This window comes from Ricinus communis, chromosome 5, assembly GCF_019578655.1.
Source record: "Ricinus communis isolate WT05 ecotype wild-type chromosome 5, ASM1957865v1, whole genome shotgun sequence".
NCBI lineage: Eukaryota > Viridiplantae > Streptophyta > Magnoliopsida > Malpighiales > Euphorbiaceae > Ricinus > Ricinus communis.
In genome coordinates, this window is record NC_063260.1 from 3,697,418 (window position 1) to 3,841,596 (window position 144,179).

The 144,179-nt window shown below is 28.8% G+C and overlaps 12 protein-coding genes, 2 non-coding genes and 1 pseudogene across 19 annotated transcripts; 6 read left to right on the plus strand and 9 right to left on the minus strand.

The window, feature by feature from the left end:
* Positions 1–7,097: 7,097 nt before the first annotated feature.
* On the minus strand, positions 7,098–8,927 carry LOC8262354 (transcription factor RHD6). Its single transcript, XM_002532424.3, has 5 exons — positions 8,263–8,927; positions 8,057–8,158; positions 7,869–7,934; positions 7,704–7,769; positions 7,098–7,473 (listed from the first exon to the last, which is right to left on the minus strand). Exons 1-5 carry the CDS (start codon positions 8,881–8,883, stop codon positions 7,345–7,347), a joined length of 984 nt encoding a protein of 327 aa, XP_002532470.2. The 5' UTR covers positions 8,884–8,927; the 3' UTR covers positions 7,098–7,344.
* Positions 8,928–17,841: 8,914 nt separating this feature from the next.
* LOC8262353 (double-stranded RNA-binding protein 4) lies at positions 17,842–21,119 on the minus strand. Of its 3 annotated transcripts, none has more exons than XR_007216103.1 (5): positions 20,858–21,119; positions 19,725–19,993; positions 19,298–19,508; positions 18,699–19,202; positions 17,842–18,103 (listed from the first exon to the last, which is right to left on the minus strand). XR_007216103.1 is itself a non-coding variant. In XM_015727409.3 (5 exons), the coding sequence occupies exons 1-5, from the start codon at positions 20,934–20,936 to the stop codon at positions 18,078–18,080; spliced, it is 942 nt and encodes a 313-aa protein (XP_015582895.2). In that variant the 5' UTR covers positions 20,937–21,119; the 3' UTR covers positions 17,842–18,077. The 3 variants fall into 3 exon arrangements, 2 of the variants coding, with proteins under 2 accessions (XP_015582895.2, XP_002532469.3); XM_015727409.3 differs by having other exon boundaries at positions 18,846–19,202; XM_002532423.4 differs by having other exon boundaries at positions 18,836–19,202.
* Positions 21,120–27,690: 6,571 nt separating this feature from the next.
* LOC8262356 (pentatricopeptide repeat-containing protein At1g77360, mitochondrial) lies at positions 27,691–31,343 on the plus strand. The gene is made up of 2 exons (XM_002532422.4): positions 27,691–29,388; positions 30,704–31,343. Exon 1 carries the CDS (start codon positions 27,856–27,858, stop codon positions 29,386–29,388), a length of 1,533 nt encoding a protein of 510 aa, XP_002532468.1. The 5' UTR covers positions 27,691–27,855; the 3' UTR covers positions 30,704–31,343.
* Positions 31,344–31,857: 514 nt separating this feature from the next.
* TRNAN-GUU lies at positions 31,858–31,931 on the plus strand. Its single transcript has one exon. It is a non-coding gene; the product is annotated as a tRNA-Asn (tRNA).
* A 642-nt stretch (positions 31,932–32,573) lies between these two features.
* On the minus strand, positions 32,574–32,655 carry TRNAS-AGA. Its single transcript has one exon. It is a non-coding gene; the product is annotated as a tRNA-Ser (tRNA).
* Positions 32,656–45,758: 13,103 nt separating this feature from the next.
* Positions 45,759–49,384, plus strand: LOC8262351 (probable serine/threonine-protein kinase PBL7). Its single transcript, XM_048375012.1, has 6 exons — positions 45,759–46,862; positions 46,955–47,212; positions 47,299–47,471; positions 47,609–47,688; positions 47,804–47,951; positions 48,648–49,384. The coding sequence occupies exons 1-6, from the start codon at positions 46,295–46,297 to the stop codon at positions 48,990–48,992; spliced, it is 1,572 nt and encodes a 523-aa protein (XP_048230969.1). The 5' UTR covers positions 45,759–46,294; the 3' UTR covers positions 48,993–49,384.
* A 466-nt stretch (positions 49,385–49,850) lies between these two features.
* LOC8262350 (polcalcin Che a 3) lies at positions 49,851–50,563 on the minus strand. The gene has a single exon (XM_002532420.4). It carries the CDS (start codon positions 50,353–50,355, stop codon positions 50,101–50,103), a length of 255 nt encoding a protein of 84 aa, XP_002532466.1. The 5' UTR covers positions 50,356–50,563; the 3' UTR covers positions 49,851–50,100.
* A 4,796-nt stretch (positions 50,564–55,359) lies between these two features.
* Positions 55,360–63,554, minus strand: LOC8262349 (probable fructokinase-6, chloroplastic). 4 transcript variants are annotated; one of them, XM_048374686.1, is made up of 8 exons: positions 62,966–63,554; positions 59,669–59,877; positions 57,918–58,130; positions 57,300–57,497; positions 57,028–57,165; positions 56,513–56,629; positions 55,927–56,089; positions 55,360–55,552 (listed from the first exon to the last, which is right to left on the minus strand). In XM_048374686.1, the coding sequence occupies exons 1-7, from the start codon at positions 63,105–63,107 to the stop codon at positions 55,955–55,957; spliced, it is 1,152 nt and encodes a 383-aa protein (XP_048230643.1). In that variant the 5' UTR covers positions 63,108–63,554; the 3' UTR covers positions 55,360–55,552; positions 55,927–55,954. The 4 variants fall into 4 exon arrangements, with proteins under 4 accessions (XP_048230643.1, XP_048230642.1, XP_048230641.1 ...); XM_048374685.1 differs by having other exon boundaries at positions 55,360–55,679; positions 62,966–63,553; XM_048374684.1 differs by having other exon boundaries at positions 55,360–55,682; positions 62,966–63,553.
* LOC8262348 (calcium-binding protein CML24) lies at positions 61,299–62,072 on the plus strand. The gene has a single exon (XM_048374687.1). The coding sequence runs from the start codon at positions 61,571–61,573 to the stop codon at positions 62,033–62,035; it is 465 nt and encodes a 154-aa protein (XP_048230644.1). The 5' UTR covers positions 61,299–61,570; the 3' UTR covers positions 62,036–62,072.
* A 14,000-nt stretch (positions 63,555–77,554) lies between the features above and the next one.
* LOC125370212 (probable calcium-binding protein CML23) lies at positions 77,555–78,348 on the plus strand. The gene has a single exon (XM_048375119.1). The coding sequence runs from the start codon at positions 77,615–77,617 to the stop codon at positions 78,101–78,103; it is 489 nt and encodes a 162-aa protein (XP_048231076.1). The 5' UTR covers positions 77,555–77,614; the 3' UTR covers positions 78,104–78,348.
* A 16,420-nt stretch (positions 78,349–94,768) lies between these two features.
* Positions 94,769–97,394, minus strand: LOC8262342 (GDP-L-galactose phosphorylase 1). Its single transcript, XM_015727413.2, is given in 6 exon segments — positions 94,769–95,357; positions 95,464–95,621; positions 95,624–95,723; positions 95,808–95,993; positions 96,087–96,517; positions 96,965–97,394. Coding segments are annotated over 6 exon segments (1,329 nt in total). The 5' UTR covers positions 97,080–97,394; the 3' UTR covers positions 94,769–95,018.
* A 3,717-nt stretch (positions 97,395–101,111) lies between these two features.
* Positions 101,112–106,580, minus strand: LOC8262355 (transcription factor MYB1). Its single transcript, XM_048375082.1, has 3 exons — positions 106,184–106,580; positions 105,826–105,955; positions 101,112–101,890 (listed from the first exon to the last, which is right to left on the minus strand). Exons 1-3 carry the CDS (start codon positions 106,299–106,301, stop codon positions 101,272–101,274), a joined length of 867 nt encoding a protein of 288 aa, XP_048231039.1. The 5' UTR covers positions 106,302–106,580; the 3' UTR covers positions 101,112–101,271.
* A 2,884-nt stretch (positions 106,581–109,464) lies between these two features.
* On the minus strand, positions 109,465–112,093 carry LOC125370209 (annotated as a pseudogene).
* Positions 112,094–115,974: 3,881 nt separating this feature from the next.
* Positions 115,975–121,308, minus strand: LOC125370162 (transcription factor MYB1-like). The gene is made up of 4 exons (XM_048374780.1): positions 120,912–121,308; positions 120,553–120,682; positions 116,491–116,592; positions 115,975–116,440 (listed from the first exon to the last, which is right to left on the minus strand). Exons 1-4 carry the CDS (start codon positions 121,027–121,029, stop codon positions 115,975–115,977), a joined length of 816 nt encoding a protein of 271 aa, XP_048230737.1. The 5' UTR covers positions 121,030–121,308.
* A 10,606-nt stretch (positions 121,309–131,914) lies between these two features.
* On the plus strand, positions 131,915–132,842 carry LOC125370163 (secreted RxLR effector protein 161-like). The gene has a single exon (XM_048374783.1). It carries the CDS (start codon positions 131,915–131,917, stop codon positions 132,572–132,574), a length of 660 nt encoding a protein of 219 aa, XP_048230740.1. The 3' UTR covers positions 132,575–132,842.
* The last annotated feature ends 11,337 nt before the right edge of the window (positions 132,843–144,179 follow it).

Below are 144,179 nucleotides of genomic sequence, written 5' to 3' on the forward strand. Positions count from 1 at the left end.
ATGAAATGCTTATACAAAATGTAAAATGCTCGTTCGTTGATAAAAGTGAAAGCTTAAATGTACTATAAATAAGGAATTTAACTGAAGACTCTGAGTCTATTGATTTAATTTGTTAATATTGAAGTTGGTATTTTCTCCATAAATAGAGCTTCAGAAGTTAGTGCATAAGTAGCCTATGATATCTGCACCTCCTAAAGAATTTCGCAATATATTGAAAAGTTTCTTTTGTTCCTCACTCTCCATTTTCTCTTCATCTATCTACAACGTCTGTGTAACCACATTATTTTCTCATTACTTCACCTCCTTTTTCCAACCTCCATAACATCCTTTCGACCTTAGAGAGAACGCTTCCATATCTTCTTAATTTCTTCACTGCCTTTTTCCCTTTACTCAACTAACTAACCGCTCCCAATAGCTTTCTAACTTCTTTCCCACTTTAATAATACGTGATTAATTTCTATTGAAATCTTTACGATAAATCTTAGATCGTGGGTCTAGAATTCGGGTGACATCTCAAGATTTGGATAATAGGTTAAGGACTTGGATGTTAGGCTTTCTTTACTAAACTTATCCATATACCATGTTGTTGAGTGCACCCTCTTTGCTTCTTTGAGTGGAACAAAATTTGGTTAAAGTCCCAAAAATTTAACCAAGGAAAGAAAGACGATGTATGATGTTGTTGAATCAGAGACCAAGTATTGTATTTTGTATAAACATTTATCTCCCAATTTTGAGATCAAATCAATGAGATGATTAACTTTTAACCTTTATTCCATGTTGCCGCATCAAAAGTAAACCCCCTAACGTCCTAACTAAATACACCTCTTGAGAATTAAACGGAAAGGGCTTTTGTTTTGTTCCTTCTAATTCTCCTAACATTAATCAAGATCCTTCAAGAAAAATATGTTGGGCAATGAATCCTTGTGAAAAGCTTGGTGGCACAAAATGTCTAAGGGTTGTTTTGTTTTAACTTTTAGAGCTTCCAACTAAATATTTTTCTTACTCTCTATAAAATACCTAGCGTTTTTCACAGCGGCTTCTGGCAAATATCAAGGACAAATCATGATAGTGTCCGTAATTGAATCATCATTACTCAAAAGTTCTTTTATTTAGTGGACATATATCTAGAATATGATTCTTATGTTAAAATACTATTTCAAGAGTTTTAATATAGCTTCATATTCAATATTTGAATTCAAAATCTTAGTTGAGCTAGAAAAAACTCTTAACATATCATCTAACACACGCTCTTAGGTTTATTCGAAAGTTCTTACTAATATCTACCTGCATTAAGGGGTCTGAAAAAGGAACATTAACGTAAATTACTATATAGTTCCTGAGATTAAGTAATAATTATAAGCATGCCCCTTGTTTTGACAATTAAATTAGTATATGTCCATATATTTTAATTCCCTGAACTACAAAGTCCTTTCGTCCATTTTTTTTCTTCATTTTAACATTAGAATGCAACTTAAACAGTAGAAAGTGAGACCTAAGATTCTTAAACTGCCCTTATTCTAGTAACTGAATTAACAAATCCTTATATTTTGATTTCATTAACCACAAAGTGTCTATATTAAATCTTTATCATTTTAACCTTACTGCAGTTTACACTGCCCAAAGACAGTAAACATATTTACATCGAGGCAATTTAGACAATCTATATCAATTTAGCCAAATGCTAACTTTTACTTGTTTTAATTTAATTATTAACTTGTTAAAGCTTATCTGCTTTGGCCCTGTGATTCTTAAATTAATCTTATTATGCAACTAATTATATTATTTTATTTCAATCAAGCACAATCAAATTTAATAAAAAAAATAAAATATTTAAACTAATAATTTCAGTTTGACAATTCGATTTTAAATCATATATTATAGAAATGGTATACATATAATAAGTTCTGGGTAGGTCGTTGATAAATTAATTTAATGATTAAACTCCAAAACCATACTGTACTTACGTTGTCTGTTTCTACATGAATTAAGAAGATCTAAAGTTATTATTAAATAATTAAGTAAAAGGAAGTCTAGCTAGTTGGCCGTACCAGTCTGTTTCCCACGTTGCAAAGTTGGCCTTCACTTAAGAGGAAAAATGGACTCTCTTATTACTAATTGTTGTCAACGATTTAGTTAAACTCCATTATCATTTAACAACCAACTCGATTTTCATTTTCCATTTCTTTGGTTGGATCACACGTGCCTTTGGCTAACAACATGTGCTCACTTCTCTCGCTCTATTACTAAAGCTATATGAGCTGGTATGCCATTATCTTATGCACAGTATTTATCCCTCCACCTCGAAAGCTAATCCGAGTAACAGAGAAATCAGTATTCAAGAAATAGTTTTTTTATAAATCCGAATGTAAATATGTATAAAATTGCTTGAAATTAATTGAAATGCATATTTATGAGGAAAATTAACCGAGCAGTCTGTCTTTTAATTTATGTTATGAGTATATGCACTTATATATCCGGTTGTTCATGTGCATTTGCATGCTAAATGGCTTGTCTTCATTCCTAGTGTTTTGATATCATCTCTCGCATTCTTTTTTTTTTTTTTTTATCTTTTTAACATAACAGCCATTCATATATTCATTTTTATTAAAAAATATATAAGATGAAATTATAAAAATTTATTTTAATTTAACTAAATTTTCGAGTTTGAATCTTGGATATACAACTATGTTAAAACCATTAAGATAGTGTCTTGCCGCTCATAAAAGTCTGCTCGAGACGTTATAGATTAACTCTAGATATATGTAGAGTTTAAATGAAATAATGCTTAATTCTAATAGCATGACTGATCCATTTTTATTTTGAGTAAAAATCTTGGGAAATTCAACGTGATTAAGAATAAAAAAGAAAAAGAAGAAACACAACAACATTAGAAATTCCACCCTGCTGCCATTCTCTCTTATCACATGATTCTTTGAAGAATTTTAATAGAGTACGTGTACTTCAATTTCCCTATTGCTCAATGTTCATGTGCACGTAGATGCTTAACAGCTTGTATACATTCTTATATAGATTGTAAACTTCCTTTATTATGAATTTTTAATTTTTATTCCATACGTTAAGCACTGTCTATATATTCATTATCATTGAATAATCGACTATGCTAAATAAGAGAAACATAAAATATTATATGCGTAAATAATTTTATCGAATAATCGATTATATTGATCGAATAAGGAGAGAGCAAAGTCGCATGAAGAATCTTCAATGTCATATAAGAAATATTCCTTTAGATGATTTGGCTGCCCCAAATTGTTTCTCACAACAACAATTCTGGTAACGTTTTTTTATACTTCCCAATTATTTTCTTGTCTAATAAAACCTAAACATTATCTCAAAATCAAATGATTTGAAAATTTTAGTTAGTATGTGCATATGAAACTGATAAAATAAAACCATTATAACTTACATTTCCCACATTGTTGATTAAGGTACTAAAAGGGTCTTAGCAGAATACATTGACGTAATTTAAGTTATGGTAAAAAGAAATGGAATAACTGAAATATTCATTCATAGATATGGGAATGATGATATAAATGGTCACTGAATTTTGTATTTAGTTTCACTTTCATTATGAAATTTTAATTTGTTTCATTTTAATCATTCAATTTTAATTTTGATTGCGATTTAGTCATCTTGCGAATAAGAAATTGACATGTCATAATCTTCTTTCTTAGTTACTTTTTTCTTATTGATTGTTTTTATTATTGGTCAATTTTTTATTTATGAAGTGATTAAATTAAAATAAAATTAAATTGGATGACTGAAATAAAATAAAATAATTTTTTTTAACTAAAATGGAACTAATTAGGAAACTCAGTAAACATTTATATTATTATTCCATAAAATATCAAATCAAATCAAGTAATTAACAAGTGACTTAATGATATATTCTCTTAATTTGACATTTCAATTTAAGTTTGATAATGAGCAATTTAATTTCTACCATATCGAGAAAATTACAGAACTTGGGAACTATATAACCAAAATAAGGGGAAAGAGAAAAAGATTCGTTGTGTAAATCAAAAGAATTGTTAAACCTTACCTTCTTATCTCATAAGTAGACAAAATGCTGAAGTTGATGATTGCCATTATTCTTATGATTATTTTATCCTACTTTTACCTTAATTATTTGTGTAATTAAATCACTCCCTAACAATATAAAATAGTTGATAAACGTTGAATTACATAAATAATCATTTTCAAATTAGGCTACAGTTTTATGATCAAGCTGTAAAACTGGTAATAATGATTGTAAATATTGCAAGGATGGAACCATTAATAATTATTGGCTGAATTTTGTATTCTACAATATTTTAAGTAGGGACAACAGTACTAGATCTTATCTTGTTAAGTGCAAGTCAGAAGGATAAGTAATTAACAAATACGGATTACCCCATTAGGGGAACATGAGAATTTTGGATGCTTTTGGGTGATTTTGGAGACAAACATATCCTTCTTTGTAATTAATCTGGCATGGAATTCCATTACTATTGACAGATTCTTTCACATTAATTAATAACTTTGATTAAGGATCCAGCAAATTAGAATAATGCAAATCAAAGGATATATAGGAGAAAAAAGAAAAAGAAATTATTTTTTAGAAAATATATTTTTTAATAGAATTTTATTTTATATTTGAACAAATGTCAATGCGATAATTAGTAATATTATTTAATCCCAATAATATTATTTCATAGTTTGATTTTCATAGTGAATATATATTTCTGAAGTTTTAAATGCATATAGAAATACAATGATGCAGTTCTAAATGCTCGGATAATTTTATCTATAGCGGGTATTATATATATATATATATATATATATATATATATATATATATATATATGAGTGTTTTATATTTTAAAATTAGATAATTGACATATATTTAATTATTTAAAATTAATAAAAATAAGAAGCAATTGAGTTATAATTTAACTTAACCATAAGAGCATATACATAGGTTTGGTGGTTCATTTAATTTGGGATGTCTGAATACCGTTTTATATGGGAACGAAACATGTGATTAACCATGTGATGGTTATTAAAAAACAACACGTGCCTAATGGTCCCCTTCCTCTCATCTTTGAGTTTAAAGAAGAAAAAGGAAAATGTATCATTGCAGTTTGCAGATAACAACTCATTGCAGGCTAGTCCATATAAAAGATGGTCATACCAAAAACTTACCAATATAAAATAATTATTCTATTTTTCTCTATTAAGATATACCAATTTACTATCAATCAAGCGCAACTCGATTAGTATTAAAGTTGTCTCGGAGAAAGCTGTGAAATCTCGAATTTAAATCGCATGCAAAGCCATTTAATTTTCAAAATAATAATAATAATAATAATAAAGAATGCTGATTTTTCAAGAAGATAGAAAATTCCAATTTTCAGTTGTGTTAAGCTTGTTGAGTAATTATATATAGGGTTTAAAATCCACTCTGCCATTCTTTCCTTTGCTATTCTATTCTATAAGCTCATCATATCATGTTGTGCAATTGCATGCTTAACAGCTTGTACTATCATTCCCTGAAAATCAGGTTGTGTATGTAGTCCTTAATTGCCTACATTTCTAATCTCTATATAATACATAATTTATTATTAATAGAATTTATCATTATTCTGTCTCATTAATCTAATTGTAATATACATGCATGACTACGAATGTACTTACTCTATGTTTATGTGCGTATGTGTAGCTTATATAGTTCATCAATTTCATATTAATTATCTGTCACTTTTATATAATCAGCATAACATGTATTTCCTTATCTTGAAATAGGTATAATAAATTTTACAATATAGAAGGGAAATTTATTCTAATTTAGCTATTTTTTTTATAATTAAGCCTATTAAAAACTTTCTTAATCTAAGTGAGCTACTAAAAAACGACTGTTAATATGAAATGAATGGAGTAATATATGCAGTTATATTTATCTTAAAGCCTCGTTTGAATTGAGATACTTCAAATAAGAATTCTTATAAAATCTATGAGTTAACTTATTTGACAAGTAAAAAAAGGTGTAAATCTATAAATTTTAAATATTTCTCACTCTTTAGAATTTCTCATTTTTTAAAGTTTTAATTTCCAATCTAGAACGTAAAGATGTTCAAAATCCATAATGTTTTTTTTTATAAAAAATGATGGATTATTATAAAAGTCGAGCAATGAGATTGCAGCCTCATGGTGTTTATTTTGAAAAGAATTATATCAGTTAATTAAAACATACAATTAGTATAAGTGTTTATATTGTTTCAAATAATTCTGAATTCAAGACTTCAAATGAATTTTTGAAGTCTATTGTTGTTGGAACCAATTTCCATGAACTTAATTCTATAAAAGGGGAAAAAAATCCCCAGCAATTGAATGAGTTGTATTGAGTTTTAACTGAAGAACAATTTCAAACTAAGTAATATCATTAAAGTCTATTTCTGATGAAACCCATCTCCATAAACCTAATTCTCTAAAGGGGAAAGGAGAGAGAGATTCAAGTAATTTAAATTTCTTTCTGATTTAATTCTGAATAAGTGTCTTCTTACATCAAATAAATATCTGGTATTTATCCAATTTTTGGCAGCTTCAATTTTGAAAACTCATTAAGTCAAACTTGGATAATATTTTAACATTATCTTCCTTCTCAATTATTATATATACTTAGCCTGCATGAGGGCACATATGTTGAGTCCTGTTTTAATAATCTTTTTATTATTGTTCATATGGTATTGCATGTATATATTAAATTTATGTTCAGATTGGTCAGCAAAGTAGGCTTAGTTATACTTATACCAAAAACATAATTTAAGTTTAATGAGTTTTAAATTCAAACATTCATTTTAAATCAAAATCTCTATTCCAATAATAATATCTCCTGTAATGGATTTCATGTAACATCTGAATTGCTTGTCAAATGTCTTTCTTCAAAGTGAAAAAAGAAAAGGATAACATTCTAACTGTTTGATTTGCTTTTATAATTGACGTGATAAATTTCAATCTATATAATATATTTCCAGATCTAAAGGGTAGCTAGCAACCTTAAATAGCATAAAAGAATGAAAAAGAATTGAAAGAAGATGTTACAGTATTTTGCATTCTGAATTTTCATTGCATCATGAAAATATAAATTAGTTTTACAAGATCTTCAGATCGATGAAAACAAAACAAATAATTATCTATTCAGATTTTGTTTCTTAATCAAATATCGATAACTTCCAAAACAAAGCCCTTTTCTCCTTGCTTTGAGAAGTTGTTTTCACATTATATTATTGTGTTCTTCTTCTTCTTCATCATCATTATCATCTTCTTAGATTGTTACTAAAAGAATTACTTTGAGCTTGAACTTGAGTTCCTGTCTTTCTGAGATGAAAGAATGGCATCAATGGCTTCCTTTACTTGAGAAACATCAGGAACTTTGCCACCTTGAACCGGCCAAAATTCATCCGTAGCTAAAACCTAAGGCAAGAAATACATGAAAAGATATGATTGTCATACATTAGCTTAATTCAAATTAGGACCTTGTTTTTTTTCTTAAGGCGCTTACATGATGGAAAAAGAAACAAAATTTTAAAGTGGTGCCTTATACTAGTGTTAAGTTGAGACTATATCAGGAATTGAGGCTAGGATTCAAACTTCACTAATTTCAGAAAAAAAGAAAAAACAAAGATTCTGTTATTGGTCATTACCTTTACTTGCAATTGAAGAAACTTGACATAACTAATGGCTTTCTCTAACATGGTAACCAAATCAACCTACGCAAAACATAATCAAGAATGAGAAGACATGATCAGAAATAAAGAAGAATAGAAAAAAAGAAACAATAATTTATTATAGCAACAAAATCTAGCTACCTTTGAGCCATTTGGCACAAGCTCCTGCAATATCTTCAGCCGTTCGCTAATCCGCTCTCTTCGATTCTAAGAAGACAAACATTACCCCGTCAGAAAATCTAAATTCCATGTCGATTTTCCATAATCTTGAAACCATCTTTCATTTCTTAAAAAGCACACAGTTCAATTGGCTTAATTGTAAATCAAACCTTGGCTGCAATACTCTGTGGATCTTTAGATGGAGACGTCTTGGGTTTTTGCTTCTTAGTTGCACTGTTGCACTGCTTCTTCACAGCTTGCGTACTCTCTCCCTGTAACCCAAAAGTTAAATATTAAAAAGTTCTTGACTTTCGTCATAACACTGATGATTATGATCATGACAGAGAATTTGAAAGGGGAGAAAAACAGAAAATACCATATGTGGACGCTTATGGAAGTTTGCATCTTGTGTTCCAGGTTCTTGAATGCTGTGATCCGTAATTATAGTCCCTTCAGAGTATAGCCAATCCCCAGGATCTTCCTTTTCAGAATTGTCAATGGAATTGAAATTACTAGCTGTATGAAAGCAATTAATATTCTCAACCAAACGAGGGTCTGCACTAGACTTTGGATTCATTTGATTCCACTGGTAATTGCAGTTGAAATCCACCTCCCAGGTTGAGTAATCTTCTTTCAGACCACTACTAGTTTGTGAGGAAACCTTATTGTTTTGCTCAAAGCTAAGCAAAGATCCATTGCCATGTAAGAAACCATCATACCCGCCTCGAAAATTGATCAACGAATGAGCTCCTTCATGAGCTTGATGCCTTGCAGAATGAAACAGGAATTCATTAGAATTAGCACTACTTGGACTGCCAAGAGAAGAAGAATAAGAATGGCTCATGGCTAAGTTCTTGATATTGCTTTCTCCTTCTTCAGGAACCAATTTGTGTTTTCCATCAAATGTATAAGGATCTAAAGAGGAAAGATCGCCCATCAAATTTCCATTGTAGGCGCAAGTTTGAACTGAACCGATACGGTCTTTAGCAAGTGCCATCCCAAAGGAAAAGAATGAAGTGGAATTTAAGATATTACTACTCGTGTCTAGTTGAAGGACAAGTAGGGATATGAACAAAGCCTATTTGTAGAAGACTGAAAAAATAATAGTTTAATATTTAATGCTTATTAAATATTTGATGGCAAATCCTCAAATAAGGCTGGTGACAATTAAACTATGGGATCGAGCTAGGCTGGTTAAAAAGTCTAACCACTATAATTATGTATATAAAAACAACTACACAATTATCTTAAAATGTTTAATTCTTCAATTATTTTAAAAGATAATAGTGAATACCAATGTCTTGAAAGAGTATTAAATCTTAAATACCCTTACCATATAACTTTAAATAATAATAATAACAACTAAAAACAAACTATTATAAAATGAAGATATATTTTATCTGTGCATTGGGATCGTTAGCTGGCAGAAGTGAATAAAATGGAAGAAGAAGAAGAAGAAGAAGAGGGATGAGTTCAGAAGTGCATGCAGAGAGAAGCGAAGGCTTCGCCGGATCTTTAGCCATCCCACGTCTTTCAAGATTCCTATATAGTTTCTACAATCTTTATACTTTAATTTCCAAGAAGCTGGACCCATTAAGACTATGAGTTTTCTTTTTTTCCTTTTTTCTTGGGGTGTTTCCTGTAGTCTTTCCTTCTTGCTTCAGCACGTGGATTATTGCTATATATATCATAGCTGTTATGTTCTCTGTGTTACATTAATTCCATGCTTGGTGTGTACATTAGTCGATTCAAGCTTTGTTATAGAAATTGTTCTTTGCAACCAACTCGTGATTGGTATTGCGAGTCATCATGGTGATCAACTAGAATATTGAAAAATTCTATCTTCCAAAATGTTCAGTATCGCCAAGAATTTCTCACATCTGCTGAGTATGATCTTCTAATTTTTGTTTCTAAAGAAAGAAAAAAAAAACGTGCTTTAGGGGTAATCCCATTTATGTCATATAGAATTGTTAATCTTGACTAGTAAATTCAGTTTTTTTTTTTATTATAAAATAAATGACTCATATATCCGATCTTTTTAAAATGAAATATAAAACTAGTCATTTACATGTGTGTTGCACTGCTGTTATTAATATTTTAATTATAAAATCAGATATAATTTAATAAAATTTTTATATTTAATATTAATTTATAATATCTTAAAGATAATAGCATACTAACTATTTTTAAATGTCTTTTTTAATTTTTTTAAAATTTTATTAATGCAATAATATAGAAATAATTTTAAAAATATTTAATAATTAATTGTAGTATTATATAAATTAATACTATCAATATAATTCATATTACTATTTTTTAAAATTAAAAAGTAATTAATTATTAAAGATAATTTAAAATATTAATTTTTAGAATTAGAATTATTATCTAATTAGAGAATTAGTTAATACAATTTAAAATAGAATTAATATATTATTTCTTAGAATAGAATTAGTATCATTATCTAATTAGAAAACTATTTATTAATTAATATAATATTAAAATATAATTAAAAAATTATTTTTTAGGATTAGAGTCAGTGTTTAATTAGGAATGTAATTTATTAATCAATAAATTAATAGAAAAAACTATAAAAATACACATAAGCTTGAATCCTACGTGTCAAAATAAAAAAATTATTTGTCAAAAGCACACGTATCAAAAATATTTTAGATCTCAAAATTAATATATACTAGTTGTTTACCCGTACGTTGCATAGCTGATATTATTACTTTGATAAACTAATATATATTAATACTAATATTATGATCGTTGAAATCCATAAAAGAGTTCATTTCGTTTGCTGAGAAAGACATAAAAGAAAAGAAAAAAAATGATAAAGTTGAAAGTGAAATTTTAATATTATGGAATACATTGACTTACTAGTATAGAATTTAAATTTTATCTATTTCTTAAAATTTAGTTTAAATATAACTAATTTAATTATATAAAATTCTAAATTAACTTTCATTTCATTTAAAATATATAAATTTTAAATTTATAAATAAATTTTATAAATTTTAATGAAACGCAACGTAAATTACTATAAAAATTAGCATACCTTAGTTGAATCTCTCTCTTTTTTTGTTCTCTTCCCATGTTTTCTTGGCGTATATAATTTTTACCATTGAGAATAATGAATTTTGGTTCTGAAAAGAGTGGAGTACAAAGATGATATATTTTACATACATCCTTTCCTCATTCTAACAAAGCAACAAGTCTGGTGCATTGAAACATGTAAAAGATGGATTACTGTGTAATGCATAGGGGAAAGTCTGATGACGAAGGACCAATGGAATATGAAAGGTAATTAAAAGAAGAAAAATACCACTTACAAATATATATGCCACAAAATATGTATGTATATCATTCCACTTTAATTATAGATGCAAGCATTATTGTTGGTTTCAAATATTTGGACTTAGTATTTAATTGGTATTGATATTTAAATTATTATTTTTTACCAACGTAACTTTTTCTGTTTATTTTTTTGTTGAAATGACGTTTGCAAATAAGATATTTTTAATTGATTTTTCATATTAGCAATGACAATTTAGTAATAACTTATCTTACTAAGTATGTAGAACTCACCTCTAAATATGTATATTTTATAAAAAATTTTAGAGATAGATTTCACTTATTTAGTAAAATAAGTTATTAATGAATTGATACTGTTGATGTTGATGTAGCAAAATAATTAAGAATATTTCTAAATGCCATATCAGCAAAAAGAAAAAGTTAAAATATTAATTTCAATTTTATAGAAATTAAAAAAAAAAACACCAACCAAGCAATTTACTCATTTTGATTAGTTATATTACTAACCCCTTATTAAAAGTCACTTTTGTTTTTAAGCAAAAAAAAAGTCACTTTTGTTTTGATAATCTCTAATTCAAAATACAAGAAGCATAATAAAAATATGGCATTTTTCTCATCACTACTTCATTATAAATTAGATTAGAGTCCGCCCTAATTAGTTATATTAGTAAAGCCTTATTAAAAGCCACTTTTGATCATCTCTAATTCAAAATAGAGGAAGCATAATAAAAGTATGGCATTCTTTTCATCACTACTTCTTTATAAACTAGATTAAAAGTAAAAGTACTAATTTCAAAAATAATAGTAAAATTTTAAAATATTATCATCACTTTTAAATGTAATTACTTCTTAATAATCGTTAATATGATAATCTTTTTTAATTAAAAAAAGTAAAAAAAATGTGTGAGATAGAATAAAATGAGAAAAAGAATGAATGGAAATAAATATATATGACCATTAAAAATAAAAATGATTAATTAATCAATAAAAATTAATTATCACGAGTAAAAAAAATTATAACAAAGAGTTTGAAAATGAAGAGAAATATAAAATGTTGTGCCTTCAAATGAACTAAAAAGAGTATTAAGTATTAACTAGTAAAAATAAAACATTTAAAAAAGAATATAACAAAGAGTTTTAAAAGAGAATATAACAACGAGTATTAAAAAGAGAATATATATAATAAAAATTGAGGTAAAATTTCAAATAACACTAAATAGACTATTAAATTTAACTATTAGAATCACATTCAAAAATAGGGGTTAGTTGGGTTAATGGGGAATTGCATCACTCGCCGTGGCAAATAAGGGGTGTAATCTAATGAAATAGACAATCTCCTGCAAGCTACCACTACTGTGTCAATAAGACATACAAATAAAGAGGCAAACAATATTGCAGAAACATGGCAAAACAAAGAGTATTACGAAACTCGGATTGGAAGTAAGGCTTTAGATAGAACAACCTCTCATTCTTTTCATCTTCTGCTCCTTTAGTTGGCATGTTCTTGACATCTATGAATTTTATATGATGTTTTAAGACATATTTGACAGTTCTGTGTTTTGTTTCCTTTGCTTGCTCTGTTAATCCTTTTTGTCTTTTTTATAAAGTACGTTTTTCTCTTATATTATTAAATTGATGTTCATGATTTATATTAAGGCTACATTAATTTCAAAAAAAAAAAATCCTTTTCTTTTTTAGCAGACAGACAATCAGACTGAAAATATCAAAATAAAAGAGCAAAAAAATACTGACCCTAATCTATTCTAATTATAGTAAATCTTAAAATAGATTGAAAGTGATTAATGAATGGAAGAAATGTAGAATTTATTACTATAAATTTAAATTAATATTAATTTAGGTTTTACAAGACTTAAATCCACCCATTACTAAAATATTGAAATGCTATTTACTAATAATATTTTATCGTTTATAACCCTTTTAATATTTTGTATTTTTTTTTTAGAACATGGGATTCTCTAAGCTGAAAAGCAAACTCATTTATGAACTGAACCATACAGTAATTTAAGATATGTAAGGAGTATCGATCATAGAAGACATCTAATTAATAAACAAAAAGTCAAAAAAAAAAAAGGCCCTTTTGTAGTATCATTTGTACTTTTCTGGTAAATCAAGTTTAGATGGAAGTAAAGATGGAATTGTTGAATGGTCATCCAAGACATTTTTCAAGTAATCTTTTGTAAGCCCGATAAAGATCGTCATCCACATGTATGTTTTAATATTTCTCAGACAAGAAAACTACAGAAACCGAAGCTGGCATTGGCATTGAAATAAAAATGTTATTCCATTTCCTTGTTTTATGGAGATGTGTTCTTTCTAATTATATTTTGCAATGAATTTGGAATCCCTCCTCCCCAACATACGTTTCTTTAATGTTGGTTCATCTTATCTCCAGATCTTTTATATATATATATATATATACACCCTAACACATAAATTTTTTTACATGTATATTTATCTTTTGCAACTAGACAATTTTGTTGTTGTGTAGTTTTTTTATATAAATATATAATTAATTTATCAATCAATAATTTTTATTTTAAAAAATAGTATTTTAATATTATATTAATTAATAAAAAAATTGATTGATAATTTGATATAATTATTGATGACTCCGCAAAGAAATTAATAGATCGTTTACCGAGTTTTCTAGTTTGATTCTGCAAAAATAAAGGGTTAGAGGGATTATCGGATCGGTAATTCAATACTCACTCTAACGGTTAAGTTAGATGATTACTTTGGTGATGTAAGGTGAGGTGAATTACCTCATTCATTTATCTTACTCCTACTCGTATTTAGACTTCTCTAGATTTTAAGTGAGTTGAATCCTAATACAACTATATTTACTTTATAAGATAGGCGGGATTGTGTCATGATAGAACTCTCATTCTCTTTGCAAAATAGGTGGGCTCGTAGTGTGATAGAACTCTCCTTCTCTTTACAACATAGGTAAAACTGTATCATAATAGGACTCTCTTTTTCTTTATAAGATAAGTGAAACCGTACCGTGGTAGGACTTTCCTTGTCAATATGCCTTAGTCATCAATTACTATACTTAGTATGTGACTTGTTGATTTTTAGGTTCAAAATTTAAAAGATAAAAAGACTAACCCATGCTATAAATTGATAAATATAAATATATAATTAATAACCAACTCATCACATTACATTGAATTGTTATATCATGAACCTTTGTCCATGATTTATTATGCACCAAGCGCGCAACACAGGTTCGAGGTCTTTCTGTGTTTTGTTTTAAATGTTAGAGGTTGATGCCCTATACAAACACTACTTTTCTTTCTATTATATCACATTTCTTTACTTTTTTATTATATTATTAATAATTTGTTATTATATTTTTTTATGTTGGATTTTCAGCAAACTTTATATTTCTCCTTTATTACAATACTAAATTTATCTTTGAATAATATATTAGCTTTTTTTATATTAAAATATTATATATTAAAATGAAACTCAATTAATGATTCAATTTTTCTATTAAGATATAATATTTAATCATATTTTAGTATATATTTATATTTTAAGTATATTACATTTTACCTCACAAAGTTTAAATTTAAATTATATTTAATCATTGTATAATAATATTTTAATTTAAGAATAATAATGAAATATCAAAATTAATAATTTTTTATTCATAATTAAAAATAATGAAATACAATCATAGGTTATGAACACAAATACATCAATAAAAACTATAAACATCAATATAAAACTACAGGTTTAACAAGTTCATAAATTATAAATTATAGATTCATTATACGTGTACTTGAGATTTATATATAAAAGCTTAGAAATTCTTTAGAAAAATACAAGTTCATAGATTAAACATGAAAGATTCATAAATTATAAATTATAAATTTATCATATGTACACTTGAACTTCATATATTACAGTTTAGAAATTTAAAATGTAAAAAACAAGAGCATATATTAACCAATGAATTTACAGTTCACAAATGATAAATCTACATCTTATATTTAATGAACTTATAAATAATACTTAATGATATTGTTACTTGTAACAATATTTAATAGTAAATTTTCAATGAACTTACACTATACTATCAATGAACCTACAATATATGTTTAATGAACCTACAACTTGTCAAATATAAATCAATGGAACTACATCGCACTACCAATGAACTTATAACTTATAGTTAATCAACCTACAATTTATCAAATATGGATATACTTAACAATGAAGATTTAATTTCATATAAAAATACATATATGATATTTTATAAAAATATAAAATTATCCTTAAAAATCATTTAAAAAATACTCATAAAAATGTTAAAATTTATAAATAATTGCAAAAATAATAATTTTTTTATTTTTATATTAATATTTATGATACTAAACCTATTATTAAAAGAATCAAATAAATACAAAAACTTAACCATTAATGTAATTTTTCTTAGAATAATAATTAATATAATCTTAGTTAGAAGAACTAAACAAATAAAAAAAAACTCAATCATTACTATAATGTTTTTCTTAAGAAAATTAATATATTTTTAGCTCTCTTAATACTGAAAAAAAAAATAATTTTAATTGTAAGTATTACAAACAAAATAAAACAACAACAAAATTACATCCAAAACATGCATATCTTATATAATTGGAACTTGGTGATGGACATTGTCGCGTATACTTACAAAACTATAGATAGAGCAACAAAATATTCAAATAAAAAAATAAAATTGCACACATGTATCATATGTAAAATTCATGAGTTTTGGCCCATGTACATGATGTACATAATTTGCCCATCTAAACAAACATTCAAGATATGATAATATTACTCATGTTATTATAATTATAGCAATTAAAATTCTATTTCTTCTATTTCTTTATTATAAAATAATTTTTAGTTATAAGAAAAGAGCATATTAGTCATATTTCTAATATTGCTTATAATATCTATAAAAAAACTATATTAAGAAAGATATGTGACATATGTATTTATTTTTGATATATAAATATTTTATTAACATATAAATTTTATGTTTATTGTATTTATGAGATATTAACTAATAAATAATAATTCTACTTCCCAAAAATAGCATACCAATTGTATTAATTATCTATAACATTAACAAATCAATCAATAAATATCTTAACATAATTTTTATATTGTTACATTAATAAGATTTTAAAATATTAAAAATTTTAAATAAAAAAAATACTTGAAAAATCTATTAAATTTTTTATAAACTTCTTTTACATTGTTATATCTATAAAAAAAAAATTAATATATTTAAAATAATTCTTTTGCACTAATAAGATCTTAAAATAGTAAACTTAAAAAAAGACACTTAAACATATTTAATTTATTATTATTTTTAAATTATTATAAATAACTATAGAATATTAAAATTCTATTGAATTTTACCTATAAACTCAATTTTATAATTAAAAAAAGAGTTATGCAACATATAGATAAATCACCAATTATTCTTAAAATTAATAGAACTTATATTTTTTTATTTTTTACTTTGATTTTTAGAGAAAAGCCAAGGTAACGAAATGATAGTTCAATAGCAGTCATACAAATATGAGTCAGAAGATGTTCCACCACTAGTATAGAAAATTTGAACTTCAGATCTTCAACTATAAAATTTTAGAAAAATTAAATATAAAATTTTACTGAATAAAATTCATGAGAGCAAAAAATAAAATTAGATAGATTAATCTGATTATTTAATCCGAACCTAATAAGTTAATCTGAAACTCGAAGCAACTCGAACTAGACTTAATCTGAATCCAATTTTGTCCGAACTCAAAAAGAGCAAGACATAAAGACCCGAATATGATCCAGCTTGAACTCGATCCAACCAAAACCTAAAACTGAAAGAACCAACATTGCCCGAACTCGAGAAAATCCAAATCCAAAATAGTCAAATCTAAAATGATTCAAAGCCTAAAACAATCTTATTCCAATCTGACTCGACTCGTTGGCTTGTCATCTCTAACTATACCCCATAATCAACTTTATAATTTCTTTTAATGGTTTCAGTCGTTTATCCTATGGAGAGGCTTTGATACAATTCCTATGGTAATTCGTGGCCGGGGATGGCAATGGATAGGGTATTGGGTAAGGTAGTATTATACTATTATCCATATCCAAAAGAATGTATGTCTATCCATACCCATCTGAGTAATAAATATTAAATCCATCTTCATACGCATAAAGTTTCAAGTAACTCATGGGCAATTCACTATCCAAATAGTCATTAAAATATAATAAAACTTCTATAAAATAATATTATTCTGACTAAAAAATATTATTTTTTATAGAGATTGTTTATTTATTAATTTATCAATAAATAAATATTTATTAATTTTTAAAACATTATTTTAATTATTTGTTTATGTATTTTTATCATAATATATGTATGAGTTATATAAAAAAATGTGGTCAAAAGTTAAAAATATGTTTTTTCATATTACATTACATATCTTCAAATGGCTTAATATAAAAAACACAAGAACTCATTAGTTTAAAGAAGCCAAATTTCATGGGATGTAGTAATTAACCTGAAATTTTAAAACTTAATGGAGTTCACAAGTACAAAAGAAAAATTGATCTACACTTCAATAAACCTAGATGTAGTTATCATCCGAGATAATAGCTGACCTGGTATAGAATATGAGATTACTATTGTTTTGTACATGTCCAGTCATCACCAAGGTTCCCATCCTTATTTATGTTTTACAGAGACAACTTTCAGCATACCTAGTACAAATATCAGTTTCAGCTACAATCAAAAAAAATTATACCAGAGCAGTCTCACCCTTTATGAGGCAACTGAATATGGTGCCGCTTGATTCAAAGGCACAGCATCCACTGGCAACCTACAAGTTACAGCAAATGAAGTTCAGCATGCATCCACACCATTACAAGAAGTTGCAGAGTTCAATAGTATAGTATAAGTCTATAATACTACAAGATGTTATAGTGTTTATTAAGTCCATATACAATCAGCTATTATACTTAAGAGGAGAGTTCCAAACCAAGTTCATTCAAATTTGTTTTAATTTGTTTTATACTTAACATTTTGACTAAACATTAAGGGTAAAATTGGATCTTTTCCCTATTCATATTCATATTTATGTTTATGTAATTATGAATACCTAACATCATAAAAACATCTGTAGAACAGATTCCTCCTCGGTGAATGCACAAAATGTGTGGCATTTTAATTAGTATTGAATGTGGTATTCTACAGAGAGATAATTAGAACAAGTGACATTTTTATATTTTTAAGAAAACAAAGTGTTGCCTCTACCTTTCAAGATTACAAATTGAAGAAAGAAAGTGTGTAATCTCATTTACTAATACCTTCTAGTTCCATCCAAAGAAAATTGTTCCTATGAAGAATTACTATAAAAGCAGCACTAACAGCATGCCAGAAGCAGCAGTGGTAAAAGTGATCAGAGTAGAACATACACATCTAAAAATGCTACCAGCAAAAGGCATCAAAGTCCCAAATGAAGCAATCAGAAACACAGGTGTTATGATTCATAGGAGAAATAAAGCCGAGACACCAAAAAACAAAAAATAATGTACGAGGAACTAAATTTTACTGAGATTCACTTCGCAATTTTTTGTTAGGCTTTTTCTTATTCTTTCTCCTCTTCTTCCCAGATTCAAGAGCAACATCCACAGACTGTCCTGATACTGGATGCACAAAAGCTATCGGAAGATCAATTCCCTCACAGATTTTTTCTGGTTTCGTTTTGGTGAATTCATGATGGGGAGGATGCAATGCAGAAGCTGCCTCAGGAATTGGCACAACATTACTAACCATAAGAGCTTCAGTTTTTATATCTTTACCAACCACAGGCATATTGCTATTTTGGGCATCTTGTGAATCAGATTTATGAAATCCAACATATAATTTGCGTTTAGACTTGAAAAATTTAGAAATAATTTCCCCCGACTCCACATTCCCTGCAACGCAATTTCAAACAGTTAACAATAGAAAGCAATGACACAATCCTCTGAAAAATTATAAGAAAAGTCAATTGATGAGTAGATAAGGATACTCAAAAGTGAAAGAACCGCAGCACGAGCTGCCAATTGTTCAGCCTCCTTCTTGGTTCTACCCATGTCACCATTATAGGTCACACCATTGAAAACTGAAGAAGATACAAAAATTGGAAACAGCCCTCCTTGCTTAACAGTGTTATATGTAGGCATTTCCAGTTGCATCTTGACCGCATACTCATTTAAGATGGACTTGCAAGCCACTGTGTCCTGAATTGTCCAAAAGAGGGGGGGAAAATGAGATAAAGAATGTCGATAAGATTAACCACAGCGGATACAATAATTCACATTCTCATAGCTATTATTACTCATTCTTCTAATCATTCTCTTCTGTGGATGTTAAAATTCCTAATCAGAATCATCATAGTTTAATCTACTAATGGAGATAGCAATTGCAAGATCACAAAGTTCTATTAAAGTGAAAACCTCGTGAGTAAATTTTTCATCCTTTATTTCATCCTTTATCTTTTCTGTTATCGAAGTCAATGCAAGTTTTGCAACATCTTGTTCAGCTTCCTTTCGATGCGAAAATGTATTATGAGAAGTGTATTCTTCTCCATCCACTAAAACCGTTGACCTAAACTTTGGGTCATGTGGGTATCCTTCATTGACAGTTTGATAAATTGGTAGTTGCAAGGATTGCCGTTGTGTGTACTCTTGTAGTCGATTTTTATACATCAAGTGTTCTGGGGCCGCTACAAGTAAAAATTGCATGTGGATTAGTAATCCATTTCATAATTGTTAACATAATATATAAACCAGCACCAATCATATAATGTGATAACTTGTATGCATATATCTTGTGTAGTGTAAACATCAAGAAAATAAAGGCCCCTGAAACATTCAATTATCGAATGTCAACCATCATGGGCAAAATGTAAATTATATTAAAATCAAGCTTGCCAAATCAATCTCATTTTGACAAGTGACCAAAAAATAATAAACAAAGAAAACAAACTGAATGCAGGTATGAACAATCAAAGTGCAGTAATATGAAACAAAAATGAAGGATGGAAACAGCAAATTCACTCGCAAGAAATCAGTTAAGGAGCTACGCCAAGCAAGTCACTACAAACATATATGAGCATCCGCTACCAAACACTCTGAACAAGAACTTTTGAAGGGAAATATCAGATATAATGAGCATGAAAGTGAAAATTAGCTAACTTAATAACACCGCAAACCCTAATCAAATTTCTTAACTTCTAAACATACTGACTAATAGTGTAAATACCATTTTCTGCCACTAAACAATAAACAAAAGAAAAAGGCCATTAATATTACCATTTCAAAATGACAAAGCAAGCTCATTTCAGCAATCTTTAATACAAAATCGAGACTACAAATGCATGGCAAGCTTTTCTCTGCTTAACTAGAAGACAAAAATTTAAGTAGGAAAATTTTTTCTTAAAAAATACTCTCAAACATCATAAATCATTTGTTTGAGTAGCAGAACTCAAAACAACAACAAATCATTTTCTTTTGTCCACAAAAAAGAAAAAGAAAAAAATTCCACACTTCACATAAAAAATGAAATAAAGAAAAACAACGAAACTCACGGCAAGAGGTAGAGACAGCCGGAGGCAGAGGCGGAAGTGGAGTTGGAGTAGAATCAATAATGGGTATGAATTCATCCATTCTATTGAAATTAGGACTTTAAGTGAAGTGAGAGTAGGATTTAGGGTTTCTCTGGTTTTGTCCTTTCAGTTTTGGGTTTAAGTGAAGTGAGAGTGGGATTTAGGGTTTCTCTGGTTTTGTCCTTTCAGTTTTGGGTTTTCGGCTTTTTAGTCTTCAGGTTACAGGGACGTCTCTTGGAGATGGGAGACCTTCTCTGAGTTGGGTGGGTCTGTCCGGCAAAGATTCACTTTGGCCCCTGAACTTGTGACGAGATATCATAAAATCCAAAATGAAGTTTGTATTTCAAATTACTCCTTAACTTACATTCTTTGGATCATTGAACTCCATAATTTGGACGAAATATTTTGTAACACCCGGAATTTTTTATATATTTAATAATGAGTTTTTATTTAAGTTAATTTTAGCTTTATTTTTATTCGGTTTAATTGGAATGATTTAAATACAAATTTTGAATGTTCATGTTAGATAAATAAATGAGTTATTTTCCATATCCAATTAGTTTGATTTTTAAGGAGTTAATTAAGTAAACTATTTAAGAAATGATTATATTTTGGTTATTCAAATTTTTTTTCCAAATGCATATTTATATAAGTAAAATTATATATTGGAAAATTATGGTAGAATTGTAAAGGATGTTTATAAAAGAATTTTGGGAAAGTTGGTATTATAATTGATTAGTAGTATTAAATTTTAAGTTGGAAATTGATTATTTAATTTAATTGTGTGTTAGGACTAAATTGGAAATTTATTTTGGAATAAGGATTGAAAGTATAATGTTATTTTTATGGGGTTTTAATGGAAATTTGTGAGCATGGTATTTTTGTAAATAAATATATCGGTTAGGGGTATTTTTGTAATTATATATTTTCAATAATTCGGATTTGGCCCAAATTAAATAGTTAGGGGCTTAATTGAAAGGCTTAAAAGAAGTTTGGGGGTCAAATTGGAATTCTGCAGGATGAAATTGTAAGTAATAAAGAAAGTTGAGGGACCAAATTGCAATAAGGAAAAGTTCGGGGGCCTAATGTCGATATTGAAAGGAAAGAAAATCGGGGAAGAAGAAAGAAGGAGAGAGAGAGAGGGGAGAGAGAGAGGGGCGTCGGTGGCGGCCATGGCGGGCGGGGGCCAGCCAGGCGGCGTCTGTTGGCAGCGGCGTGGCGGCGGAATCACGCGACGTGTGGCGGCTTCGGCCGTTCCGTACCGCCGATCTTGGTGGCGATCGGCTCCCCGCAGAGAGCTTCCTTTTGGCGGCTGTCGGTTTTAGTGGCCGGAGAGAGTTCAGCGAAGTGGTGGCAGCCGTGTTTTCCCGATTTTCCGTGAGCTCCGGCCGGAGGATGGACGATTGGAGGGCGTATCCCGACTCTCCTGGCTTCAAGCTTCACGATGGCACCGGTTTGGTGGCGATCGGGCTTCGTTCGAATCGACGGTCGAGATCGTCCGCAAATCTCTCCCGGATGATCGGGTGTCGGATCGGAAAATCGGGCGAGGGATCGTCTTCGGTAGCGTCGTTGTGAGTTCGATGGTGTGTTCGGATCGTCGATCGGACTCCCGTGGCCGGGCCGAAGTCGGCCGGCGATCGGCGTCTCGGTAATTATCTTTGGCCCGTTAATTTTGGAATTCTTGGTTTAATTTGTGTTTATTGGGTTATATTGAGTATTTGATGATATTTGTGAGTCATAAATAATTGTCTGTCAGTTTGCTTGCCTCGTATTTAGTGCTGTGTGGCGGAGTCGGGATTAAGTGAAGTTTGGGGACCCGACTCCCGTTGTTTAAATTTTTGGATATTTGGAGTGTTTTTCTGGCAGGTCCTGGACCCGTTTTTACGGGGGGTAATGTTCGTGTTGTAAGGGAGGTTCTGCCGGATTTTCGGTAGAATTCTCCCGAGTCGAGATTCTTAGACAGTCAGTTCTAGGAATCTAGACCTAGGATTAATGATCGATTGTTTCAGCGTTTTAATAAATTGTTTTCCGTGAATAGATTGTCTGTTCGTTCGGCTCGCTCCTATCGAGGCACCGGAGCAGAGCTAGGAGGTCGCCAAACCTGTGAGTTAAAGTAATATATCGCTTACGCACGTGTCATGCATAAAATTTGATTTGCTACTGTGAATATTTATTTGTAATTTCAATTTTTCATTTAATTATTATTATTATTATTTGCATGATGCTTTTAATTACTATTTAAATATGTTTTTTCTTTATTACCAATTTTAATATTGCATGATGACTCAGGATGGGACGGCAGTAGAACATAGGAGTTGGATGAGTGTTCCAATATAATCTGAGAGAGATAGGAAAAGGGTAAAGAGGTAAAAATTTTAAGAAAGAAAAATTAGGACTGCCTTACGGTCGAGCATCGCTTCGGGCTTAGTAGAGTGTGGTTCTTGGGAGTAAAGGTCCCGGTCGAGCATTGCTCTCGGGCGGCTTATTTTGAAATTTAAGTGACCAGACTGGAGGTAAGGTCCCTGGTCGAGCTAAGCTCTCTGGGCGCCAGTCTTATTGGATAAGAGAGCCGAAAGGCTAAGAGTTAAGTGGCCGATTTGGAGGTAAGGTCCCAGTCGAGCTTTGCTCTCGGGGCGCCCGATCTGTTGGAATGAGAGGTTTGAGATGATAGAGTTGAGGTTAGTTGAGACATAAGTGTTGAAATAATCGAGATTTTAGAGTTGGGATTAGAGTTCTACTGAAGTACTCCGTTCCGTTGCATGTGGAATAAATTTTGTTTAAGCATGGCATGACACATATGTTTTAACATGACACGTATGGTTCGCGTGATTTATTAATTATTTTAAAATTAAATAAGGTGACATTGAGATATTTGAAACTGTTATAGATATATGATTTTAACTCACTCTCGAGACTGACAGTCTCTATTTACTGTTTTTCAGATTCGTGACTGTTAGTCCTCTCGCGACTCTTATTCAGTAACCCGACTCCTTCATCATCGGGTGATGTATTTGATTTGGTATGTAAATTGGTAAATCTTAGATTCTCCAGAGTAGTAATAGTAGATGTATCAGTTGTAAATTTTCTGAGTTTCGGGTCTCGCCTAATTTTTCTGGCAGACCGAAATATTTATGTAGAATGTAGCTATTAAGATAATTTGTGGCTTTAATAATATTAATTTGAGATGAGATTTGTTTAAATCAGTGAGTGTCAGGCTTACTACGGGTTTCAGTGGCCTTAAGCCTACCCATTCCCTAGTGTCGGTCACGGGCCTACAGGTGGGGTCGTGACATATTTGGTCTGAATTACATTACATTCGCTAGTAAAGAGAACCAACCAATAATAAAAGTAAAAATTATTATTTTCTTTAACTTTCAATGCACCTTTTTTTTTTCCTCACCATTGTCTTTTCCTAGCTTCTTTACAATATCTTTAAAACTTTTTTATCTCTAAACTTTTTATTAACAAATAAAATCATGTATCTACGGAAAATGATATAAATTTTGAAAAAACATTATTCAATTTTTTATCTTTTTAACTAAATATATGACATTTCACTTCAAGTGAGGAGCCCCTTAAATGGGAAAACCATCATAATACCAAGTAAAGAACAAACCAAAAATACAAAATCATATATGAAATTGAAGGTTACACAAATAACCTAAAAAAGGCAAAAAAAAAATCATATTTACTATCAGAAATTACTTCTAATAATATTCTTCTAGTATAAATTTTTCTAAGTATGTTATAATTCGAAAGTTTTATTTCATAAATATTTTAGTTTTTATTAGGTATACCATTTTGTAAATTGGTATATCTTATAATCAATTTTATATTCATTTTCAAAATTTTATGGTATTCAATTGTTTGATATATTTGTTATGTAAATAGTATGTGCATGAAATACTTTTTCAGTTTTTTATTATATGTTTTCAAAATTATTTATTGTATTTTAACTATATTTTATTATATGAATAGTATATGTTCAAATCGTCTATCATAATTTTTTTTCTTCAAAATAAATTGTCAATCATAATTTAAGTTGTATACATTTATTAAGTCCTAAGAAATGGGATCGATTTTCATGTATTTTGATATTTCTTACATAAATATTTAGTATATATTTAATATATAACTAGTAACTGCTGTTATTTTTATATATGATGTGTTAATAGTTATTTTTAAAAGAAATTAAAAGAGAATAGTTCCAAAATAATATCAATTTAATATATTTTGAAAAATTCATTATATATTTATATATTTTGTATATCAAATTAATATTATCTATAAATTAATACTTGCACGTTGTGTATTTGTATAATATATAAATTCAATCAAGCATTTCTTTTGTTGTGAGAACCAATATGCTAAGATTTTTATCCAATAGTTAGGGTGTGCACTATTCGGTTTGAACTGAACGATCAGTTCCGTTTTCAATTATAATTTTAAAAAATTATAAGTATTTATTTAATCTTTATGCAGAAAATTTTAAAAAATCGAACTCAAGAAATAACAGTTGTTATTGGTTACTTGATGGTAGGAATTGCAATGTGGTGAGTTTGGCTTTTCCATTCCCATCCTATCAAAAGTCGGAGCTGGTATGAAGTTCAAATTTTTTTTAAACGGGATCGGCCGGGTTCGGATAATACATATTATATTTATTTTATATATTTTATTAATTTTTAAAATATATTTATTTAATATTTTAACTATTATTTAATATAATTAAAGGAATAAAGTATAGATTTAAGAAAATTTAAAATATTTTAAAAAATTATATATATATATATATATATATACAATTTATTTCAGATATAATTCAAGACGGGTTGTTGGCGCGTCGGCCCTGTCACTAGTAGCAGAATGAGTATTTCTCATCTCATTTGGATGGGATTACTGGCTTATTTCGGGATACAGAATAAATTGCCATCTCTACTTGGTGGTAAGCTTAATTGCTGTATTGTATAGGACCCATGTTCAATATCTAGGTGCTGCAATTGCTTTATTGTCTAGGACCCATGTAAAATAAAAGACAATTACACATCAACTCATTGAAAATCAAAATTTTCTGATTGTCTAATTTTTAATTGTGCAAGTTTCTCATTATATATATAACCTTTTACTAATACTTTATTTATTATCATATACAAACTTATTGTTTAAATATCATTTAGTTACAGTTTAACTATTAAATAGTTGACCTAATTACTAATTAAATCCTGAATTTTATAATTTTATTTAATTATTTCAAATTTCTAAAACAATTACTTATGCTTTCAATGTATTTTTAAAAATATTTTTCGGTAATAACTTTTGAAATATTATAATGAAAAACAAAATAACATGGTAAGTCAATTATGCTTACCAACATAAAATTTTAGTGAGTTAATAAAAAAGTTATTGCATTTAAATGTAAAATATATGAAAAACTGAGCATATATAAAAATTTTAATTGTCATATCATTAAATTTGGGATAAACTATTTTTACTGATTCATAACTATTATTTCTTTTAGTAAGTACGATTGACTTTCTATATTTTCTTTTTACTATAAAATTTTAGAAATTGTTATTTGAAAATATTTTAAAAATAAATTAAAAATAAATATTTTAAAATAATTTAAAATAATTAGATAAAATTATTAAAAAGTATAAAATTCAGAATTTAATTTATAATTAGATATAAATAATTTATAATAATTAGGATATATAAACTTAGTGTCGGGAATGCATCATAAAATCAAAACAAAGAAGAAATTTAAATGTTTAATTATTTTATATGACATTTAAATATGTTTAAGATCAAATTATTTATTAAGTTTGTAAAACATACAAAAATGTATGAAGTTTTATTCTCGATAAAAAAATTCTCAAAAAAAGTTAATAGACATTAATATAATTTATTAGTTGTTTACCCACACGATTGTTATTATTATTGTTTTAAATTGTAAAATCTAATTGATAGATATTACTTAATAAATATTTTAATATTTAATATTAATTTTTAAATTTTTTAAGAAATAATAGCAATAACTAATTTTAAATGTCTTTTATTTTTTAAAAATTTCAAAATTTTATTAATGCAATAATATAAAAATTATATATTAATTAATTTTAATATTATATAAATTAATATATCAATTATATTGATATTACTATTTTTAAAGATTAAAAATTAATTTATTATTGAATATAATATTAAAAATATAATTTAAGATATTTTTTAGAATTAGGATTATTGCTTAATTACAAAATTAATTTAATTATTAATATAAATATTAAAATATAACTAATATATTTTTCTTAGAATAGAATTAATATCATTATTTGATTAGAAAACTATTTATAGTTAATATAATATTAAAATATAATTATTATATATTTTTTAAAATTAAAGTCGGTGTTTAATTAAGAATATCATTTATAAATTAATAGATTAATAAAAAAAATATAAAATTATATATAAACTTGAATTCTATGTGTCAAAAGTAAATATACATGTCAAAATAAAAAATTTATATATAAAAGAGTAAATATATATATTAAAAGAATTTAGATCTTAAAAATTTATATATAAATACGTCTAACTAGCTATATTTAGACGTGAATAAATTTAAGTAGTCTATGCATTTTCATAAAGCAAAAAACAAGAAATCCAAAATAAATAAATAAAAAGATAAACTTTTAATTTTTTTTTTATGTTATAATGTTAATGCATGTGTGGAATACTATTTATAAGTAAAAATATAATATTTCTAATGTATTATCATCAAATTCAAAACAATTTCTTTTTGTGAAAAATCAGTTCAAAACAATTTTAAACTTCCGCCTGCTTGTGAGACAGGTCTTTAATTAATCCTCTTCCATGGGCACCGAATTTTAAGACTGCATAAGCCCGAAAATTGCTTAAATAAATCGTTAAATTCCACCGTTTTCTACGCGAAGAAGAATTTTCCACTCACTCATTCTGTCAAACAGCCTATGGGCAAGTACGGAAGAAGAAAACGCCATGGCCATGGCCATGACCATAACAATGAAAGTTCCTATAAGAAGCCCCAGCACCACTCTCTCTCCTCCTCCTCCTCCTCAGCAGCAGCAGCAGCAACAACAACAACAGCATACCCTAATAAACACCCTACTTTTCCTTCCTATCTAGAGACCCCAAATCTCTCTCCAAAAATTAAACTTCTGTGTGAAATAATCGCCAAAATCCCATCTTCCACCGTCGAAACCATCTTAGACGAGACCGGCCTCTACGTCTCTCAATACGATGTCGAACAAGTAATCAAACTATCCTACTCATTCCCTGGTCCAGCTGTTAAGTTCTTTCGCTGGGCTGGTTTTCGGCTTCAAGATAATCATAGCCCATATTCATGGAATCTTGTAGTTGATCTTCTAGGAAAGAATTGTTTGTTTGATGCAATGTGGGACGCAATTAAGTCTATGAAATCAAAAGAGTTAGTTTCTTTAGCAACATTTGCTTCTGTTTTTGGTAGTTATGTCACTGCTGGTAGAGTTAAAGATGCAATCTTCACTTTTGAAGTTATGAATCAATATGGTGTTGTTCGCGATGTTGTTGCATTAAACTCTTTATTAAGTGCTATTTGTAGAGATGGTAAAACTGTTGATGCTGTTGACTTTTTATTTGTGGCCAAGAATTCTATAAAGCCTGATGCTGATACGTTTGCCATTCTGTTAGAAGGGTGGGAAAAAGAACTGAATTTGGTTAATTCTAGGCAAACTTTTGATGAAATGGTGAGGGAAATTGGTTGGGATCCTGCTAATACTCCAGCCTACGATACATTTTTGTGTACTTTGCTTATGGGTCGTATTGGGTTCAATGAGGTTATTGAGTTTTTGGAAATTATGAAAGAGAAGAGGTGTTGTCCGGGAATGAGATTTTTTAGGGCTGCTATCGAAGAGTGTTTGAAGGTTAATGATGTTAGAGTAGCTGGATTGATTTGGGAGGTAATGATGGAGACAAATGGATTTAGGCCGGATATTGAGATGTATAATTTGATGATATCTTTGTATTGTTATACTAATAATACTGATATAGCACTAAGGTTTCTTGATGAGATGGTTTACAATGGGGTGTTTCCTGATAGACAAACGTATAATCTTCTGTTCCAGTTTTTGATAAAGAGCAGGAAGTTAAAGGAGGCGTCAGTTTTGTTCAATGAGATGATTAAAAATGAGTGCCTTCCTAATCAAGCAAATTGTAGTGCTGCAGTTAGGGTGTTTATGCATTCGAAGGATCCTTATATGGCTATCAAAGTTTGGAAATGCATGATAGAGAATTATGAATTGGACCTAGAGGAGACTGGAAATCTGTTGATTGTTGAGCTTTGTGATCTCCACATGGATCCTGAAGCAGTAAAATATGCTGAGAGTATGATTGGGAAAGGAATTAAGGTCACCTCTCCCACCATGGAAAAATTGAAACTTTGCCTTAAGCAAGCAAGAAAGGAATTTGTGTATGAACGACTTCTGAGAAAGTGGAAAGCTGGTTAGGTAACTTAGGATTTATTGAATGTAACATTATAAAATATGCTACTGGATGTTTATGCTTGTATATAACCTGTGCATTCTTTTTATTCTTTTAAAAAGGGAACCACATGATACTGAAGGGATCTCTTGCTTACTGGTTCCTGCGATTATTTGTTTTCTTTGTGATAAATATATTTGTTCTAGCTTATGGCCAGATGTTATATATATAGATAGATAGATAGATAGATAGATAGATATATTGTTAGGGGTTACAAATGCATTTAGATTATATCTTTCTTGATGGAAAATGATCAGGTATTATCATATTCCAGTTTTAAGATAACTCCTTAGTCTTAAATAGGGGAGAATAAAAAATAAAAGTTGTCTAAAAACTCTCTCAATTAGGTTGAAATTAGGTCCACTCGAGTTAGTTCAGTTGGGATGGGACTTTTCCTTGTCTGCATAATGTCCTTTATGCTTTATTCATGCTTCAAATGATCCCATCCTTGTTTCTACATGGTGGATTTTCAATAAAAGGCATGGGTTTCACTTAGTTATATATCCCTCAGAATCTTTAAATTGTTTCTTGTTTGATGTTAGAATACCTCAGTAAGTTTAGGAATCGATTTGAATATGTGACATTTTTTTTTCCAGTTTATGTTCTCACTGTCCTTTTCATTTAATTCATAGGCTCATACTCCATTTTTCAGCCAGTGTGTCTATGCTTATATTCTCCTTTTTCCTCTCTCTGAATAGTTCCTTTTGTTTGAATTTACCTCTCCGTCCCAACAGCATTCAGTAATTAGAATTATTTATGATTATTTGAGTTTTGCTCTAAGCGATATCATCGCTGTGGTTCTTGTTATATCACCTGTCTTTCTTGGAACACTGAATCATATGACTGTTAATTGACTGATATAAGGTGACTTTAAACTTCTGTATGGTATAATGTTCCTTGTGCTGATTTTTTCCAGTATAGTATAATATTTGATCATATGTTCTCACTGTATTTTTCATTTTATCCATATGCACATATTGCATATTTTAGTTAAGTGTCTATGCTTATATTCTCCTTCATCCTGTTTCTGAATACCTCCTTTATTTGAATTACCTCTCCACTCTAGCATTATTTTAGTAACTAGAATTATTTATAACTATTTAATTTTTGCTCTAAGTGAGATCATAGCGACAACTCTTGTTATATCACTTGTCTTTTCTGGAACATTGAATCATACGACTGTTTTAGTGACTAAGATGACTTTGAACTTCTATATAGTACAATGTTCCTTTGTTGATTTCTAGATTTGTTATCTTTTAATTGTGCTAGCCTTTCGTACAGGGAACATGGAACAGTGCGTTATCCCTACAAGGTTCTTCATAGTGGAAAGATTTCATAGCCAGGAATTGTGAAATGAATGATGATCAGTCGTGGCGGAACAACCAGAACTTTCTTTGGATTCAACCCATTGGAACAGGGCTGAGGACTATGCTGCACAGACCTTGTTCTTCTGCACATTGAAACTTCTAGTGGTGAAATATATCTCATAATTTTTTATTATAGGGAAAATCTCTAGTACTGAGTTCTGACACCAAAATGTAGCCCTCTATTTTTGCAGTTCTTTTGTAAATCATATCCTTTAATGTCATTTAAGGCGGTTTTTTTTTTTTTTTTTTTCTCTCTCAAAACAAAAACCACTGCTAGAGATTCTTTTTTCCTCCTACTATACATATCTAAAGTAGCATAGGAGTATTCTCGTGTAGGTGGAGGAGGCAGGTTATTCTTCCCTTTTCCCTTTTTGGAGAAAGGAAATGGAGAGAGAGAGAGAGAGAGAGAGAGAGAGAGGCAAATGGAGGTTTTAAGTCTGTAAGTTGTTGGATATTACTTTCCAGATTGCCAACATGTTGATTGTAGTTCTGATGTCTATATGTAATGATTCAAGTTAAAACATGAGAATAGACTATCTTACCAGTTTTTATGCTGTGATTCTGTTAAAATTTTTTAAATCTCTTATTATTATTATTTTCCTGTTTCCTCCTGGAAGGCCCCTTATCCTGCAAGCATGCCCCATCTTTTACTGGGTACTGCATGAGCAGTTGAGTAATGATATATATATTGTCAGATTTAGATATTCATTAGGAAAAAGGTTAACTAGATTGCAATTGGCTGCCCCTTTTGCTTTGATCTCGTATTAGGAAGAACCTCTAGTAAGGCCACACCAAAAACTGTTTAGGCCAGATTGAATAAGCACAACTAGTGCTTCTATTTTGAAAAACTCATCATTTTTACTGAAAATAATGAAATAAAGCTAGTAACTTAAACAATTTTAAAAATATAGATACTCATTTAATAAATATTTATTCTGGCCTTAAATTCCCTTGGTATGGTTTTACACTCCTCTAGTAGGCTGATGCCATTCTGGTAGTAGCGGTGCCTTCTGTAAATCGATTTGTTCCATTATATCAGTTATATAAGAGGATTTACAAACCAACAAAGCTGGAATAGCTCAGTTGGTTAGAGCGTGTGGCTGTTAACCACAAGGTCGGAGGTTCAAGCCCTCCTTCTAGCGTTTACATTTTTCTTTGGAAAAATAAGACCCAAAATATCATATATTTTTTTATTTCTTATGAAAGTAAATCTTTTTCATTTTTACCGTATGAAAATATCAAAAATTCGGTTTTTTTAACTGTTGTTTTAAAAATAGAAAAATAACAAAAAGACCCAAAGTGTCCATTATTTTTTATTTTTTATTAAAAGACTATGTAATTTCTTTTTTCATTTTTGCTATATGAAAATATAATTAAAATATAGAAAGTATGATTTTTTAATTTATTTTTTTAAAGATACAGTTTTGATTGTTTTTTAATTTCTTAAGAAACAACCAAAGAAAAATTGAAAAATAACTGAAGAAAAACTAAAAATGACAGAAGAACCATACTATATATTTCTAAAAATAAATTTTAAAAATAATATTTTTAAAAAAGATAATAATTTTTTTATTGATTTTTAAAATATTTCTAAGAAGTTTCCATTTTTTGGGTCAATTTTTAACCAGTAGCCTAAAGGAATACGTCTGTTTTTCTAAATTTTTATGCAGTAGCCCAAAAGAAAATAGGCCCATTATATTTTCTAGAAATGAAAAATGTTTTTTTTATAAATTTTTATCCAGTGGCCCAAAAGAAATAAGCCGATTATGTAAGAAAAAGAAACTCGTGAGCGGCAGGATTCGAACCTGCGCGGGCAGAGCCCACATGATTTCTAGTCATGCCCGATAACCACTCCGGCACGCCCACTGAATTCCATGTTGTATGAATATTAACGCTCATGTAATATAGAAAAATTATTTTCTTCTCTGGCAAAAGGAAAAATCTCTTAGGTAATTATATCTTACTTTTTGACATTGATGTCGAACTTTTCATTAGCTACAAAGTCTATTCCAGTTAATTGATACAAAACCTAACTGATGAAAACAACATATTGAAACTCAGGATCCCTTTTGAGAATAGGCAAAAACGAAGGATGTTGAACCTCTAGGGATAATAATATAAATAACCATTCAAATTTGCATTTAGTTTTTTATTGTGATAAAATTTTAATTTATATAATATTAATTATATTTTAATTTAATTATTTTATAAATATATAACTGATATGATAAAAATATTAATTAGAAAAAGATAATTAAGAGAAAGAAATATAATATATCAATTTTTATTAGTAAAAATGACTAAATTAAAATTAAATGAATGAAATAAAATAAATTAAAATTTTATGGCTAAAACGAAGCTAAATGTATAATGTGGCCATTTATATTATTGAATCATTCTAATGTACCGTGAGTGCACAAAAACATATAAATCTATAAAATTAGTATTATTTTAATTTAAATAATAAATTAACATAATTAGATATTGGATTAATCGGTTATATATAGTACTTAGTTATTGATCAGCTAAATATATTATTTATATTTATTAATTTTTAATCTATTTTTAAAATTTAATTATTGGTACTTGCCAATGATGAAATTTATCTATATAATGTTAGCTTATATAAATAATTACGAGTTCTATATAAATTAACTGACAATCTATATTACTAGAATGACGTATAACACAAATAAATTATTTAAAATAATATCGATTAATTATTTATAATTAAAAATAGACTTATAATGGTAAGATGCCATAATAGTACTCTTGCAAAATCCTATATTATTATTCCAAAAGTCTTACAGATAAATATTAAGTTCATCCTTTGGGATTCCGCTAGACCGCTAGAGTACATTATGACACTTTACCATTATAAGTCTATTTTCTTTAATTATAGATTATTAATTAATATTATTTTAAATAATTCTATTTATTTTATATATTTTTATACTAATATAAATTGTTAATGAAATTATATATAAATTTTAATTATTTATATGAATTAAAATTTTATAATTGAATTTTATAGTTGTCAAGTACCACTAATTAAATTCTAAAAATAAATCAAAAATTTTAATAAATAAAAATAATTTATTTAATTTCTAATAATTAAATACCATATATAATTGATTAATTTAATATTTAATTATGTTAGTAAATATTAAAATTAAGATATATCAATATTTATAGACTTATATGATACCATACACCTATAATCCTATCCTATGATGTCTAATTTGAATACCACATGCTAAATCAACAAGATATTAAAATCCCAAGTTCATATTACACTATCAAATCATTCATGCACCAGAAACAGAAAAACCTAGGAAATATGGTATTTAGCCTAATAGTAATACAAAACTATTTTAAGAGTGAATTTAGAAATTAAAATAAGTAAATAAATAAATAAGAAGAAAGAATGGTGTTAAACTTTCACCTAAATTAGAATTAGGTTAAATCTGGATATACGCATGGTGCAACTATGATTATAAGTTTTTTTTTTTTAATTTCCCCTTAAATATTTATAGGAGAAGAGGAAAATCAAAATTTAAATTATTAATTTTATATATGATAATTATTAATTTAAATCAAATTTTTTTATTATTAATGTAGCAAAGAATTAAATAATTTATGGCCCATAAGCAAATAAATTCATCGAAGTCCCATGGGATGCATGTTAAGGCTACAAATAAAGATGCCTGTATTAATATAAAAATGAATTAGGGTTTTGAAGAGGTTGCATTGCAAACTGGACCGTTTAAACCATGCGATGTGATGGCCAAAATTTAATACAAACATAAGTCTCTTTCACCATTAATTTTTACCCTACCATTCTGTTCAAGCATTTAACTTGAAATCCCTCTTGCTTATTTAATTTCCCAAATAGCAGATTGATAAATACCTCTTTCCCGCTTGAAATCAACTTAGTTTAATCTGGTAATTCGAGCTTTTAGCAGATTGATAAATACCTCTGAAATCAACTTAGCTTAATCAACTTAGCAGATTGATAAATCCCTCTTTCCCGCTCGACCTGATTTAAAATTATTAAATTCATTAATAGTTCGATTTCAGTTTGTAAATAGCTTATTTATTATGATAATGAGCTAAAATTGAGTTCGTTTTGTTAAATAGGTATGTAATAAAAATAATTTGAATTTTATTTGAATTTTTATATTCAAACTCGAGCTCAGCTTGTTCAAAGATTATTGAATTTACTGGCAGCTTGAAGTCGGTTTGTCAATAGCAGGCTCGTTTATTATGATACATGGGCTAAATTTGAGTTCAACTTATTGAAAAGTTATATAATAAAAAATGCTAAAACTTTTATATTCAAACTCAAGTTCGTCTTATTTTAAAATTATTGAGCTCACTAGTAGCTCGAGCTCGGTGTAAATAGCTCATTTATTATAATAAATGAGCTAAGTTTGAGTTCGGCTCGTTAAGTAGTTATAAATAAAAAAAGTTCAAATTCATTAAGTATTTTTTTAAATTTATTATTATTATATAATAAGTGTTGTAAATATCATTATTATTATTATTATTATTATTACTAAATAGGTAATATATGTGATACTTATTTATAATAAATATGTAAAATGTGCATATTATATTATATATAAATTTTTAAATTTAAGTTAAAATTAATTCAAACTCGAGTTTAAATCAATAAATAAATCTGTAGATTTAAATGAATATGTTCATAAGCTAGATTGCGATATTTAGAAATGACAATTTTTTTAATATTAAACGAAAATTTATTAATTTATCTTGTTCTTTTAAAAATAAATTTTATTCTTAAAAATCCCTTTTATCAACTGGCTAGATTCACAACACAAGTGATAATTGAAATAATAGGCCAAATACAAAATACTGAGTTAACCGGATTTAATAGATTCAAATTCTATCAAAATTATATGTCTCAAGACTAATACTAGTTGAACTCCAACTAGAATTTCTAAACATGATATATAAACATCCTATAATTATGATATATTAAAGAGGACAATCCTAAAAGGATCGGAAGTTTTTCATATAGAGTATCCTACTCCTTTTTAAAATCCTATACAAGGGACTAAATACAACATAATAGATACACAATATATTCATAACTGGAATATATATTATTTTTTTACACAGTATATTTATAACTGAAATATATATGATCTTTTTATTGATTTAGCCATATGAATGAGCGGCCGAACAATTTCTAATATTTTTTTACGAGTAATCAAGAACTCAAATCATCGTTGGTGGCTGAATTATCAACCAGTGAACCTAAATTTATGAGGGACCAACTAATTACTTATCATTCTCTTTGCCGAAGTTTAAGCTACAATTCCAAATTTCCAAAAGATAAAGTATCAAAAGAATTTAAAAAGAAAAAAGAAAAAAGTAAAATCACTTCTTAATTATTCTCTAACATGCCAACGACAATGTCTAATGAGTGTAATTATAGTAAAATAATTACAACAAACAATAATTAACACATCATGTGCCTAGAGCCTTTGAGTTAATCAAAACCCAAAGATTTTGTTAAGAACCCTAAGCACTTGGAAATTAGATAGCTCCATGTGCCATCTTGAGGTGGCAAATTTAATTTTATATTTATGAAGTTTGAAAATTGAGAATCGTATATACAGAGATACAGGTGGCAATGCCGGCGCATGTACGATAACTCACCACCACATGGTCCACCTTATACGGTGGTTCCCTCAAGGAGCAACAGGAATATTGCCACATTGTTGGGGAAGAAAAAGGACCCACTTGCCTTCTGATCAGCTAGCATTCACTGTCTGATCATATATTGTTTTAGCTAATTGTTGGGTAACCATAATCAAAACCCAAGTGAAATACAAAGACACCAAATATAACATTATTTAACTTAATTTTTAGTTAATAATTTATTGCATTAATCATTCACTTAATTTTAGCATAAAAATTATATGTGATTTGACTTGAAAAATATTGTACCACATATGTGACTAGCATTTAAGGAGCCATATCGGAATCAGAATTAGAATAGAAATGTGCGATGTTTAATTTATTAAAAAGAATAATTTAAAATTTAGAATGAAAATTTTTCCATCTAAATATTAATATTGGAGTTTATTTTCATAAACAACCAGCATGAAGGATTATTGGGTTCTTTATTTATAAGATAGACCATATTTTTCATTTAAGAGAGTGAGTGTCAAATTTAAAATAGAATTTGAAGTAATTAAACAGAATGAGCTAATAAAGCTTAGTCTATTTGGCGACAATAATTTATCTAAAAAGGACCCATTTTGACTCAATAACAAAAAGTTTGAGATGTGGTCGATTTAGGACCAAAATCAAAGGATTAGGATTTTCTTTTTTTGAGGAAAACAATTAAATAGGATCTTAAAAGATTAGATAATAATGAGTATATTGATTGCACGGGTGGCACCTAATTAGGACCTACAAAAGATTATTGTTTAGATTATGAGAATTGGAATCAAGTAAATGGCACATTTGATAAACGGTTAAGTTTATGCCATTAGGTGGCCTGCCTTTTAATATAATTGTTAATGATATTTTATTATTGCATTATTATTATTATTATAGAGAATGCAATAAAGAATACTTATTACTGATATTGGATTTAATTTTTGTTGTTTTACTCTCAATCTTTCCTTTTCCTTTTCTCCATTTATGGAAATTTGAATTGTTTTTCTTTTACTCCTACATCATTTAAGGTGTTTTGGACATTAATGACCAAAGGCCAAGTGTTAGTTATTTATAAAATTTTGAGAAGAAAAAAAAATATAGTTTTTGTTTATTGTGGTTATACACGACTTTTTATTTTAAGTTAACAATTGTTTCAGACAATTTTTTTTATCTCTCTTTGGTTATGGTCAGCTTTCTGTTTTACCGTGTATGGTAGCTAATTTTAATTTTTTACTTTTTATTTTTTTTAATAATCTTTTCTAAATTATAATAAATAATTTAATTTTTTTATTTGTATAAATTAGATAGAGTATATAGATTTTGATTCAAAAACTCTTTATATTTTTTTATAGTTATTTTAAGAAAATAAATGACAAATTAAAATGTATGGAAAAAGATTTACTACTAAATTTTAATATTCGAAAATAAATCAAAGCCTTCCAATAATAAAAATAAATTTATTTAGTTGAAAGTCTGTTTAGAATCTTACATTAGATTTAATTTTCTTAGTAATTTGTTAATTTTGTTATTGAAATATAATGAGTATTTTTTTAATCTTTCTTTATAGGAGTTTATTTATTTTCTTTTATGAGAGTTTGTTTTATTTTTCGTAAAAATTAGGATGAGTTTGAATTTGATATTAAAAAAATCGACATCATTTAAAGACTCATCAAATGACAACGAAATCGATTTTTGGCTCAATAGTCATCGAGTGAAATATCTTTTTACCAATGCGCCAAATGCAACCAAGAGGCTGTATACAAATATTTCATCAACGCGATCAATAAATCTCAAAAAAAATCTCATTTTTATAAGAAAATTAGTATATATTTTTTATACGTAGTTAAAATTACTTTTATATTACAAATTGTGCTTATTAATCATTATTAACGAAAAACTCCTTTTAAAATTGTTGTGTTTAGCAAACAACTATTTGTTTAGTATTCTAGAGTAAAGAAGTTTGATTTATCAATGCTAAATTTGTCAATAACACATCAACCTCATCGGTTTCCGTCTAAATCAAAGTCCAATTTAATTAAAAAAAAAAAAAGCCATGGTGGAATATTCAAAACCATAAGAAAATCATTTGCCATTGTGAGTCCTATTTGTTACTCAACTCTTATCATTCTTTTTGTAATATAATTAATTACTTAATAGCTACGCAGTTTTGAATGACTTGCTTTTCATACTTTCTTGATTTTCGTCACTCAAAAAAGAAAATTAATAATTTTTCGTTTGAATTTCCTCCTATTATATTAAACTTAAGAGTGATTTAGAATTATTTTAATTCTATATTAAGAAAGAGAAAAACTCTAATCTTTTTAAAGTGGAAATTTACAACAAAAAAAACTTATGGAATTTGCTAATACTTTAATTTTTAAATATTTAAACATCTTTATTTTAAGGATACACGTCAAAGTTTAACCTCCAATTATCTAAAATATTTTAATTCCGACAAAAAAAATAAAGTCATCCTATTATTTATAGATCCTTTCCAAATTTTGAATGAAGTACTCTCATACTTTTATTTTATTAAAAATAAAAATTTTATATTTAAAAAAAAAATAAAATGTATATGAGAAATATAACAGACCGCTAAATTTTTTTTCACAATTTAATTTTTGTACGGGTTAATATATTTTTGTTAAGTTTTTAATTCTTCTGCAAAAATAACTAGAAAAAAAAAAAAGAAATACACTAAACAATATGACCTAGCCTTCTTACACCCAATAAAATATTTTTAAAGCTAAATATAAAACAAATTAAAAATACAACCCAATAATCCTAGAAAGAAGAATTAACAAATTTATAATTCTCTCTATCACGGAAAATCAAAGTAAATCTAGTAATCACTATTAAAATCAAAGTAATTTGAAAAGTCTTTTAGTGAAAAGAATTGGTAAATTTTCTTTCAATATTTCAATAACTTTCTTTGTATTGAATTTTTAAATCTATGAATTTATAACAAACCTTTATATAATATAGGGACACTATCAATTCGTTGTTACTCACATGATGTACCCAATTTGTAGTGTAGCGAATTATAAGTGATATAATCTTTTTTTTTTTTTTTCTTTTTGGGTAGTCAAATGCAAGTCAGTACAAATGAATGGATAATCTAAAGAACATTGTCGTGTACCAGAACCATTACTAATTATATATTTATATTATATATAAATGGCTTTACCATAGATGTTGACTCCTACCAACTCTGTCTGTCCATTAGCAATTTAGCATTGTAATGGGTGATGTATATACTGCCCAAACATCTCTTCAATCACATACCAACAGACTTTATGCAAAATCTTACTTGCATTTAGTTTACATTCATTCTGTGTTACATTGCCTTTGTTTTCTTTTGGCCTTTCTTTTGTTATGAACTTTAGCTATATATCCATTCTTAAAATAATTCTAATGTTTATCAATATGCATGTTCATGGGTCAAAAGACTCTCACGTTTGGTTTCTACAATAAAACTAAAAGTGGGCTAATAAAGGATTTAATACTCTTCATGTAAACATATATGTTTGTTGATGAACTAAGTGCCAAGAATTTTAAAAATGATGTTCTTGTGGATATTGATTATATCTGTGATGATAAGAGAAAGGTTGCTATACAATCCTACCAATCATTATGAGTTATTTACTTTGGATTGGCAAGGCTTCGAAACCTACATACAATTTACGTGCTCAAAAAACTAGTTAGACTTAAGACGCTTACTCTAATTTTTTTGATGATAATTCACTTCAAATTTTTTAAAATGAATAATATTCGTAGAAAATTAGGGTTTCAAAGTGGCTTAGTTATAGCTTATAAAGGTAGCGGCAGACAAAGAAATGAGAGTTTTTATTTGATGTGAAATCAATAGGCTCTATGTTCGTTGTTATCTAATTCCATGCACCATTTTGATGTTAATATTCAAGATCAAAGGATTTATCCTATATGGATGTTTATAAGTCCTTAGCTTTGTGTGTGGTTGCGCCGCGTGTGGGTGGGCAGCTTCAATGAAATATTGTTTAATAATGAGGAAACAATGGGGAGTTTTTGAGGACCTTCATACGATGTATGCTTTTCACTTAGCACTTGAAACTTATTAACTTTATGATTTAGAGTTTATAAGTTTCAAATTCACTTGGAGTAATGGTCGTAGAGGTGTGAGTATTTCTCAAGTGAGACTTGATAGATGTTTAGGCAATGAGAAGTAGTGTAGCCTCTTTGCTAATTATAGTGTTATATTAAATCATAGCTCTTTGTTGATTTTTGGAATATGATCTAGATAATAACGAAGAAGGAAAAACCAGCCATCTCATTCTTTTTTAATATTATGTGGCTAAGGGATGAGTCTTATAACTAGCTATTGAAGATTGGATCCAAGCAATGGGTCTGTTTACAGGCAAAATTGGATAACTATTGAGCTTAAGGAACAAAGAATAAGTAATTTTGATAATATTTAGCTATTTAATTACTAAGATTATAGAATTAAATATGTTAGGCTTAAGATTTTTTTAGTATTTATTTTAGCCTTTTTATTGTACGAACCTTGTTATTTTTATATTTAATGGATGATTTCTTTGTCAATATATCTTTATTAATTTTGATTATTATTATTATTTAACCATTACATTAATTCAGTAATAATAGTTATTATGAAAATATTTAGATTGAATGCATTAGAAACATATCTCTGTTTCAAATCTATGTTGATTTAAGTAACTTCAGTTACATCATTAGTTTGAAGAATTAAAGAAAAAGGAATATCACCGTCTCGTTTATTAGATTCGTGTCTATTATTAAAACAAAGGTAAACTAATCAATTGGCTAGATTATATATTTATCATATTTTTTTTTTAGATTCTTATTCTTGCATAATTACTTTATTAGTTTATTTATTTATTTTATGAACTTTATTATTTTTCAAAATATCAGTTTAATGTATTTAAATTTATTTTTAGGTTTTTTGAGTTTGATAATTAGTTTTTATAATAAGTGGATTCACGTTCCTTAAGAGATCGACTTCAGAGTATTTACTACTTTACTATTAATACGATGCACTTGCCAATACTAAATTAGACACATCAATAAACACAATAGAGTAAATATTTTCTTCTCCCTTATGTTCCTTTTTAACTCTCTTCCCTTCATTGCGATGCATAAAGTAGATGATATGCCTATTATTCTCTTTTTAAAATCTTGAAATATTATTGGTGAAAATGTTATTTTTATAGTTGTTAATGTATGGATTCATGTGTTTAATATTTTAGCCTTTAAATCATACATTAATTGCTTTAATCCCTAAAATACATAACCTAAATCTGCTGGAGAATTTAGATCTTTTAACCTTTTGTAATGTCATTTTAAAACTTATAACTGCAGTAGTGGCTAATCTAACTAAACATGTCCTCCCTTTATTTATTGACCAATCCCAATTGGCTTTTATTCTTAGGCATTCAATTACTGATAATTCTTTCTGTTTTTGAGTTATTTCATTTCATAAAAAGAAAATTGTTAAAAAGGCAATTTTGCATTAAAATCGTACATAAGTAAAGTATATGACAGGATTCATTAGGCATTTAATTATAATAATTTTATTAAAATGATTTCTAAATTGAAACTGATGAATCAACTGAGTTAATTGTGCCTACTCGAATTACCATGTTAACTATCTATTCTGAATTTATACACCTTTCATATTTTAATTCTTAATAAAATACCATCTCATAACAAAAAAAAATTGATGTCATGTATGATATAACATGCTAATTGAATTAATAGGAAAAAGAAAAAGTAACTTTCTTTCTAACTCAATTATAACATTTATGCTACAGAGTGAGTGCAATTAGTAGATCGTTATTAAGGAAATTATTTCATAAGGATTCACCATCATCTTGAATTCAATTTTCAAAATTTTCTTTAGAAATTAAAGAGATAATTTTATAATATACAGAATAAAAAGAAAATCTCTAATAAGACAACATTTAAAACAATTCAAGAGCGTATAAATATGGTAAAAGTTTATTCTAATTTAATTAAGATTTTGAGTTCAAATTTTAGGTATGCAGTTGTGTTAAAGTTTCTGAAATAGTACTTTGCTATTTATAAATTTCCTATTTGACACATTCTAAAATAACTATAAATATATGTATACAAAAAAGAAGAATCACTTAAAACAGAAAAAATAGAAAAGCACTTAATTATTAGAAAATAGGAAAAAGGACACTTTTGTTCCTTTATCTCTTATGCCATTAAACAAAATTTAAACTTAAAAGAGAATATATGTTTGGTGAAAGAGAAAAAGTGAAGACATGTTTTATCTAAATATTGAAATTGGAATTAAGTATTTTATGGGTTTATTGATATTAAAATTTTGATGCTTATATTTTTAAAAAATCATTTGATATGGAATAAGCAGAGAGAGAAAGTAACTTTCTTAATAATTTAAATTTTCAAAAAATTTACTTTCTAAGAAATAAAATATTATATACCAAACAAAAGCCTTAATTATAACTTAATAAAAATAAAAATTAAAAACCTATTTTAGATTACTGGTGTTAAAAATAAAATAAATAATTTTAAATATTCTACGAATCATTTCCGTCAAATATGATTTATGAAAAAAACAATAAATTATCCCTTTTTATTAAAAACAGTATTCAAAATATAAAAAATAAAAGTTGAAAAAGTATGATTTTCTCAAAGATGCTCTTATTAAATTGAATTTTGAAAACACACCAAATAAAATATAAAAAATAATAATAATAATTGAGTTTATGAAATTCTTCATAAACCTTGTCTACGACATCTAGAATAAATTGAATATAGAAAATTGAAAATGGTCGATTCATGCATGCCAGTCAAGCCGAAGGTCGGCTGAATTTGCAAAATAGGTAGTTAGTTAGGAGTTGGATGGTAACCAAACTACATTATCTTTGTTTTGATTTCTATTCTAATTATTTTCTTTTTTTTTTCATCATCAATTTTCCTAAGAGCCTCACTGAACCACAAGCTTCACCTTTTTCTCCCTATTCAAATATATTCACTTTTTTTCTTTTTAAAATTCTGAATCAAAAAGCATGAGCCAAATAGTATTTTTTTACTTGTGAACTATGAAAAACTTGGAGCATTTTAATTAGTTAATGGAGATTTATTACTTTTATATTGAGGGATAGAAATTATTATAGTTCACAATCATAATAAATAATAATAATAAGCCTTTCACTGAAATTTAAAAAATTTATCTTTTCAAAAATAAAATTAAAAATATACTTCTAACACGAGTTGTATACAATTTAAGAAGTTTATTGAAAACTAAATTTTAAGACATATTTGGTTCAGTTAATCAATGCAACTGATAATTGATAGTCATAACTAATAAATTAAACCGTTTAATAAAAATTTATTAGTTGTTGTTGTTGTTAGTATATTTAATGACTAATAGAGATAATAATTTATTAACAATAATATTTAAGGATGCTATAATTAAATTTATTTAACTCAATTTTATTAATTATCAAAGATATTTAAAAAGTTACTCTAAGGGTAGGAATTGGAATTTTAAACCCCATTAATAAAAATTTCTAATTTCAAATGCTATAAATATAAAATCATTCATTATGATTTAAAAATAATTATTAATTATTATGAATTATAAAAATTAATTATACAAAATTAATTTTAAATATATTATTAATTAATTGAATAAAAATAATATTATTTAAATATAAAATAATTAAAGCCGCTATCAATTAATGATAAAAACTTTAAAATAGAGCCTGACATAACTAATAATTGATTAGAATTAAATCAACTGTGAACTATTGATTTTTAATACTAACCATACAATTTAATTTTAACAAATATAATCAAGTCGTCGACTGTTTAAGTGGGAAAGTTTTCAAAAGTTAACCTTTTATATTTTAGGGTTAGAATAACCTTTTTATATTATATTATATTATATTATAAATAATTTAAAATAATATAATATCTTATACAATAAGGTGTCTAAATACTTCTTAGTTTCTTTAGAAGAGAGTGACTAATGATCAAAAGGTATTCGTCTAAATCTAATCATGTTAATCTCGTCTCTTTTTTCGCACAAGTTCCCCTTGCATATCTAATGTATACATTCGGCATGAATAATATTACTTTTTTGTTTATCTCTATTTTATTTATTTTTTGTGATATGTGTTTTTAAATTTGTTATCTCTTAAACATTGTATTAACATTATATTTGTTACTACAGATATTTAGCTTGAATTTTTCGACTGGCTTATTAGACAGTGTTCTGAATAAGCACTATATGATTCTAAAATATAAAGAATCTGCTTAGCCTGCAGTCCGTGACAATTTTGGCTGATTAAAACAATAATAAAAATATAAAGTTCAATAAAATAAATTAAAAAAATTTAATAAAATAAAACTTAATTATAAATTAAACCTTGAATTTCATATTTATTAATAATTAAAATTTTAAAATAAATACTTATTTTTTAATTTGTTATTAAAAATACTTTCTGATGACAATTTTTAAAATTTTACTATAAAAAATGATGTGAGAAATCAATTATGCTTACTAAAAGAATAATAGTTATGAATCAGTAAGAATAATTTATTCTATACTTAATAATATGGCCATTAAAATTTTTATGTAGGTGTATTCTTTCACATATTTTACATCTAAATGCAGTAAATTTTTTATTGACTTACTAATCTTTATGTTAGTAAACATAATTGACTTATCATATTATTTTCTTCGTTGTAAAATTTTAAAAATTATTATTCAAATATATTTTTGAAAATAAATTAAAAATACAGATATTTATTTTAAAATCTTAAAATAATTATATAAAATTATTAAAAAATATAAAATTTAAAATTAAATTAGTAATTAAGCCTAAAAGAAAATGAAAAATTGAATACCGTGAAAATATACTGCGAATAACAATTTGAAATAATTTTTTATACTCATTATGAATAATAAATTCCACCAATATCTTTAAATATAAATAAGAGGACAAAAATTTAAACTCAAAACGTTATTCAAATTAAAATATGCACTTTCACCGAATTAAATTTGCAATATCACCAAATGATAGTTGCAAATTTGCAACTATCAGCAACAAGGCGACTTATGATGTTAACTTGCAATGGGTCTTAATAATAATAATATACCCTCTCTCTTTCTCTCTCTTATATTAGGTAATGATTCTTATTTAATGACCCAATCTGATAAAAACTAGTTAACCCACAAGCTTCTCTCTCTCTCTCTCTCTCTCTCTCTCTCTCTCCAGCTTTTGATTTATCTTATTGAACTAAATCAAATATGATGCAGAGAACGGACTTTTTGTGGGTTCTATTTGTCCACTTCAACCTTAGCATCAAGAATCTCCTTTCTTCTTTTTCTTCCCTTATACAAATCAACTCTCTTTCTCCCTTGCTTTAATTAACTAGTTTAATACCAACAATCAAATACCAAACCCCAATTCTTAATATATATATATATATCCTTCTTGCTATTACATGTCCACCTTCTTCCTCTTAATCAGCATTACATTATACATTATACCTGTGATTATAGTTTATATATACACAGAGGCCATACCCTCACTCCATTTCCATCTCTTTCTTTCTTTATCTTTCTTTTTCTCTGTCCTTGTCTCTGTTTCTCTCTCTGTCTCTCTCTCTCTCTTGAGGAAAAATAAAAATTCTTTCTCACCCTTCAAGCAAAGCAGGCACCTTTCACTTTTTTATATTCTCTCTATCTCCTTTTCTGGTTTTTGGGTTTCTGTGCTCTCATTGAGATCTACTAAAAATGGGTTTCTTTCAAGAAAACTGCACTAACTCAAGGGAGCCTCAGAGCTGTGATATTTGCCATTGTTCTTCCTTTATATCCACAGATCACTATTGTGACCACAATGAGCTCAAGTTAAAAACCCTTTTAGCAAAGATGGTTTGGCAACTTGGGTTTGCTTGTTTTTTACCAAGTGATAGCAACAAAAGCAACAAGAATAACAATAAAATCAAGAATGCGAATTTGGAACATAATAAGGCTTGGTTATTAGCTGAGTCTGGTGGATGTGGTGGTGGTGCTGCAGACGGTAGTGGTGCAGAGTTAACAAATGGTGATCCACAGTCAGTACACTCTTCTTTCAGGTTTAGTTTTTGCTCTCAGGTTGAGCTTGAGTCTATGAATATGAATTCTTCAGCTTCTGCAACTGTATTAATGGTGAATTTGGATAATGGGTTGAATGAGACTAGAACTAAAGAACTTAAATGGAGGAGAATTCAGTCTCTTGAGAGGAGTATTTCTCCAGTGGCTAATTGCTTGATCAGATTTAGTTATTGCGAAATTCTTGCTGCTACCTGTAATTTTTCTAAAGGTACAAAAACTGCTATCTATTGCATATTGTTTTGAGTTTTATTTGGCTACATCTTGGTTGAGTTTTTGAGTTAGTTTTGTTGTAATTTGTAGGTAGAGTTTTGGGAAGAGGAGCTTTGAGCTTTGTTTTTAGGGGTAGAGTTGGATTCTTGAGGACAGCAGTGGCTATTAAGAGATTAGACAAGGAGGATAAGGAATCTTCAAAAGCATTTTGTAGAGAATTGATGATTGCTAGCTCTCTTCATAACCCAAATATTGTGCCTCTTGTGGGTTATTGTATTGATCCAGAAGAGGGTTTGTTCTTGGTATACAAGTATGTCTCTGGTGGGAGCTTAGAGCGCCATTTGCATGGTATGTCTTCTTGTTCTCTGATTAGTGATCTTCAAATTCTGATGAATTTTATGGAATTTCAGTGATTTATGGAATGCCCTTTGCAGATAAGAAGAGAGGAGCGAAGGGTGGTTCTGCACTTCCGTGGTCGGTGAGGTATAAGGTGGCACTAGGAATTGCACAGGCAATTGCATATTTGCATAACGGAACAGAAAGATGTGTTGTTCACAGAGATATTAAGCCTTCAAATATACTCCTTTCTTCCAAGAAAACGCCCAAGGTAAGGGAATTTGTTTTTCTTTTTCTCTTTTTTTGAGTTTTGATTAATTGACTAAAGTTCTTGTATCGCAAACAATTCAGAATCAAATAATCCATTCATGTTATTGAGATATGATTCATAGTATGCTGGTTTTGCAGTTGTGTGACTTTGGATTGGCTACTTGGACTTCTGCTCCCTCAGTACCTTTCCTTTGTAAAACTGTCAAGGGAACATTTGGGTAAGATTTCAGGAAACTTGTGAGAAAAAAGAACACGTATGATCTATAGTTGTTCAGAAAAAAAAAAAAAAAATTGTATTCCGTTTATTTGTTGATATAAAATCTGAATCCACAGTTACCTGGCGCCTGAGTACTTCCAGCATGGAAAAGTATCCGATAAGACTGATGTTTATGCTTTTGGGGTGGTCCTCTTGGAACTAATAACAGGAAGGAAGCCAATTGAAGCAAAAAGGCCTTCAGGGGAAGAGAATTTGGTGTTGTGGGTAGGTTGTTGAACTTGTTTCTTTCGAAGCATTTACATTATATGCACCATAGATAAGTGGTATGGTTTTAGAACTAACCAAACTAGCCTAAAGTCTATTTTGCTCTTTGCTTTTCGAATTTGTTTGTTGTTTTCAACATTCAATTTTGTGATGTCTTTTGCTATACTGCAGTAACATTATGCTAAAATTTGTCAAATTTGTTTGGTAGGATGTTTGTGTAAGAATGAGTTGTTTTGGTTTTCTCATGGTTTTAACATAGCACTTACACTACTTGACAAAATTTGCCAACAAAGTGTACTGAGAACTGCAATGTCTCTTTGCATAAAAAACAAGATCATTTTTAATAGGTTTTAATTGCACTATGAAGGATTAATCAACACATGAAAAGTAGCAAATGGAGAAAAGTTCACCCATGTCTGCAAAGAGTGAATATAATATTTTATTTTAACCTTTTGGCTAGCAATAATTGTGTCAATAACAGTTTGTGACTTCTATGGATATGTAATTCTGTAGAGGCTTGAGAAATTGTCTGCTAGACCTAATATAACATAGAAATAAGCACTTTCTTTTAATTAGAGCTTGCCATTGGCATAAGCCATTTGTTCTACACATGATGGAATTTGTACTACAGTAATGTTGTGACTACTGCATGACTGGCTGTGATAGAGGCATGATTAGCAATTCATTGTTTTGCAGGCTAAACCTCTATTGCAGAAGGGGAAAGGAGCCGTCGAAGAGTTGCTGGATCCACGGATTAAGTGCACTTTGAAAAAGACAACACAAATTACCCAGATGATTCAAGCTGCTGCTGCCTGTGTAAGTAATGAGGAATCAAGAAGGCCAGGGATTGATGAGATTATTGCTATACTTAGAGGTGAAGAGGAGCCATTCAACACCAACAAGAAGAAGTCCAATTTTTCCGGGATTATAGATTGTTATCCTCAACTGCAACAAACAAAAAGTGAGATGAAGAGTCACTTAGCTCTGGCAATGCTAGGAGTTTCAGAGTTTGAAGACGATGATCACCTTTACTGTCGTTGACACAAAGGTCCACTGATTTAACTGTCTGATTATTTTTGTTTTTGGGTGTTTTCTTATTTGGTGGGTTGGTTGCATGCGGACAGGTGCTAGAAAACAGAACTGGAAAAAGAGTGTTGAAAATTGTATATAGGAAAATGGGTTCACTGAGAAATTATGTAAATAGATTCCATTTGTCTTCCCCTACAATGGAGAGAAAGGTGCAATGATTTTTTGGGTGGAGTTTTAGGCTTTTCTATTTCGCAGGATTCCTGAAGTAAATATGCATATTTCAGAATTTTTTCTTGATTTCTTTCCCTTCTTGGTTGCTGATGGCACTTAACACTTGTATGTATAAAAGAATTAGGGACAATCAGCCAGCATGAAGTTCAAGCCTTAAATTGGAATTCTGAGCATTTAATTTTGTTGCATTGTGATTGGAATGAATTCTGTGAGAGAAACTCAATGGAATCCTTTAACTGTCTGAATGTTTTCCTTTTCATTCTTTTTGCGGAATTTTTTTTGTTGATTCAAGAAAAGGCTGCCTGATCTTAGGCTCGGACTCACCGTAAATAAACCTTGCTGAAGAACTCTTAGGTTTTCAAAAACAACCTCCTTGCATTAAAACAAGGGAGATGATGCATACCTTCGACATTTCTTAGATTCTAACGAAGTAGGCAAAGATCCCGGATTCGAAACTATGGAAACAAACTTTTTGCATAAAAACAAAGGATACATATCATAATCAACTCCTTTTCTGATTCTTTGGAAGCTGTGAGTTCTTTGTGCATTTATAATGCTATATGCCATGGAAAATTTATTTGAAAGGGCTAAAAGTGCATGGACATACAATGTTTCATTTGTTCATATAGGACCCCTTAGTTACAGCATCAAATTCAATTGCTCAGGATATTCATTACTGAAATACAGAATTACAGAAAAAGAACTATGAGACAAGCAGTTATAGTTTAACTACCAAAACAAACTTGTCACAATCAAAATCTATTTGGACCAGTGTGTACTCCTTTCACAATTATGAAATAGATCACACCCTTCCAAGGAAAAGAAGAAGAAGAAGAAGAAATATGACAAATGAACATTAAAGAAATGAATTGATAGGTAACAGTTGAAATTAAAATATCTTGGCAACATCCTTCATTAGGCCACGGTTAGCTTTGGCAAAGTCCGTGAACTCATCAAATGATATAAATCCATCACCATCAGTATCAATCTCTGCCATCATACGCTTAATCTCATCCGGCGTGACCGAGCCTAGAGTCTTCAAGCAATCTCCAAGCTCTGTTGCGGAGATCTTCCCGTCTCCGTTCAAGTCGAAGCGCTTGAAAATGCGCTCCCTCTCGGCCTGATCATGTGCATCATCACCCATGTTTTGTAAGCTAAGTGGAGATGGTGAATGCGTGTTCTGGTGCTTGTCAAGTGAATGAATGATCAAGAGGTTAAAAGGGTCTGGTTTTTAAAGAGTTGGGAGTGAGCCTTGTGTTTAAGGCTAGCATTTGAACTCGGAGTTATTGGTGTAGGAATGGATCCCCTGAAATTTCTCTAACTGTTTTTAATCTCTAATGCTATAAATCTGCTGACTTAGACCAATCTATGCCTGGAAATTATTCACAACATTTGTGAGAAATGTTAGTACAAATATGTGAAATTTTGAATGTTACAGCGACTTGGAAGGTTGCCAAAAATAGTACAAATTACTATGCTGATGTTCACAGGTGTGTCAAGAAGGAATCTGTCAAGTTTTAGATTATATTTTCTTTTTAATCATTTTAGCAAAATAAAATTAAAAAAAAATCAAAATGCAGCACCGACACTATTTTAGGAAAGGAACTGTGAGAAGCCAACTTGTAATACCATTTTTTAAAAAAGAAAAGTTTCGTTGTTGTATTCATATCTTATACAAAATTATAATAATAAAAAAGATAAAATGAATTAATCGAAAATCTTCAATTACGTTAGCTAATAGAGTCTTCTAATACTATTTAAATCAACCATAAAATGGAATATGTCGGATAATAACTTATGGGGGGCTAATATTTTTATTTATAATCATACCTTTTTGTTTTTTAAATAATTAATAATTTAATTCTGAATTTACACTTTTTAGTAATTTTATCCAATTATTTTAAAATTTTAAATAAATATCCATTTTTTTAATTTATTTTCAAAAATACTTTCGAATAATAATTTTAAAAAAAATTTATAATGAGAAAAATTACATTACAAATCAATTCTATTTATTAAAATAAAAATTAGTGAGTCAGCATGAGCATTTGAGATCTTACGTATAATATAAATAAAAATTATTGTTTTTAGATGCAAGATGTGTGAAAATATATATATATATATATATATATATATATGTGAGATCTTTAATGATTATATTGTTAAGTCTAATATAAACTATTTTTACTGTTTCACAATTATTATTCTTTTAGTAAGCAAAGTCGTTTTCCCAAACTAATTCTTGAAATTATTATCGAAAAATATTTTTAAAAATAAATTAAAAACATGAGCATTTGTTTTAGATTTTTAAAACAATTAGGTAAAATTGTTAATATGTGCAAAATTCAAGGTTTAATTAGCAATTAGTACTTTTTTTTTTATTAAATTGGTGAAATTTGAAATTTAGTGTCCACTTTTAAAATAGGCTCACCTTATTATTAAGCTAAATACCAGTTGACAAAAAAAGTTTAAAATTTAAATCTAATATCAATTGAATCCAATTTGTTACTTTTTTACCTTATCAATAATTTACTGCATTCACCTGCTTCAGTATTAGTATCAGTAAATTCTCTAAATTCCCATAGTGCTGACATAAACTTCGTTTTATGCCTAACTTTGATTACTTGGGAAAAGTACATGTTTGCCCTATCCACTTTTATTGTTCTTAATAGTTATCCCGTGCATTTTTATTTGTAACACATTTAGTCTTTGAATTTTATTTTTATTAACATTAAGTCCTTCTATAATAGTAAATTAGTGTGCATGATACAAGTTCTGTTAATGAGAATATGATTTTTTCTTTTAATTTCTCTCCATTAAATTTTTTAAAACATTTGTCCTCTGATATTAAGTCTTTATACTTATAGTTTTAACCAAATTGACCCTCCAAACTTTTATTAGCATATACATAACCTTTTCTTAATAAATTACTAATAATTAAAAAGATCGGACATCCAACTTTCATTCGAACATTTAACTCACGTATAATATAAATGTAATTCTTAATGAATATATTTAGTTGGCATTAGTATTTATATATTCTATTAATAGATTTATGGTTTGACTAATTCTAAAAGTATTTTTAATTAAAACAATAAATTAAATTAGATTATAATAAATATCTTTACTATTTAATGTTATGAAATTTTAAATAATAAATTTTAAAAAGCTAATATTGCTAAATATAAAAATATAAAGACTCAACGTCAAAATAAAAGTACAAGAAACAAATGTTTAAAAAATGTTTAATAGAGAACACTTAAGAATAAGAATAACAGGGCGAGGGATGCGCTCTCTAACTTGCAATTAGAAAAGGACTTAATATCAACAAAAACTAAAAAGTGCAAAGACTCAATATGGATGATAAAATATAGGGAGCTAAAGAGTGCAAAGACTCAATGACGACTCCCAAAAGAAAAAATAAAGAGTTTCAGTCACACTTGCGGACCATATGAGATTCAAAAGAGCAACAAAACCACCACTTAGACGAAGACCAAGAAGTTTGAACCCATTTAATAAAGGTCCACTTTCTGGCCTTGAAATTAAGAAATGGGGCTCTCTTCTACTTTTTGATAAGTAAGAGAGAACTTCCTCCATCTCATGTGGGCATTATGAAATTTATGGTAAAGTTTAACCCTACATAAAAAATAAATAAATAATTCGACTAGGGCTCTGCCTCTGATTCCCACTTAATGAAAATCTAATTTGTTTAAATAAAAATAATTAAAATTTTGATTTTAAAAGATAATATGAAATCTAAACCGCTTAAACTTAAAACGACTATTGAATTAATATGCAACTAAAATAGTTAAAAGTAAAAATAATTTGAACATAATCAATCCAAACTCGGCACGACAAGATCCAAGATGTAGTAGTATTCGAAATTTGATCTAAAATCTAAAATGACCAAAACATGATTTCTTATAAAATAACATATAATATTCTTGTGACATTTAATTATATGATATATACTATTCTTTTTATTTGTTACTTTTAATTAAGATATTTTTTTATAGTTTTTGTCTTCTTCTCTGATTCTCTAATCCATTAAAAAAACGACATTGTGGATTTTGAATTATTAAAATAGAATATCGAACAATTTTAAAAAGGTTAATTAGAATATAATAACATATCAAATAAAAAGAGCAATTATTAAAAAATGATTAAATAAAAAATTTAAGTTGAAAAATTGATCTTTCATATTTATTATATTATAATTTAATTTTGTTATCATGAATTAGAAAAAGCAGCGAAAAATACGTAAAACTAAAGTGGGTGTTTAATATCTAGAATTTTTTGTAAAATATATAATTTTATTTTATTAAATATTTATAAACACATTAATTTAAAAATAAATTGAATCTATATATTGATCGTTCTGAATTTTTATTAGATATTAAATTAATCATTCTTTATCCAATATTAAGTTAATAAATATTTTTTATGAGTATATTAATTTAAAAAGATTAATTAATTTAGTCATTAATAAAAAATATAGATTAAGAAAATTCCAATATCAATTACCTAATCTATTAATAGATTATTTCGTTATTAATTTATTACGATATTCCAATATTTAATTAAATAAGAAGCTAAAGGAGCTACAGTGAGAGGAGGACTTAAAATACTTGTGAAAAATGACTTGAAACGACAGAGAAATGGACTAAAACGGCAAAGGAAGATTCCCAAAGAGACAATCATGGTTGGAGCTGAAAAGTTTAGGGTTTTGGGATAATAGTGACAGTGAAGAAATATTGCAGAAAGTAAAGGGGAAAATGCTGTCGGTGCCTTCATAAATTATTATTATTATTATTATTATTATTATTATTAATTAAATGGACCCATTTTGTGATATGAGCATTTGATTTAATAATTTGGTCCACCAGTATTATCAACTTGTGGATTATTAATTGGCATTGAAATGTTTAAAATTATCTTTCAAAAATAATTGTTTAAAATTTGTTTTTTTTTTTTTTTTTTTTATAATCTTTTAACATCTATTCTAATCCCTTTTTGAGTAGATACCATGAAAGATGTTAGCAAATATTTTAATACACGTGGGATGATGTCAGCGATCCACATCAGCAACACGACGACATGTATTTTAAAAGGCATTATTAATTTATACTTAAATATGCTAATATTTTAAACCATATATTTATTTATTTATTTAAATATAAATCAAAAACTTAAAAGTTGTTGATTAGTCAAATTATAGAGTGATTTTTTTTAAATTTTTTTTTAATGAATATTATGTATTTACTAACTTATTAAATATTATAATTTTTACAATAATAATTTAATTGCATAATGTATGTGACAAACAAAATAGTTGGCAGTGGTGGTACCAAAACTGAAGAATAATAGTTCAATAAAATCAATTATTATTCTTTATATAAATTTAAACCAAATCTTAACATAATTATTTCATATATAATAATTATTGTAAATAAAGTAATATCTACTCTATTTCTTCTTAATTGGAAAATGCTATTTTCGCAGCTCAATATGCTAATGCTGCACTCTAAAAGCCTATTTTTTACTAAATTACCCTCCTTTGTTTACTTCATTAAAATTCTTTTTTAATATTTGTTTAATTTTTTGCTCAACATGTTTAATTTTTCCTAAATGAGAGTCATTATTGATGTCTTTTAAGTACCACTGTGGTGTCCTATTGAATGCTATTTCATAAAAAGATTTATATTCAATTTTATTATTGTTTATAAAAAATGATTAGGGAAAAAGACTAAATTGTTATTTTTAGTAATATAAAATAAATTTTCTTCTTCTTCTTATTATTTTTATTTAATATCATTTTCCAATGTTTCTCAAACATGACATAAAAGGATTCATTTGCAAATGAATTCTATTAGCAATTTATTTATAAAAAAAAATGCACAATATAAAATTCTTAATTTAAAATATTCTTAGGAAATAAGAAGGAATTTACAAAGTAAGAAAGGTTATACAATTTGGGCTTATGGATGGAATCATGCATGATGAAGTTGTTCAAATACCAACACTGACCAGCATGATGCCTTAGTTTGATTCTTATGATTCTCATTTAGGACAGGTAAAATATGGGAAGAAAAAAACAAAAGAACCAGAAAAAGTTAAGATTGAATCAGTATCCTGATTCTTTAGTACATCGCATAAATAGTTTTCATCCTTTTCATTAATCAAGACCCAAGTAAGGCATAGCAAAGCAAAATAAAGGAGGGTCAGAGAATGGGAATTCTTGGTTACATCAAATGTTTTACAATTTGATCCTTTTATGACATTGCAACACCCATCTTATCTTTTAGGTGCAAGACAAATGGAGTAGAGCAGCTTTAGTACAACTGCAGGCCAAAAAGGGTGAAATCAACATTTGGTTTTCAGGTGGGCTTCATGATCATACAAAAACAACAGATCAACCAAAACAACTTGTTTGGCATCATATGAGAATGGTCTGCACTGCATATGTTCCTGCTGTCCATAAATTACAATTGTGTTTTCTCAGCAAAGACTGCTTCATAACAGTTACAGTGCAGTGCAAGGAATTGACAGAATCGGCCGATTTGATATAAATACACTCAATAAATTATGGTAAAACTTCCAGCATAAACTGGCTAGAAGATGTGAATGAATTATTTAGGCCAGTTAGATATTATATGCTAGCTTCTGGCACTTAGCATTATCGCCAATCTAAAGAATTGGTATAAAAATTATATACCTGGGGTTGCATAGATCTTGAGGAAACTCTAGGCAACAAACTTGAGGATGGCATTCAGCACAGCTTCTCGAGTTGGCAAAGCTGGAATTGCACCCCTCTCTGTCACAGTTAATGCACCGCACGCATTGGCAAACCTGAGGGCATCTCTTAGTCCACCCTCATTCTACAAAGATTGAACCAGTCACTTTTAGATGCTGTTGGTACTAAAGGCGACAGATGTACGATATAGTTGTCAAAATATGTGGAAAGGCAAAGACTAAACATGAGCACTAACAGATTCTGGAATGCTAGAATATATCGAGAAATTCTGCACTAAGATTAGCAGATAACGAGTATCGGGAGAAGACTTCATTTTGTAAACTTGACTGTCAATTTTGTACTGCGGTATATTTTTACGCTACAAAATCCATACTGTTTAGTTGTTAAATTACCAAGGAAAGAAATGCCTTCACAGAAGACCTTAATACAATTAAGCTACTATCTTGGTATATGTGTGCATGCGTGTGCCCATGCATGGAGAATGTGTGTGCAACACAAATTGTATAACCTTTCTAGTCTTAAAGGTTAACTCAAATTTCATAACTACCTGAAGCAAGGAGAAATCTTCAGCTAGCTGTGACAATATTCCTGCTACAAAAGCATCCCCAGCACCTGTAGTGTCCACAGCATCCACCTTTATGCCCTTCACTCTCCCACTGAACTCCTGCCAATGAAGAACACGGTGCAATTTTGGAAGCAGAAATGTCAAAATATGGAATTATCATTGTCCCACAATAAAATAAAACAGTATACATATATATATGCATGTATGTATAAGAAACATGACAAGCTTGAATATATTGCAACTAATACATATTTTTCATAAATCATCCAGATCAATGGGCCAAATGCTTCATATTAATTCGCAAGAGAGTCCCTTAGCAGCCTTGACAAGGATCACTTCCAACACATAAAATTTTTCAAATCGCAACGGAGAGTTGACAAGCAAACCCTTGCTTACAAAAGAACCTTTATCTTTCACATTTTCATCAAACTGAAAGCAAGAATTCAGTCAAACAGAATTTAGTCAACACCATGAATGTGCACTACTTTGACACTTACCTTGGTGTAATACCTGCAGCCATCTGCACCCTCAGTGACAAGAAGCAATTTAAGATTTGGATGAAACAATTTTTGAATGACAGCATCATCATAAGGATCTTCTCCTTTAGTTAAGAAAGATATCTCTTCTTCACTTATCTGAAAGATATAATTGAGCATCGGTCAGTAGAGTTGAAATTTCTATCCACGATATCCTGCGCCTCCAGAAAAGGACAAGAAATATGATCAGTAACAAGGACAAAGTTCTTAATCTACATTTAAAGGGTTATTACCTTGATAAGATCAGCAAGTTCCCAGATGCTCAGTATGCCTTCTCTGGCACTTTCAGTGGAAGACCAGAGTGGAAGCCTCAGGTTAGGATCATAGGACAAGAGGACACCAGCATCCTTTGCAGCTTTTGCTGCTGCAATGTGTGCCGACTTGCATGGCTCTGTTATAAGACTTATAGAGCCATAATGAAAGATTTTTGCCTGTCATGGGATCAAAGAGAGGGGAGCTAAATGGAAGTTACAAGAGCTGAAATCTGCTCCACCTAGAACAAACAATGGTAAATAAAAAGCTCTAAATGAAACTAAACCTACAATCACCATAAAGATGAATAAGGCAAAAAATGTGGTTAAAACTTTATGTTCTCTTACACATGCAAAAAAGAAAAAATAGTATTCAACCACAAGATTGTTGCCTAACAAGGTGACCTTAGAAGATAACAAGCTGGAATGCTGGTACTGGTTACATAATGGACTTACAATTGCTGATACTGTCTCTTAGCTATGTGCTAAGCTACAATAACTTATACGCAACATAGCTATTTGTTGCTATCTTTTCAGTTGTTTATAATTGTTAATTTTTCTTTTGATTGATTAATTGCACAAAATAACTATATTACATACCTTCCTTATCAAATTTAAATCAAGTTCAGCTTCCTCAAGCAACATATCAGCACTAGGGTTACGGTAAAACATGAACTCACGTTCTCCATCACTCTTCAATGTAACAAATGCTAAAGCAGTTCGTGCCCCAGGATCAAAACGCATTCCTTGATTGTTCACATTATTCTCCTTCAAAATATCGGCAAGCATATATCCAAATTCATCTTCACCAACCTGTGCATGTTGCAGAGAATACTTTAACCATCTGAGATAGATGATAAATAAATTTTATCTCAAGACATGAGATAGATTAAAATAAATCAATTTAACATGGAGTGCAGCTATGAGATTTATGTACTACTGAATGCATGAGCTGAAATTAATAATGAACAAACTAAAATTATTGTTAATCAATTGAAAAGATATTTGCCCTTCCTGACTTTTGCATTTAGGTTTTCCAGTTAATCACATTTTGGCTTCAGCTGTAAACTATGAGCATTTTTCAATCAACTTGCCTTTTTAACCATCAAAGGTTAAGGTTACCAAGGTGATATATAGATTCTCCTTCTAAATAAGTAAGATGAAGATGCATTACATCTTGGAAACCATATGAAGTCAGCTCTCAATAGCCAAATGGCACAAGGTATGATTACAGTTATGCAGTAAAATCATATTGAATATCATGGATTGCTACAGATACCTTGCCAGGATTATCTACTATTGATTCTGCTATAACTACAGAAAGTACAAATGATTTAACTAATGCCAGGGTGTTTATTCACTGTATTGGCCAAATTGCATTTCTTTTAGAGAGAAGTCCACCTACTAAATGAGAGGAGGTGGATTCAAGATCCGTTTTCATTCACTAAGTTGTCTGTTAAAGAAAGCAGCTGATCCACCATTAAAGACCCTGGTTTTAAGGTCTATCCTAATTCACTTTATGCAGGAAAGTATCTTCTACTAATAAATGCGTGGAAGTATATCTAGCAGCACAGATGTCATTAACATTTGACCCAGCGGAATTTGTTGGAAACCAATCCTTTCAGTTCTCTTTTGACCACAAGGTAACATGTGAATAATTAGGTCACTTATCTTTTAAAGCATGGTAGAAACACAAGGCTTATCCTATTCAGGGATGCAATCAGGGAACTTATCCTATTATACAATTCTGCTGTTGCAAAATGCATCTAGGGATATCATGGATTTGTGTGACAGACCAAAATTCTTTACTGCCTAATGGAATTAGTCATATGATTTTCTTAATAAATCCGTAACATACAGGGAAAAGGAGTGTTCCAAGTCTTAATACAACATGTAAGATGATAATCAAATGGTATTGGAACTCTTTGCTTTATTTTATTTTTCTTGTGTGTGCGAGTTTCTGGTCTATGTAATTTCACAACCAAGCATATTTCTTTATTCTTCAAATAAAAATGATCCATATGGGAATCCTGAACTCATATTGGATTCTGTATCATATGTGTTGTAAGCATCCAATGCCAATTCTCCATTTGTTCTTAGTCCATTTTTCCTGTGAAATCTAACTATAGTTTAAATAATTACTTAGTCCTCAAAACCCTCTCATACACTTTGAAATCCTAGAATCCCTAGCTTATGAATCTCCACCCAACCTTTAAGTTTGATAGGCAAATATCAGAGCTAGCCTTTTCCATATTGGTTACAACGTCCTTTGACTATGAATTTTATATGTCCTGCTTTCTTACATTTCTAAAAGCGAGCAGCAGATAGACTGCATATAGTTATAATTATACCTTCCCGATGAAAGCTGAGGAGCCACCAAGACGAGCAATACCAACTGCAACATTTGCAGGTGCACCTCCTGGAGCCTTTTTAAATGCAGGTGCATCAGCCAATGAGAGGCCATTAACAGTCGGGACAAAATCAATTAGCATTTCACCAAAACAGACCACCAGAGAGGAATCTTTTGTTTCGGATAGCCCATCACTAGACAATGCTTTACCTAATATTTGTAGAAGTTACAAGAAGCAAGAACCAAGTAAACTGGTACAAACGTTAGAAACAGGAAAACGAGTGTTCATGAAAGTAAATAAATTGTCAAAACAGAAACTAAATGACCGCTACAAATTGATAATTGATATATGAGATTATTATTAAAAAAAAAAAAAAAGTTGACATATGAGATCTTCTCCGATCAAGTGTGTGCATCTCAAAATTTTAGCAATATGTTAGCGGACAGAAGTGATCATCTGGGAATTGAGCTGAGATTGGACCTCAGTGCATAAATTATAGCCCCATCCAAAAGAACTGTATAAGATCCCTAAAGGCTCTGGTCTTACAAAAAAAATTTCTAAATGAATTCCTCCAGACCTTTTCTGTTTTTACTTAACAATTTTCTAAGAAGGGAAAACTTCGATTTGGTGATTTTTAGCTTAGAAATTGATGCCTAGGTACTTGGAACCTAAATCATTTTTTTTGGCAGAAAACACCTAACCATCTTAATGCAGTAATAGAACAGATCATCATAAGGAATTACTAAGTAGAAGTGACTGCTCATCAAGATCATGAATCTAGTTGATCTAGAATATTGATAAATCTAGACCAAAACATTCAGTTCATGATTGACCACAAAGCAAGATAATGCCAATCAGATGTTGAATGCTGATTGCAGTTTCCTCCAATCAAACAAATTATTGAATGCTGGAACTCACGAGTTTTTAATTTGCATTTAACCTCACATGCTGCCAGCCTACTGAATAAGGTTCTTAAGCAGAAAAATTAGGCCTTTCTGCTAGATGCATCTCTTGCTGCTAGAAAGATATAGACTATGTTCAGTTACACGTCCCTACTAAACTACTTATTAGCTACTGAAACCTCCATAACAAGGAGTTATCCCTCAATTAAGGACTAACCACAACCAACCTTAATTAAATAGACACAGGCAAATATTATTATGAATAGAACAATGGCAGGTTAGATAACTTAATTTAAACATCACAAAATTATTAGTTAGGTTAAACTTATTTTATAAGATATTTAAAGGATATTTATAAAAATTACCGGTTGTGTGATCGCAGACTAATATGATTTTGCCATAATGATGGTCTCATCACAGTGCTTTAATATAGTAATATGGTGAGGTGGTTTAAATCTTACTAATTTTATAATTCGTCCCAGTATCTTCTCTTTTTCACATAAAAAATCTTGAAAATCTCATTTTTTCTGAATAAAAAGATTATATCTATTCCAGGCAGAAAATATAGCAAAATACGAAAGCAAGCAGCATGATATCTTGGATTCTATAAAATATTTTGCCATTATTAGCAAAATCTCTTTGTTCATAATTCATTATTCGTATTATGGAAAATACTTAGCCTAAATTTTCCAAATTGGTATTATCGAAAAGGAAAATACATAGCCTAATCCATCTCTCCTATAATAATTGAATGCTTAAATCCAAATCCCATCCAGTTAAGGAAGTATAATAAAATAAAAGATTTCAGTTTAGGATTACCAGATAATTATTCTACACAAAACCTTCTTTAAACAGGATTCCATCTCACAATATATATACACCAAACTTAACCCTAACCCAGAAAACACAAACTAAAACTATAAGCCAAACCTAACCCTAACCCAGAAAACACAAACTTTCAACTATATATAAACTTTTCTTTTTCTTTCCGTTCTCTGCAATGGCAAGAAGTACTATTTCTGTTAACCCCAATGAAGAGATGAGAAAGATTTTCGAGAAGTTTGACAAAGACGGTGATGGAAAGATTTCTAGTGATGAGGTTAGAGACAGCCTCAATGACTTGGATGTCAAGGTATCACTGCAAGAGGTTGAATTGATGATGCAACAATACGATAAAAACGATGATGGGTACATTGACCTTGAAGAGTTTGCCGACCTCTACAAGCACATTGGATTAGATGGAGGCGGCACATCACAAGAGACTGACCTTAAAGATGCTTTTGATATGTACGACATTGACAAGAATGGGTTGATTTCTGCGACAGAGCTGCATTCAGTCTTGAATAAGATTGGAGAGAAGTGTAGTGTGAGTGACTGTGTTAGGATGATTAGTAAGGTTGATATGGATGGTGATGGACATGTTAATTTTGAGGAGTTTAAGAAGATGATGTCTAATTCATCTTAAGTTAGAAACTTCTTGTTGTTACTAGATTATAAGTCTGTAATGGCCTTGATCTTAAAATATACATTTCAAAATTAATTCCTTGGAATCTCTTGATTGCTAATAATTTCCACAAAAGTAGAACTTTGATTTTGTGATATGCATCTCAGAAATTGAAGCCTATTTTAGCTATTTGCAACCTAAGTCGGTTTTTTTGACAGAGAATTGTTTACTCACCATCAAGTAATTAGCAACTGGTGGATACTAATCAATATCACAAATCTAGTTGATTTGGGACATTATTTTTCTCGAGTAAATGAAGAATTATGCAACTAAGCAGAAGACTGTCAAACATGAACTTGACCTAATCACAACTTAATCTAGATCAACAAATGCAGTTTTGCCTTCGATTTAACAGCAAGATCATGCCAATCTCATAATTGCATTGCCATCCCATTATATAGATAACTTGAATGATGGGAACCATGAGTCATCAAATTGCAAATAGAAAGCCACCCATGCTGTAAGCCTATTCTTTTTTTTTTGAAAAAAAAAGTCCTTAAAGTGGGAACAAAATTGAGTCTTTTTCTGCAAAATGTATCTCTTGCAAACTACATACTGAGGAGAGACACATCCCTTAATTTGACTCGACTAACTTAATTACCAACTAAGACCTCCATAACAAAGAGTTACATCCACCTATGCATTACTTAAAGACCAATCACAAGCAAGCTTAGACCGTAAAAATAAGAAGAATATATAGCCAGGTACTACCCTGATAAAAAAAATAATAACTAAAATCTCAATAAGAATTGAGCAATAGAGACTAGTTCTACCAGTACTAACGCAATTTCATCCAATATTGTGAAGTGCCCATAATATAAAGAGAACATAAAAGCATTTAAATAAATAAATAAAACCAAAAGGCAATCAGCAAATTCAAGAAATGGGTACCTCGAAAACTCAATGGAGTAATAGAGACAAGAGGAGGACAAGTGAAACCGGAGGCTCTAACATTCCCATATCTAAAAGTGAGCTTATGAGGAGAATATGGACTCGCACTACTTAAGCAAAAGGCAGTAGAATGAAGAGCCATTTATTCACTTCAAATCAACTATATCACAACACCCTGAGAAAAAAAGTGATATTTTTGTTGTTTCCTTTCTATTTGCTGTTTTCCTTTCTATTTGATCAGACAAAAGCACCAATTTTGATGGTACCCAAAACAGCAGAGGACTGTTTGTTGGCTATAAAATTGATGGGTGGCAAAGAGATACAAGGAGAACTGATGGGTAATTTGGAGACTAAACTACACTAGTGGGCACGATGAACAAAAGACTAAGAGGGAAAGTTTCGTTTTTTTTTTTTTCGGATAATAGAGAGAAGAGAAGAAAGAGTAGCAGTGAGTGCGACTGTGTTAAGGAGCAGAGAGAAGACGGTGTTTGGATAAAAGTGCTTGTTAATTTTTGCGGAGAAAGCAAAGAGAGAGTCGAGTAAACTTCAATTGTTGCCACTTTGTTGGTTTGTTTTTGGACAGTCAACTAACTTTTTGTTTTCTCCTGCTTCTTATTATTGTTACCATCCCTTTTTTAGGCTTGCATAATTATTACTATTTTGACATTAAAAATCTTAAAATAATTTCCTTTTTCTTTTCTCTTCAAGAAAAATAACTTTATCTTACAAATATAATACAACACTCAAACACTCGTTTTTTACATTATTACTATCAATTTGTATATTGAAATAACTCGCATAAATTTTCACTATTGAATTATAATTATACTTAGCCCAATTCTTATAATATATAAATATTATATAATATATCTTATATATATATATATATTAAATTTTGAGATTTAAACTTTTTTAATATATGTACTTAATTTTTGACATATAAATTTTTTATTTTGATATGTGTACTTATTTTGACACATAAAATTTAAACTGATATGTAAATTTGCCTAGGTATCTAAAATATACAATTTAAATTGGAAATATACAATTTTAGCGGACAAATCGAAAAAAAGATGGTTTTACTATTAATTTATTAATTAATAAATTAAATTTTTAATTAAATAATAAAATAATATATTAATAATTTTAATCTTAACTAATAAATAGTTTTCTAATCGGATAACCACACTAATTTTTATTTTAAGAAATAGCACATTAATAATATTTTAATATTATACTAATTAATAAATTAATTTTTTAATTGGACAATAACTCTAATTCTAAAAAATAACTTCTTAAATTATATTTTAATATTATATTTAATAATAAATTAAATTTTTAATTATATAATAAATTTTTAATCCTAAAAAGTAGTTATATCAATTATATTGATATATTAATTCATATAATACTAAAATTGCACTAATAAAATTTTAATAAAATTAAGAACATTTAAAAATAGTTAATATGCTATTATTTTTAAAATATTATTTATTTATTATTTAATATTTAATATTTAATATTTAATTAAATTATATCTATCAACTTGATTTTAAAACACGAGTAAACGACTAGTTAGATTTAATTTTAAAATATAAGAAATAGTTTATATTTATAACAGTGTGTTTATCATATGATGGTAGATATGTCTAATATATTCATGTTATTACTCAAATAGTTTTACATTAATATGAAGTTACCCAAGTATAATAGATGTTACTAGATTTTCTCTCTCTACCTTTTTCTTTTATTCTTTTAGAGTTTTCTGTCAGGCAGCTGCCGGTGGATGTTTCCACCGGCGGCCTCCCCTGTAATCTTTATGGTCTTCTTATCTTTTTGTTGTATATACTCCTCCTTGTTTTATTTTATGGTTTGCATTTTAGTTCCCTAGTTGGGCCATATGCATGTGTTTTTGTGCATTTTAGTACCCCTAGTTGGCCATATATTGGTATTTTTGTGCATTTTTACTCCAGGGTTATTCTGTTTTGGTTTTTTTCGAAATGCGGTTTTGTCTGCCTCTCATTCTTGCCGATGTCATTTGGAAGTTCATTGCACGACAGATGTGGGTATGAGAAAATTAAAATAAATTTATATAAATAAATTGTATTTAATTAATTAAAACTAAATTAATTTAAATTAGATAAATATTAGATAACCACATAAAAAGCCTTCAGGTCGAGCCTTTTTCTTTTTCTATCCACCACTTTCATTGGTGGACAATCCTTTTTATTTGGCGAATAACTTTTTTTTTTTTATTTACTAATTCAACTAGCGAACAGTGTCTACATAGCCAAAAACTACTTTAAAATAAGAATTAGTTTTAAAACTACCCCAATCTGAATTTTGTAATTTTACTCTAAAATGATACTTTTTTCTAAACACTTTTTTTTGTTCTTCTAAATCCCCTATCTGGAGAGAAACCACATGGTTTCTGGTCTCTCATGTTTCTATGAAGGACGAAAGTGTTTTTGGAGGTATGTGGCTTTTCTAGGGACTAGATTGTTATTTTCCAATGTGTAGGCATCATAGCCACCGTCCGGTTGGGCTATATGCCCAATTTAATGTGATTTCATCCCTTTATGTTAAACCTTTTTTCTTAGAAAAAATAACAAAAATATTCATCTTTTTATTTTTTATCAAAAATATAATGTAAATTTTCTTTTATTCTTACCGTATGAAAACATTAAAAATACAATTTTTTAATTTTTTTTCTCAAACATACAATTTTAGTTGTTCTGGTTTTTCTTTTGGTTGAAAAAATTTAAAAATAATAAAAAACAATCACACTGTATTTTTTTTTTTAAATCAAACAAACAATTTTTTTTTGAAAAATTTATACAGTCAAAATAATATTTTTAATTAATTTTAGAATATTTCTAAATTATTATTATTATTATTATTATTATTATTATTATTATTATTATTATTATTATTATTATTATTATTATTATTCGGGCCTTGAGCCCTTGTGGTTTAGTAGGGGACTTTCCTTCTGTTTTTTCCCTTTGCTATGTAATTGTTTTGGACTTTGGGCCTTTAGTCTAATCGAACAGTTTAAGTGTTCAAAAGATAATAAGTTACTCAAGTTCACAATTTTTGAAGATTTCATATAATTGGGTGGATAACTATTTTTGCAAATGATTTTTTTTTGTTTGTTTCGTTTCTGTATTATTTTATACAGTGGAAATCTTTTATTAAATGTAGGATATCTTTTTAATTTTACTGTGTTAAAATATTAAAAATACAGTTTTTAAAATTTACGATTTTAGTGTTTATTTTTTTGTTTTTCATTGGCTTTTTTGGTAAAACAAAAAAAAAAAAAAAACTAGAAAACAATCACACTGTAAATTTGATAAAAAAATAGAAAACAATATTTTTGAAAAACAATTACACAATAAAATTGATATCTTTTATTAATTTTAGAATATTTCTTAAAAGTTTCCAAAAAAAAGACTGTAGCTAACTTTAAATTTCAAATTGCATACTACTTAGGAAAGATAATAAGATACTATAGAAAGTTTAATTTTACATTTCTTAATTCATATATAAATTGAATAAATTAAAAGTAGACTATCTTTTCTAGGATAAAGGAAGAAAAAAATTTAATATAGAAATATAACTGTTCTTTTTTGTGCGCGCAGAGCCAAAAAAAAATAAAGAAAAACTAGCTACCAAACTCAATATAATTATGTCCTAAAAAGTGAATAAGGTCTTCCGGTGGCCTCAGGAAGACTTTGACAGACTTTGCCATCCAGTGAGCACATTCATTAGCTTCTCGATGGATATGTTGGCACCTCACTTCCCATTCTCTTGACATGAGTTCTTGAATTCTTCTCATTATTTCTTTAGCTAAGCCATGAATAGCTCTACTATCATAGATATACCCTACACCCAGTAATGAATCAATTTCGAGAGTAGCATGCCTAAAACCATTCTGCCATACCATATCCAACCCCATCAGCACACCCCACAATTCTGCATCAAGGGGGGAACAATTGCCAATGGATACATGAAACCCATTAACCAACCACCTTTACAATCTCTAAGCACACCTCCTGCAGAAGATCAACGACCAATTCAATTGCACGCCCCATCTGTACTAAGCTTCACTATACCTTGACTAGGAGGACTCCAACTTACTCTGCTTGTCTCTCTCACTTCCTAACTTCTCAGACTATTATTCATTGAATTAGTGGCTCAATTTCCTTACAGCTAGCAAGAATCATTTGCCTTGGGTCCATGTGGTTTGTGCCTCCTTCATTAAATACTAGCTGATTACGCCATAACCACAAATGCCAAGCTGTAACACCAAACACTAAATTCCAATTAAATCTAGTATTGCAAATAGAAGTACTTCTAGCGAGATTGTTGTGAAGCCAAGTTTTTAATTCCTGCTCAAAATACTTAGCCTATTCATATTAAGGAATAAACAAACTTCATATTTGTTGAGCAATGGAACAATCTCGAATGGCATGGATAGAAGTTTGCTCATGCTCCCCACACCTAGGGCACCTATTAGATGGAAGAATTTTCCTTTTGTAACAAAGATCATTTGTAGGCAACTTATTCTGAGCAAGCAACCAAAGAAAGGACCTAAATCTCTACGACCCTTTCCATTTCTAGACTTTATCCTATAAGGAACCATCATGCGAATTATTCTCTCCTTGAAGCAGGTCATATGCTGAAATCGTGGTGAAGGAGCTCGAGCTAGCGTTCTACACAACAATATCTTCTTCATCACTTTCAGAGGAGGAATCACTACTGTAAGTCTTAGGCGCATATAATTTGGTAATAGAGATTGAAATATGTCCCAATTCCATTGACCATCTGATTTAATAAACACCGCCAATAAGATCAAATCTCATCTCAATCGGAATGCTCTGAATTACATGAGTATTCAAAGGCCCTATACCTTCCAACCAATTGTCTTCCTAAAAATGAATAAGCTGACCATTATCCACACTCTAACTCACCCCTTCCATAACATTGGACTGCACATGGCAAATACCTCTCCAAATATTCGAGCAGCCAGCCTTAGCTTTAATAGAATTACCAAGATGTTGCCCGTTATTGTACTTACTGACAAAAATTTGAAAACAAACACCATTCCAGCTTCATAAGGAGTACCTTATTCATATCCATAGGTTTTCATAATATAAGACCTCATATTGACTTAGGAGAACAAATCTTTTCCCAGTTTACTAGGTGTAACTCCCTCTTATTAGCATTAGATCCCGCACAAAGTTTCTAATTAACTTATAAATGGCCTGACAAGTGTAAATAGGGAACTTAGCCATAAGCATAGGATAGATAGGGAAGGGCTGTAAAGCTGATTTTACATGAGTAACACGTCCTGCAAGAGGCAAGTTTTGAGCCTTCCGTCCATATAATTTTGCATTGACTTTGTCTACGATTCCTTTAAAGGTTTCCTTCCCAATTTGATCGTGAATTACTTTGGAGCCCAGATAATCACCCAAGTTCCGAGTTTGGACAAAGCCCAAATGTCTACAGATGTCATTCGCAGTAGACTCATCCATTCTTTTGGAGAAAAAGTTTGAGTTTTCGCATTGCTAATGCGTTGACTCGAGGCATTACAAAAGCAATCCAAAACTTTCTTAATTGAATCTGCTTGGGCCAGAGAAGCTTCGCCAAACAATATAAGGTCATCGGTAAATAATAAATGAGACAATGGTGGGCCTCCTTTACCAAGTACAATCGGCTTCCACAAACTCTTGAACTACCAAATGAATGAGATAGGAAAGTCTTTCCATGCAGAGGACGAACAAATACGGAGAAGGAAAGTCGCCTTGTCAGATGCCTCTTGTGGGGATGAAGTTATGCGTTAACTCACCATTCCAAACCATAGAAGCTATAGTCTCTTGCAGAATAATAACATTATTAGAGATTTGTCTTTCAGGCATGAAACTACTTTTGAGTCTGAGCAACCAAACTTGGTAGAGTATCTTTTATTCTATTAACAAAGAGCTTTGTAATGGCCTTATATGCTACATTGTAGAGACTTATAGGGCGCATCTAGGAGAGAGACTGAGGATTTTGCACCTTAGGAATTAGGACCATGAGAGTATCATTAATCCTATCCTCGAGTATTCCATTATTAAAGAAATCTCTCACCATTTGGAGAACTGATCTGCCCATAATACTCCATCGAGAATGAAAGAATATAGGTTGTAATATGTCTAGGCCCGGGGCCTTGTACGGGCCTATACTGAATATAGCTTTCTCTACTTCCTCCATAGAGATAGGCATTCCAAGGCATTCAACAATAGACCTATTGAAGCTTATAACACCATCGGGCCGGTATCATTGCAAATAATTCATGTCCTCTTAGTGTAGAGCTTTTGATAGAACTCTACAACAAACCTTTTAATCTTAGCTACGTCATCGACCCACTATCCTGAATCATCTAGAATGGTCTTGACTTTATTATGTTTTCTCTTGATAATTGTGGAAGTGTGAAAATAACGTGTATTCTGATCTCCGGGTTGAAGCCACTTTTGTCTAAACTTTGATACTAAATCATTTCCTCCTTAAGCAACACCTCCTCAAATTCTTTAGCCAACCTATCTAGTAATTCCTTCTGAGGAGAAGAATAACAATGTACGAGAATTCTATTAATCCCATCTATTATGAATAGAATTTTATCCTTCCTTGCAAAGACATTATCAAACACGTTCCTATTCTAGTGTCTCACTTTCTCCATAAAACCAATAGCAGTGTCCACAAAACTACTCCCCTCAATCCAACTCTTCTTAACAAAATCCTTAAAGTCTTTATGAGTTAACTAGGCTACCTAGAACTTGAAAGGTTGATTACACACATGAGGAGGATTGCTACCTTCCAATTTGAGCAGAATCAGACAGTGATATGATATAGTTAAATGATGGACGCTTGCTTCTTGGAAATGAGCGCACTAGTCAATAGAACAAAGAGCCCGATCAAGTCTTTCTCTAATATTGCCTCGAACCCAAGTGAACTGATTACCAATAAAACCCAAATCTACAAGTTGACAATCATTAACACAAGACTTGAAGTCTCGGCATTTAGCAAGACTTATCTTAGCACCATCAAGTTTTTCATTAATACTAAGGTAGGCATTAAAGTCGTCGAGAATATCCCAAGGTTCACCAATAGTATCATGAATACGCCTCAAAGCACTCCAAAGATGGTTTCAGATTGTAGGAATAGTACTTCCATAAATGGCCATTCACACCCCAAGATTTCTTTGCATCCTCCATTTAAAATGAATGAACTGGTGATAGGACTCCAAAATAGAAATTTGAACTATCCCTTCATCCCAAAGAAGCCAAATACCTCCAGAAAATCCTCTAGCTTCTTCCCTATAGGAGTTGCAAAATCCAAAAATTTTAATAATATTAGTAGCCAATCTTCACTGATTTTAGGTTCAACAATAATACAAACAGAAGGTTGATGTTTGTGAACTAAATCTTTGAAACAAACTCTAAACCGTTTGCTGCCAGTGCCTTGGCAATTCCATGAAAGGATAGACATAAACATAAAAGAAAAAATAAATAAAAGAACTATAAAAAATCAATTTTGGACAGCATCATGGCTACCATCATCCATAACACCATTTACCACAACAAGAGGATAGTCGAGAATGTCTTCAGCATTCACTTCATACTCCTCTATGATTATCTTGGGACCTAGCTTATTTTCTCTAGTGCCTTTCCTCGCCTGCTTTGGATTATTGGAGCTCTTCACCCTTATTTTACTTTAATATGGAGGCTTTAAAGAATTGAAAAGAATTATTAAGCTATCTGGATCCACATTAGCTTCATTAATCTTGAGCCTAATAAAGTATGGTCTAGTACGAAATGGGTTCCCCATATCATTATTCTTAACTTGTAAAGGCCCAAAAGGATTATCCAGCTTGAAAACCCCGCAACTACTAGCTTTTGACTTTTTAGCAATTCTCGTAATAGAGCTACCATTTATGGCATTTTTAACTATCCCTTTTCCTTTTCTATTTCTCGTTCCGTGATCTTTAGGATGTGATATCGCCATGACTTGATTTTCCATAGTCCCAGGAACGTAGGAGCCCTCAATTTCCTCCGAGATTAAGGCCTTAAATATTAAGCTGGATCCTCCCAAAAATTTTCCTTCATTCTTTCTCGACTCCTTTTCTTTACTTTTCTTATTCCCAGCCCGTCGTTGACAGCATTCCGACGACCTCTCTTTATCATATTCTGAACTCCCTTCATTACTAGATCTTCTATTTTGATCCGTTGCCATACCTTGAGCTTCATTATTCTTCTGTTTCTTATGAGGACAACTGACCTAGCTATGGCCAACTCGACCACACTCGAAGCACACATGCGGCATCCTTTCATACTAAACCCATTGGCTGACACCCTCAATCTAAAACTTAGAAACTAGAGGTTTGGACAAGTTCAATTCCATTGTCACCCATGCAAACTTACCCTTACTGGCAAGCTAGGTGTTCATATCAAATTTAATTATAGAACTAATCATGTTCCATATTGCTCTAAGAATTGATTCTTGATAATATTGAACTGGCATTCCTGGAAACCAAACCCATTCCACCACAGACTTCAAATCTGCTGTTGAAGTATGAAAATACGGAGTCCATTGTTCCATCATGAGGTAATGTCCTATTACTATCCAAGGCCCTCCAAGCATAGCCCTCTCGAGATCATCCTTTTATGATAACTGGATAAGAAAGAACCTATTCTCAAGGTCTATAACTCTATAATAGCCCTTTATCTGCCAAAGTGTTTTAATATGGTTGTTCAACATTGTGAAGCCAATATGTTTCCAAGTAGTTTAACAACCATCGAGTTTTCCTATGGTTTTAAAACCTTGTTTCTGAGCTTATCAGATAGCATAACAGATGGTCCAGTAGGTTCCATCTTTACTAATATATCCCCTTCCTCCATTGCCATACTATAACCCGATGTTAGAGGAATCATGGTGTCTTGGTTAAGCAGCTTATCCTTATAGGATTTAGAACAATTGTCTGCCATATCCATGTCATGGGTGATATGGGTGTCTCCTCCACAATCATATCATCATCCATGGTTACCTCATCCTCTCTAATTTTACTCTCGTCATGGATCTTTCAAGGTTATTGCTAGGGCAGAGGTTTTCGTCGTTCATGTTCTTGCACCTACGCTTTCTCTATTTAGGCTAATCATATATATATATATATATATATATATATATATATATATATATAAACTCCCCTATAATGGCAAGAAGAATAAACATTAATACTTGCAGTAACCCTTATGCTGAAATGAGAAATGTTTTTGACAAGTTTGATAAAAACAATGATGGAAAGATCTCTATTGATGAGGTCAAAGACAACCTTAATGACTTGGATGTTAAGGTATTATCTTAAGAGGTTCGACTAATAATACCTTGAAGAGCTTGCTAAACCTCTACAAGCACTACGAATTGGTCACAATTACCTTAAGGATGTTTTTGACATGTACAATAAGAATAGTTTGATTTCTGCAACAAAGATACATTCAATGATCAAGATGGTGATGGGTAGGTTAATTTGTAGAGCTAGATTTGTATTGATGGAGTAAATATACCATATCAATTTTTGTTGATTAAATGAGTATCTCACATATGAAAATAAAGATTATTATTAAAAGGATTTATAGTTCAAAGAAGCTTATTTGCATGTTTATAATTATAATTTTATTATTCAAGGTTATAATAAAAAATTTAACTAAAATTAATAAATGAGCTTTTCGCCCTTTTACCCTTTTATCAAATATTTTTAATGGTCATTTCTTTCTATATTATGCCATATTAATTAAGAAATGCAAGTCGTTTTCGGTCTATTTATTTATTTTATTTACTTTTAAAATTTCTTAAAATTTTCCTATATGGAGCTTTTGATTCGTTTTATGGATTTTATGATGATATTTTTAACGGATTTCAACATTCTTATATAGAGTTATTCATTGGATTCAATAGATATGAAGGGTCAATAGTGAAAACTTTTATACTGATTTTTTTTGCAATTGAACTTGTATAAAAACTAAAGAGTTGATTTGTAATATTAAATAGGTACTAAGTGGAGTACACTAATTATTAAATTACAAATTAAAAGGGTTTTATAATGGAATTGAAAAATATAAGTATAATTCTTTTTGATTCAATCAAGATGGAATTCAAGTTCAAAAATGCACAAGACATGCCCTTATTAATTTATTCTATTAAAAAAAATCCCGAATAATATGCCAAGACTTCAATTATAAATAATTAACCTTGCAACTTATATTAAAGTTTATTATTTTGTGATTAGATTATGTCATATGCTCCAAGAACTTTACACAGTGCATTACATTTATTTTTTCTATATTAATGTGAATCATCCATGTCAACATTATATAATTTACGTTTAAGACATTCATATGGAGGGTTGTTAGGAACTGTTTACATACTACTGTTAAGCTCTTTACTAGAAAGATAATGAACTCTGTGTTATGTTCTATTTGTCTTAATAAGGGAGGAATTATTGAGCACCTATTTTTATATATTTTTATGATCATGCTAGGGCAGCTTGGCTTGCTTCTAATTTGAGTTTTATTCCTTTTATGTTAATGACATTTCCTTCTTTTATTCCTGGTAGAATGTTTGTGTTTTTGTTGAATATAAATAAACTATCAGAAGGAAAATGGATTTGCTATAGAAAGAGAGATTGTTGGGTTGATGAGCTAGTACGCTATCAATTGTTTCTCTTTTTTACTATAATTGTACTAAATTAGCAAATTTAGCTATGTAAACTGTATTATTAAAAGTAAAAAAATAATATCTTAAATTTGATAACAAGTCTAAGATAACTTTTCTTTTAATTAAACCGACAATAAATAAAAGAAATGTACAAAAAAGGTCTGACGAGTCAAGTTTATATACTGGTTTAAAATGAAATATTCGCTTGGTATGAATGCATGGACAATCAAGTTTCAGATTGTCCTTTTTTAAAGAAGAAAGCAGGACAAGACATTGACATGTACTCTAACATCATGAGACCAAGAAAGCAGCATTCTGTTTATTTCCTTGCTGTTCATTTGACTATTAAAAGAGAGTATTCAAAGCCTGTGACATTTCTTCATCATAATATCTATATAATATAATAAAAAATAAATAAATTATTAATTTAAATTTTAAATATATAATTTTTTTGAAAATTTTAAATAAATATTTTATTATTCGTAAAAGTCTTTAAATATATATATGCTAAAAAGATAAATAAATTACGTTAAAAATACTTATAAAACTATTAAAGAAAAAGAGAAATTCTTACAAATATACATATGGGGTACATAATTTTGTTGTTTGGTGCCGACTTCTAGACTCTTTTTCCTTCTCTTCCACCCCTTTTCCTTTCCTTGCAATTCACTACCCCTTTATTATATCTTAACTAACCAACTAACTAACTAAAAGATTATTAATTTACTCCTTAACTTTTCTATCGAACCAAACACGCTTTCCTTCTCCAGTTGCATTAGCGTATCGAATACCTTTTTTTTTTCTTCTGACCTGAGCATTGGTATATCTGTGCATTTGAAATCTCAACCGTCAAGATTTCTGAGGTTAATATCAGCCATTGGATTTATGACGAGTCACCTGAAGATCAGGTTATATACTTATATTGCTTTCTACTTGCTAGCTAGTCTTGTTGAATTATTTTCTTAGGCTCTGTTTGTTTACTTAAATTTTCTGCAAAGACTAAACCTAAATTCCAAAAATTGATTGAAACTACCAAAACTATTAAAACCCACAAAGACGTTATTCACTTGTACTTTATAGATAATTAGATTTGGATTGACAAATCCGTAATTAAAGTAGTAGACAAGACATGTCCTTTTCAAGCTGTTTCTTTTACTTCATGTTTTTACTTCTCCAGATATGACTAAATGGAGGTCTATTCAAAAATAAGTATTTCAACTAGCAAATATTTTTTAAAATTAAGTTCTTAATATTTATATTATTTTTTAATTTTTTAAATACGAATGGACCATTTAAACAAGGAATATACTTTTTAGCTTATCATCTAATTTTGAATTTATTTTTTCAGTTTACATTTCTGTTGATATTATTTTAAGTTCTTATCATTATTATTATTATTATTATTATTATTTTTCTTATTATTATTGTTGTTGTTATTGTTTATAAATCTGTTCGGTTCAAGATTGCGAATAAAAATTAAAATAAAGAGTAATAAAAATGCAAATGATTATAGTTTATATATAATTTGATTCAATATAGAATGAAAATGAAATTTATTTACTGTTGGCGCCTATACTAATAATAATTAATTATAAATAATAATAATTACTATTATTTTATAACTATTGTATGCAATAAATATATATAAAAATAATATTTATATAAATATCAAATTATTATTTCACTTATTTGATTAATTACAATTGCTTAACTTGATTTTTATATGAATGAATTTCTCATTTCTTAAGAGAAAAAGAAATAGTTGATTTCTATTGATCCAGTAATTTTCTTTGAATTTTAGAGTGCTTTTTCATAAATTAAACGTCAATAATAGAAATTACTCTTTCTATTATAATTTTTAGTTTTTTACGAACTAAATAATTCCTAAGTGGATATATATAAGTTCGTAGGTTTTGAAATAATATTAAATAAAAGAAAAAGAAGAGTTGAGTTGAGTTAATAATGAAATAAAAATAATCCTTTAAATTTGGGGCATAGAGTCAAATAAATCTAAATTCAACTACTTTAATAAATAAATTTAAAATTTATATTTAATGACTAAATATATCTAAATTTGAAAGAATTATAAGAGTGTTTATTATACTTCTTATTTAAATTAATTAAATTAATAAAATTTAAATAAATATTAATTTTTAATATTAAAAATTAAACTCTTAATTGATATATTAAAAATAATTTTCTATTTTATTAAAAACACCAAAATTAATAATTGTTGCTGCTTTTTCACTACTATCATCGATTTTATTAAATTATTATTAACACCGTTATTATTAATTTCATCAAGTTTAATAAAATATTGGATCTATTAAATTTTAAATAGAAATTATAGGTTTATTTGCTAAAACAATTAAAACGGGACTCATTCAGTCTGGAGCTACAAATTTGAGGATTTATTTAATCCATTGGCCGTTAATAATGTGGTGGTGCTGATGCTGCATGGTCTCTCACTTTCGTGCAAAGTGCAGTTGCCTCTCATAACACGCAACTTGTCTGGAAGATGTTGCCCTATTTCGGCGCAATTTAACGTGCCTATTGCAGTACTCCACCCGACCCCTCACGCGTTTACAGATCACGTCCCTTCCATCATCCATCATCCATCATCATGCTCTTAATCTGTTTCTTGTTTCTCTTCATTTACTACAGACTGTTTTCTTTTTTCTTCAGTAATTATTTTGAGGAAAACTTACATCATCAGTATCTAAACTTTCAAGATTTACCATTTCAGTATCCAAACTTTTTCTTATCGTGTTTAAACTTTTTTTAAAAAAAAAATATGAAAGAAAAAAGTGTTTTTTATTGCTAATTATTGAAATATTTAGAGTTAATTTAGAGTATTCTGAATAGAACTTTACAAATAGCAAAATATTCATTCAAGAGTTTTAATGCAGCCGCATGCTCAAGTTTCAAATTATTTGTTAAATTAGAAAAGACTTTTACCATTTTACTTGTGCGTTATTGAGTATTGATATGATTTATCACGTGGGATAAATGAAAATAAAAATAAAAATAAATTAAATTTACTAATTAATTTACCATTTCAATATATGTTATCTATAACAGAAAATGAATGATTTAAGCTTGTTTGGTTCACCAAATTAATTTGTAAAGGACTTTGCACCTAAAGTTTAGTTTGCTAGAGGTGGATGGAAAACGAAATTATAGGTACATTCATTTAATAAGTGTTAATTGCGACTTGATTTCTACACATAGCTAATTTTTACTTCACGCGTCTGTAGCCAAAACTTCTGTTCACGTGAACAAAGACGGAAATGCTTTTATCAAAAGTTTTCAGATCTTTTTTTTTTTAGACAAAATGGTTTTTAAGCCCTTAAACTTTTTGATTTTATCTAATTGAGCCTTTTAAATTTTTTATTTATTTTATTGAATTATTATCGTTTTGTTTTTGTTTTAAGGTAAAAATAAATATATAAATATTTAATAAAATAAACTAAATTCTCATAAAATAAACATACTAAGTTTTTAATAAAATAAAAGACAAAACTAATAAATATTTAATAGAACAAAACAAAATTTTAAGAACTCAATACAGCAAAACTAAAAAATTCAAAACTGAAAAATAATTTTACCTTTTTGTCATACCCTCCATCGGCACCTCCTTTCGCCAACCCATACATCAGACGGTTCAGATTCTCCCACAAACAAAAAAAAAATAAACTCTGCGCCTGGTTACACCAAATGATTCCCACTGTAAAAAGTAAACAAATGGCAGGTTTAGGAAAACAAACCAACCAGCGCGTTAAAACCGCGTTTTAGCTCCACCAGAACTCTCCCTCTCTATATATATTTCTACCCGAACAGAACATAACAACCAAAACGCTAATTCAGTTTCCGTTTCACTCTCTTCTCTGTAAAAATATGGCAAAACCAAACGCTAATAATAGTCTAGTCGGTTCAATGGAAGAAATAAGAAGAATATTCAACAAATTTGACAAAAACGGCGACGGAAGGATCTCAAGTAACGAAGTAATACAAAGTCTAGGAGAACTCGGAACCAAACTATCGAACGACGACGTACAGTGCATGATGCAAGAGTTCGACAAAGACGGAGACGGCTACATTGATCTCGACGAGTTCGTTGACTTCATTCAACGCGGCGGATTGGACGGTGGCGGTGGCGATGCGCCTTCCGGCGGGAATAAAGAACTGAAGGATGCGTTTGATATGTATGATATTGATAAAAACGGACTGATTTCAGCGAGTGAACTGCACGCGGTGATGAAGATATTGGGGCTGAAATGTAAATTGAGCGATTGTACGAAAATGATTCGTCAGGTTGATCAAGACGGTGATGGTAACGTTAATTTCGAGGAGTTTAAGAAGATGATGAGTAACGGGTTAGTGTGAGAATTACTTAAATCTGTAAATATAATTCGGATGCTTTTCAATTTCAATGTCGTTTATCGTTATCGTTTCTGCCGTTTTAATTGACGTAAAAAGCAGCAGAAAGAGTAGTAGAATTATTATTAGGAGTAGGAATTTAAATATTTCCGTAGCCATTGATAATATGCGATGGAACTTAGGGTTAATTAATTATAATTAACTTATCTGCAAAATTGTAGCTATAATATTAATTGGGTAAGATTTGATTAGATATTGGGTCTTTCTGAATTGTTTTGTTTCTTTTCGTTTGCTCCTCAGAATTTTTTGTTTGCGTTGAATGGTCTGTGTCATCTTTCTAGATTGATTGACTTGGTCTACTAATCAACATAAAAGTATAATGTTAGTGGATCGGTGGTATTTATTGTTAACCGGTGATAGGTTTGGCTATTTGAAAATTATTATAATTAGCAGTTGACTAGGACTACTAAGCACCATTGGCGTAGGATGATTAAGACTCCATTAAGTGAATCCCCAAAGTCAGTCTAATTCATTGGTAATTTTTTTATTCATCAAATCTAACAGTGGTATTACGCATAATTAAATATCTTATTCTTACTGATAAAGGAATAGACTAAACTCAAATTCCAAACCTTCTTAATTTTGTCAAAAATCTTAAAAATTTTGTAAGATTGTGATTCTTGAATATTGAGAGATTAAACGTATGATATTAAATTTGTGTGGTATATAAAAAAGCCAAATATCTAAAAGAATCAACTAGAATATAAAATAGTAAAATATCTTTCTGTATTATAGATTACAATATCAAAGATGTTATTAGTATATAGGGAATGAAGATTAGGAAGGGAATTAATTTTTGGAGGAAATGAATTAGGAAGAAAACTTTTTTGTGGGAAACAGGTAGGGAGTGAGTAGTGGTCCAAAAGGGATAGGACGAATTACTATGAAATAGTTAAATGTGGCCTAATTTTGATTTAGGTAAGGTCATATAGGTTTAGATGGGGAATACGTGTGTTGTGGACAAGAAAAATAAGCATATGCTTTCACGCAATTATGCAAGGTTATACTTAGCTGACCTCTGAACATGTTACTGTTAGGTTCCAAGCATAAGTCTTGTGATTCCTATTACAACTGGCAACTGTATTATTGAAGGTAGATGCAACATAAAATAAAAGCTAAACCAAAAGGCCAAAAAGTACACACTACCGGAACTAGAAAAAGAAAAAGAAAAAGAACAATACAGAAAACACGTGTTGACCTAACTTCAATTTCAATTCTGAAGGAAATAAAGAAGTTCATGGGTTTTATTAGGAGTAATTAATATTACAATAGCTACATTTTAAAATTTCAAAAATATATTTTTCATCTTTTTATTTTATTATTTTATAATAAAAAATTCTTTCGTCATAATTTTTATTAAACTATCGTTAACTAAATTTAACTTTATACTATTTGCCTCTTAATTTTTAGTGTAATATATAAATTGTTTTTTGTAGTTTGTTTATTACATTAGAACTCGATGTCTTTTAATAAAGCTAATGGATAAAGGGTTAATTTGCTCCTGAATTTATGTCTAAAAATCAAATACATCCAATTTTAACTTTTTCATTAAATAGACATCTGAATTTGTGTTCAAAAGTTAAATACATCCAATTTAATCTTTTTAAAAAGTGAAATAGCATTAGAGTTTTAGGTTTTAATGAATTATAAAAATTAAAAATAATATTTATTTTATTAATTTACTAATACAATATTTAGTGGCGAGCTATACAATAACGTATTTGGTAAAATTTAAAATTTGAATTTAGTTGATCTAAAAATGGTAAATATTTAATAAGTCAAATTTTAACTTTCTAAGAATTAAATTAATTAATTTTTTTTAACAGATTGGCCTACCACTTGTCATTTTTGGGTCAATCAAATCTGATTTTTTTTGCCAAATATACTCTTATAAACTGCATCATTAGATATTGTATCAGTAAATTAATAAAATAAATATTATTTTTAAATTAAATAAATTTGACTATTGGATATGAATTTAAGGTATTATTTGCTGAAAAATCTAAATTGAGTGTATTTGACCCTTATACATAGTTTATGAGGCTATTTATTGAAAACGTTTAAATTTGGTATATTATACATAGTTTATGAAACTATTTATTGAAAAAGTTTAAATTTGGTATATTTGACCCTTCAACATAAATACAGGAGGCAAACTAACTATTACTTCTTTTATCCAAAGTCAAGACAGTAAAAAAACTAAATTGACATAAAAAATTCAATTTGATCATTAGATTTATTATTAAGTATCAGACTCCTCTAAACTTATTTTTAAGTCAAATTAAAGTAAAAAATTCTACTTTTAACAAAAATAAAGTGTAGTGTATGTATAAAAATAGATAATTAATATTTTTTAAATACTCTAATTTCTAGCATAATTAAACTCTAGTAAAATTTAAACATTTTAAAAATATCTATGTTTATCAAAATATTAAAAATTTTATATAATCAAATTTTCAATATCAAAATAAAATAGATATTATTCTTATTATTAATTTTGTTATACTAGAATTGTGACTTTATAAAAAAAATTAAAAATCAAATTATTTTATTTTTATCAATTTAGTTTTTCAATTGTATTGATTTTCAAAACACAAAAGGATGTAATAAATAAAACATAAGAAAAATTTGTATATCACATAAAAAAATTAGATTGCAAATAGTATAAAATAAAATATAGTGAATGATAGTTTACCGAGAATTTTGACATAAAGAGTTTTTAGTATAAAGTTATTAAATAAAAAGATAAAAAAAATATAACTTTTAAATGTTAAAGAGATAATTAGTATAATATGAAAAAATGGAGGGTATATTAATAATTACCCTATTCTATTACCCCCTCAAGTTTTGCTAAAGGATTTTTAAACTCTGATTAATGTAGTTATAATAAATATTTAGAAACTGAATTGACAGTCGAATTAGTAAAATATTTAGTTACAGATTCAACATATTAGACTATTGACCTATCAGTCTTATTAAAATAATTTAATTAAAATCAGATAAATCAATCGATGTGGAGTTTAAATTTGATTAGATCAAGCGGCAAACCCAACTTGACAAGTCAAGTTTCTCGACTATTAATTTTAATTCAATACTAAAATAACTATTAATTTTAATTCAATACTAAAATATAAATACTTATATATACGTATCATTTTACTATTAGTTTTAATATATATATTAAATCTGAATGAAAATTTTCTGACAAAATACACATAGATTTATTTGATCTGGGGTCTATCACCTCAATTCTAGCCTCAATACTTTGAAGTTATGAAATGAAAAAGAAGAAAAATTAGACAACTTGTCCTATCAAAATTTAGATCCTGAATCTTGACACTAGGAATTATTCATTCAATACTATGATAATTTCATTAGTGGGGCATCAATCTATAGGAAAATAATGCCACATGCTTTATTCTTTTAAGCTACGTACATTTATTAATATTTTATTATCACAATCAAGTAATTAATGGATAATTAGAAAAGAAAAAGTGATCAGACATTAGATATCTATTGAACCTAAATTTAGGAGTTTAAAAAAAAAAAATTGTGTTTAGATATTTTTTACTTAAGGGTTTGTGTAGTTTTCTTTTTTATTGCATTTTAATACCTGGCAATTAATAGCATTAGGATTTTAAGACCTTATATTACTATAAAATCGATTTTTAATTATACTAATACTAATTAAATAATTTAGTATACAACTACATTAATACATTCGAAATCAATAAAATCTATATGTATTTTTTTTAAAATGTATTAAGAATAAAAAGGTTTAATTTATTAAAATATATTTATAATATTTATACAGGTATACCTGTAACTAGCTTGTTAGTAAATCATTCAGGAAATGATTTGTTATTGTCAATATGATACTAATGCCATATTACTAAAATAAAATAACAATAGTATTAAAATGGTTATAAAATGCAAGAATAAGGAACTGGGGCATAGAATCCTTAAATAAAAAAAATAAAAAAAAGAATCACTGAAGTGCATATGCTTTTTTGGATTATTATTTAGGTGGAAAGAAACAATGTGACATGGGGGGGAATTTTCAACCAAAGCACATACATGCAGTCCCTTGATAGCAAGAGGCACTGAGAAACTTGTCATGCAGGAGATTCTTGCAAGCCTCAATGCATTTAGACAGTTCACATGGATTCATTATGATGCTAACCATTGCCTCAGCTACTCCTGGACTGTTGCCATGAAAATCATCCCCACTATAAGAACATACACCAATATTGTTCTGCCTTCCATCTCTAACAAATCAAACTCTCCTTCTTCTTCTTCTTTTCTCAGATTTTATTTTGAGAACTGACTTGGTTCTTTAATGGCACTCGACTTGTTTATATTCTGTCTCATATATAGTGTCATTAGGATATTTATAGATGGAAAGGAAATTGAAGCAAATCAGCCTTTTAGAGAATGTATTGCTCAGGTAATTGGGTGTAGATTTTGTTATGAAACTTAACAAATCTGCCATTTTGCATAGGTTGCTATGTACACTCATTTAGAAAGAAAATTATAATACTATATTTGATTAAAAAATCTATTTTATTTGAAAAGAAAATATAAAAGAAAGTAAATGAAAATAATATGTTATAGTGTTATGTAATATATTAACAAACTATCGTGAAATTTATATCGAAATTGTTCCTATTTTATTATAATTTAATTTAAACTACAATAAATCTCTCATAAAAATATAATTATATAAAATTCTAAATTAACTCACTTAATTCAAATCACATAAATTTTAAATTTTGAAATAAATTTCATAAATTTTATAAATTTGAATCAAATAAAATATAATTATTATTTAATTGATAATACAAATTATTAAAAACTAATTTATCAAATCCTCCCATTCTTTAATATATTTATAGGAGGGCCAAGCATGCTCATAAAGTATGGATAGATGATCCAAACAGCCTTGTACAAAGCCGAAATGCCGGCCTGACTCTAATATAATGATCCAAATACTTGTTATTTAGCTCCGAACTGTTCCACTTCTAACTCTTTTAGTGAAATAAAAATCATAAACTCGTAAAAGTTGCCTTGGCATGTATGACAAACTTGGACACAACTCGAACCATAAAGAAATGGACTCCACATTGCTGACTCTTTCAAAAGTTACAGGAAATGGACTCGGGAAATTACATTGTGGACAAACCAAAACTGAGTCCATTTCCTGTAATTCACCATCGTGGCAAAGTAAGAAAAGAAACCAAAAAAAGGAATATATTGTAACTTAGAAAGTGGGAAAGATATTTCTCATATTTCTTGATACATTCTGCTTGCTCCTGACTTCCCGTGGAGTTCATACATGAGAGCTATTTGTATAATGATCCTAATAAACATTCATGTCATAAATCATTAAGTTCTCTGCTTTCCCTATCCCACTGCAATATCAATGTCACAACTTTTCAGTTCTCATTTAAAAAAAAAAAAATTACACAACAGAGAAATTAAAATGAAAATAATAAAATTGATGTTATGGATGTATTGATTTATTAATGTAGAATTCATTTAAAAACTCTATCTATTTTATTAGAATTTAGTTTAGCTATGACAAATTTCACACAAATTTAATTATATAAAATTATAAATTAACTTTTACCCCATTTAAAACATATAAATTTTAAACTTTACAAATAAATCTCATAAATTTTATAAATTTCAACCAAACAATATGTGAATATTTTTATATTTTACAAATTTGAACAAGTTTTATTAAACAAGTTTAATAACTATAAATTAAGAATCAATTCATAATCCATTAAAAACATAGTTAAACAAAAATTATAATATATCTTAAATAATGTGTAAGCAGGTGTTTCTATAATTATTATAAACAAAACTATGTAAATTTATTCTATATTCAAATTTCAAATCTTTAATATTTTAAATTTTTAATTAGCTTATAAGTCTCTCAACAACCTACTCGAGTTTAAGAAATTAAATTTACCACAACTTTACTTGAATTTGTTTATTAAGTCTGAACTTTATTAGATCGAGTTTTGAATATCTCAAGTCTAATTTTCTTTTGACTTTAATTGTAATATCTAATATTTTTATATATTTAATAATGAGTTTTTATTTAAGTTAATTTTAGCTTTATTTTTATTTGGTTTAATTTAAAATATTTTAATGAAAATTTTAATATTAGTCAATTGAATGAGTTATTTTTCTATACTCAATTAGTTTGAGATTTTAAGAATTAATTAAGTAAATTATTTGAAGGTAGATTATATTTTTAGTTATTCTAATTTTTGCCCAATGTATATGTATATGTATAAATAAAATTATTTATATTGGAAAATTTTGGTAGAAATTGTAAAAGATGTTTTTATAAAAGAATTTTGAAGAAATTGGTATTTTAATTGGCTAGTGGCATTTAATTTTAAGTTGGAAAATAATTAGTAAATTGGTTATTTAATTTAATTGTGTGTTAGGACTAAATTGGAAATTTATTTTGGAATAAGGATTAAAAGTATAATTTTATTTTTATGGGGTTCTAATGGAAATTTGTGAGTTTGGTATTTTTGTAAATAAATATGTCTGTCAGGAGTATTTATGTAATTGTATATTTTCAATAATTCTAATTTGACCCAAATTAAATAGTTAGGGGCTTAATTGAAAGGTTAAAGGAAAGTTTAGGGGTTAAATTGAAATTTTGATGGATGGAATTGTAATTAATTAAGAAAGTTTAGGGACCAAATTGTAATAAGAAAAAGTTTGGGGGCTTAATATCGATATTAAAAGAAAGAAAGAAGGATCAGGGAGAAAGAAGCGGGGAGAGAGAGAGGGAGACGTCGGGAAGAGGAAGGAAGAGGCGGCGACGTCGGCCGAGGGCTGAGTCCGGCGAAGGCCATTCGGGCCGTTTTCGGCCGATTTTGGTGGCGATCGGCTCCCCTCGAAGAGAGCTTCATTTTTGCGGTGGCGGCGTCGGTTTTGGTGGCCGGAGGAGAGAGTTCCAGCGAAGTGGAGGCAACCGCATTTTTCGGATTTTCCGGCGAGCTATGGACGATTAGATGACATATCCCGACTCTCCTTAGCCCAAGCTTCGCAATGGCACCGGTTTCGTGGCGATCGGGCTTCTTTTGCAAATCGACGGTCGAGATCGTCCGCAAATCTCTACGGATGATCGGGTGTCAGATCGGAAAATCGAAAGCAGGGATCATTTTCAGCGCGTCATTTCGAGTCCGATGGTGTGTTCGGATTGTCGATCGGACTCCAGCGGTTGGAGGCGAGTCAACCGAGCGACCGAGCGTCTCGGTAATTTTCTCTGGCCCGTTAATTTTAAAATTTTTGGTTTAATTGTGTGTCTAATGGTTTATATTGAGTATTTGATGATATTTGTGAGTAAAAAATAATTGTTTGTCAGTTTGCCTGCCTCTTGTTTTGTATTATGTGGCGGAGTCGGGAAAATAGTGAAGTTTGGGGACTCGACTCCCGCTGTTTGAATTGTTGGATATTTGAAGTGTTTTTCTGGCAGGTCCTGGACCCGTTTTTACGGGGGGTAATGTCCGTGTTGTAGGGGAGGTTCTGCCAGATTTTCGGTAGAATTCTCCAGTCGAGATTCTGGGAGTCTAGACCTAGAATTAATGATCGATTGTTTCAGTGTTTTGATAAATTATTTTCCGTGACTAGATTGTCCGTTTGTTCGGCTCGCTCCAACCGAGGCACCGGAGCAGAGCTAGGAGGTCGCCCGATTTTGTGAGTTAAAGTCACTTAATCGTTGCACTATTGCTAAGTCTGAATTTAATATGCTATTTTGGAAGTTTATGCTTAATATGGTTATTAGTATCGCAACGTAAATAATTTCACTGGATTATTAATTATTAAAGATAATATAAGTATTATTATAGTAATGTTATAATAATACCAAATATTATCAACTTTCCACATGAGTTGCATGATGTCTTACTCTAAATTGTTAATCGTTATTTTGATATGGTTGAATGACTTCTTTAGACAATGATATTTATTAAATGTGGTGATTGCGATTTGGGAAATGTGGCTTCTAGAACATGCAGCCTGATGGGTTACATCAGGACCGCGTGCGCACCGGTAATGATCATGGACGGGTAATAAGATTTTTATGTGTTCGCCCTGGTCGAGCATGGCTCTCTGGGCTGATTTGAGTGAGATGCCGGAGTAAGGACCTGGTCGAGCCGCTCTCGGTCTTGGTTTATTTGAATATTAAGTGACCGGTGGAGTTAAGGACCTGGTCGAGCTTCGCTCTCTGGGGCGCCGATCCTATTGGAATGAGATCTGGGAGTAAAGGTCCCCGGTCGAGCATTTGCTCTCTGGGCGCCGGCATACTTGGATACTTAAGTGACCAGACTGGACGTAAGGTCCCTGGTCGAGCATTGCTCTCTGGGCGCCAGTCTTATTGGATTAAGAGAGCCAAAATGGCTACTAGAATTTGAGGTTAGGGTTCTACTAAGCCACTCGTCCCATAAAAGTAAAAATATATTTTTATTTATTCATTTATTATGGTATGATTATAATATGGGTTGTATTTACGTGCATGGTTGATATATTGATTCGAATGATTGATATTTTCTGTGAAGAAAGCAATAGTCTCTAGATTATTTGATTTTAACTCACTCTCGAGGTAGCGGTCTCCATTTAATTTTTCGATTCAGAATCGTTAGCCTTCCCGCCGACTCTTTTTCAAAGAACTCCTTCATCATCGGGTGGTGTTTGTATTGATATGTCAAATTGTAAAAAAAAAAAATCTTAGATCCTCCGCAGTAGTAATAGTAGGGATATCAGTGGTAAATTTTCTGTAGTTCCGGGTCTCACCTAATTTTTATAGCAGACCGAAGTAATTATATAAAATGTAACTATTAAAATAATTTGTGGCTTTAATAATATTAATTTGAGATGAGATTTGTTTGAGTTGTGAGTGTCAGGCTTACTACGGGATTCGGTGGCCTACGCCTACCCATTCCCTAGTGCCGGTCACGGGCCCACAGGTGGGGTCGTGACATTAATCATGAATCTATAAGTTTATTTCCTTTAAAATAAATAGGTCAGAACTTACATAAAAACAAGGAAAATTAGATAGACCAATATCTAAAATTAAGTTTATTTTTTTAATTTATATAATATTTGATTGAAATATATAAAATATATAAAAATTATTTAATTGAAATTTATAAAACATATAAAATTTATTTATAAATTTAAAGTTTATTTATTAAAATAATTAAATTTAAAAATTTATATAATTAAATTTATGAAATTATTTATAATTAAATTAAATTTTAGCAAAATAAATAGAATTTTCAAATGTACTGCACATTAGTAAGTCGGTATGTTTTATAACACAAAAATATTTTTTACCTTTATCATTTATATTTTATTTTATTTCTCGTTATCTGGTTATAGTAAATATAACAAGTTAGGAGTACATAAATGGTCGATCAGGTTGGAAGCTGAACTAAATAAAAAAACCAAAAAAAAAAAAGATTAATTCTCTATGTTCTAAATTGAGCCAAACTTAGAGAGTAATCCGAACGAAATCTAACAATTCTGGTTCAATTTGATTTTTTAGTTTTCTTTTTCAATTTTCTAGATTAAGTTATAATTATTTTTATATTTTAAATAATATTCATTTAAAAATATTTTATATAACTACTAATAGAAATAATTTATTTTTTCTATAAGTTAATTACGGAATATAAAACTACCTCTATTTCAGTAAAAGATTGAAAGCCAGAAATCAAAAATGGACCTTAACATCCTAATTAGGAATGACAAGATGGCGGGTTTGGCCTTCTTCATTCTTGTCCCGTGAGGAGTGTAAGGAGTGGAGTGAGTACAGAATAATTTTTCTTTTCAAATATTTTATTAATTTTTTAGATATATTTATTTAATATCTAAATTATTATTAAAATATAATTGAAGGAATAAAATATAAATTTAAATAATATTTAATATATTTTAAAAAATTAATATTTATTTACTTATATTTTATAAATAAAATATATAAATATTTCAGATATAGTTTAGAGCAGATTATATGAGGCGGAGACGGGGCGAAGTGGCTTAAACTTATCCCTACTCAATCACTAGTAGCAGAATAGATATTTTCTGCCCCATTTAGATTGAGTTACAAGTTTATTCATGGGTACAGAGCAAATTGTTATCTCTAATCTCAACTAGATTGACACTTTCTTACTGTTCTCATCATCTAATTGGTTTTAAGAAAAAAGATTAAAGAAAAAGAATATATTTCATATTAAAGGATAATAGCCTACAAGAGGATATGAAGCTAAAGAATAAAAATAATAGTTTTTCCTCTTGCAAAAATCATCATAAAAATAAAAAATGAATAAGAGGATATGGAGAAGTATATAAAGAATGTCAAGTTTTTCTCTGACATTTCATATGGTAAAATTTTATGAAGTCATGTCATGTTATTTTTCAATAAGAAAATGACATATGACAATATTTATAAAAGTGTTAATTATAATATTTATAAATAAAATAAAATGTAATTTGAAATGGTAAAGGTTTATAATTTATTTAAATATAAGACTATTATATTCTTAAAAAATAATTATTGTAAATATAATAATTATCATAAATGCTACATATTAATAATGAACTTTATTATCTTTTTAATAAAATATATATTTATAAATAATAATAACAATAAATTAGTAAAAGAATAAAAATTTTAAATTTGCATCATAAAAAAAGTAAAAATATTTTATGACAAAGTTTGAGAATTTATTAGTCAAATATAATAATTAGAAAAAGAGTTCTATCTATATGGATGTGATATTAAAAAGTAATAATAATAAAAAATAAATAGCAAAAAGAATCTAATTCTTTAATTATATGGACGTATTTTAATTATAAGGACGTATATTAGTGCAAAATTAAAGTTGACAAATATAGGAATAAGGTTAAATTTGTCCCTTGAACTTTTAAGAAAAGATCAATTCATCTCTTTTGATTATTTATTTATTTATTAAAATCAGCCGAGGATTTTGCTTTTTTTAGTTCAGTTCAACTCATAGTGAGTTTCACTCTCTCTAACAAGAGAATGATACAATAAAAAGTAATGAATATTAATATTTAAATTAAATAAAAAAATTTAATTTAAAAACTATATACCTCAAGAGCCTAACAATAAATTTGAATATTGCCAACTATATGTTTAGGCCCTGTATACTTTCTCTTTTTCTGAGCTCTCTCTTTCCTTCATAGACGCAGTCTCTCTCCTCTATTTTTCTTTTTCGATTGGCGTTAGATGTTAAACTCCTATTATAGGCTCTCCTCAAAGTCGCGAGCTTTTTCTTATCACATGTATTGCTGGAAACAGTCTCGGTTTGTCAATTTAAGGTAGAGGAGATCGTGTCATTGCCGTTCGTGATTCGCCTACTCATCGGTGTTATTTTGTTAATCAGAGGCTGGTGATCAATTCCTCGCCCCTAAAATCCTCTAGATGAAGGACGACAGCCCCTGATATTGGTGTTTAGTCGATCAACTGGCTTTGCTAGTGCAAAATGTTTGGCTGCTCGATTCGTCGCCTAGGGTGTTAATGGCGGTAAGGGCGGTGGTAGTGGTGGTAGTGTAAAAGAACTAGAATTTATTTATTTTAATTTAATATTTGAGTTATTTTTAAATTATAAAATATATTTTAAGAATTATTAATTCTTCTATTTGTTAAGAGAGAGTGTTTCTCACTCTCTCAACTAAGAAAAATATTGAACCACAATAGCAAAGTTTTGTATTGATATGAACAAAATAAGTCAAAAAGGGTGAATTGATCTTTCCCGAATAATTCGAGGGGCAAATTAAACCTTATTTCACAAATATACATATTTTTTAGATTTATTTACTTTAGCATATAATAAATATAAAAATTTCACAAGAATATATTAAATAATTTTTATAAATGACTAATATAAATATATATAGAAATATCATAACAATAAAAATACAACTTATATTTATATTAATTTTATTATAAATTAAATTATATATAATATATAAAAATAAAAATTTGAAATATAAAATAAATAAATTAATCATACAATGGAGGAAATTACTAGTTTAATATGAATAGGAAAAAGTCCAGAATGAGCAAGTGTACCCGCCATCTTATTTCGTTCGCAAAAAGATAAGAGAAACCCTGAAGTTCGTACGATGAAATTAGAAGAGACAAACCAGCCGTTTTCCTAGTCGAACGACATAAACCCAATCACACACCAGCCAAAGAATTATGCCAAGTCTTTTAAAAGACTACCTCCCAAAGCATTAAATTTTAATATACGCAATTCAAAAATAAATATTATAATTTTTATTAGTTCGATTAAATCGAAACTGGACCAAATCAGAATTATTTTGATCTAGAAATTTAAAATCCAAATTGAAAACGAAATTAAAAGAATCGAACAAACAAATTGATTTAATTTAATTTTTCAATTTCAGTTTGATTTTGCTTAGCCTGGAGCATGGGGTTAGCTTTTCCTCCCACTTTTATTCTAGATAAATTACTATTAGAATTCTTATGTTTACGTTTATCATATTGGAGTTTTAAAAAAAATAAAATAAAAAAGTGTAGCATATTGTATTTTCTGGCCCCTTAAGTTGCAACATTAACAAATTTGACGCTTAGATTGTAAAATGAAAGGTGTTTCTAAAATTGCCGTTGGATGTTTAAAAAGTATATTTGAGATTTTTTTGATTTAATATATTGATTGTTTAGAAAAAAATTTATAAACTGTTTTTTTCATATTCACTTTCTAAAAAGAAATTAAAACCTATTTCTTGCAAAAATAATTTTTAAAACTCAAAAAATAATATAAAATAAAAACTGAAGTTGGAAAATGCCAAGCGCAGCTCAAGTAATTCAGTACAAACTTTATCTGTTTGGTAGAAAGAAAATGAAAGAAGAAAGACTGAGAAAAAGTTCTTCCACTCTTTTAACAACCTTGTCAGTATGAGGAGATCTTTTATGAATATCAAATAAGACATCCAGTTAGTACCCTCTGGCATCATCCTTGAACATTATACAAAAAACCTCAGTGGTTGCTTGGTGTCTTCTTTTAACATTCTACCTATCCAATATAGCCATAGGCATTGGAGGAGCTTATGTTAACAGGCCTGTCCAAAATTCAGGCGGGTCATTCAGACACCCTGCAGTAAAAAATATATAGATTTTTCTTTATAATTTATTTAATTGGGTCGAAATTGTTGGTCAACTCTCAAAAAAATAATATCTTCAAATTCGTTTGAATAGTAATCAGCCTTTTTCGGGTTTAGATTCGGATAAATTTAAAGTAAAATTACATATTTAAATATAATTTCTTTTAGCAAATTTAAATGGACCAAACAGATACTCAAGCCCGTAAATATGTCTAAATGTTAATAAGAGCTGATGGATACTTGATTAGTAGATGGTAGAATACCATGATGCTCTGAATACATAGTCACGTGGAAGATGGAAGGTGAAGCATGTAGTTGTCTATCATTTATTTTTGTAGTAATATAATTATTGAATGGGTTCAATAATATATATTAAAAACTCATATATATTAAAAACTCAATTCTCAAGAGTTGAGAATATGAGTGATGGATGATTTTTAGAATAAATATTATAAAATAGTTCTTAGTTGTAGGATTAAACATTGAACATTTTTAATCCAAAAGACCAACATAAGGCGTTTAATATTATGATTAGTATGAGATACTAATATATATAGAATGGTGAGTCTCATACCATTTAGTATGAGTTACTAAGTTAATCATTATGGGTCACTTGTGAGACAAGTGAACTGATCATGATTTGAAGAAATAATGAATCACAAAGATGATATACTTAAATCACTGATTCATTATTAAGTTATGATGGTGTAACTAATTCTCAAACCTGAGGTGACAGAGTTGTCTCATGAATATATAATTGGAATTTGCTTATGCTTTAGATATCCGTTCATATCTAAAATGGATACTTGCATATAGTGGCTCCAGTTGTATATGCATGGAGGTAGGTGTTAATCAATAAGGAATCCATTGCCTTGAGTAAACAAGGAGAGTATCCTATGCGATTAGATAACATCTTGACTAAGAAATCATTGACCGAGGTAATTATGATTAATGGAAAATAGATTTTTGCATTAATCATATTTAGTCGAGATGTATTCTAGATTTGATCATAGAATCAAGTTAGTGGATTTGACTATTCCATGATCCTTACTTGATCGGGATATTGTTCAATGGAAGGGTTTAATTACACGGTAATCATAAATAAAGGGTTCATGGATGATCAATGTCTTTATTATTAATTGAATAATTATAATATGTTGCTAGATGTCCTTATAGTTTATGGGAACAATTGAAGGACAATTATTTAATGGTTTCGTTAGTTGATTAAAGTATTTTAATTAATATTAAAGAGTTTAATATTAAATTTTTATTGCCATTAATAATGAACCTAGAAAGTCACACACAACTCAAGCATGACAATGGATTTGACTTGTACCTCGAGTAGAAACACTAGCATCTTCCGAAGTTAAAGTCCGTAAATGTCTAACTAATGATAATATATAATTATATAAGTGTTACATATTGAAGGAGCTTGACATATGTCATCACAAAAGAGTTTATAATGATATGTATTTAAACGACAACTTGATAGGTGTCATCACAAAAGGTTTTATGATGATACGTATGTCATCAGCAAAAGGATTTTATGATGACATATTTTAAGAAAGCAGCTTGACACGTGTTATCATCAAAAGGGTTTGATGATGACGGTGTGCAGCTTGACATGTGTCATCACGAAAAGCATTTATAATGACATGTATTAAGAAAGTAGTTTGATACGTGGTGTGAATATAGCTTGACAAGTGTTATCATAAAAGAGTGTTGTAATGACATGTATTTGTAAACTGTACTATATAAGAGAGTTTCTTACTCCTATTATTATAAGAAGAAGAGAGATAATCAACATATTTACTATCATAATAAAGTTATCATAGTAGAAAACTTGAGAGAGGAGAAAGAGTTATTCGTCTTCAAGAATTGAATAGCTTTGCTTGAAGTTGGTTGTGTGAGATAGCCTAGAGGATCTGCAATTGCGAATTTCTATTTGATTCTCTAATAAAAACATCATCAACAATCAAGAATTGAATTCTTCTCTTCAAAGATTGTAGTTTTTTTTTTTTATATTCTTCATGTTCATAAAAGAAAAGTTATTTCCTTTTTTCAAATTAAATCCTCATTTTCAATATTTACACACATGTACACTGTCTGCTAATTGAATTAGCAAATAGAGTTGTCCACAAGTAAAAGGTAGAAATGAAGGGTTGTCTCCTACTTCAAGTGGCAGATAGAAAGGGCAAAAAAAAAGGACTGTCCGAAATGAAAGTGGCATACATAAAAAAGAACAAAAGCAAAAATTACTTTATAGAAGTTATCTTAGGTATTCTAATATTTATCTAATTTAAATTATTTCAATTTTAATTAATTAATATAATTTATTTATAAAAAAATTTGAGATGTGATTTACAATTAAAATAAAAATTTAAAAATAAAAAAATTATATAAAATTTTTAACTTGATTCTCTAGTAAGACATTGTCCTCTAGAAAAATTTATCTATGATGGTAATCCTACTACGTGTGCAGCTAGTGCATGGTTGGAGAGCCATGTGACTAAGATCAAATATCCTAAAAGATTTTGTGAGACACAATATTCTTGTTATGCATGTATTTAATCATGTTGGGTATAATTTATTTCTAATATAAGTAGTTTCTTAATTTTAAATTTATATCTTAATTATAATGCTATTTAATTTAATGACATATTTTAAAAAATTTATAAATAAAATATTAGAATATAAAAAAGATCTCTACAAATTAATTTTTTTACTTTTAATATTTTATCCACCACTTCAGTTGATAGGCAACTCTTATTGTTTTTTTATTTTTCTTTTTATGTCCGCGGTCTCAAGTGGTGAACAGTTTTTAAATTATTTACACTTCAAATTAAGGACAGTTCTTAAATTCTTTTAGCACCATTGTCCACCAAATGGACTAGCAGATGGTCCTATCCGTTAATTCAACTAGCGGACAGCGTCCATATAGCCAAGAAAAATACCAAGCAGTGTCCACGTAGCCAAAATCCTAAAATGAGAATTAGTTTCAAAACTACCCTAAAACTAAATTTTTGTATAATTTTACTCTAAAATGATAATTTTCTTTTTTAAATCCCCTAACCTGAGAAAAACCCCAAAATTCTTTCCACATTAATAAGATGCCTATAATATAGAAATTTAAAATTAAAATATGAGAATTCAAAGCCTGGGGGAAATAATATCCACTCCAACTTAAAATGTAGTTGAAGTATAATGGAGATCTTTATGATTTTGCTTTAAAATGTGGAGCCAATGCGAGTCTCATGGACCAAAATAAATAATTTTGAAACAATGATCAACGAAAATATATACTATACTTACATTAAAGATATTTTAGTAATTTATGTTCTTATTGATTATTACAGTTTCTACTATTACCAGAAAACTGGTAAAAATTAACATGATAACCTCAAAAATGAAATGAAATGAAAGAACTACAAGAAATCCAGTCAGGATCTGTGTTTTTCCACTGATGAAATCAGCACTGTTAACTAATCCAATGTTATGTACAATAATCCAAGAAACGTCAAGTCACCTGGTTCTAGCTCAAAAAAATAGAACTGCTAGACAATTAGTTTCTCGCACCCAGTAATGCAGGACAAAAAAATTTCCCAAAACTGGAATCACATATTGGAAGTTGTTGTAGAAGATGTGAAGTTTGAATAATTGAACCTTGCATACTCTTTCAGTGAAAAACTGCACAATCTTGAAGTAAATGCGAGATAGCTTTTGGAGATTGTTGGTCACTGCAGATTGATTCCTCCGCATGATTTCTGTTATTCTCCGCCAGAACTTCCTCCTGAAAGCCTGCTGCTTCTAAAATGCAGGCTTTAACCTCTTTGAACCTCTCTTCTGATAGGGAAACCTCGGCAAGCAGTCGCCACGCAGATATTTCTGATGCATCCTCAAAATCCTTTCTTCTCTTTAGCACTATATGTCCACTGATTTCCCAAACAGCTGGATTTACTTGAATGTCGAGAAGCTCCTGGCTTACTTCACCAAGTGCTTGTTTCTCTGCGTAACACTGTACATTCGCTGATACTGATAAGAATATCTTTCAAGAACAAGAAACAGAAAACAACCCTTCAATCTGAATCAGCTTATGAAGTTCATAAGAAAAAACATATTACCTGGGGAAACAGGAAGACTCTTCTTCCGCATTCAGCAATCAGCACATTGAAGGCAACATTGTTGTTCTGGAGATAAATGCAAGAACTAGCAACTGAATCAGAGAGATCTTGCATTGTATTTCCACCTTCAAAGACAAGACCTCGTACCGGATAATTCAAAGCTGCGACACAATCACTCCTCTACCTTCTGAACCTTCCACAATCATTATTTTTTTACTTGGAGCTTTCTCAACTAGGAAAGTTGCGGCCAAGTAATATGCCTGCAAATATTAAAAAATCTCAGGAGTCAGAAAGGACAGTTTCTAATACAATGAGTAGCAGGGCAATTAGATAGAGAAAGTTACCTGGAAGTGCAGATGATTAATCGTGGCGAAAGCACCCAAACTATTGTAACCGACTCTAAAGAAAGGGTCTGATGCTTCTTTAGCCAAGTGAACAGCAAGCAAGAAGCTGTCAAGATCGATCCTTTGAGGAAAGCAATCAAGAACACGAGGTATCAACAGAACATGTCCAAACTCAATGGGGCTTACCTGATATATAAGGAAAAAAAGAACAGTTGCTAAACAATAATCCAAAATCACCAATCTCATATCAAACCGAAGAATTAGACTAAGTTTGCTTACATTGATAGCTACAATACTAGGAGAACTAGAGTCATCAGCTGAAGGAGGTGGATTAGGGAAGAAGTGGCTCATGTTTTCTTGGCCTTGCTCGAACCTGAAAAGCACTTCTTCTTGTCCAATTCTAGTGAAATTGAATTTACTATCATCAAATGATTGAAGTACATTGTCAACCCTGAACTCAGTAGGTCTTTTCTTGAGATGCCGACCCTCGTTTAACTGTGCAATAAACCCATATTTTCCAGGAATGATCCTTGTCTCACAAGCTGTCACATCATAGCGAAGAAGGCCACGACACATTCGATCTTCCCATTGACCCAACAACAGATTGTGCAGGAAACAAATTTGAGGCTGCTCTTTGGAAAATTTCATCTCGCCATTTTGCAATAAATTCTCTCCATCTTTCTTAAAGGAATATAAAGGCAAATTTGATCCTGAAAAGACAAAAATAATTATAATTTTGACAGAAGATAATACAGAATACTTATATTTTCCTTTTTCTTTTCCTCTGTTTCAATAAGACATGATCTAAAATACATTGATGGGATATTGGGTATCTACAACGCAACGGGATGATTTACAAATTATATGCTTATGAATTTTATGTAATCCTACAATTAAAAAAAATATATATATTTTTATAGATAATTCATTCAAACTAAAAGGTGAACCAATTGTCAGGTGGTATCTCCATGCTATGTGAGATTATGCATTTGAAAATTATATTGTGAAAATTCTAAAGTTAATTCTTGCATGCACAGAACGCAAACACACCTATCACTCGGACAAGAGCTCTAGTTTTATAAGCAGTTTCCAGACAGCTACAAACTAGATTAATCAGAATATGAAAGAAAAAGTAAGGAATTCAGTAAATTATGTACCAGGTAAACAACAGTTTCCAAGGCAATCACGCCCACACCCTTCAAAGCTTGTATCAGAACTGTCATCCTCCTGATAATTTGAAACCACCGTAGGAACTTTCTTAATAGTTAGCATCTTTTTCTTTCTTCCTTTCTTTTTTCTTTCTTTCTCCCTATATATCGAATATATAACACGATAACAATATTGTATTATATACAAATAGGCAGATATATGTTGCTGCCACCAGCAAGAAAGAGGCGGTTCTTGTTCCAATTCTTGTTGTATTTGGAGGGTTTCTAATCGATCAAGTTCTATTGATATTTGTTGGGTTAGATTCTTGAGAATCAAAAGGCGTTTTGGTGCTAAATTATATTTGGAATCTTAAGTCAGAATTATTTTTGTGTTGCAGCAATCTCTCTGTTTATGTTACCTATATTTGGTTTTTCCGGACATTGGCGGTGCCACTACTATAAATGGACACAAAGTATTTTTAGGGACACCGTGGAATGTTCTTTCGTAATCCTTCTGTCTTAGAAGAATATCTTTTTATTTTGTCTTAAAATATAGTGCATTTACTTAACAGATATTATTACATGATTAATTTTTATTTTGATGCTTTTAGATTATAATTTTTACAAAAAAAAGTAACAAAAATTTCTAAAAGATAATAATAATAATAATAATAAAACTGAAAAGCTTTATATTTCTTAATTAATATATAAATTAAATGTGAATTATTGTGTTTTTGAAAGGAGAGAATTTATTATTTGATAACAAAATGTTTTCCTCGGAAAATTAGGAAGCGTTATGGTCCGAAAACTTGGCACCTCTCGAACTCAAATCTCAACTTTACAATATTGGAAAAAAGTTCATATTTTTTATAATAAAGACACCCAAGAGAATGATTATTATTCTTTGGCTGCAGTTAAGCTTTCATTAAATAAAAATCTCTTTCCCCTATTTTGTTTGGAAAGAAATAAAAATGGTGGAAAGAATAAGAAAAAAAACACTTCTTTTTCTATTTTTCTATCCAAAAGTGAAGAAAAAAAAAACCCTTGCATTTTCTCAAATTATACTGAAACTCTCTTTCCCGTTAGATTCTTTGTCGATCAAGTGTTAGTTTTAATATAAAAAGACAAAATCACCCTTACTTCTTTTTTCATTTATATTCCTTCTCATTTTCTTTTACTTTCTCAACTATCAAATGCTTTTTTCTCAAAAAGAAAAAAAAAAGTGTAACAAATTAATAAACTTATCATCAGTGCCACCATCTCTACCACTACAATCAATTTTTCCGTCAAAACCAATAACTCTATTATGATCCTTAACCATAGATAAAAATTATGTTGAAGAAAAATAAAGAAGAAAGAGAGAGAATTGCGATTTTTTTATTCAGTGAATCGATTTAATACATAAAATGATTTTCTCCATTCGACGCATATATTAAAATTATACTTTCACATAACAACCATCTATATCGTAACAATAATTTCTTTATTGAGATTCTTGTTCAACTAGAAAAATATCAACGGGAAACACTTTAAAATTATTTTATTTTCTTTCTTCTAGACATTTTAACAACCACCTATTTCTTTTTTAACCTCAATTTTAATTTACTTAAAAATAGTAAAAATACAATAATTACCCACCTAAATAATGGAATTCCAAGCCTCCATCAAAACTTCAAAATCACTCATTTCAACAAAAGCGCAGCCATCAAAACTACAAGTTAAGAAGCCATTAGTCGACGCGGGTGGTGAAAACCATTTCAGAGAGCTGAAACACCATGAAACATCAATAGGAGATTGTGGAAATGATTGCGCGGCGTTGGTTAAAGATGGCAGTGCAGCATTGCTTAGAGATGGTGAGAGATTGTTGTATTTAACTTCTTCAATCTAAATTTAAAAAGAAAAAGAAAGGGACAAGCATAGGTGGGTAGTGGCTAAGGTTAAACAAATAGAGAAGAAATGGGTTTTGAAGGGCAAATTATTTTTTTTAATTTCAATTAACAGCTGATTAATATAAAATTTAATGGAAAGGAAATCTAGTATAATATGACAAAATGCAAGTCGTTTTAATATAGTTTTTAAATATCAAGAATAAATTAGTATAATATAACAAAAAAAAAGGAGATGAATAGTAATTTCTTTAAAAAAGAAAAATTAATCCAAAATCCTACTATCTTATTATGAAAATTTCATCTTTCCCACTACTTTGAAAATATATGTAGTTTCGAAAATCAACAAAAAGATTGGCCCATTTTTCTTGCTTTCTTTCATGAAAGAGATTGTGATGGCTGGAAATACAAAGGGGAGAAAGTGATGATTTTTGTACTGATAGTATTATGCAATGGGTCCTTGATTGAATATTTGGTCTGTGGTGATAAAGAAAATTCAATGCAAGAGTTCTTAAATTTCTATTTCAATTTTCTTTCAAAAATCGGATTGTAAAACACATCTGCAAATATATTCTAAGAAAAGAAAACTGCAAAAAGATACCCTTTCTTTTCTCTCTTCTTCCATTCCATTTTCCGCCGTTCCTGTCTCTTGCTCTGTCTCCATGTCCACACGGAACAAACTAGCTATCAACTAAATGGAACATAGGCCTTCTGATACATTTGGTAAAACATCAAATGACAGAAATGAACAAATTATTACATCTTAAGTGGTTACGAAATCCATTTCAAGGGGTCACACAGTGCACTTGACAACGTACTTGGTGGTAGTGGTGGGCGAGGCAGGCAATAACTAAGGGTTGAGGCAACCAACTATAGTTATTATTATTTTTTATTTAGTAATTTTTATAATTTTAATTTAATTTATCAATTTTTTCTTTTTCTAAATAATAAGTTTTTATTTTAATTGATTAAATTAATATTAAGTTGGGATGTGAAGAGACTCGTTGCTTATATTTCAAAATTGGAATTCAATTAACAAGTGGGCCTATTGGATAAAAAAGTTAAAATTCTAACTTTCTGACCCTAGGACATAAGTTTAGGGGTAAATTCAACCTTTGTTATTTCTATATATATATATATATATATATATATATTAATTTACACATAAAATTTTAAAATTATATATAATTTTAATTTTTTGATAATTTATTAATTAATAAATTATATTTTTAATTAATTATTAATTCTAATTACAAAAATAACATATTAATTATATTTTAATATTATAACATCTAATTAATTAACTTTCTAATTAGATAATAATTCTAATTCTATTATAAAATATGCTATATTAATTATTTTTTAATATTATATTAACTAATTAATTAATTTTTAATTAAATAATAATTTTAATTTTAAAAATATATTAGTTAATATTTTAATATTTTTTTAATTCATAATAGTAATATTTAATTAATATCTTGAACATCGACAATCTGTACCCCCCAGTTGGGTTTGTCTTCAGGGGTAGGTTCTAGTGGCTTTTGCCCCTGGAATCTTATCCCACACCCTCTCCTTTCTCTTTGTATCTTCGGGCGTGTTCTGTGAATAACTATATTTTTTCAAGAGATGGTTGGAATCGAAGGATTTTAGGCGATTAATTTTGTAAAATTGGTAAATTTAATTTAAATTTATTATTAAATAAGTAAAAATAGTCTAAATTTAATTAAATAACATAATATCATACTCTAAAATCTATCATTTCTTAAAATTTTAATTTTTTATTTAGAAGGTGAAAAAGTTTAAAATCTATTTTATTTAAAAAATAATAAATTGTTATATATTATTATTTTTATTTCGATATTACCTCTATTAAATTTATCTTAAAAATTATTCTTAACTTTAACTAAAATTTTATTATGCAGTGGTGGTCGTAATTCTCTGGTCTTTAGTGGTAGCAGTAAACAAGATGACTGTAAAAGATTCTAGAATTGATGGTATTATGCCCGCCTGTTTTAATTCTATGAGTTATAGCTTTTCTCGACCTTTTAGTCTTTTTGTGGATTCTGCCAAGTTCTTGTTTCTTGCATCTTTTTATTGTATTATGTGGGCCTTGAGCTCCTACCAATGTTAGTCTTTCATTTTAATTGACCCAAAAAGTTTATTTTATTATTTTAGAATTTGAATGGTGATGGGTACTAGCACACTAATTTCTTAAATATAATTACAATGAAAACAAATTGGTGGTTATATGGTACATACGAAAATGAAAACTACAAAGATTGTGTATATAATATGTTCATGATAAAAATATATTTTAAACTGTAGTATTATTAATAAATCTAAATGAGCTGCAGAGATTTTTATATGGCAAACATGGACTAATACATGGGAAGAATAATAGTAGTCATAATCATTAGAAAGAAAAGCTCACATCATGATTGTGTCCTTTTCTTCATCTAGGAGAAGATCCCAAAGGTTCGCATCAAAAGGAGAGTCATCATGAATACAGTCATTACTATTAACCCACCGACTCGTGCCTTCTTCAAAGAACGTACTACTGCTATCCCCCGCCTTTATTTCACCTAAGGCTGCGACAACGTTGCAATGGTCTTCTCCTTCTTCAACATGATTTTTGATGTTATTATTTTGAATATCTCTTGATGGCCCGTTGTTCTGACTGGCCCTGTCTGTCAATTTCGTCTCATCTGTTAACAAGCTTTTCCACCACATAATTTCATTATCCTCTTCTACCGGCGGCAACGCCGCCTGAGAGGTGGTGGAAAGGTTGCTGTTATTATTAGCTTGATCACCAATATGATAAGTGTTTACAGTAGCAGGTGGGATTTCTTTAATTGACCAAAAGAACTTATTGGAGATGATTCGAGGTCGAGGCCTGTATATATTTGCTTTTGTTATCTTAACAGGTTTATTAATTATCGTTACATCTTTCTTGCAAGTAATAGTCTTTTTGCGTAGGTGAGTATTCCAGTAGTTCTTGACATCATTTGCAGTTCTTCCCGGTAATCTGCCAGCTATCAACGACCATCTGCATGAATAATGAAAAATAAAGGAATTTGTCTGAAAAATTAAAAAGTTTCAGATTAATCAAATAAATAGTAATAATAATAAAAAGTATAATAAGATCGTCTTATAGTACATATTGACTTATACAATAAAAATAAAAAAATATTTACAATATATATATATAATAAACATTGGCTTAAGGAATTATATGAATATTTAAGTTGAATGGATCATATTTACCAAGTAAACATATGACATTGGAAAAATAAAACTCTATATAACAAGTATTATTCTATATCGGAAGCTTTTAAATAAAATTCTAATTCTATTAATATTTTACTAAATTATTTAATAGAAAATATCAAATAAAAACCATAATCTATACTTAGAAATTGTCTAATATTCTTGACTGTATTTCTATTATAGTTTTGTCATGCAAAGAAAATTCATATGATGGAATTTGATATATTCTTAGGATATAAAATGCGATTAATTAAGAAAATTTTAGAAAAATTATTGAAGATCTATATTTAAACTATATTTCTTATTGCTAATTGATAAATTTAAATTTAAAATTAGGTCATGCAAAAAATGATTAAAATAATAGAAAAGACCACTGAAAATAACTTAAATAGATAATTTAAGAATATAGCAAATTATTATTTCTCCATCTTGTTCGGACAAAATATCAACAAAAAATATTTTTTTTGTGTTTTTAGCGTAATTTTATATTTATTCTTAGAATTATTAACCAGATTAATAAACATATCAATTAAATTCAACACTTTAAGTAGATGTATTTTTTAGTAATAAATTTTATTTTTAATTCATATCTATTATTAATTAATTGTTTAAAATATTTCATGATAATCAGTATAACTAAAACATTCTTAGAGATTCATGTCAATGTATACAAAAATTATATGAGAAAAATAATATAAAATAATTTATTAATGAGTCAAATATTAATATTTACATGACACGCACGTGGATGAAAAACTAATTTATATAAATGTCAAACAATTCAAATTTTTATATCAGTGTATGTCGAATTTAAAGAAGGAAAATAAGACTTTTACTTTTATTTCTTAAACACTAGCTTAAGTCTTTCCTATCGCCATTTTTAATAAATTAATGTTTAATATTTATAAGCTCGCAATTAATGAAAATAAGCTAAAACTTAATTTCAAAACAACTGAATTAAGTTATAGATATTTATAGAATGATTTTTAAATAAATTGTTTCACTTAAGTTATTTCATTTTAATTTATTGTAAATGGTACTTCTGATTGCCACGTTAGCCACTTCTCTAATTTTAGATTAAAATTATTTATTTTCTGTATTTTTTATATTATACTAGAGTTACTCTTTGATTTTTAAAAGTTATTATTTTTTATTTTTTTTACTTTATATTAAAAAGTCATTCCATTAGAATTTTCTTAAATAATCCTTAACTAGGTTTGGTTAAATATTATTTATCTCTTGATTTTTAGTCTAATACGTAAGTTGCCCTTATATATTTTATTTATTTCACTAAATTTTTCTTCTCTTTGAAAGTCAATACAATTAAATTATTAAATTAATAAAAAAATATTTGAATCCTTAAACTTCATATTACAATTCTAGTGTCTAAAAAAGTAGTGATAAAAATTTATTTTTTATATAATTTAAAGTTAAATTATATAAATTTTTAAATATATTGCTAAATATAAGTGCTTTTAAAATATTTAAATTTTACTAGAATTAGATTATGATAAAAATTAGAGTAAGTAAGAAAATATTAGTTAATTATTTTTATAGACACTAAATTTATTTTCATTATAAGAATAATTTTATACGAGTCTAATATTTAATAGTGATTTAATGATTGAGTTGAATTTTTTTAATTCATTTAGTCTTTTAACTATCTTGATTTTAGATGAAATAGGTAGTAATTAATTATATTAAAAGATAAGGATATTTTTATGTAATAAATAAAATATGAGAGATAATTTATATATTATATAAAAATTAGAAGGTGAATAGTATTTAATCCAACCTTATAGAGTGATTATTTAATAGAAATTTTGACAGAAAAACTTTTTAGTATAAATGTACAAATTGAAATGATGAAAATATATAATTTTTTAAATGTTAAAGGGTAACTAGTATAACAAAAAATATAGATAGAGCAAATAGTAATTGCTCTTAATCTAATTAGTTAAATTATCTTAATTTAGACCCTAAAATATAAAATATTTATTTTAAGAAATATTTCATATAAATGTTGTATATTTCTATATAATTAAAAAAATTATTGTACTAATTTAATTTAATTTATTATTTTTAAAAGGACGAATGCATGTTTGGTGCTTGAACTTTCTGATAATAATCACTTAAGCACTTGAAAATTTGTTTGGTCCTTGGTCATCTGAACTAATTCTTTTGGACCACATAAATCTCCTTTTATTGTTTCTGAGAATGCGTGTAAGACAAATGCTCTAATATGGAATTGACTTGTACAAGTGGTAAAAGTACGACTGAATATATACATGCTCCCTTGAACTTTCTAAGAATATCATTTGGTCACTTGAACTTTTATTTGGTCCATATAGCCATCTGAACTAGTTCTTTTAGAATTATAAATCTTCATACTTCTTTGTGCCATCAGCTTTGGTTGACATGTATTTAAATGTGGGCGATATGTGATGCACAATCATTTTTATGACATTCTTCAAAAAAAAAAAATACTATAACTTGGAGAGTAGATATATTCAAAATGATAACAAAATTTTATAATTTTTATAAGAAAACGTAAATTTATTGAAAATGAGAATCAAAATTTAAATTTGAGAATTTAGGATTCTAAAAAGTAATGTTTTGTTCTCCTAGCTGATTTTTCAGTATTTCTTTTTTGATATTTATATAAGTCAATTTCATATCAGAGCAATTGTCTTATATGCGTTCTCAATAATAGTAAAATGATATTTATGTGGTGTAAAAAAACTAGTTCAGATAGCTATAAGTACCGAATAAAAATTCAAGTGGCCAAGTGACGATTTTTAAAAAATTCAAGAAACTAGGTATGCATTAGCTTTGAATTTTTATATCATACTAATTTAATTTCACTTATCTTTATTTGTGTGGATACACGTGCATATACAAATCAATAAATATAATTTATATGATTTAAAAAAACGAGTTAAGATAGTTATAAATACCAAACATAGTAAGTTCAAAATCACGTATGCATTCTGCGATTTTTAAAATATCAATAAGCTTGATATCAATCTTTAATCTTATTTATTAGTTGTCCAAAGTACACAATTCGAGACTAAGACAACTCGAAATAAGTATGTTAGTAGAAATATTAAATTATGCCTACAAAATATATTTGGGTTTCTTATGAAATTTAATTAAATTAGGCCTCTATCTGTTTGTTGTGTGCTGATAATTATTTTTTTCAATTTAAAATACTTTTGCTTTTTTATATAAAAAAAATTTATATACATAAATGCGACTAAAAATAAATTAAATACATAAAAAAACACTATTACTATTATTTAATTATAAAAAAAAATTAATTCAGAAATTGCAACTACACTTCTTAATGTAAAAACTATAAATTTTTTTCGTAATTGATTGATTTTTTTCTTTCAAGATTTCAAAATTAAATAGATGCTAAGAGATTATAGACTGAGATGGTTGAATTATGTGAAGCTAAATATTAGAAGTGAATATTTTATAATAGATGAAGTTGACTTCATTATATTATTAAATATATATTACATATATGTGGTTTATTTATAGTTCTTACATAAAGAAAGTGCAGTTGCAATTTCTGAATTATAAAACTTATTTATAATTGAATAATAAATAACATAATTGATAATAACCGGATCAAATCTTTTGTATATATATATATATATATATATTATATGTATATGTAAACTTTTAAGGAAATGTAAACTCACTTGCCTGTTACCCAATAGCTTATGTAGTCTGATAATTAAATCAACTTCATCTGTCATAAAATTTCCTCTTTTAATATTTGGCTTAAGATAATTCAGCCATCTCAGTCTACAACTCTTCCGACATCTATTCAATCCTGAAATTGTAAAAAAAAAAAAGAAAAGATTAATTATATAAATATGTTAAATAGATTCCGTCTATTACATTGTGAATACATAAAATCCGTTACACGTTAATATAAAGTATTATTTATTAAGTATGAAGTTTATATTGCTTGAATTATGTATTATCATTAATCACCTGATATAAATGATATACATTATTAATAATGCCAATTGATTTTGCTTATATGAGTAGGTTATACCTGCCCTGGGAGGAACTTGATGCCAGCTTCCTTCTCCATATTTCTCAACACATTTCCTAAGAAGATCATCTTCTTCAGAAGTCCAGGCACCTTTTCTCACTCCAAGAGATACCTCCATTTTCTACAATACCACCTTACACAATACCTCAAAACCGGCCCTACTATATATGTAAAAACACATGTACAGTTGCTCCTTCCTTCGCATCCATTCACTCAACTTTTAAAGTACTGCAGTGACGTGCGTACCTCTTGTCCATAAAAATGCGTATTTTTATTAGTTGAACAATTTCCGAATATAATCATGATCATGATCCCACTGTTATTCAGCTACCAGTCCAAGCCGTTACTATTGTCTGTTGATGTTCCAACAACTTGGAGCTCCAACTTCATTATCCTGATAATTAGGTGTAGGTGGGTATTCTGATTTCCCTCGAATAGTTAGATGATAGTTTGACAAAATAAAAATTGAAAATCCCAGAGGCCATGAAAGCAAATAAAAAGGTTTTTTTTTTAAAAAAAAAATTTAAGGACTGGTGATCATAAAGTTTACATGACTGATCCATCAGTTTAAAGATATTAAATGATACATTTCCTTCCCGACAGTATTCTCTCTCCACTTTTCTTTCAAGTTTTCAGATCTATGGGGTTGTCACCGGACTTCTCACCGGCTTACTCGAAATTTAAATATTTTATCAGTTATTGAGCCTTGTCCCGATTTACCACTCGGCAGTTCAAGGAGAGTATCCTATGCGATTAGATAACATCTTGACTAAGAAATCATTGACCGAGGTAATTATGATTAATGGAAAATAGATTTTTGCATTAATCATATTTAGTCGAGATGTATTCTAGATTTGATCATAGAATCAAGTTAGTGGATTTGACTATTCCATGATCCTTACTTGATCGGGATATTGTTCAATGGAAGGGTTTAATTACACGGTAATCATAAATAAAGGGTTCATGGATGATCAATGTCTTTATTATTAATTGAATAATTATAATATGTTGCTAGATGTCCTTATAGTTTATGGGAACAATTGAAGGACAATTATTTAATGGTTTCGTTAGTTGATTAAAGTATTTTAATTAATATTAAAGAGTTTAATATTAAATTTTTATTGCCATTAATAATGAACCTAGAAAGTCACACACAACTCAAGCATGACAATGGATTTGACTTGTACCTCGAGTAGAAACACTAGCATCTTCCGAAGTTAAAGTCCGTAAATGTCTAACTAATGATAATATATAATTATATAAGTGTTACATATTGAAGGAGCTTGACATATGTCATCACAAAAGAGTTTATAATGATATGTATTTAAACGACAACTTGATAGGTGTCATCACAAAAGGTTTTATGATGATACGTATGTCATCAGCAAAAGGATTTTATGATGACATATTTTAAGAAAGCAGCTTGACACGTGTTATCATCAAAAGGGTTTGATGATGACAGTGTGTGCAGCTTGACATGTGTCATCACGAAAAGCATTTATAATGACATGTATTAAGAAAGTAGTTTGATACGTGGTGTGAATATAGCTTGACAAGTGTTATCATAAAAGAGTGTTGTAATGACATGTATTTGTAAACTGTACTATATAAGAGAGTTTCTTACTCCTATTATTATAAGAAGAAGAGAGATAATCAACATATTTACTATCATAATAAAGTTATCATAGTAGAAAACTTGAGAGAGGAGAAAGAGTTATTCGTCTTCAAGAATTGAATAGCTTTGCTTGAAGTTGGTTGTGTGAGATAGCCTAGAGGATCTGCAATTGCGAATTTCTATTTGATTCTCTAATAAAAACATCATCAACAATCAAGAATTGAATTCTTCTCTTCAAAGATTGTAGTTTTTTTTTTTTTTATATTCTTCATGTTCATAAAAGAAAAGTTATTTCCTTTTTTTCAAATTAAATCCTCATTTTTCAATATTTACACACATGTACACTGTCTGCTAATTGAATTAGCAAATAGAGTTGTCCACAAGTAAAAGGTAGAAATGAAGGGTTGTCTCCTACTTCAAGTGGCAGATAGAAAGGGCAAAAAAAAAGGACTGTCCGAAATGAAAGTGGCATACATAAAAAAGAACAAAAGCAAAAATTACTTTATAGAAGTTATCTTAGGTATTCTAATATTTATCTAATTTAAATTATTTCAATTTTAATTAATTAATATAATTTATTTATAAAAAAATTTGAGATGTGATTTACAATTAAAATAAAAATTTAAAAATAAAAAAATTATATAAAATTTTTAACTTGATTCTCTAGTAAGACATTGTCCTCTAGAAAAATTTATCTATGATGGTAATCCTACTACGTGTGCAGCTAGTGCATGGTTGGAGAGCCATGTGACTAAGATCAAATATCCTAAAAGATTTTGTGAGACACAATATTCTTGTTATGCATGTATTTAATCATGTTGGGTATAATTTATTTCTAATATAAGTAGTTTCTTAATTTTAAATTTATATCTTAATTATAATGCTATTTAATTTAATGACATATTTTAAAAATTTATAAATAAAATATTAGAATATAAAAAGATCTCTACAAATTAATTTTTTTACTTTTAATATTTTATCCACCACTTCAGTTGATAGGCAACTCTTATTGTTTTTTTATTTTTCTTTTTATGTCCGCGGTCTCAAGTGGTGAACAGTTTTTAAATTATTTACACTTCAAATTAAGGACAGTTCTTAAATTCTTTTAGCACCATTGTCCACCAAATGGACTAGCAGATGGTCCTATCCGTTAATTCAACTAGCGGACAGCGTCCATATAGCCAAGAAAAATACCAAGCAGTGTCCACGTAGCCAAAATCCTAAAATGAGAATTAGTTTCAAAACTACCCTAAAACTAAATTTTTGTATAATTTTACTCTAAAATGATAATTTTCTTTTTTAAATCCCCTAACCTGAGAAAAACCCCAAAATTCTTTCCACATTAATAAGATGCCTATAATATAGAAATTTAAAATTAAAATATGAGAATTCAAAGCCTGGGGGAAATAATATCCACTCCAACTTAAAATGTAGTTGAAGTATAATGGAGATCTTTATGATTTTGCTTTAAAATGTGGAGCCAATGCGAGTCTCATGGACCAAAATAAATAATTTTGAAACAATGATCAACGAAAATATATACTATACTTACATTAAAGATATTTTAGTAATTTATGTTCTTATTGATTATTACAGTTTCTACTATTACCAGAAAACTGGTAAAAATTAACATGATAACCTCAAAAATGAAATGAAATGAAAGAACTACAAGAAATCCAGTCAGGATCTGTGTTTTTCCACTGATGAAATCAGCACTGTTAACTAATCCAATGTTATGTACAATAATCCAAGAAACGTCAAGTCACCTGGTTCTAGCTCAAAAAAATAGAACTGCTAGACAATTAGTTTCTCGCACCCAGTAATGCAGGACAAAAAAATTTCCCAAAACTGGAATCACATATTGGAAGTTGTTGTAGAAGATGTGAAGTTTGAATAATTGAACCTTGCATACTCTTTCAGTGAAAAACTGCACAATCTTGAAGTAAATGCGAGATAGCTTTTGGAGATTGTTGGTCACTGCAGATTGATTCCTCCGCATGATTTCTGTTATTCTCCGCCAGAACTTCCTCCTGAAAGCCTGCTGCTTCTAAAATGCAGGCTTTAACCTCTTTGAACCTCTCTTCTGATAGGGAAACCTCGGCAAGCAGTCGCCACGCAGATATTTCTGATGCATCCTCAAAATCCTTTCTTCTCTTTAGCACTATATGTCCACTGATTTCCCAAACAGCTGGATTTACTTGAATGTCGAGAAGCTCCTGGCTTACTTCACCAAGTGCTTGTTTCTCTGCGTAACACTGTACATTCGCTGATACTGATAAGAATATCTTTCAAGAACAAGAAACAGAAAACAACCCTTCAATCTGAATCAGCTTATGAAGTTCATAAGAAAAAACATATTACCTGGGGAAACAGGAAGACTCTTCTTCCGCATTCAGCAATCAGCACATTGAAGGCAACATTGTTGTTCTGGAGATAAATGCAAGAACTAGCAACTGAATCAGAGAGATCTTGCATTGTATTTCCACCTTCAAAGACAAGACCTCGTACCGGATAATTCAAAAGCTGCGACACAATCACTCCTCTACCTTCTGAACCTTCCACAATCATTATTTTTTTACTTGGAGCTTTCTCAACTAGGAAAGTTGCGGCCAAGTAATATGCCTGCAAATATTAAAAAATCTCAGGAGTCAGAAAGGACAGTTTCTAATACAATGAGTAGCAGGGCAATTAGATAGAGAAAGTTACCTGGAAGTGCAGATGATTAATCGTGGCGAAAGCACCCAAACTATTGTAACCGACTCTAAAGAAAGGGTCTGATGCTTCTTTAGCCAAGTGAACAGCAAGCAAGAAGCTGTCAAGATCGATCCTTTGAGGAAAGCAATCAAGAACACGAGGTATCAACAGAACATGTCCAAACTCAATGGGGCTTACCTGATATATAAGGAAAAAAAGAACAGTTGCTAAACAATAATCCAAAATCACCAATCTCATATCAAACCGAAGAATTAGACTAAGTTTGCTTACATTGATAGCTACAATACTAGGAGAACTAGAGTCATCAGCTGAAGGAGGTGGATTAGGGAAGAAGTGGCTCATGTTTTCTTGGCCTTGCTCGAACCTGAAAAGCACTTCTTCTTGTCCAATTCTAGTGAAATTGAATTTACTATCATCAAATGATTGAAGTACATTGTCAACCCTGAACTCAGTAGGTCTTTTCTTGAGATGCCGACCCTCGTTTAACTGTGCAATAAACCCATATTTTCCAGGAATGATCCTTGTCTCACAAGCTGTCACATCATAGCGAAGAAGGCCACGACACATTCGATCTTCCCATTGACCCAACAACAGATTGTGCAGGAAACAAATTTGAGGCTGCTCTTTGGAAAATTTCATCTCGCCATTTTGCAATAAATTCTCTCCATCTTTCTTAAAGGAATATAAAGGCAAATTTGATCCTGAAAAGACAAAAATAATTATAATTTTGACAGAAGATAATACAGAATACTTATATTTTCCTTTTTCTTTTCCTCTGTTTCAATAAGACATGATCTAAAATACATTGATGGGATATTGGGTATCTACAACGCAACGGGATGATTTACAAATTATATGCTTATGAATTTTATGTAATCCTACAATTAAAAAAAAATATATATATTTTTATAGATAATTCATTCAAACTAAAAGGTGAACCAATTGTCAGGTGGTATCTCCATGCTATGTGAGATTATGCATTTGAAAATTATATTGTGAAAATTCTAAAGTTAATTCTTGCATGCACAGAACGCAAACACACCTATCACTCGGACAAGAGCTCTAGTTTTATAAGCAGTTTCCAGACAGCTACAAACTAGATTAATCAGAATATGAAAGAAAAAGTAAGGAATTCAGTAAATTATGTACCAGGTAAACAACAGTTTCCAAGGCAATCACGCCCACACCCTTCAAAGCTTGTATCAGAACTGTCATCCTCCTGATAATTTGGAAACCACCGTAGGAACTTTCTTAATAGTTAGCATCTTTTTCTTTCTTCCTTTCTTTTTTCTTTCTTTCTCCCTATATATCGAATATATAACACGATAACAATATTGTATTATATACAAATAGGCAGATATATGTTGCTGCCACCAGCAAGAAAGAGGCGGTTCTTGTTCCAATTCTTGTTGTATTTGGAGGGTTTCTAATCGATCAAGTTCTATTGATATTTGTTGGGTTAGATTCTTGAGAATCAAAAGGCGTTTTGGTGCTAAATTATATTTGGAATCTTAAGTCAGAATTATTTTTGTGTTGCAGCAATCTCTCTGTTTATGTTACCTATATTTGGTTTTTCCGGACATTGGCGGTGCCACTACTATAAATGGACACAAAGTATTTTTAGGGACACCGTGGAATGTTCTTTCGTAATCCTTCTGTCTTAGAAGAATATCTTTTTATTTTGTCTTAAAATATAGTGCATTTACTTAACAGATATTATTACATGATTAATTTTTATTTTGATGCTTTTAGATTATAATTTTTACAAAAAAAAGTAACAAAAATTTCTAAAAGATAATAATAATAATAATAATAAAACTGAAAAGCTTTATATTTCTTAATTAATATATAAATTAAATGTGAATTATTGTGTTTTTGAAAGGAGAGAATTTATTATTTGATAACAAAATGTTTTCCTCGGAAAATTAGGAAGCGTTATGGTCCGAAAACTTGGCACCTCTCGAACTCAAATCTCAACTTTACAATATTGGAAAAAAGTTCATATTTTTTATAATAAAGACACCCAAGAGAATGATTATTATTCTTTGGCTGCAGTTAAGCTTTCATTAAATAAAAATCTCTTTCCCCTATTTTGTTTGGAAAGAAATAAAAATGGTGGAAAGAATAAGAAAAAAAAACACTTCTTTTTCTATTTTTTCTATCCAAAAAGTGAAGAAAAAAAAAAACCCTTGCATTTTCTCAAATTATACTGAAACTCTCTTTCCCGTTAGATTCTTTGTCGATCAAGTGTTAGTTTTAATATAAAAAGACAAAATCACCCTTACTTCTTTTTTCATTTATATTCCTTCTCATTTTCTTTTACTTTCTCAACTATCAAATGCTTTTTTCTCAAAAAGAAAAAAAAAAGTGTAACAAATTAATAAACTTATCATCAGTGCCACCATCTCTACCACTACAATCAATTTTTCCGTCAAAACCAATAACTCTATTATGATCCTTAACCATAGATAAAAATTATGTTGAAGAAAAATAAAGAAGAAAGAGAGAGAATTGCGATTTTTTTATTCAGTGAATCGATTTAATACATAAAATGATTTTCTCCATTCGACGCATATATTAAAATTATACTTTCACATAACAACCATCTATATCGTAACAATAATTTCTTTATTGAGATTCTTGTTCAACTAGAAAAATATCAACGGGAAACACTTTAAAATTATTTTATTTTCTTTCTTCTAGACATTTTAACAACCACCTATTTCTTTTTTAACCTCAATTTTAATTTACTTAAAAATAGTAAAAATACAATAATTACCCACCTAAATAATGGAATTCCAAGCCTCCATCAAAACTTCAAAATCACTCATTTCAACAAAAGCGCAGCCATCAAAACTACAAGTTAAGAAGCCATTAGTCGACGCGGGTGGTGAAAACCATTTCAGAGAGCTGAAACACCATGAAACATCAATAGGAGATTGTGGAAATGATTGCGCGGCGTTGGTTAAAGATGGCAGTGCAGCATTGCTTAGAGATGGTGAGAGATTGTTGTATTTAACTTCTTCAATCTAAATTTAAAAAGAAAAAGAAAGGGACAAGCATAGGTGGGTAGTGGCTAAGGTTAAACAAATAGAGAAGAAATGGGTTTTGAAGGGCAAATTATTTTTTTTAATTTCAATTAACAGCTGATTAATATAAAATTTAATGGAAAGGAAATCTAGTATAATATGACAAAATGCAAGTCGTTTTAATATAGTTTTTAAATATCAAGAATAAATTAGTATAATATAACAAAAAAAAAGGAGATGAATAGTAATTTCTTTAAAAAAGAAAAATTAATCCAAAATCCTACTATCTTATTATGAAAATTTCATCTTTCCCACTACTTTGAAAATATATGTAGTTTCGAAAATCAACAAAAGATTGGCCCATTTTTCTTGCTTTCTTTCATGAAAGAGATTGTGATGGCTGGAAATACAAAGGGGAGAAAGTGATGATTTTTGTACTGATAGTATTATGCAATGGGTCCTTGATTGAATATTTGGTCTGTGGTGATAAAGAAAATTCAATGCAAGAGTTCTTAAATTTCTATTTCAATTTTCTTTCAAAAATCGGATTGTAAAACACATCTGCAAATATATTCTAAGAAAAGAAAACTGCAAAAAGATACCCTTTCTTTTCTCTCTTCTTCCATTCCATTTTCCGCCGTTCCTGTCTCTTGCTCTGTCTCCATGTCCACACGGAACAAACTAGCTATCAACTAAATGGAACATAGGCCTTCTGATACATTTGGTAAAACATCAAATGACAGAAATGAACAAATTATTACATCTTAAGTGGTTACGAAATCCATTTCAAGGGGTCACACAGTGCACTTGACAACGTACTTGGTGGTAGTGGTGGGCGAGGCAGGCAATAACTAAGGGTTGAGGCAACCAACTATAGTTATTATTATTTTTTATTTAGTAATTTTTATAATTTTAATTTAATTTATCAATTTTTTCTTTTTCTAAATAATAAGTTTTTATTTTAATTGATTAAATTAATATTAAGTTGGGATGTGAAGAGACTCGTTGCTTATATTTCAAAATTGGAATTCAATTAACAAGTGGGCCTATTGGATAAAAAAGTTAAAATTCTAACTTTCTGACCCTAGGACATAAGTTTAGGGGTAAATTCAACCTTTGTTATTTCTATATATATATATATATATATATATATATTAATTTACACATAAAATTTTAAAATTATATATAATTTTAATTTTTTTGATAATTTATTAATTAATAAATTATATTTTTAATTAATTATTAATTCTAATTACAAAAAATAACATATTAATTATATTTTAATATTATAACATCTAATTAATTAACTTTCTAATTAGATAATAATTCTAATTCTATTATAAAATATGCTATATTAATTATTTTTTAATATTATATTAACTAATTAATTAATTTTTAATTAAATAATAATTTTAATTTTAAAAATATATTAGTTAATATTTTAATATTTTTTAATTCATAATAGTAATATTTAATTAATATCTTGAACATCGACAATCTGTACCCCCCAGTTGGGTTTGTCTTCAGGGGTAGGTTCTAGTGGCTTTTGCCCCTGGAATCTTATCCCACACCCTCTCCTTTCTCTTTGTATCTTCGGGCGTGTTCTGTGAATAACTATATTTTTCAAGAGATGGTTGGAATCGGAAGGATTTTAGGCGATTAATTTTGTAAAATTGGTAAATTTAATTTAAATTTATTATTAAATAAGTAAAAATAGTCTAAATTTAATTAAATAACATAATATCATACTCTAAAATCTATCATTTCTTAAAATTTTAATTTTTTATTTAGAAGGTGAAAAAGTTTAAAATCTATTTTATTTAAAAAATAATAAATTGTTATATATTATTATTTTTATTTCGATATTACCTCTATTAAATTTATCTTAAAAATTATTCTTAACTTTAACTAAAATTTTATTATGCAGTGGTGGTCGTAATTCTCTGGTCTTTAGTGGTAGCAGTAAACAAGATGACTGTAAAAGATTCTAGAATTGATGGTATTATGCCCGCCTGTTTTAATTCTATGAGTTATAGCTTTTCTCGACCTTTTAGTCTTTTTGTGGATTCTGCCAAGTTCTTGTTTCTTGCATCTTTTTATTGTATTATGTGGGCCTTGAGCTCCTACCAATGTTAGTCTTTCATTTTAATTGACCCAAAAAGTTTATTTTATTATTTTAGAATTTGAATGGTGATGGGTACTAGCACACTAATTTCTTAAATATAATTACAATGAAAACAAATTGGTGGTTATATGGTACATACGAAAATGAAAACTACAAAGATTGTGTATATAATATGTTCATGATAAAAATATATTTTAAACTGTAGTATTATTAATAAATCTAAATGAGCTGCAGAGATTTTTATATGGCAAACATGGACTAATACATGGGAAGAATAATAGTAGTCATAATCATTAGAAAGAAAAGCTCACATCATGATTGTGTCCTTTTCTTCATCTAGGAGAAGATCCCAAAGGTTCGCATCAAAAGGAGAGTCATCATGAATACAGTCATTACTATTAACCCACCGACTCGTGCCTTCTTCAAAGAACGTACTACTGCTATCCCCCGCCTTTATTTCACCTAAGGCTGCGACAACGTTGCAATGGTCTTCTCCTTCTTCAACATGATTTTTGATGTTATTATTTTGAATATCTCTTGATGGCCCGTTGTTCTGACTGGCCCTGTCTGTCAATTTCGTCTCATCTGTTAACAAGCTTTTCCACCACATAATTTCATTATCCTCTTCTACCGGCGGCAACGCCGCCTGAGAGGTGGTGGAAAGGTTGCTGTTATTATTAGCTTGATCACCAATATGATAAGTGTTTACAGTAGCAGGTGGGATTTCTTTAATTGACCAAAAGAACTTATTGGAGATGATTCGAGGTCGAGGCCTGTATATATTTGCTTTTGTTATCTTAACAGGTTTATTAATTATCGTTACATCTTTCTTGCAAGTAATAGTCTTTTGCGTAGGTGAGTATTCCAGTAGTTCTTGACATCATTTGCAGTTCTTCCCGGTAATCTGCCAGCTATCAACGACCATCTGCATGAATAATGAAAAATAAAGGAATTTGTCTGAAAAATTAAAAAGTTTCAGATTAATCAAATAAATAGTAATAATAATAAAAAGTATAATAAGATCGTCTTATAGTACATATTGACTTATACAATAAAAATAAAAAAATATTTACAATATATATATATAATAAACATTGGCTTAAGGAATTATATGAATATTTAAGTTGAATGGATCATATTTACCAAGTAAACATATGACATTGGAAAAATAAAACTCTATATAACAAGTATTATTCTATATCGGAAGCTTTTAAATAAAATTCTAATTCTATTAATATTTTACTAAATTATTTAATAGAAAATATCAAATAAAAACCATAATCTATACTTAGAAATTGTCTAATATTCTTGACTGTATTTCTATTATAGTTTTGTCATGCAAAGAAAATTCATATGATGGAATTTGATATATTCTTAGGATATAAAATGCGATTAATTAAGAAAATTTTAGAAAAATTATTGAAGATCTATATTTAAACTATATTTCTTATTGCTAATTGATAAATTTAAATTTAAAATTAGGTCATGCAAAAAATGATTAAAATAATAGAAAAGACCACTGAAAATAACTTAAATAGATAATTTAAGAATATAGCAAATTATTATTTCTCCATCTTGTTCGGACAAAATATCAACAAAAAATATTTTTTTTTGTGTTTTTAGCGTAATTTTATATTTATTCTTAGAATTATTAACCAGATTAATAAACATATCAATTAAATTCAACACTTTAAGTAGATGTATTTTTTAGTAATAAATTTTATTTTTAATTCATATCTATTATTAATTAATTGTTTAAAATATTTCATGATAATCAGTATAACTAAAACATTCTTAGAGATTCATGTCAATGTATACAAAAATTATATGAGAAAAATAATATAAAATAATTTATTAATGAGTCAAATATTAATATTTACATGACACGCACGTGGATGAAAAACTAATTTATATAAATGTCAAACAATTCAAATTTTTATATCAGTGTATGTCGAATTTAAAGAAGGAAAATAAGACTTTTACTTTTATTTCTTAAACACTAGCTTAAGTCTTTCCTATCGCCATTTTTAATAAATTAATGTTTAATATTTATAAGCTCGCAATTAATGAAATAAGCTAAAACTTAATTTCAAAACAACTGAATTAAGTTATAGATATTTATAGAATGATTTTTAAATAAATTGTTTCACTTAAGTTATTTCATTTTAATTTATTGTAAATGGTACTTCTGATTGCCACGTTAGCCACTTCTCTAATTTTAGATTAAAATTATTTATTTTCTGTATTTTTATATTATACTAGAGTTACTCTTTGATTTTTAAAAGTTATTATTTTTTATTTTTTTTACTTTATATTAAAAAGTCATTCCATTAGAATTTTCTTAAATAATCCTTAACTAGGTTTGGTTAAATATTATTTATCTCTTGATTTTTAGTCTAATACGTAAGTTGCCCTTATATATTTTATTTATTTCACTAAATTTTTCTTCTCTTTGAAAGTCAATACAATTAAATTATTAAATTAATAAAAAATATTTGAATCCTTAAACTTCATATTACAATTCTAGTGTCTAAAAAAGTAGTGATAAAATTTATTTTTTATATAATTTAAAGTTAAATTATATAAATTTTTAAATATATTGCTAAATATAAGTGCTTTTAAAATATTTAAATTTTACTAGAATTAGATTATGATAAAAATTAGAGTAAGTAAGAAAATATTAGTTAATTATTTTTATAGACACTAAATTTATTTTCATTATAAGAATAATTTTATACGAGTCTAATATTTAATAGTGATTTAATGATTGAGTTGAATTTTTTTAATTCATTTAGTCTTTTAACTATCTTGATTTTAGATGAAATAGGTAGTAATTAATTATATTAAAAGATAAGGATATTTTTATGTAATAAATAAAATATGAGAGATAATTTATATATTATATAAAAATTAGAAGGTGAATAGTATTTAATCCAACCTTATAGAGTGATTATTTAATAGAAATTTTGACAGAAAAACTTTTTAGTATAAATGTACAAATTGAAATGATGAAAATATATAATTTTTTAAATGTTAAAGGGTAACTAGTATAACAAAAAATATAGATAGAGCAAATAGTAATTGCTCTTAATCTAATTAGTTAAATTATCTTAATTTAGACCCTAAAATATAAAATATTTATTTTAAGAAATATTTCATATAAATGTTGTATATTTCTATATAATTAAAAAAATTATTGTACTAATTTAATTTAATTTATTATTTTTAAAAGGACGAATGCATGTTTGGTGCTTGAACTTTCTGATAATAATCACTTAAGCACTTGAAAATTTGTTTGGTCCTTGGTCATCTGAACTAATTCTTTTGGACCACATAAATCTCCTTTTATTGTTTCTGAGAATGCGTGTAAGACAAATGCTCTAATATGGAATTGACTTGTACAAGTGGTAAAAAGTACGACTGAATATATACATGCTCCCTTGAACTTTCTAAGAATATCATTTGGTCACTTGAACTTTTATTTGGTCCATATAGCCATCTGAACTAGTTCTTTTAGAATTATAAATCTTCATACTTCTTTGTGCCATCAGCTTTGGTTGACATGTATTTAAATGTGGGCGATATGTGATGCACAATCATTTTTATGACATTCTTCAAAAAAAAAAAATACTATAACTTGGAGAGTAGATATATTCAAAATGATAACAAAATTTTATAATTTTTATAAGAAAACGTAAATTTATTGAAAATGAGAATCAAAATTTAAATTTGAGAATTTAGGATTCTAAAAAGTAATGTTTTGTTCTCCTAGCTGATTTTTCAGTATTTCTTTTTTGATATTTATATAAGTCAATTTCATATCAGAGCAATTGTCTTATATGCGTTCTCAATAATAGTAAAATGATATTTATGTGGTGTAAAAAAACTAGTTCAGATAGCTATAAGTACCGAATAAAAATTCAAGTGGCCAAGTGACGATTTTTAAAAAATTCAAGAAACTAGGTATGCATTAGCTTTGAATTTTTATATCATACTAATTTAATTTCACTTATCTTTATTTGTGTGGATACACGTGCATATACAAATCAATAAATATAATTTATATGATTTAAAAAAACGAGTTAAGATAGTTATAAATACCAAACATAGTAAGTTCAAAATCACGTATGCATTCTGCGATTTTTAAAATATCAATAAGCTTGATATCAATCTTTAATCTTATTTATTAGTTGTCCAAAGTACACAATTCGAGACTAAGACAACTCGAAATAAGTATGTTAGTAGAAATATTAAATTATGCCTACAAAATATATTTGGGTTTCTTATGAAATTTAATTAAATTAGGCCTCTATCTGTTTGTTGTGTGCTGATAATTATTTTTTTCAATTTAAAATACTTTTGCTTTTTTATATAAAAAAAATTTATATACATAAATGCGACTAAAAATAAATTAAATACATAAAAAAACACTATTACTATTATTTAATTATAAAAAAAATTAATTCAGAAATTGCAACTACACTTCTTAATGTAAAAACTATAAATTTTTTTCGTAATTGATTGATTTTTTTCTTTCAAGATTTCAAAATTAAATAGATGCTAAGAGATTATAGACTGAGATGGTTGAATTATGTGAAGCTAAATATTAGAAGTGAATATTTTATAATAGATGAAGTTGACTTCATTATATTATTAAATATATATTACATATATGTGGTTTATTTATAGTTCTTACATAAAGAAAGTGCAGTTGCAATTTCTGAATTATAAAACTTATTTATAATTGAATAATAAATAACATAATTGATAATAACCGGATCAAATCTTTTGTATATATATATATATATATATATATATATATATATATATATATATATATATTATATGTATATGTAAACTTTTAAGGAAATGTAAACTCACTTGCCTGTTACCCAATAGCTTATGTAGTCTGATAATTAAATCAACTTCATCTGTCATAAAATTTCCTCTTTTAATATTTGGCTTAAAATAATTCAGCCATCTCAGTCTACAACTCTTCCGACATCTATTCAATCCCTGAAATTGTAAAAAAAAAAAAGAAAAGATTAATTATATAAATATGTTAAATAGATTCCGTCTATTACATTGTGAATACATAAAATCCGTTACACGTTAATATAAAGTATTATTTATTAAGTATGAAGTTTATATTGCTTGAATTATGTATTATCATTAATCACCTGATATAAATGATATACATTATTAATAATGCCAATTGATTTTGCTTATATGAGTAGGTTATACCTGCCCTGGGAGGAACTTGATGCCAGCTTCCTTCTCCATATTTCTCAACACATTTCCTAAGAAGATCATCTTCTTCAGAAGTCCAGGCACCTTTTCTCACTCCAAGAGATACCTCCATTTTCTACAATACCACCTTACACAATACCTCAAAACCGGCCCTACTATATATGTAAAAACACATGTACAGTTGCTCCTTCCTTCGCATCCATTCACTCAACTTTTAAAGTACTGCAGTGACGTGCGTACCTCTTGTCCATAAAAATGCGTATTTTTATTAGTTGAACAATTTCCGAATATAATCATGATCATGATCCCACTGTTATTCAGCTACCAGTCCAAGCCGTTACTATTGTCTGTTGATGTTCCAACAACTTGGAGCTCCAACTTCATTATCCTGATAATTAGGTGTAGGTGGGTATTCTGATTTCCCTCGAATAGTTAGATGATAGTTTGACAAAATAAAAATTGAAAATCCCAGAGGCCATGAAAGCAAATAAAAGGTTTTTTTTTAAAAAAAAATTTAAGGACTGGTGATCATAAAGTTTACATGACTGATCCATCAGTTTAAAGATATTAAATGATACATTTCCTTCCCGACAGTATTCTCTCTCCACTTTTCTTTCAAGTTTTCAGATCTATGGGGTTGTCACCGGACTTCTCACCGGCTTACTCGAAATTTAAATATTTTATCAGTTATTGAGCCTTGTCCCGATTTACCACTCGGCAGTTCAAATTAGCTCTTTCCAGTCCCTGGAGTTTCAACAAGTTTATGGCTTTTTTCTTGTTTTGCTGTTGATTTTTCTTTTCTGGGTTTCGTTTGATTATGAGTTGTGTGATGGGTGGGTTTGTAGTAATGACATCTTTCTTTGTAACCTATATTTTATGAATGGAATCATTCAGTTCAAGAAAAGGACGTAGTTTTCAGAACTTAAAAGATATAAAAAGGATTTTTTTTAAAAGAAAATAGAAACGTTTAAAGCATTCTTTATGTAGGCCGAAAGGTGTCCCCCCCGCCCCCACCTACCCAAGTGTAAGCTCAGGATCCCCACTGGTCGTGGTATTTGGTTTGACGCTAGTACAGTCAATACAATCTTTAATTGCATTAAAGAAAAAACTGCTAGCTTACTCTTACCGACGAACGGGTCGGTACAATTCGATTATCTATAAATTATTAGTATTATATCAAACTTCGGTTCTTTTAAAATAAAAATACTAGTACCGTACCAAACATAAAAGGATTCATACCATATTATATTAATTTTTACGATTAAATACAGTTTAATTCGGTGCTAGGTTCTAAAAAATTTAAGAAAATATAACTTTAATATCATATTTAATCAAATATATTTAGAAAAAATATAATTACCAACCTAAAGAAAGTAGCATGAAAATCTGAATTAAAATTACAATCACATTCTTAACAACCTGTTTTGCAATTCAGTGTCTTGCAAATATATCAATTCATTCAATGTTCAAATACAAATCATTAAAATATATGTTACTGCTAGTATAAAAATATTTTACAGATGGAGATTATTAAAATAAACAGTTGCTGCCAACAATCTACCCATCAAAAATAAAAAGAAAAAATAAAAAAAATATTGGGACTGAACAACGATGACACAGTTATGGGAAGAGAGAGCGCTAAAGAGGAAGACGTCTATGCGAGCCAATTCTTGCTTTTACATTTTTGTGAGCCAATTATGCGCGGCGCTAAAGAGAAAGACGTCTAGGCGAGCCAATTTCTTCCTTCTTCTTTTTGAATTTATGTCTAGAAATTTTCCTTAGAGATTTTGTCTTTCTGAATTGAAAATTGAAAGGTGCGGCGGTATGTTCTAAGGAGGAAGACGTCTACGCGACCGAATTTCTTCCTTCTTCCTTTTGATTTTCTATCCAGAAATTTATCTTAAGGATTTTGTCTTTCTGAATTGCAAAATAGGAGGTGCAGCGGTGTATTTAAAGAGAAAGACGGTGTATTCAAATTGTTAAATATATGCTTGTAGTATGTGGTAAGAAAATGTATTAGGGTTAAGTTAGTAGATAGTAAATAATAAATTTAGTATTAGAGTAATGTATATTAGTATCAGTATACTATATGATATATTAATATATAACTTATATTTTTATTATAGAGTATAAAGTATATTATAATATTATAGTTATTTTAAATATGTAGTATTTTTTTTATTTCGATAATAATTACTTGAATTATATAAAATGATAAATATAAAATAATTTTTTTATATAGTATAAAGTATTTTATAATATTATAGTTATTTTTAATAGGTATTATTTATATAATATAAATAATTATTAATAAATATATGTAAAAAATTCGGTTCTACGGTTTGATCCGGATCAGTACAAGACGGGTCAGTTCTGGTACGGTTATGGTACGGGTTTTACTAAAGAACCAGTACCATACCGTAATAAAAAAAAATTTGGATCAGTTCAATTTGGTTATAAAAAATTTCGGTTATTTCGGTTCTGGTATTTTTCGATACGGTTATTCGGTTCAGGCGGAAATCACCAAGATCCATGCTCAACCATACTCTTACCCTATGTTTGAAAAAAAAAAAAAAAAAGGTAAGGTGGGAAAGAAAAGAAAGAAAAAAAAAGTGAGGAATATAAAATGAGTGAATACTGGTGAATTTTTAAAATGATTTAGTTTATAGTAAATTTTAATATTTTTATATATTTATTTTAAGAAATTTAGACCGAATTTTTAATAAAATATTCTAATATGTTATTTTTATATAAAATTATATACTAAAATATTTTTATGTAAATTTTTCAAAAAAAAACTTTTATGTAAATTGATTTAAAATTTTATAATTTTTTATTAAATAAACATATAAAATTACTATAAATTATGGCACCTTAAAATTCACCGTGAATATCTCTTTCTCTTTTTATGTAAATTATGGCACCTTACAAGAATTCACCGTAAACCGGGAAAATATTTTGTCGGATCAGGTGATTATCCTTTCCTTTCCTTTCCCTCAGTTTACCGCACTCGATTATGTTTCCCACCTTCCCAAACAAAGGCTAAGTATATAAATAGAAAATGATAATTAATATTTGTATGCTATATAATTGACTAATATTTTCACTCATTTATAATTTATTATATAGAAGTAATATATTTCAATTTGAACAAAGTTTTAAATTTGAGTATTTTTTCCTGATCTTTAATTAGAAAAAAGTTAATAATTGATGGTGTGTAATCAGTTTAATTGTTATGTATGATCTAGGTTTTCTTTTGTTTATTTCTCTCCTTTTCTTTCTTGTCTCTGCCATAAGATTGCTTACGTGCTCTCGGTTTTTGCCTCAAATTAAGTTGGCCACTCATAGTTAACAGTCTTCTATGTGGAGATCTATATCTAAAAAGACTGACTTATTACCTACTAAACTTGTACTCCAAATGTTTCCGTAATCTAATTATCAAAATTTTCTTTGTCTTTGTAATATTTATCGCTTGAAATAACACATAGCAGGTAACAAGTTACTTTTTTTGTAAAAGTTTGTGATCTTAGTCAATTTTTTTAAAATTATTAAATTAACGATGTTTTGATTAATTGAAAGCAATTTTAGTTAAATTGAGTTGTTGGTCAAAATTAAGCAATATAAATAGTAACGTAGATGCCGTAAAAATTCAAAATTAAATATGTATAAATAATGTGGTATTGGACTCATTAATATGAATTCCTTATCTTCTAATTGACACCCATATCATTGTATAATAATATTGACCAACAACACTATTTGGCTAGAATTCAATCAATTGATTGAATCATGACTAAATTAATAACTTTTAAGAAATTGGCCAAAATTGTAAAATTTTATAAAAATTTGAATTTCTTAGGCTATTAGGCCTAAATTTATTACATTACACACATGCTCTTATTAATTTCTCTCTAGAAAAAGGAAAATTTATCCCTTTAGTAAAGATCTCAGCTCGACCACTTTTTAATGGGATGAAAGATCAAATTGGCCCCTGAAGTTAATGAGCAATTTACCCATATTTTTTTAGTTTTTTGGTTAATTAGTACAGTAACTTACTAAAATGGCCAATTTACACCAATCAAGGTTTTTAATTTATAATAAAAATTCAATTTAGTCACTGAAATATAATAAGTATTAAACTTTATAAAAATGTTTTTTAATTAAGTTAGAGGAAAATTATTTAATTTACATAATTTGATCTTAGTGTTTAATAAGAACTAATACATATTGATAAAGATTATTAAGAATTAATAATTTTAAAATTGTGATTATTTATTATTTTATAAAGGTTAAATAGACTTGTGCAAAATTTATAAATAATAAATATTTAAATCATAATAAAAATATTTTTAAATAGGTTTTGTCATATTAAATTAAATAATTTTAAAATTATTAAGTCATACCCAGTCTTCTCATTAAATCAAATTTTGAAGATCTAAATTAAGTTTGAGACTGAAAAAATCATTAAATTATTTTATTAGAAGCTAAAATTAATTATTGCTAAAATATAACATTTTATTTTAATTTGGTAAAAGTATAATATTATATGACTTTAGTAATATTATTTAAACTAAAGATTTTAATAAAAAGTATTATTTAATTATTTATATTAGATATTAGGATTAAATTACTTTTAAATTAAAACAATTATAACTCAATAAAATTTTATTATTATACAACTTCATATTTAGTATGAAGTTTAATGACTAAATTGAATTTTTTATTATGGATTAAATTCTCTGATTAGGATGGATTGACTATTTTTAGCAAGTTGTTGGGTAAATTGTCTAAGAAATTAAAATCTAGGTGAATTGCCCTTTGACTCCAAATTTAGGGGGGAAATTTGACACTATAACCCTTTTTAAAATGCTAATGCTCTAGTTTATCTGGTAAACCATGTACTTGAATACTTGACATGCTATTCTAAATAAATATGTAATAGATAAAATTTAACTTACTATAATAGATTGCTCAAGTTATGGATCATGTGACTAATTAAATAAATAGAATAGATTCCACTAATAAAATAATAAAGCTTGTCAAATAAATTATGAGTGAGATAAACACGTGAGTAATTAAATAATAAACTAGACATTAACACGCACCATCGTACATGATTAAAATATTAGAATTTGATAAAATTGTTAATAATTAATATATATATATAATTTCAATTCAATAAAATCAGAACATCTTCTAAAAATTCGTTTCTAATTATAAAATTTTGGGATGAATTTAATTTTGAAGTAAATTTTTTGAAGCATAAAATGGTACTTTTAATTTTTATAAATAAAATTCAATTGCTTTATATATTATATTGTCACTCACAATTTCTAAAGAAATTATAATTGTCATATATATAAATTCTTAATTGATAAAGTCATTGAAATCCATTTCTAAGATTGAATTCCACGAGTTAACATAATGTTCAACACTAAAAGTTTGATTTGGTTAGTGATAATTAATTTTAGAATTTTAACAGTAAAAATTATATATATATATATATATATATATATATATATATATATAACTGATTGAATTTAAAATGACAAAAAAGATATCGGTCTTAAAATAATAAGATTCAAAATTAATAGATTATAAAAAAATATTTAATAATATAATTATTAAATCATATAACTAATTACCTTCTATGATATATCAAAGATATTCATATTGATATATGAATTTATATATAAGACTATTGAATAAATTTTTTAATATAATCAAAAAATAATAATAATAATTACTAACTTAAATTATAAATAATCATGAAATTTTTATGAATTAAACTAATTTTTTAAGGGTACCTTTTGAGAATTTTCAGAAACAAGATTACAAATGTAATATTGTTTCAAAAGCTATATTTTGTACATTCTCTTCCATCGCTTACTTTTTAATTTTATTTAAAAATGGAGATACAAATAAAATTAGAAATAAAATAAAAATAGAAAATATGAAAATATATGAATGAAAAAATATTGATTTATATTAGAATAAAAATGGAAATACAAATAAAATTAGAAATAAAATGAAAATAGAAAATATAAAAATATATGAATGAAAAAATATTGATTTATATTAGAACGGTTGTGGTAATGAAAAAATTTTAGTTTGTTTTTCTTTTTAAAATATCACATATTTTTTCATGTTTAAATTATAAATAATTATTCTCTAATTTAAATTAATTTAAACAATGGTTTTTCAGATGATAAAAACTGAGTAAAGTCATCTTGAGAAATCAATCATCACATTAAGAATTTATCAATATTTTTTACCACTGAATAAAAGTGGTGCCAATTAAGTCATTTCAAATATTGTGGGTTACATTTCTTATCATCAACATCTCTTGCCATCATTTTGGTTGCATTTATCTTTGATGCTGATTTTAATAATAATAATAATAATAATCATAAATCATAATCATAACAACAACAACAACGTACTAATCTCTAAAGTTGACATTAGAATAAATCCGCTAGCTACACTGGCTTATTTCATCAGAACATAATAGCAACTTACTAATTATTTAGTTATTAGTCATTTATTAATTTAATTTAATAACATATAATATTTATTTATTTAGTATAAGTTTAATTCTGAAAATTTAGCCCTATTAAATTTTAAATCAACAAAAATTTTAATTTTAAATTATACTTCTAAATATTATACTTTTAACATTACATCAATTAATAAATTAATTTTTTTTGATTAAATTAAAATTTCTAATCTTAAAAAATAGTATTTTAATTATATTTTTAATTTAATATTAATTTATCAAATAAATTATCACATTTTATAAATAAAAATGAGTTCAATTATTATAATTCAAATAAAGAAGTTTAGAATATATAAAATGGAGAGCATTACCATATTATGAATGCAACGTGTCTTCAGTTCATTAGATGGAACGATTCTGTTTAAGTACTTGGCGTTTATACTGCAACGTCACAATATGATAATAGCCACAGAAGCCTTCAAGAGAGAAATATACGAGAATAAAATGGCAGCGCTGATCAAAAGAAATAATCTTATACATCTAAATTTCTATATATATACTTAGCAAACTATTAGAAATACATGAAACAAAACAAAGAAAACCCAGTCCGGCGTCAAAAGAGAAGTCATCATAATTATAGTCATTATTATCAATCCATCAATTCGTACATTCTTCATTATTATTGTCCCCTACGGCTGTGACATTATTATAATCTTCTTCAGAAAAAAAAAAAAAAGAAAAGCCTTGCTGCCATTGTTGATAGGAAACTTAGTTATTAGTTGACTAACTATTAACAGCTGATTACATGTTTGTTCTTTTCTGTTCTAAAATAATTTCTTATTTATAGGAAGCAGTTTGCTGATTCATTCTTCCTTGAAACTAGCCATGATACAAGTTGTGTAAATTATGGATGCATTTTTTTCTGTTATTTCTGTTGTATGATGCCTCTATAAAAGGCTTCCTCTGAGTTAATAAAATAAAGTTTTCAGAACTATAAACACTACTTTATTTCTTAACTTAAACAGTGGTATCAGAGCCTCACAGCAGGGGCCTGAATTGAGAAGTAGTGAGTGAGTAAAAATACTGAGAGGAAGAGTGTTTGAGTGAAACACTGAGAGAAACATTGAGAGAATAAAAAAAAGGAGGAGAGAGAGACATGGCTGAGGGAACCAATCTCCTGAGCATTCCCAAATTTGATGGGGACTACAATTACTGGTCAATGCTAATGGAGAACCTGCTGAGATCAAAGGAATACTGGAGCATCGTTGAAAAGGGTTACACCGAGCCTGATGACATAGAAGCACTACCAGCTGCACAACGAAAAACTTTGGAGGATCAGAAGCTAAAGGATTTGAAAGCAAAAAACTACCTATTTCACTCAATTGACAAGTCCCATCCTCAAAACCATCATTCAGAAAGATACCTCCAAACAACTATGGGATTCCATGAAGAGAAAATATCAAGGGAATATTCGAGTTCAACGAGCTCAACTTCAGACTCTCCGTAGGGAATTTGAAGTCCTGGAAATGAAGGCTGGTGAGTCCGTAAATGATTACTTTTCTAGAGTGATGTTGGTAGCAAATAATATGAGAAATGCAGGAGAAGACATGAAAGATGAGAAAATAGTTGAGAAAATCTTGCGCACACTTACAGAAAGATTCAATTACATTGTGTGCTCCATAGAGGAGTTGAAAGACATCGATAGGCTTTCGGTGGATGAGTTGCAGAGCTCATTACTGGTTCATGAACAGAAGTTTCAAAAGAATGTTATGGAGGATCAGGCCTTAAAAGTCACAGGAGATGAAAAATCTAGAGGAAAAGAAGAAGACAGATTCAATGAAAGAGGCAGAGGTTGTGGAAATTTTAGAGGAAGAGGAAGTGGTCGAGGTAGAACCTTCAACAAAGCCATAATGGAGTGTTACAGATGCCATAAGTTGGGACATTTTCAATATGAATGTCCAAGTTATGTCAATTATGTAGACTATGCTGAACTAGACAAAAATGAAGAGTTGTTACTCATGTCTTATGTCGAGACACATAATTCCAAGAGAGAAGAGGTGTGGTTCTTGGACTCAGGCTGTGGTAATCATATGAGTGGGGATAAGCAATGGCTCTTTGAGCTGAATCAGTCCTTCAGGCACTCCGTGAAGCTTGGTAATAACTCAAAGATGGCTGTCATGGGCAAAGGAAATATCAGAATACAGGTTGCAGGCAGAACTCATGTAATTACTGAGGTATTTTACATTCCTGAGCTGAAAAATAACCTGCTTAGCATTGGACAACTTCAAGAAAATAATTTGGCTATTCTGATTCAAAATAATTTCTGCAAGATTTATCATTCAATAAAAGGGTTAGTTATGCAAACAAATATGTCTGCAAATCGAATGTTTGTACTACTTGCTTCTACTCCCAACAATGCCTCAGGACCAACATGCCTCCAAGCATCATCAGATGGTTCAATGACAGACCTATGGCACCAGAGGTTTGGTCATCTCAACATGAAAAGGCTGCGGACCTTAGCATACAAAGGATGGTTAGAGGCCTACCAATCTTGAAAGCCAGCTCCAAGATATGTACTAATTGTGTAGTAGGGAAGCAGCACCGTGATCCTTTTCCAAAGAAGAGTTATTGGAGAGCTTCTCAACCATTGCAACTTGTACATTCAGACATATGTAGTCCGATTACTCCCGAATCTAATAGCCACAAAAGGTACATAATAACCTTTATTGACGACTATAGTCGTAAAATGTGGACATATCTCTTGCATAATAAGTCAGAAGCATTCATTGTGTTTACAAAGTTCAGAAGCATGGTAGAAAAGAAAACAGGAAATTATATTTGTTGTTTGCGTACTAATCGAGATGGGGAGTTTACCTCTTCAGAGGTTAACACTTATTGTAGCTCAAATAGAATCAGTAGACAACTCACTGCAGCTTACTCTCCACAATAAAATGGAGTCGCAGAAAGGAGAAATCGAACTCTAATGAAAATGGTGCGGTGTATACTGACAGCAAAGGATATTCCGAAAGAATTCTGGCCTGAGGCGGTAAACTGGGCAGTACATATACTCAATAGGTGTCTTACATCGGTAATACAAGATAAAACACCTAAGGAAGCATGGAATGGGATCAAGCCTTCGGTGGAATACTTCAAAGTTTTCAGATGCATAGGGCATGTTCACATACCTGAAGTAAAAAGAAAAAATCTTGATGATAAAAATCTCAAGTGTGTGTTTTTAGGGGTCAGCAATGAGTCCAAAGCATTTAGAATGTATGATCCAGTGTCCAAGAAAATTATCACAAGTCGGGATGTGGTTTTTGAGGAGGAAGAAAAATGGAACTGGGGTAACACAGATGAAGAAACCTCATGTGATGTTCTTAAATGGGAAGATGACAAGACAGAAAAAGGAAAGAATGTGGAGGAAGCTGAAGAAGAAGGGAATGAAACAATTGGCTTAGACTTATCAACACCAACAAATATGACAAATCCAGTTCAATGGAAGAAAAAACAGAGGTCAATATGGATGGAGGACTATGTGAGTGGTGAAGGCTTGTCTGAGGAAGAAGATGAAGTGCAACAACTAGCTTTGGAGATGCAACAACTTGCTATGTTCACTTTATCTGATCCAACAACCTTTGAAGAAGCTGTTAAAAGTTCAACTTGGAAGGAAGCTATGGATCGAGAAATTCAAGCAATTGAACAGAATGGTACATGGGAACTAACTGAATTGCCTAAAGAAGTAAAGAAGATAGGTGTTAAATGGGTTTTCAAGACCAAGTTGAATGAAAAGGGAGAAGTGGATAAATGCAAGGCCGGACTCATAGCAAAGGGATACACACAGCAAGCAGGCATCGACTACACTGAGGTATTTGCTCCTGTAGCTCGTTGGGACATTATTAGACTAATACTTGCACTTGTAGTAAATCAAGGGTGGAGAGTGTACCATCTTGATGTCAAAAGTGCATTTTTGCACGGTGAAATCAATGAGGATGTCTTTGTAGAACAACCACAAGGTTATGAGGTAAAAGGTGAAGAAAACAAAGTATACAAGTTGAAGAAAGCACTCTATGGGCTCGAACAGGCCCCACGAGCCTGGTTCAGCAAAATCGAATCCTACTTCATCAATGAGGAATTTGAGAGATGCTCGAGTGATCCCACACTTTTCACAAAGAAGAATTTAGATGGAGGTATTCTTATAGTTAGTTTGTATGTCGATGACCTTATTTTTACAGGTAATAATGAGCAGATGTTCAGAAAATTCAAGAACTCAATGAAAGACCAATTTGATATGTCTGATCTTGGTCGCATGAGGTATTTTCTGGGAGTAGAGGTGTTGCAAAGCTCAACTGAGATTTTCATAAGTCAAAGAAAGTATGCTAATGAAATACTAGAGAGGTTTAGAATGGAGCATTGCAAACCAGTGAGAAGTCCTATTGTTCCTGGAAGTAGACTTGCTAAAGATGAAGGAGGCACTAAAATTGATTCCACTACCTACAAGTAAATGGTGGGAAGCCTCATGTACCTGACTGCCACCAGACCTGATCTTATGTATGTAGTGAGCCTAATAGCACGTTTCATGGAGGCTCCTACTGTTTTGCATCAACAAGCAGTGAAGAGAGTGCTTCGATATCTAAAAGGAACAGCTAAGTTGGGAATACTTTACAAGAGAGGAGACGAGGAAAGCTTGCTTGCCTATTCAGATAGTGATTACGCAGGTGATCTTGATGGTCGCAAAAGCACTTCGGGGTATGTTTTTAAACTGAGTTCTGGGGTTGTAGCATGGAGTTCTAAGAAGCAACCAGTTGTGTCTCTGTCCACCACCGAAGCAGAGTACATTACTGCTGCTGCATGTGCCGGTCAGTGCATATGGATGCAGCGAGTTCTTGAAAAGCTTGGTTTTAAGCAATGTAAGTGCACTATATTTTGTGATAATAGTTCAACCATCAAACTCTCCAAGAATCCTGTTATGCATGGTAGAAGTAAGCATATCGATGTTCGGTTTCATTTCCTTAGAGAATTGGTTAATAATGAAGTGGTGGAGTTGGTGCACTGTGGTACAAAGGATCAGCTGGCTGATATTATGACAAAACCCTTGAAGTTAGAATTGTTCTTGAAGATGAGAAAGCAGCTCGGTATGTGCAGTATTCAAGAATTAAACTGACTATGTGTATAGCTCAGTTTAAGGGAGGAGTTGTTAGGAAACTTAGTTATTAGTTGACTAAGTATTAACAGCTGATTACATGTTTGTTCTTTTCTGTTCTAAAATAATTCCTTATTTGTAGGAAGCAGTTTGCTGATTCATTCTTCCTTGAAACTAGCCATGATACAAGTTGTGTAAATCATGGATGCATTTTTTTCTGTTATTTCTGCTGTATGATGCCTCTATAAAAGGCCTCCTCTGAGTTAATAAAATAAAGTTTTCAGAACTATGAACACTACTTTATTTCTTAACTTAAACAATTGTCCCAGTATTATTATTGTCCCCAGAAATCCCAGTACGATGTGATTCTTTTTAAAATCTCTTGACGACCCACTATTATTGTCACTAATTATATTGTCTCTTTATTTGTCTTCTTCCTCATCTATTAACGAGCTTTCCCACCACTTACTTCCATTGTCCTCTTCTACAGGTGGCAACCCCGTCTGAGAGGTTCGAAGATTGTTATTTTTATTATCTTGATCACTAATATGATCAGTGCTTACAACAATAAGTGGGGTTTCTTCAAAGCACCGGAAGAACTTAACAGGTTTCACCACATCTTTCTTGCAAGTGTTAGCCTTTTTATGTAGGTGAGTGTTCCAGTAGTTCTTCACATCATTTGCAATTCTTCTTGATAATCTGGAAGCTATTAATGACCATCTGCATGCATAAAAAAAAAAATTTCTCAATGTTCTTATTAATAGAGGTTTGGATACTAAATTTTTTCTTTTTATTTCATATTTAATTTTATTGGTAAAATGATAACAATTAGAGATAATATGCATTAATATCTTACCATAATACAAATAAGATTGATTGCATAAAAGAATAATGCAATAACACAATATAAAATTTATTTCTATTTACAACTTTTCCAGATTGAGAACGAAACTTTTTATAATTATGTAGAGATTATTTTTATATAAATAAAAATATATATATATATATATATATCAAACTTTGAAAAGATAAAAGCAGAATGAAGCTTTTGAATAAGATTTTTTTTGTTTGAAATATGATATCTAATCCACTTTAGAGCTTTATTTAAAGGTTTGTAGTACCAAGGGGATATCAAATAAAAAGCTTTTTATTGATTGAAAATATTTTGAAATCATGTTGATTTGTGCTTCTAGATTTTGGGTTATTGCCGATGGTGATGGTGAAGAGGGAGTAAAGATGGACTCTATATCATCATCTTTCTTTGGTTCATTATAAACAAATATAGGGACATTGCTTTAGTAATCAACATTTTGTAATATGGTGTTTGATCTTGGTAAATCTGATGTTGAAAATCTTGGTAATATTTATAATGAAGTTGGTTCTTTGTAAGGGGCATAGATAATAGAAGGTATATTTGATACATTTCCAATATCTATAGTTGAAATTGAAGAACTGTCATCGGAAAATCTAGAAGAAGTTGATTTCCTGTTGAACGTGAGCTTTACTTTCCCATCTGGAAACTAGGTTATGTTTTCAAGATTGGTGGTTGATTTTGTCTGTTTTAGTGATTCAGGTTGGGTTGCTCCTTCAAGGATCCATTCTTCTGGAAGAGTGATATCTTTCCATTGAATAATTTTTAGAATTGTTGAGTTTGCTTTAGAAAGGTCTGTTTGTAGGAATAAGGTTTCTCCTTTTGGTGAGTGAAGTTTGTGTTTCGAACCAAAAGCAGAAATCATGGCTTTGTAATGTATTTTAAAAAATAAAGCTATCGGGATAGACCCTTCAAGCATTTTGTAATTATGCGTTTTTATTTGGAGAACAATATTCTTTAAAATATTTTTATTATTTAAAGAAATTGTAATATTTGGAAAACAATTGAAACTAATAGGTTCTTTGTTAAGGTTTGACTAGACAGTACCTAATAAAGAATCATAAAAATTTGTAAACTTAGCATCTCTAAGGACTGCTAAGATGGAAGTATCTAAACCTTCTCCAGTAAGGGGTTTTATTCCTACCTGGACAAGGCCTATGTGGATGTACTTATAATCTTTTTATTTATGTCTCTGAAGGATTTTTAGATTTAGAAGATAGATTTCTTCAAAAGGCTTTGAAATTTGGATATCTCTTTCTTCAGTTTTAATAGTAAAATCTGTTTTGAAGATAGGAAACTTTGAAAACTCATAGATTTGCTTCTTTTGAATCTTGGGTATTTCCCAATCATCAATATGCTTTGTAAAATCTTCAATAGTGATTTCTTCACTATCTACTAAACCTTTAGATCTTGAAGACTCAGAGGTAGAAGAGTTTGAAGACGATTTACAGAAAAGTGATTCTAAATTCATTTTAAAATAAATCAAAGTAACTTTCTGAATAAACATGAACTAAGCCACCAGTTTTATTGCCCTATAATAAAAAACGGGTCTTACTACTAAGCATAAATGAACAAATTTGTTCTGCAAAAATATGATGTAGTTTAAAATGATTTTAAAATCTCTTATATGCAAACACCCTTCTCTTCCCAGGAACCTTGTTGGCTCTGATACCAAAGGGATATATATATATATATGTAAAGTATTATGACATTATCATATATCAATATATGTAAGGTAATGTCAGTAAATCAATATCACTTTATTATTTCATTATAAACATTATATTTTATTGTTTTAGCCATTCTGTTAGTAATTTCTTCAATTTTAGATCCAAACTAAACATAGTAAAATTAAAATTAAAATTAAGTAACCAATTTGTGATAAATATAATATAATATAAATATTTTGAAATTAATATAACATAAATATTTTTAATGGATAAATAATAATATGACTCTTTGTGTTATTATTCCAAACATTACTAATTAGTGGGAATGATGTACTACTGCTATTTGCTAATACTTTGGTGCAAGTAAAGTTTACAATGTGTGGTATAAAAATTATTGAAGTCCATGCCATTTAATATATATATATATACCCACAATGGAAGTAGTGTAGAGGTAGCAGGTATCAGGATTATGTAAAGAGAGAGAGAGAGAGAGAGAGAGCAACTGATTGAAAGTGTTAAGTATATGATTCGTTATCTCAGTATTATGTTCTTGAGAATAGTTAGTCTTAGTACACGTAGTAGATTTTTGACCAAATAAAAATTCACTTGCCTGTTACCTAATAGATTATGTAGCCTGATAATTAAATTGCTGTAAAATTTCCTCTTTTGATATTTGGCTTAAAATATTTCAACTATCCTAATTTATAATTGTTTGGTGGAAATTTTCTTGAGCGTGTCATGTATGTAGGTACACGAATCATTGTAATTAATGCGCATTGACTTTTAAATCAGATTTTTTTGTAAATTTTTAAGTTCCTTTGACAGTTTGCTTAGATTCTCAAGAGATACCATAAGATTTAAACGAGTAGCAGTAAATGTTTGTAAAGGAAAAAGCTGAATTGAATGATTTGTACTTGAATTATTGAAATAAAAATTTGCATAAACAACTAAATATTTAAAAATAAATTCAAAAAAATAAATAAAATAAATAGTTTCTAGAAACTAAAATATTTGCAGAGATTTGTGTTTGAGGATTTGAATATTGCAGTGTAGTTATTGTTGTTGATTGTTGATGCTGGGGTATTGATTTGGGGCTCTATCTCCATTCCCTGCTTCTGCTTTTGATAGAGAGTCTCAAGTCTCACTTTTTTTGAGAAGTGCTTCCATCTTTTATGTCATAGACCCCTATTATCTCTTTCTACTTCTAGAGTGGAATTAACTGCTTATATAACTCCTCTCATTATTTCATTATTTCACGTGTGCAGTCGTTACCTTCAATTACTAACTAACTAATTAATTAATTAGATTTATGATTATAGGCTTTCGGCTTGGGATTTTATTTTACTTCTTTAAACTCGAAAAATAATTATAGGCTAAATAATTGCTCCCTGCGCGTTTATTGATCAGCATTGGCCAATTACACATGTAATTTAGCTCCATTGTATCTCCTGCATTTAACACGTGCATCTATAAATAAGCCACATATTTTTTATTTCTCTCTCTTCACCGTCTTTCTTCTCTACTTTGTGTTGCCACCAACAATCTCTTCACCATTCAACGCTGGTGTTGTATCACCACGGCTTTTTTCTGCAAAGTCATTTGCTCAAGCATTTCAATTCGTCCAAGATTGCTCTCTCTCGGCTTTTGGTGTGATATTAGCTTGGTTGGATTCAAACCGCACCCTCAACTACCTCATACTTGAGTTATTACTAGAAACTATACCCATCTACACAAGAAAAAGCCTTTCCAAGTTTACTAGAGAAAATGACTAAAAAGGTATATTTTTTACTCAAAATATTTCATTTTCTATGTTTATTTCTTGGATAATTGTGCATAATTATATTCAAATTGCTAAAAAAAAATTTAGCATGTAGCCTGATATGTATAGAAAAATTAGTCTTAAGATCTGACCTCTATTTTGGTTGAATCCCCAAGAACATTTCCAACTTGGAGCTTTAGATCCTCAAATACCCAGTTTTAGGGCTCTCGAACTGGAATATTTTAAATATTATATAGATCCCAAGAACATTTTCAATTTAGGGTTTCCGAATTACAATTATTATCAGTTAACTTGGGGAACTCGATATAGACAAAATTAGATCTCCAAGAACTAGTTTTACTTAGGGATCTCATATTAAAATATTATCAATTAATTTAGAAAATCCTATAGATAAAATTAGAGCGCTAAGAACGAGTTTTACTTGGGGATCTCATATTAAAATACTATCAGTTCCCAAGAATATTTTTAACTTGGAAAATACTTGGGCTCCCGACTTAAAATATTTTAAAGTATTACTAAATCCTCAAGAATAATTATAACTTGGGGAATTACTTGGGGCTTCCGAGTTAAAATATTTTAAAGTATTATTGGGTCTCTAAGAATATTTTTAACTTAGAATACTACTTGGGCCTTCACTTTAAATATTTTATTGGTCTTCCACATTTTTATCTCTTAAGGAGCCATATATTTTTAGGATCAATAAAATATTGAAATCATAACATGCTTAGTTCCCATATACCTATACAATCAGTCTTTTATCCTTAAAATTTCTAAAAATTCAAATAATTAAAATGTGTGCACCTGTTTAGTTTTGCAGTTGTGGATCAACGCCTAGTTCACTATTATGATTCTTCTAAGACCACTAGTGGTCTCTTAGTTATGAAGATAGAGCTCCTTTTAATTTGTAGAGGTAGTTTTTCTTCTTCTTTCACTTAACTTTTACTCACTCATCACACATCATAAATATGACACTAGAAGATAAAAGAGGCCATGAGGCCTACTTTTATTTAATTTTTGAATGGTGGTTTTAGAACTTTATAGTATAATAACAAAAAAATAGAAAATAATTAACACAAATATTGGTCATTTATTTTGGCCTTACATAGATTCTAAAAGTAGTAAAAAATATTATTCCAAGATCTTCTTCTTGGTTGTAGGTCGGCCTTATGCCTCATTATTTATTTTTTTCTCCAAATCTGTTGTATCTTTTGTGTAGTTCTTTATGTAATCTTACTAGACAATAAGAATTTTTCTTTCCGCACAAAAAGAAAAATCAAATAAGCTAAGTAATGTAGAATAGTTTGCATAAAGGTACAAACTTTCCAATAAGAACAACCATTGCAATAAAATTAAGAAAAATAAGTAGAAATAATTTAATACCAATTGTGAGTTCAATAGATGAAATCCATAAATTTTAGTTATCTCATTGATACATGTTGACATATGCTCCTTTGGGGAGGTGATATCTTCTTCTGGTTTGTCAAATACCACCATCTTTGGATCATTATGTTGCATTTGAAGTCTTTCATCTTGTGTTGTTATGAGTGGTTGGTGCCACTGTTGATTAGGTTTTTCATAATGCTTCGGGTGTTTCTTATGCAATCTCATAGGTAAATGAGGTGTTGGATTCTTATAGACATGAGCATTATTTTTCTGTTTTTGCTTGTCTTTTACCAAGAGCTCCTTAGGAATCCATATCTTATGGAAAACTTTCCTATTGTGAATCTTTAAAGATTTATCTTCTTTAACCAAGTAATTCTTAGGGATCCATAATTTGCATGAATATTTTCCATCTAAAGATTTGTCCTTTGCTTTTCTTTTTCTGTCAAGGATGGCAATTAAAAGTGGTATGTCATTAGCGGTTACCAGATCTTTAATTTATAACTAAATGTTTACTGAACTTTAATTTTAATAACACTGATGAGTTTTTTAGACGAGTATGAAGATAAATTATACAGGTGATCACTAAACCTTCCACTTTGTAATAAAAAGATACTAAAATTTTAATTTTAAAAGATACTCGGGCGATACCTTTTTGTAGTAAATTAAAGGTTTGGTATCTTTTTGTTACAAATTGTAAAAATTTTGGTGATCGTCCATGTAATTTACTCTGTAAGTGTGCTAGAAAAACTCATCCGCGTTATTAAAATTAAATTTTAGCAACCATTTAATTACAGATCAAAGGTTTAATATTATTTTGTTATAAAGTATAAAATTTAATAATCGCCAATTTAATTTACCCTTAATTTTTTGATTTCTTTGTGATGGTTTGAGCAATAGGTCATAGTAAGATAGAATCGAACTTTCAAATCTTTGGAAAGTCCTTGTTTTCATAATTGTCATCCTGACCTAACTCTTAACACATTTTGTTGCCTTGGTCATTAATGGCTAAATCTATGTGGAGCAGCAGCTCTAGACAGTTTTTAGTCGTGAAATTTTTGTGATGGGTCTACCTCCATGACAACCATGTTGCTAGGGCAATAGTCACATTGTTATCAAGACTTTGGCCTATATTTTCAATTGATACTAATGCTTTAATTTTTTTCTTTTTGGTATCGAAACTTTAATTTATGTTATAGGTGATGATACCTATTGGGAATCCATCCAATTTTTGATGACATGGAGGGCGGAGCTCCACACCAGCATTCCACTTATCGTCCACGTCACGCTTGACTTTTTAATAAATTGCCTTATTGGTACTAAAACTTTACTACCTCTATTCAAATTGTACCAATTCTTTAATTTTTTTTCTTTTTAGTACCATATCTATTTTTTTTAAATCTACGATAGTTGATGGAGACTCACCTAAACACGAATCCCCATGCGAGTTAATAATTCGCTAATACTTGACAATCCATCTAGACCACTAACATAACATACTCAATAGGCGAACCACCATTCCACACGCTCACAAAGCATTACTCCTGAAAAATCGAAACCCACATTCCTCCTGATTTATACTAGACATGGAAATAACTAATACTTCTTTTATAAACACCCACCTGAAACATTGATGAAAGATTAATGCTAATACAACTCTTCAATTCTATTTCTTAAACCCTTGAAATGAATTACATTGTTATTACCTTACACTTTTGTTGATGTTAATACCCATTGAAATTTCGGTAATTTTTGTTGACGTGGCAATCAGAAATTTATTTAAACATGACACTTATTAATCCATCAATAAAAAATCATAGGAATCCCAATAGGTATTATTAATTGAAACATAAATAATGAATGTGGTACTAAAAAGAGACAAATTAAAGAATTTTTACTATTTGGATATAAATGGAAACGACTTGGCACCAACAAGGCAATTTATCCAAAGTCAAGTATGACATAGACAATGAGTGGAATGCTGACGTGGAGCTTTGCCCTCTATCTGATAAAAAAATTAAACGAATTTCCAATAGGTACCGTCACCTATAATGAAAATTAAAATTTTGATATTAAATAGAAAATTAAAATATTGATATTAATTGGAAACACATGTTAAAGAGCTATTTAGCCTATGTCTCTGCCTATGCATTGCTACCTAATAAGCCAATTATTTCTGTCATGTTCTTTTCAGTTCTAACAAATCTGCCCTTGTCCTTGCTTTTTTTATTTGACACACTGCATCATACTTGTGCATAGTTCTATCTTTGTCATCTTCATTGCTAAATACTCTGAGTGTTTTTCTTTGTCTATGATATTTGTACTCAAATACTTTTTTCTCATATTTTCACACACATATTTCTTTTTGATATATGTGTTTATCTTTTACACATAAAATCATAAAATCATGTGGATATATAATATTTCACATTTAGGTAATAATAATTTATAATTTAAAAGATTATATTTTTAATTTTAAAATACCACTTAAATAATATTATTAATATTTTATATTAGTTAATAAATTATTTTTCTATACAATGATTTCTAATCTTAAATAATAGCATTTTAATTATATATAATTAATAAATCAATATATAAACAACTTTTCTTAATTATACAATAATCTTAAAAAGTAGTATATGGATTGTATTTATAGTATTATTTTTATATATAGTTAGTAAATTAATTATACTAGTAATTTTGAAAATAATTTCTGTACTTATTATATTACCTAAACTTTGAATTTGAGAATTCTATCAAGAATGACATTTAGAAGTATAGCATATTATTATTATTATTCTTTAAAATGTAACGAATACTTAAAAAATTTCATAAATTCATTTTAATATTGGTTTATAATTAGAATAATAACAGCAAATAATTAAAAATTAGTTCAATATGTGGATGGGCGATATAGTATCCTACATTATTACAGTTCAGACACATTCGCTTTGCTTTTCTTTTTTGTTTTTTACTTTCCCATTCTATCATGTTATAGCCATGAAATCAGGCCACGTACCCCATAGGCACTTTGTTTACTCGCTTCCTCGTAGAGATATGCTTCAGGCGAAATTGCCAATATAGGATTTTTAAAAAATAAAATACTTTTCAGCTTAAATGAAGCTGTAATTTAATTCTTATTTTAGGGTGGTATCAAGATAAATTTATAATATAAGGTGGTTAGCTGAGCTGGTCGCCAGTTGGACTGACAACAATCAATTTTTAATTATTATTGTTATAGTTATATTGAAACTATCTAATAATAATAATTATATTATTATTTAATAACTTACTTTATATTTTATATTATTTAAACTTTCTTTTAGTAAAAATGAATTATTCGATACCTCCAAAAGATATGAACACTTCTTACTATTAAACATATAAAAGGTATAAATTAATTTTAAAAATATATGATAAGAAGTTAAACTCAAATAAACTGAATTTAAAATATTTGATTCCATTCGGCTAAATTATTAATCTATTAATTAAGTTTGATATTCTTCAAATCTTTAGTTGAATTTATTTTATCCCTGATTTTAATTTAGTTCGAATTATTTTTATCTTCTAATCTTAATTCAATTTAGATTTTTATTTTCAAAAACTTCAATTTTTGGATTCGATTCATATTATTTTAATGAATAGGTGGGTGAGACAAGAACGCTGGAGGCGATACCATGCAGGCCAGCCTACATAGCTATGCGTGCAGCTGGCTTGCATTGCTATGGTGGTACATGTTATCAAAATATTTTACGATTATCTCCCCAACTAACACTTCTAGATTCTTTAGGAAAAAGAGTCAAAAACATATCTAGAGATTGCGTTTTTATATTTAGAAAACTGTTATATATATTATATATTATATATTATATATTATATTTTTTTTTGTATTTTTTCTATTAAAGCCACCCCACTGGATTGTATTCAAGAGAATCAAGAAATGTCAAGACTTGTGGAACAAGCTCCTCTAGGGACACTGGTTTTCGCTCAAGCAAAGTTATCAGCAAGTTTCTTTGCAGCTTTCAACTACTCAGACATCTTCATGTTTCTTTTTTACAACTTGTGAAACTCTCTCTTATAGAAGACTACATTTAACTTTGATTTGACTCCAAACAAGTCCCCAATCGATTCCCACAAATCTTTGGCAGATCTGGTTCAGTAGAGTTATATAACCGATTTAATAAAATCTGGTCATGAACTACCCAATCTTCATATTCTGGATTATTCATAACTATTTCTTCTTCGTCATTGACTGAGGTGACAAATTTTGATGGACATTTTATAGTTCTGGTTATATGACCTTCCATCCTATTGCCTCTAATAACTGGGAGGACAAGGGTTTTTTTAGAAAAGATAGTTCTCATGGTTAAGTTTGACTAAACAGTATGAACCCAAGGGATACCTGAGTTTCCAGAGATCGTTTATAGTGTGGGAGATGGTGTGGACATTTCCTTACCAGTTGAGGTTTTTATGGAGCTGGAGTCCTTCTCTTTCTCTCCTTCAGCAGCCCGGAATGATGCATCATCATATTTGGATGTTGTCTCGAGATCTTTATCATTAGCCGCACCAGACAGCTCTCGTACCAAATGAAATATTAACCGGAAAAAAAAGAATTGATGAGCTCAGCTCATGAAATGACTGAAGTAAGAACTTTATATTTATAGTAAAATTTCTTTGTAACGATACTCTATATAGGAATCATCTCTGTACAGTAATATTCTATAGATAAAATACATAAATGGTATTATAAATATGACTATTATATTCATTCGATATCTCAACAGAATAATTACAAAAAATGGTACTCCGACCAACCAACAATAAATCAGATTACACTTTTTGGTCATTATATAATGACGTGGTATCAAATTCTCTCATTAAATGTCATATCACCACTTATTTGGACACAACTAATTCTAATTAGAAGTTAAACATTTTCTTAGCTCCTTTACGTTGGACTCACACCTTGCAATTATGTTTGGAGAATTAGACTTTTTAGACATACTAACATTAATTATATACAAATCAATGATGATGTAGAATCTAGAGAAAGAATGTGACTGCTAGATCATCATAAAATGGCAGGAAAGTATAACGCTATCCTCGCCTGATTCATTAATGGTGACTTAGGGTACCATTTTGTTTGATTATTGAGTTGAGTTACTAAATGGATATAAGTATCATAGTTATGGTACCATTTATATTTATACCCGATACTATATGTACAAATCATCTCTACACAGTGATAAAGAATTTTGATTCTAATTTATGCTAGTTATAAATAGAAATAAACTCTATTATAAGTTATAAAAAATTTTTAAGTCTCATCTTAAGAAAATATTCTTCTATATAGTAATATTTATATATAAAATTTTAAAAATATATATTATACTATATTTTATCTTACTATAGTATTATTTTGTCTCACTAATCTTATTTGTATAATTTAACATGATATTTAACCTTTTTTATTTTTTATTTTTATCATCTTACCAACAAAATTAAATTTTAAGTCTAACGAAAAATTTTAGTACTCAAACTTCTAATAAGTTACAACCTCTTTACAATTATAAATTTTATTTGGTTTCAAGTGTATGACTATAAAGAGATTTTACTATATATTTAATACAAACAACAGGTGCCCTAAGCTACAATAAATCAAAACAATATATTTATATATTAAAAATGACCTAATAATCAGTATAGGATCACGAGCCCAATAATTGCTAACAAAAAACTATTACATCAGGCCATTAACTTAGTTTGCTAGAGATGGCAATTTGCCCCATACCTATAGGTAAATTCATAATCCGATCTAAACGGAATAAAAAATATCTGTCCTGCTACCAGTGACAGGGCAGGAACGGGTTTAAGACACTCCGTCTCATCCCTGTTCCTACTCCAAACTATATCTGAAATATT

Excerpts from the sequence above, each read along its gene's own strand:
- LOC8262356 (XM_002532422.4), top strand. The coding sequence starts at position 27,856 with ATGGGCAAGTACGGAAGAAGAAAACGCCATGGCCATGGCCATGACCAT.
- LOC8262354 (XM_002532424.3), bottom strand. The coding sequence starts at position 8,883 with ATGGCACTTGCTAAAGACCGTATCGGTTCAGTTCAAACTTGCGCCTAC. Across the intron at positions 7,935-8,056 it reads CACAGAGTATTGCAGCCAAG|AATCGAAGAGAGCGGATTAG; the intron begins GTTTGATTTACA and ends TTGTCTTCTTAG. Across the intron at positions 7,770-7,868 it reads TTGTGCCAAATGGCTCAAAG|GTTGATTTGGTTACCATGTT; the intron begins GTAGCTAGATTT and ends TGTTTTGCGTAG.
- LOC8262351 (XM_048375012.1), top strand. The coding sequence starts at position 46,295 with ATGGGTTTCTTTCAAGAAAACTGCACTAACTCAAGGGAGCCTCAGAGC. Across the intron at positions 47,689-47,803 it reads ACTGTCAAGGGAACATTTGG|TTACCTGGCGCCTGAGTACT; the intron begins GTAAGATTTCAG and ends CTGAATCCACAG. Across the intron at positions 47,952-48,647 it reads AAGAGAATTTGGTGTTGTGG|GCTAAACCTCTATTGCAGAA; the intron begins GTAGGTTGTTGA and ends ATTGTTTTGCAG.
- LOC125370212 (XM_048375119.1), top strand. The coding sequence starts at position 77,615 with ATGGCAAAACCAAACGCTAATAATAGTCTAGTCGGTTCAATGGAAGAA.
- LOC8262350 (XM_002532420.4), bottom strand. The coding sequence starts at position 50,355 with ATGGGTGATGATGCACATGATCAGGCCGAGAGGGAGCGCATTTTCAAG.
- LOC8262355 (XM_048375082.1), bottom strand. The coding sequence starts at position 106,301 with ATGGAGGTATCTCTTGGAGTGAGAAAAGGTGCCTGGACTTCTGAAGAA. Across the intron at positions 105,956-106,183 it reads TCAAGTTCCTCCCAGGGCAG|GATTGAATAGATGTCGGAAG; the intron begins GTATAACCTACT and ends TTACAATTTCAG. Across the intron at positions 101,891-105,825 it reads CATAAGCTATTGGGTAACAG|ATGGTCGTTGATAGCTGGCA; the intron begins GCAAGTGAGTTT and ends TTATTCATGCAG.
- LOC125370163 (XM_048374783.1), top strand. The coding sequence starts at position 131,915 with ATGGTGGGAAGCCTCATGTACCTGACTGCCACCAGACCTGATCTTATG.
- LOC8262349 (XM_048374686.1), bottom strand. The coding sequence starts at position 63,107 with ATGGCTCTTCATTCTACTGCCTTTTGCTTAAGTAGTGCGAGTCCATAT. Across the intron at positions 59,878-62,965 it reads TACTCCATTGAGTTTTCGAG|GTAAAGCATTGTCTAGTGAT; the intron begins GTACCCATTTCT and ends TACAAATATTAG. Across the intron at positions 56,630-57,027 it reads GCTGCAGGTATTACACCAAG|GAGTTCAGTGGGAGAGTGAA; the intron begins GTAAGTGTCAAA and ends CTTCATTGGCAG.
- LOC8262353 (XM_002532423.4), bottom strand. The coding sequence starts at position 20,936 with ATGGATGAATTCATACCCATTATTGATTCTACTCCAACTCCACTTCCG. Across the intron at positions 19,203-19,297 it reads TGCGGTTCTTTCACTTTTGA|GGAATGTGGAGTCGGGGGAA; the intron begins GTATCCTTATCT and ends ATTGCGTTGCAG. Across the intron at positions 18,104-18,835 it reads AAATTGCGAAGTGAATCTCA|GTTGCCAGTGGATGCTGTGC; the intron begins GTAAAATTTAGT and ends TGTAACTTGTAG.
- LOC125370162 (XM_048374780.1), bottom strand. The coding sequence starts at position 121,029 with ATGGAGGTATCTCTTGGAGTGAGAAAAGGTGCCTGGACTTCTGAAGAA. Across the intron at positions 116,593-120,552 it reads CATAAGCTATTGGGTAACAG|ATGGTCGTTGATAGCTGGCA; the intron begins GCAAGTGAGTTT and ends TTATTCATGCAG. Across the intron at positions 116,441-116,490 it reads CTATTACTTGCAAGAAAGAT|GCCTCGACCTCGAATCATCT; the intron begins GTAACGATAATT and ends AAATATATACAG.
- LOC8262348 (XM_048374687.1), top strand. The coding sequence starts at position 61,571 with ATGGCAAGAAGTACTATTTCTGTTAACCCCAATGAAGAGATGAGAAAG.